At 51.7% G+C, this 140,478-nt stretch overlaps 4 protein-coding genes across 11 annotated transcripts; 3 read left to right on the top strand and 1 right to left on the bottom strand.

The window, feature by feature from the left end:
* Window positions 1–11,723: 11,723 nt before the first annotated feature.
* On the bottom strand, window positions 11,724–20,807 carry CETN2 (centrin 2). Of its 2 annotated transcripts, none has more exons than XM_055121862.1 (5): window positions 20,731–20,807; window positions 19,459–19,617; window positions 19,160–19,288; window positions 14,376–14,513; window positions 11,724–12,267 (listed from the first exon to the last, which is right to left on the bottom strand). In XM_055121862.1, exons 1-5 carry the CDS (start codon window positions 20,731–20,733, stop codon window positions 12,178–12,180), a joined length of 519 nt encoding a protein of 172 aa, XP_054977837.1. In that variant the 5' UTR covers window positions 20,734–20,807; the 3' UTR covers window positions 11,724–12,177. The 2 variants fall into 2 exon arrangements, with proteins under 2 accessions (XP_054977837.1, XP_012787738.1); XM_012932284.2 differs by having other exon boundaries at window positions 20,598–20,736.
* A 167-nt stretch (window positions 20,808–20,974) lies between these two features.
* On the top strand, window positions 20,975–39,026 carry NSDHL (NAD(P) dependent steroid dehydrogenase-like). 5 transcript variants are annotated; one of them, XM_012932250.2, is made up of 8 exons: window positions 20,975–21,105; window positions 27,739–27,850; window positions 30,049–30,207; window positions 34,137–34,283; window positions 36,315–36,443; window positions 37,429–37,571; window positions 37,779–37,881; window positions 38,583–39,026. In XM_012932250.2, exons 2-8 carry the CDS (start codon window positions 27,761–27,763, stop codon window positions 38,913–38,915), a joined length of 1,104 nt encoding a protein of 367 aa, XP_012787704.2. In that variant the 5' UTR covers window positions 20,975–21,105; window positions 27,739–27,760; the 3' UTR covers window positions 38,916–39,026. The 5 variants fall into 5 exon arrangements, with proteins under 5 accessions (XP_012787704.2, XP_054979453.1, XP_054979450.1 ...); XM_055123478.1 differs by lacking the exon at window positions 20,975–21,105 and adding an exon at window positions 21,281–21,430; XM_055123475.1 differs by lacking the exon at window positions 20,975–21,105 and adding an exon at window positions 24,177–24,263.
* A 28,805-nt stretch (window positions 39,027–67,831) lies between these two features.
* On the top strand, window positions 67,832–121,420 carry ZNF185 (zinc finger protein 185 with LIM domain). 3 transcript variants are annotated; one of them, XM_055121907.1, is made up of 26 exons: window positions 67,832–69,122; window positions 69,411–69,535; window positions 69,669–69,802; window positions 77,984–78,067; window positions 78,137–78,260; window positions 78,348–78,413; window positions 79,481–79,519; window positions 79,614–79,691; window positions 80,009–80,074; window positions 80,456–80,542; window positions 80,850–80,933; window positions 81,101–81,139; window positions 82,007–82,090; window positions 82,442–82,594; window positions 86,463–86,519; window positions 87,571–87,654; window positions 90,474–90,569; window positions 91,246–91,341; window positions 96,051–96,245; window positions 107,018–107,209; window positions 108,299–108,409; window positions 109,295–109,375; window positions 111,447–111,518; window positions 113,226–113,328; window positions 117,216–117,314; window positions 119,279–121,420. In XM_055121907.1, exons 4-25 carry the CDS (start codon window positions 78,031–78,033, stop codon window positions 117,312–117,314), a joined length of 2,043 nt encoding a protein of 680 aa, XP_054977882.1. In that variant the 5' UTR covers window positions 67,832–69,122; window positions 69,411–69,535; window positions 69,669–69,802; window positions 77,984–78,030; the 3' UTR covers window positions 119,279–121,420. The 3 variants fall into 3 exon arrangements, with proteins under 3 accessions (XP_054977882.1, XP_054977883.1, XP_054977884.1); XM_055121908.1 differs by having other exon boundaries at window positions 67,832–69,535; window positions 82,496–82,594; XM_055121909.1 differs by lacking the exon at window positions 82,442–82,594 and having other exon boundaries at window positions 67,833–69,535.
* A 12,045-nt stretch (window positions 121,421–133,465) lies between these two features.
* On the top strand, window positions 133,466–135,333 carry PNMA5 (PNMA family member 5). The gene is given in 4 exon segments (XM_012932248.2): window positions 133,466–133,471; window positions 133,723–133,776; window positions 133,973–134,102; window positions 134,105–135,333. Coding segments are annotated over 4 exon segments (1,419 nt in total).
* Window positions 135,334–140,478: the final 5,145 nt, after the last annotated feature.

Raw genomic sequence — 140,478 nt, 5'->3', positions numbered from 1 at the left:
TATGGCAAATAGAGAAATACAGCTTTGTTTGAGTCAATAAAAAGCAAAAGAACTTAGCACTTTTGTAAAATGTATTCCTTCTCTCCGATATTTGGGGGCAGTGTATCACTAACAAGAACTAATTGTTTCTTCTGTTGTGATGGATGCTGAGTATTCTAAAACGAACAAGAATGGCTCTTCTGCTTCCAGTGTTTGGAGAACTGCAGTCATGGTGCAGATATGGCTGAGTCCAAGAGCCAGACCACGCACAACCAGTCTCAAGGATGGCACAGAAATGGTATGAAGAAACCTCCATCACAGAGATACGAGTCTCTTCAGGGGGTGGACCCCAAATTCCTAAGGAACATGCACTTGCCAAGAAGCACAACAAGAAGGACCTGAAAAAAATGCAGTGCTAAGGCCACGAGTGCCCGGGCTGAGGTGTCAGGGCCCTTGCAAAACCCAAGCAGGCCAGGACCATTATTGCAGAAAAGAACAGTTGTGAGCTCAGTTGACTTATGGATATTGCTCACCCCAGGCTTGGGAAAATGCTCGCACCTGCATTGCCAAGTCTCTCACGCACTTCTGGCCGAAAACCAAGGTTGGAACCAAGGATCCAGCCGAGGCTAAAGCCAAGGCCTGAAGTAAGATGGTGGCTGCAGCTCCAGCACCAGCTCCAGCTCCCAAAGGTGCTCAGGCCCCCGCCCAGGCTCCCTCAGAGGCTCCTGTCTGCCAGTGTTAGCATGGAAGGACAGGTGTGACTTCCAAGCTATGTCCAGCATGGTTCGCCCGTATTATCTGTACAGATAAACCTTAGAGGAGGAAAAAAATGAACAAGGATGAGCATGGGAAGAGTTGTGTCAACTAACTCATCAGACTTCTCATCTTACACTTGGGCAAAACAGATGCTGATGGCTTAAGAGCTGATTCCCCTGCTTACTGGGGCCCTGGAAGCTGTCTCAGAGGGTGGCACTTCCTCCCTGCAGAGTGGGGTCCCCGGCTCCACTTGGGAGTGACCTCTGGGCTCCAGAGGGTTGTTGGGAAACCCCCTCCCCCAAATTATTTATTAAAAACTGATGACTAGTTGGGTTACTCAAATTTCTCATTCTTACACTTAAACTTTCCAATTTTAATTTCAACTCACGAACGAAGAGTACTCCTGGAAGAACCCTAAGCTTAGTGCCTCCCCCCCCACTTCACCCTTGGATAAAAGCAGACTCCAAGGGTCTCTCCTTTCAGTTCTTCTCTCCTCCCTCCTCCTCCTGTTATGCTTCTCACCATGTGGCCCCAGGAGTGCTGTATAATTTTCCAGATTCTGAGAGTTATAAATGTCTATTTTTTCCCTAATGGCTATTGTTATAAGGGCACCTCACGGTCATAATAAGAAGTACAAGGGTGAGCACAAATTCATAACAATGGATATTGATAGGCCCAAACCATCACAAAATATCTATCCTCAAGAAAAAATGGTTCTATTCATTCATAACCTCCTTTTGACAGCTGATACCATCAAGGCACCACAGCTGTGGGCCGCTTGTGGAGATCATGTAATGGAAACCCATTTGTCCACTTCCAGGGACACTTCACCATCACTCCATGGTGTCACTGTAGTGTCTGGTGTCTGTTACTTTAGATACCCAGGAGCATCCGGAAAGCATTTCTCTTAACTAATAGAAAATGGAGCTTCTTTGTTTTTTTGGTTTTGGGGTTTTTTTTGGTTTTTTTTTTTTTTTTTGCTTTTTAGGTCACACCCGGCAATGCACAGGGGTTTACTCAGGAATTACTCCTGGCGGTGTTCATGGGACCATATGGGATGCTGGGAATCAAACCCGGGTTGGCCGCGTGCAAGACAAATGCCCTCCCCGCTATGCTATTGCTCCAGGCCCCCCTTTTTTGTTTGTTTCTTTGAAAACGAAGCTTCTTAAGCCATTGCCACTCCCAACTCCTTCTGCCTGATACTTGTTTATGTCAAGTATGCCAAGTACTTGCAATAGCGATTAGGCAAGAAAAAGATATTAAGGGCATTCAGGTAGGAAAGGAAGAAATCAAGCTCTCACTATTCGCTGATGATATGGTATTATACTTAGAGAACCCTAAGAAACTCCTAGAAACAATAGACTCGTATAGTGAAGTTGCAGGCTATAAAATCAATACCCAAAAGTCCATGGCTTTCTTATATGCAAATAATGAGAGAGAAGAAAGCAACATGATAAAAGCAATCCCGTTCACAATTGTACCTCAAAAAATCAAGTACCTCGGAATCAGCTTAACTAAGGAGGTAAAGGACTTCTACAATGAAAACTATAAAACGCTACTTCAGGAAATAAAAGAAGACAAGAGGAAATGGAAAGACATCCCCTGCTCATGGATTGGAAGAATTAATATTGTCAAAATGGCAATTCTCCCCAAAGCATTGTACAAATTCAATGCAATCCCTATAGGGATACCCCTGTCACTCTTCAAAGAAATGGAGCAAGTGCTCCTGAAATTATATGGAACAATAAGCCCCCACGAATAGCTAAAGCAATTCTTGGGAAAAAGAAAATGGGAGGAATCAACCTCCCCAACTTCCAACTCTACTACAAAGCGGTAGTCATTAAAACAGCTTGGTACTGGAACAAAGGCAGAGCTGCAGACCAATGGAACAGGATTTAATACTCTGACACTCCCCCCAAATATATGACCATCTAATCTTTGATAAGGGAGCAAGAAATGTGATGTGGAGCAAGGAAAGCATGTTTAACAAATTGTGCTGGCAAAACTGGACAGCTACATGCAAAAAAGTGGGCTTAGACCTCCACCTATCACCATGTACAAAAGTCAGATCAAAATGGATTAAACACCTCAACGTTAGACCAGAATCCCTAAGGTACACTGAAAACAAGGTCGGCTAAACCGTCCACGACATTGAAGACGCTGGTATCTTCAAAGTTGACACACCACTGGCCAAGCAAGTGAAAACAGAGATAAATAAATGGGACTATCTCAAACTAAGAAGCTTCTGTACCTCAAGAGAAACAGTGACCAAAGTACAAAGACAATATACAGAATGGGAAAGGATATTTATGCAGTGCCCATCCGATAAAGGGTTGATATCAAGGATATACAATGCACTGGTTGAACTCCACAAGAAGAAAACTGCCAACCCAATCAAAAAATGGGGTGATGAAATGAACAGAAAGTTTCCCAAAGAAGAAATCTGAATGGTTGAGAGGCACATGAGAAAATGTTCAACATCACTAATTATCAGGGAGATGCAGATCAAAACAACAATGAGATATCATCTCACACCACAGAGACTGGACCACAGCCCCAAAAACAAAAACAACCGGTGTTGGCGTGGATGTGGGGAGAAAAGGACTCTCCTTCACTGCTGGTGGGAATGCCTATTGGTTCAGCCCTTTTGGAAAACAATATGGACGATTCTCAAAAAATTAGAAATTGAGCTTCTATTTGGCCCAGCAATACCACTCCTGGGAATATATCCCAGAGAGGCAAAAAGGTATAGTAGAGATGACATCTGCATTTCTGTGTTCATTGCAGCACTGTTTACAATAACCAGAATCTGGAAAAAACCAGAGCGCCCCAAACCAGATGACTGGTTAAAGAAACTCTGGTACATATACACAATGGAATACTATGTAGCTCTCAGAAAACATGAAGTCATGAAATTTGCATATAAATGGATCAACATGGAAAGTATCATGTTGAGTGAAATGAGTCAGAAAGAAAGAGACAGACATAGAAAGATTGCACTCATATGTGGAATATAATATAACTGAGAAGTACAAGTTTGCAGTGATGCAATTTCTGGCAGATATTTCTCTGGACTTAGTTACTAAAATACTAAAATACAGAAACCCAAAACCGTGAGGCCGCTAGAGCGGTCACTCGACCTCATATCTCTTCATTCTCAGCAATGGAAAACAAATTATCAAATGCTTCCTTTTCAGCAGGTCTGATTTTATGGGGAGAAACTCCAAACAATAATAGTGAGTTTTGTTAAAATATTGAATGTACTCAAAGTAAAGTGAAAGTAAAGTGAAATTTATCAGTTACACAGGCGGGGGAGCGGGTAAGCTAGGGGTGGGGGGTGGGGTGGAGCTATACTATGATTCTTGGTGGTGGAATATGTGCACTGGTGAAGGGATGGGTGTTAGCATTGTATAACTGAGACTTAAACCTGAAAACTTTTTAACTTTCCACATGGTGACTCAATTAAAAAAAACTAATATAAAATGGAGCTTCTTTGTTTTTTTGTTTGTTTGTTTGTTTGTTTGTTTTTTCTTTTTAGGTCACACCCAGCAATGCACAAGGGTTTACTCAGGAATTACTCCTGGCGGTGCTCAGGGGACCATATGGGATGCTGGGAATCGAACCCAGGTTGGCCACGTGCAAGACAAATGCCCTACCCGCTGTGCTATTGCTCCAGCACCCCGTTTTTTTTGTTTGTTTGTTTCTTTGAAAACGAAGCTTCTTAAGCCTTTGCCACTCCCAACTCCTTCTGACTGAGACTTGATTATGCAATCCCAGGTATTCAAATATTTGGTGGCAGTAGATCACAAATTGATTTTAAAATATTTTTCAAACACTTTTTAGGAGCGCACAGTTACCATGTGGTACTGTGACCCACAGCAAGGGTTAGAAGCTAGGATCTAGATCAACAGCCCTGAAGCCGTGGCGCCGAAGGCTTTCACCTTAGCCTGACTGGCTCACTGACTCGAGATTCAATGACTCCATTTGGAAACAGCTGTGAACCTTTAGGGCCTGTGTGTGTACATGACTTAATGAACAAAGATTTTCCCTTATAACATATTTCACAAAGATGATTTTACATCCATGGACAAACTTGCACTACAATTTAAGGGAAAGACCCGCAAGTGACAATGAGGCCATGTGTGTTTCTGGAAAGGCCGCAACAACGGCTTGGGCAGTGGAGATTCCCAAGTGCAAGTGTTGCTTCTTGACAATTACCAAACCACCTCTGGTTGGATTATTTGGGGGACCCTAGAACATTTTTCAGTAGCAGGCAGGGAAGCATATCATTTTGCTGGCGCTGCTGGAAGAATTGTACTGGACAGCTAAAACGACCAGGGGGCATTTCACAAGAAGATAATAGAGGAGTGCGAAAGCAGGGCATCATTTCAATAAGAACAATGGCAGATAAGTAAAGACACGCATGGGAAAGTCCTGGATGCTAGACTTGCAAGATCAAGACAAGGCCATGGGTGATTCTGTCTGAGAGCTGGGGGGGGGGGAGATCTATTTCGAGCCTTTCTCCGGTTTGCTGATGGGCTTCTCACCCAGTGTCTCAGCATCTTCTTTCTTTGTATGTCTGCGTCCATTTCCCCCTTTTCGAAGGACACTGATTTTCATTAGGACTCTCTTGATAAGCTCTTTTGAATGCATAAAAGACAAATACAGTGACCTTTGTGTTTTGGGTATTAGGATGTCCACACGTCTTTTAAGGGAACACAGTTCGAATCTCACAAGGGACAGTCATTTTTAAAAGTCGTGGAAGGCTAGAATTTTTTTTTTTTTGCTTTTTGGGTCACACCCGGCGATGCACAGGGGTTACTCCTGGCTCTGAACTCAGGAATTACCCCTGGCGGTGCTCAGGGAACCATATGGGATGCTTGGAATCGAACCCAGGTCGGCCACGTGCAAGGCAAACGCCCTACCCGCTGTGCTATCACTCCAGCCCTGGAAGACTAGAATTTTGTATCTGGTAATGGATTCTTGCTGCGGGCTCAACGAAGTTAGCACATGTGTAAACCTAATCATGAATGGAGGATTGTACCAGCACAGCAAAGGGCATGAAGAAACCAAAGTTATGTCTCTGCCCTTCTCTGGAGTGCTGTGCAGAGGAATTAGGTACTCTGCCAGGCCGTCCAAGGCAGAAACAATTGCCCCTGCATGCACTCAGCAAAGCAAACAGGTCGCTTTATTCTTCTAATTAGACGTCATCAGGTCTATATCCAAACAGACCGTCGTTCCTCGGTGTCCAGAACTGGTAACTTTTTGAGGGTTGCCAACCTGCTTGGAGTGTGTCTCTGCCCTGGCATCATGGTTTTATGGCTGTCACTCCAACTCTCGCAGCAAAAGAAGGGCTGGACTCTGCCCAAGGCCCATGACGGCCTCTTGGTCCTGGCCCGCCATCTAGTGGCTAGGAGCAGCATCTGCAAGGCTGTCGTGGTCGAACTGGGCTGGAAGAGGCTACCCACTCACTCCCCTCTATCCCCCGCCCACCGCCCACCCCCCACTCACCCCCACTGCCGCATGCCCTCTCAAACCAAAGTTTTCAGGAGAAATGGAGCTCTGTCTGACTTCAGGATCTCTCACAGATGTGAGACTGGAAGATTCACAGCCAGGCAACAGCAAAGGGCCACAGGAAGAGCGAACTAATCCACACAGTTGTGTCGGAGGAAAGGGGCAGGGGGTTGAGACGAAGGGGCGCTGGGTGGGCGTCCTTGGGCGATGGAAGGGATACCCTGGGGATGGGGATGGTGTTGGAATTACGTGCATGAGAAACCATCATTGACAGTATTGTAAGCTGCAGAACCTCAGCCAAGAAAGTAATAATATATATATTTGTGGTTTTTTGTTTTGGGCCACACACCGGTGGTTCTCAGGGGTTCCTCTTGACTCTGCACTCATGGAGCTCTCCAGCGGGATCAGGAGATGGAATTGTGGGGATGTGGGATTGTGGGGATGGAACCTGGGTTGACTATACCCAGGGTAACACACACAGGCTGGAACAGCCCAGGTTCAAGACAAAGGAGAGCAGGATGAGAGGGGGCCGGGGGGAGGGGGCTGGCTGGGCATCTGGTGGAAGCACTAACATTCGTCCTCATTGTGCCCATTTCCCAGAAGCCAGAACTGAAGCACAGGCTGTTCTGTCTTGTCTCCCAAGACCTGGCTGCTTCAGAGATAGGGTGCACCGCTGTGTGAGGAGGAGGGCACGGCTAGGAGGACATGAGGCCAAGCCCGACTGGAGCGGAGTGGGATGCGCTTTCAGAAGCAAAGAGGGGAGGGCTGCCTCAGGGAGAGCGCGCTGCGGGGGGACTTGGCAGCACTCCAGGTGCTCAGAGCAAAGAGGAGAAAGGAAAGGAAAATGGCCATTAAACTCAGCAATCAGGCAGGAAAGGAGGGGGGCAGGTGGCAGCTAAGGGGGGCTCCAGAGAGCGCTTAGCAGAAGCGGACTCGACTAATTCAAAGCTGCTGTTTTTTAGGGTTTTGAGTCATCACACTTGTGTAACATGTCACACCACACATGACATGCTAGGATGGCACCTGCTTCACACTTATGATCAGTGCACACTGGTTTCTTGACTCCAGCAGAAGGTGCCACCCCAGAGACTTCTGGAATAGAATACAGGGAGCTGGGCAGGTCACGAGGCACCAGGAGGCATGTCCCCATGGCAATGGGAGGGGAACAAAGGAGGGGCTCCCTGCTGCCTGAGTGGCTAAGTGCAAAGACTGTCCACCTAACGAAGCCCCAAGGTTGGGCTAGTCCCCGGGCCGGACAGCTTGAGGCTTACACTAGAAGTGCAGCAAACGTGCACCCAGGAAAGAAGAAACAGTTAAGTGTCATTTAGCTGTAGTGGACAATGTAGGCAAAATGGGCCTGGAGCCATAGCCCAGCGAGGAGGATTCAATCTCTGGCATCCCATAGGTCCCCCTGAGCCCAGCAAGGAGTGATCCATGAGCACAGAGCCAGGAGTAAGCCCTGAGCATAGCTGGGTGTGGCCCAAAAACAAAACAGAAAGCAGAGACGAAAACAGAGTAGGAAGCGGTCCAGCCTTTCTATCCTAAGGTCATCTTCTGATGGCTTTGCCAACAACCCCGGCCTCTGACTGACTGGCCCAATGTCACTGTCACCTTAACCAATGGCTCAGTGTTGGGAGCAGCCCATGAGACCACTGATGGTTGTGCAGGGGTCCCTAAAGTGCGGACAGTCCTTGCCGGCTTGTTTATTCTCTGTGGCAGGTGCCAACCTCTCTGGCTTGACTGTGATAAACGGCCACAGATAAGTATGGAGTGGAATGTCCCTGGCTGTTTTCTCTGGAGGGACGAGTGCAAAGCACGCAGTGATCCAAGGGTGATATGCTCCGATGTCTCTCAGGAGGCAACAATTGATGTGCATTTCTGTCCATCCGTGCCCAGTGGGCCGCCCCGTCCAGCAGCTCGTCCAGAAAGGGCAGGGCATGAACTGCCTCCCTCTTTCAGTTGTTCCGTGCCGCTTGCAAGAGTCTGAGTGTGGCCCCACAGCGCCCCTGGCGCTTGCCGAGATGCCAAGAGCCATATGACCTTCCGTTCCTAAGGCATCACGGCCAGCCGGGGCACGACTTCTCTAGCGCCCAGCAGCCGCTACAGAGCAGCCCCTGTGCTGTTTGCTTCCCAACGACACCTGCATGTCTCTAGTCAAGCCATTCGAGGAGTGAGCCCCGTTCTCTGGCCCCCCGCCACTCCATACCGCAATCCATGTTAGCCTCATAAGGCCCACCTGTCGAACTTACCTCAGCCCCTCCCCTGCGCCTCACGCCACGCCCACGCTTCCCCTCTGGGGTCCTCCCTACTTCCTGGAATCTTTCTGCTCTATCCCCACTAGGAATGAGCTCCCCATCCATCACTCAGGCGCACTCAGGAGGGCTGAGTCCCGCTCCCTCTCTCTCCCCATCTCTGAAGATCCCCCTGACCCTCAGGGGCACTGCCTCTGGCTGCCCAAACAACTCCTCCACATCTCTTTCCTCTACTTCCAGCTGTTCCACAGGAAGTGGTAAAGACAGCCAGTGACAGGGCTGCCCCCTCCCTTCCACTGCCTGGATCAGCTGGTCAGTGCCACCTGAGGCCACTCCCCACTCTACTGCAGTCCCACATCTGAAAACTGCCGTCCTGACAGAATGTCTGCAAGGGGATCCGGGGTAAGAGGGCACTTGCCACACTCCCTCCCCAAAGACCCTGCAGAGTATTTCAATGGTATTTCAATGATGATGGCACTGGGTTGGAGATTAGGCATTTCCAGGGTGACAGCTGCCAGTCTACACTCCGGTTCTGGCCAGATCCTAGAAGACAGCAATGTGCCTCCGTGACATCCCCCCAGAAATGCTGCAAACTCAACACACTGTCACTGTCATCCCGTTGCTCACCAATTTGCTCAAGCAGGCACCAGTAACGTCTCCATTGTGAGACTTGTTATTGTTTTTGGCATACTGAATACACCACGGGTAGCTTGCCAGGCTCTGCTGTGCGGGTGAGATACTCTTGGTAGCTTGCCGGTCTCTCCGAGAGGGGCGAAGGAATCGAACCTGGGTCTGCCGCGTGCAAGGCAAAGACCCTACCCACAGTGCTATCGCTCCAGCCCCAACTCGACACAGGGGCCAGTAATCAGAAGCGCTCCACAGATGCACATGAACCCCAGGTGTGGTATGTGCCAATCGCACCAAAGCAATGAGGCTGTGAAGAGACATTTTGGGGCGTCGTGCTGTTTTTGTCGGGCCTGAAGTCAGGGCCTCCGTGTCAGCACTGGTTTGAACCCAGATTCTGAGGTTGGCACAACTCTTCCTGTGGTGTCAGGACCCTGGGGCCAGATTCCCCCAACTTCCCTCTGCCCCAGAAGAATTGGAGTCCTGAGAACCCAGCTCTGAAGTGGTCCTGGCCTCTCTTGCTCCCACCCTTTCCTCTAGGACCTAGCTTCTTCAATTGTGGGTGCCATGATCCTTTGTGGGGGGGGGCAAGAAACTGAATGTGGCGGGGAGTGGCAAAAACTTCGACAACAGTAAAAGGTTGTAGCGCGCGCCAACCAAAACTGACTTCTCAATCAACCACCTGGTGGGTCTGAGGGACTCTGGCAGCGCTGGCAAAAAGGGATCGCAAAGGGAAAGCAGTTAAGAAGCTCTTCTCTGAGAGACCCCTCTACAGCAGAACCCCATGGTGGGCCCTCAGCAACATGCTCCCTGTAGGCACTCACCAGAAGACACACGGGAGACCAGGCCAGGTGGAATTCCATTGCCCTCAGCAGCTGGCAGTGCAAAGGGCCAGGTCTCCGCTGAAAGACGTGCTGCTGACCCAGCCCGTGGCTTTGCTCCCAGGGAAGTGGGAAGCCGTCTTTCCGTTGCAGCTGCGGGTGACTGAGGAGTCCATCTTGGACACTTCCCCCTGACAGGGACCTCGACAGGTCTCATCTCTATGACAGGCCCCAGGGAGGCCCAGGAGGGAGCAGCTGCACAGGCCCCTCACCCTCCTCAGCCACACAGCAAAATCCCAAGACAAGGCCAAGCAAAGCACCTGGCCAGAGAGGACGACCCAGTCAGCTGGCACTCTCGCCATTGTTCCCAGGCTGAAATGACTATTCTTTTTCAGCCTTTCACGGTGCCACAACTATTTATAGGGCTTCATTTAGGCTATGGCAACAGGGAAACTCTACTAGTTTATATACCAAGGAGCTCCTAAGCAAGAAATTCATGTAAACAGCGAAGGATTATTTTGTTTTCTGTCCATAGGCCAGTAAAGAGTTCGGATCGCCACAATGCCTTTAACACAATAGTTTAGAATAGCATTTCTCACTGAGAGCCATATGGCCCCCAGTGGGCACCCTGGGATATTCTAAAGGGCCACAGGTGAAAACCAAGTAAATTGGGGGGGTCACTACACAAGACTAGGGGGACACTGATGGCATAGATATAAAAGGGAATCCCATCCACCCCTGGTGGTTTGACCTTTTCGGAAAATAAAACGAACACTTCTCATAAGCCTAGGAATTGATGGGGCCTGAGGGTACAGAGGGTTAGACACTTGCCTTGCAAGTTGCTGAACCTGGTCTGATCCTCAGGACCACCTGTGGCCCCGGAGCACCATGCCAGGAATATGCCTTGAGCACCACCAAATATAGGCCTAAAAAAACCACTGAGCTTCCATATGCGCCAGCAATTCCGTTCCTTGGCATCTATCCCAAGGGTCCAAAAATTTTATTCCAAAAACCCATCTATACCCCTATCTCCATTGCAGCACCTGAGTCCAAGGCCTCTGGCTGGGTTCATGATAGCGCATATTCCTCTTGGACTACTCACCTGATTACAAGATGAAAGTATGCCATTTGCTGCTATGGGGATGCATCTGGAGAGGATTATGCTGAGTGAAGTTAGCCAGAAGAAGGAAGACACAGAATGACCCTTCGCAAATGTAGGACGTAAGAAAATACAGTAAGGGAATAACAAATCACCCAAAGTGATAGAAACTGAGAACTTGTCCACAGAACTGAGCTTACCCAGGAAGCGGGTAAGGTGGGGTGTCTGGTGAGAGGGTACAGTTCTGCATGCATGAAACCCCATCATTAACAGGATTTCAAATCATGGTTCCTCAAATTGAAATAAATGAAAATAACAGGGGCCACATAGTAAGATGGAGAAGGAAGCAGGGCAGGGAGAGAGCTGAGAACGGCTGATACCTACAAGTTTCCCCAGTGGGGTGCTGATGCCTCTGACCAGCCTGAGGGGGACACTGCAACTACTAGGGGGATGGGGCTAGTTTTAGATACAGTTGGGGACACTTTGTGTTCGATCACTTAAAGAAGGGCACTGGGTGATTTTTTTTTTTTCTGAACAGGAGGCAGTAGACCAAGTTAAGTTTGGGCACCTGTGGTTGGAATGATGGTGAATGGGTGGTTTTCAACCTTCTGACAGCTGAAAACCTTCGGTCTCAAAAATGAACCGAGGCTAAAGAACTCATCCTTTGAGAATAAAAGCTCAAAATAAGAAGGAATTTATTTTAAAGACATAACAAAATAGCACAAATACACATCCAAATGCAAGTGAGAGTTTTAGAAAAGAGAAAGCTCAGGTGTCAATCAAACGAGATCCATCAGAAACAGCCCTGCCTGGGGCACGTGGGCACACATGTGCTTGTCCCAGAACCCTTCTGTGGCTGGCCACAAGTGGAATGCATGGAGGAGGGGAGCACGACCAGCAGGGAAGTATAAGCTCTGAGGCCCTTTCCTCCTCTCAACTGTGCTCTGCTAATGTGCCTTAGAGAACTGAAGTGGTCAGAGCCTCTGACAGAGAACTAACTAAGCAAACGTTCCGCGGTGGCTCCAGTTAGCCAGGGAGGTCAGAGGTGAGCTTGTGTTGTGGAGCCATTTCACGCAGGGCAGGCTTGAAGCTAAAGGTGTGTGTGCTTGCAGTGGAGACGAACAGACTGGTCTCAGTAAAGGCTGGTCTTCTTCATGATGCGCAGAAACTCCTGCTCACTCACCTCTCCATCTCCATCTCGATCAGCTTCATCAATCATTTCCTGCACGACAGGAAGAGTCCAGGTCAGACGAATTCATAAGCGAAATGAAAATGTGGTTGCTCACTAAGTTTTGATCATGGTCTGTGAAATCAAGAAGGTTTGTGGGCTGGAGCAATAGCACAGCGGGTAGGGTGTTTGCCTTGCACGCGGCCAACCCAAGTTTGATTCCCAGCATCCCATATGGTCCTCTGAGCACCGCCAGGGGTAATTCCTGAAAGCAGGGCCAGGAGTGACCCGTATGCATTGCCAGATGTGACCCAAAAAGCAAAAAAAAAATAAAAGAAGTTTTGTGAATCTGCCCCATCTCGTCCCCTCCAAATGGAGACAGAGATTAGAGGCAAGGAAGCAAAAAGAGCATCTGGAAAGAGAATCTGGAAGGGAGGAACTTCCTTTGCACACGGCTAGCGACCACGGTTCTGACACCATTTCATAGGTAGTTCCCAGAGCCCTGCTGTGTGCAGCCGAAGCCATCACCTGACAAAAACCAAAGCGGACTGGCCTGAGGGGTATAGCCAGGAGGATGTGACAATTCTGCTCTTCAAGCAGCCACTCTTCTGCACTTTTAAGCTTAAATTGGATCAAGACAATCTTACAAACACTTTTCTACTAACAAGAAGCCCAGATCCCCAGCTGGACAAAACTGGTCAGTAGAGGCTGCGTGGTGCAGTGTCCCTGACCCCATGCCCATTCAGCCATTACCACCCGGAAATTACTCCCTGGGAAGTGGTGGGGACTTCTCTGCCACTTTCTGTGGTATGTGCTACTCGTTCTGAATGTTCATGTTCCCCCACTGTGCATACCCACCTGTCCCCTCATGAATATGCATGAATTACCCCCTAGAACGCCCTTAAATAAGTGTAGCCTGTCACATTATGCTAACTCCACTCGGCAAAAATCCAGACTCCACTCGGCAAAAATCCAGCAGCAGAATGCCTGCCTGGTGAGTGTGAAGGCCCCAACTTCAATCCCCAGCATTGCCACACAGATGCCAAGCACCCTCCCGGGGGCACCTGTGACAGCCAGGGTAGCAAGAGAGGGCACAACGTCCGGTAGACAGATGCTGAATCTGAGTGGAAGCACTGCAGCCAAGTGGGTGACGCCTAGCCAGCGCAACAGTCAAGGGACCCAGGTTTTTCATTAAAAAGCAGCTGCTGAAGCCAAAATCTGGAAACAACCTGAATACCCTAAAACAGATGACTGGTTAAAGAAACTTTCGTGCATCTACACAATGGAATACTATGCAGCTGTTAGGAGAGATGAAGTCATGAAATTTGCTTATAAATGGATAAACAGGGAGAGTATCATGCTAAGTGAAATGAGTCAGAAAGAGAGGGACATACATAGAGGGACTGCACTCATTTGTGGAGTATAAAATAACATCACATTAGGCTGAAACCCAAGGACGGTAGATACAAGGGCCAGGGGGATTGCCCCATAGCTGGAAGACTGCTTCATGAGCAGAGGGGAGAAGGCAGATGGAACAGAGAAGGCATCACTAAGAAAATGATGGCTAGAGGAACCAGTTGGGATGGGAGATGCATGCCAAAAGTAGATAATGGACCAAACATGATGACCTCTCAGTGTCTGTGTTGCAAGCTATAATACCCAAAAGTAGAGAGAGAGTATGGGGAATATTGTCTGCCATAGAGGCAGGGGGAGGGTGGGAAAGGGGGGATATACCCGGGATATTGGTGGTAGGGAATGTGCACTGGTGGAGGGATGGGTGTTTGATCATTGTGAAATTGTAACCCAAATATGAAAGCTTGTAACTATCTCACGGTGATTCAATAAAATTAAAAAACATTAAAACAAAACAAAACAAAACAAAACAAAACAAAGCAGCTGCTGAGACTCCAAATTCCCACCTGCTCTGCTTGCTTCACAGCGGTGTGGGAGGACGGCTGCTAGCTCAGGCTGCTGCTGTGATGGGGGGGTGGCATATGAGTGATGAACAGCCACAGCACACCCAGTAGAGATGTGCCCCGTGCTTTTGCACACTTGCCACTCAGGAGGGGGGAGGCCCAAAACCCAATATGGTGAGTACGTTTGTGCAATGTGCCTCCTCCAGGAGCAGGAAGGAGAGACGCCCAGGGCCGGCCCGGACCAACCTGCAACTCCTCGTCAGGGAGGTTCTCGCCCAACTCCTCGGCCACACGTTTGAGATTTTTGAACGAGATCTTCCCAGTTTCATCATCGTCGAAGAGCTTGAACGCTTTCAGGATTTCCTCTCTGGTATCTTTCTCAGACTGAAGGAAGAGCACAATGAGGAGGGAAACACCACGCTCCCCCACCCAGTCTCCATGAGAGTGCTCAGGACACAGGCCCGAGTGACAGACATGACTCCTTGGAGCAGTGTAGGATAACATTGGGTTTGTCCTTTCAGCCTTGCCGCAGGGAACTTAGGTTTATCTGGTTACACCCATCATAGTGCTCCCAGTCACTCCCATTACTCTGTTTATCTGTAAACTCTTCTCTGTGCTCTCCACCCCAACCAGTTTATCACTTTTCCCCCTAATCAGACTCTGTTAACTTGTAATATCAGATCCTTCTAGGACATTGCACTTATATTGTTAGTTAAATACTGCTTTTCTCCATCTTTCTCATAGTTCACTTTAAAGCAATGTCCTTTCTGTATGGACACAGGAAGACAGCTAATATTATGCTTTGTAACTTGGAAGTTGACTGACTCCAATAATATTTACTCCTGGGCATCTGCTTTCTCAACGCAGTTGCCCTTAGTTCCTAGCACCCCAAAAGCAGCGTCCTGACCAGGGACGGAATGGACCCAGGGCAAGCTGTGAGCTACCCTGGCATTGAAATGGGCCAGGCCAAAGCGCCACAATGCTCAAGGCATGGTCATGAACAATACTGTCATGATCCAAAAGTAATGACGAGATTAGGACCCTGCTGGTGTTAGGAAGAATAACCTGGCCTGAGGACTGTGGTCTGGAATATACAGTGAGACAGTGAGATGTCCTCAGGAAGAACCAAACTTTAAGTTTGATATATCTCTTACTGTGCTCATACAGAGTGACATTGCTAGAAATATTAGAAATAGATTTACCACAGCTATTTAAGTTGATTACTAGTTGAGCAAAGAAGAAAGTGACAAACCCTCGTTGTGTTCCCACCTTTGAGACATGGTGTGATGTTACATATAAGGTGTGGACCCAGGGGTGTGTGGGCCCAGAGGTGCAGAGTGAGTCTTGGGTGTAGTGTGAGCCCAGGGTACCGTGTGATTCTTGTGTTCAGCGTGAGCTCAGGGGTGAAGAGTGAATCTTGGGTGCAGTGTGAATCTTGAGTGGAGTGTGAGCCCGGGGGTGCTGTGTCAGTTTAGGGTTGAAGTGTTGGTTTTGGGTGCCGGGTGAGCCCAGGAGTGCAGACACTTGGGTGCACTGTGTGTGTCCATGGGTGCTATGTGAGCCTGGGGATGCATGGTGAAACTTGGGTGCAGTGTGAGCCCAGGGGTGTTTTGTGAGCCTCGGAGTGCAGTGTTAGTCTTGAGTGCAGATTGAGCCCAGGGGTGCTGTGTTAGCACAGGGGTGCAAGGTGAGACTTGGGTGCATGTAGGCCCAAGGGTGTGTGTTAGCCCATGGGTGCTATGTATGTCTTGGGGTGCAGAGTGAGACGAATGCAGTGTGAGCCTAGGGTGCTGTGTGAGTCTGGAGTGAAGTGTGAGTCTTGGGTGCAGGGTCAGCCCCAGGGTGCTGTGTTAGCCCAGTGGTGCAGAGTGAGACTTGTTGCAATGTGACCTCAGGGTACCGTGTGAGCCTAGGGGTTCAGAGTGAGACTTGGGTGCAGTGTAAGCTCGGGGTTGCTGTGCTAGCCCAGAGTTACAGTGTGAGTCTTGGGTGCAGGGTGAGCCCAGGGTGCTTTTTGGATCCAAAGGTGCTGTGTGAGCCTAGGGGTGCAGTGTGAGTCTTGGTTGGAGTGTGAGGCCAGGGGTGTTGTGTTAGTCTAGGGTTCAAGTGTTAGTCTTGGGTGCAGGGTGAGCCCAGGGTGGAGTGAGACTTGAGTGCAGTGTGTGCCCAAGGGTGCGTGTGAGCCAAGGGTAGTGTGTGAGCCTTGGGGACCAGTAGCATGACACTTGGGTGCAGTGTGATCCCAAGAGTGTGCGTGAGCCCAGGGGTGCAGTGTGTATCTTGGGTGCAGGGTGACCCTATGGGTGCTCTGTGAGCCTAGGGGTGCTTTGTGAGCATAGGGGTGCCGTATGCGACTTGGGTGCAGTGAGCCCAAGGGTGCAATAAGTCTTGGGTGCAGGGTGATCCCAGGGGTGCTGTGAGCCTAGGGGTGCAGTGTGAGACTTGAGTGCAATGTGAGTCCAAGCGTGTGTGTGAACCGAGAGGTGCAGTGTGAGTCTTGGGTGGCGTAAGCCCAGGGGTGCGGTGTTAGCCCTTGTGTGCAGTGTGAGCCCAGGGTGGTGTGTGAGCCTAGGGTACAAAGTAAGACTTGGGTGCAGTGTGAACGCAAGGGTGTGTGTGAGCCCTGGCGTGCTGTGTGAGCCTAGGTTTGCAGTGTGAACTTTGAGTGCAGTGTGAGCCCACAGGTGCAGGGTGAGTGGAGGGTACAGTGTGAGCCCAGGCTGCTGTGTGAGTCCAGGCATGTTCTGTAAGCGTAGAAGTGCGGTGAGTGTTGGATGCAGTGTGAGCCCAGGGTGCCTTGTAATCAAGTGTTGAAGTGTTTGTCTTGGGTGTAGGGTGAGCCGAGGGTGCTGTGTTAGCCCAGAGGTGTACAGTGAGACTTGGGTGCAGTGTGTGCCCAAGTGTGTGCGCCATGGGGTGCACAGTGAGACTTGGGAACAGTGTCAGCCCAGGAGTGATGTGTGAGCCCAGGGTCCTGTGTGAGCCTACGGATGCAGTGTGAGACTTGAGTGCAGCGTGAGCCCAAGCATGTGTATGAGACCAAGGGTGCAGTGTGAGTCATGGGTTCAGTTGGGCCCTGGGTGCTGTGGGTGCAGTCTTGGGTACAGACTTGCTGGGTTGGCCCAGGGGTGTAGAGTTAGTCTTGGGTGCATGTGAGCCCTGAGTGCTGTGTGAGCCTAGGGGTGTAGAGTGAGACGTGGGTGCAGTGTGAGCCCAAAAGTGTGTGTGCCCAAGGGTGCTCTGTGAGTCCCGGGTGCAGTGTAAGTCCAAGGGTGTGTGTGAGCCTATGGGTGCTTGAGATTTGTGGGTGCAGTGTGAGCCCAGGATTGCTGTGTTAGCCCAGAGATGCAGTGTGAGTCTTGGGTGCAGTGTGAGCCCAGGGTGCTGTGTGAGCCCAGGGGTGCAGTGTGTGTCTTGGGTGCAGTGTGAGCCCAGGGTGCTGTGTGAGCCCAGGGGTGCAGTGTGTGTCTTGGGTGCAGTGTGAGCCCAGGGTGCTGTGTGAGCCCAGGGGTGCAGTGTGTGTCTTGGGTGCAGTGTGAGCCCAGGGTGCTGTGTGAGCCCAGGGGTGCAGTGTGTGTCTTGGGTGCAATGTGAGCTCATGGGTGCTGTGTGAGCCTAGAGATGCAGTGTGAGACCTGGGTGGAGTGTGAACCCACAAGTGCTGTGTGAGCCTAGGGTTGCAGTGTTAGTCATGGGTGCAGTGTTAGCTCGTGGTTGCTGCATCAGTCTAGGGGTGCAGTGTAAGACTTAGGTGCAGTGTGAGCACAGGGTTGTTTTGTGAGCCTAGAAGTGCATTGTGAGTCTTGGGTACAGTGTGAGCCCAGGGGCCAAGTGTTAGTCTTGGGTGTGCAGTGTGAGCCTAGGGGCTCCGTGTTAGCCCAGAGGTGCAGTGTAACTCTTGAGTGTAGTGTGACCCCAGGGTGCTGTGTGGGCCCAGGAATATTGTATGAGCTCAGGAGTGTGTGTGGCCCAGGGTGTTTGTGGGACCAGTGGTACTGGTGAACCCAGGGGTGTGTGTGGGCCCAGGGTGCAGTGTGATTCTTAGGGGGCAGTGTGATCCCAGGGTTTCTGTGTGGACCCAGAGGTGCTGTGTGAGCCCAGGGATGCTGTGTGACCTCAGGCGTGCCGTGTAAGCAAGGAGTTCACTGTGAGCCCAGGGGCTGTGTCAACATAGGCATAAAGAGTAACCCTTTTTCAGTTCCTGGTGGTTAGTACTGGAGGCCTCTGACACCCCTTAGAAGCACAAGGGCTGTCCCAGCACTGCCCTGGTAAGCTGAACCTGACCCGAACATCCCGAGCAGTTACTCCTGAAGGGGCTAGGGACAGCAAACCAGTGAGAGCCAGCTGGGAGGCCAGCTGAGTGCGTGACAGAATAGGAATCTCTCCAGTGCCTCGTGCAGAGAGAAGCACAGGTGTGAGCTGCCATAAAAGGAATGCAGAGCAGGAGCAGGTGGCCTGCACCATGAGCATAAAATCACGTAATCCCAAGGGCAGCGGGGACCCCAGGGAAGAGGCAGGAGGCGAGTCAAGACCACCAGGTCCTACGGCCTCTCTGGGGAGGAAGAAGAACTGGAGCGACATCCTACCGTGTCTTCTGCCCCTTTGGGTGGTAGCAAAGGGGGACAGCTGAGGCTAGAGAATGGACGCGTTGAAGGCAGTGTGGTGACAAACACAGTGGCCAAGGGCTGAGGCCGGGATTTGCCAAATTCCCAAACAGGAGACAAGAGAAGGCAAATGGGAGTCTACCCAAACACAGGGCCTTCCCTTACTGTGGGTGCTGCCACATTCCCCACAGCCTGTGTGCCTCACCCTGACAAAGCAGGTGCAGGAGAGCACATTTATTCCCCACCTGGACCCGGGGCCTCTGTGGCCTTTCAGAGTCCTCGAGAACCTATGCACCTAAACTCTAGGCCAGAAATCCTAAACGTTATTCTCCAGCCTTCACTGACTTTTCTCGATGGCACTTTCTGTCCTGATTGCAACCCTACCCCTACTGGCAGAAAATGGGCTGATTAACTTAGCCAACTTACCATTTTCTGAGTCATGACAGTCAAAAAGTCACTGAAGTTCATTTTGCCAGTCCCTTCCTTATCAATTTCGCTTATCATCTTCTTGATCTCTTCTTTCTTGGGTTCAAAGCCAAGGGCCCTCATTGCCACCTGCAACAGAAACAGGTCGCATGGATAAGCACGGGTGCACCCAGTGGGGCTGCAGGCCGGCAGGCCCAATTGTGCACACACTGCTGAAGTGAGGCGAGCTGGGCACCCAGAGGTGGGCGTCAGCCTGTTACAGGGGGAAGAGCAGGATCGGGCCGGGTGCCGGGACTTGCCTTGAGCTCCTTAACATCTATGGTCCCGGTTCCATCGGCATCGAACAGATCGAAGGCTTCGCGGACCTCCTGGATCTGCTCCTCCGTGAGCTCTGGCTTCGGACTCACCCTCTTCCTCTGCGCGGCTGATGCCATGCTCGCCTTCTTCACACTTGAGGCCTTCAGGCATGCCACAAACACAGAAGCAGACCTCTGGAACACAGCTCACACCATACGCGACAGTCCCGCCCCCCCCCCCCCTGCCAAGCCAGTGCCAAGGCCTCTCTCAGGCACCCTGCCCTCTCGATGGTGCCAGGGGCAGCGCTGCGCTGACCACTGCTTCCTGGACACCTCTCAAGGGAAATCGTCTCCCCAAAACAGCTCAGCAGGAGGCTGACTGGGGCTGACACTTATCAGCTCGCCCAGAACCTGGGAACCTGAGTTCTGCAGTGCTCACTGGCCATGGTTCCCCCTGAAGTACTCTCACATGAAATTCAATCCCAAAAGCCCCCTGTCAGATACACCTTAAAATAGTGGACCAGCTTGGGGTGGAAATTGGTGCCAAGAGGCGATTATGGTGTGAGAGGGGCTAGGGAAGTCCAGGATGAGGGGCTAGTAAGGGCCAGGGTGGGAGGTTAAGGGGGGGGGGCGCTAGAGGGGGGATGGAGGGCTAGGGAGTGGCGGGCTAGAGAAGGTGCGGGGTGGATAGGGAAGGTGTGGGGAATCCAGGGAAGTCGGGGAGGGGCTATGGAGGGCAGGGGGTGGGGGGCCAGGGAAGGGGGGGACTAGGAAAGGTCCAGGTAGGGGGCTAGGGAAGGCCCGAGAGTGAGGGGCTAAGGAAGGTGTGGGGTGGGGGGCTAGGGAAGGTGGGGGCTAGGGAGGAGGAGCTGGGGAAGGGTGGAATGGGGGAATAGGGAGAGAAGGGATGGGCTAGGGAGGTATGGGGTGGGGAGCTAGGGAAGGCGGGGTATGGGGGCCCTAGGGAGAGCTGGGTGGGGGCTGGGGAGGTCCGGGATGGGGGGCTGGGGAGGCCCGAGGTGGGGAGCTGGGGAGGCCGAGGTGGGGGCTGGGGAGGCCGGGGGTGGGGGCTAGGGAAGGCCGCGGGGAGCGAGAGCCGGAGGAACGGAAGACGGGCACGGCGGGACGACGGGCGACTCTACCCAGGCCTTCCGGGCGCGGACGCGGGGCAGAAGCGGCGCCCAGAGCGCGGACGTGCGCAGCAGCAGCGGCGGGTCGCCCGAGGCCTGGGAATGGCTCAGCCCGCGCGCGCGCCTCCCAGCAGCTGCCACTCACCATCGCCACCGGACGGCGCCGCACGTTGTCACGGCAACGACGTCCACTCGGACTCAGAGCCGTCCCGCCTCTCAGCCCTCGACCCCGCTCCCCATTGGCCAGTCCTTCGCCCCCACGTCTCCTTATTGGCCGATCCCTGGCGTGGTCGGGGCTGACCCGGACAGGGGCGGTGCGCCGGCGGCCCAGGCCCGAGCTCATTGGGCGGCGCCACAGCGCCGGCGCACACAGCCCTGAGCCCGGCCAATCGCCTGCGTGCAGACGCCTCAGCCCATCGTGGGCTCACGCGGGCGTGGAGCTAAGACTGGTCGCGGGCCACAGGCGCTACCGCTGTTTGTGCGCGCCAACGCCGGCCAGGACAGGTTCGCCGACACAGCGGTAAGACTCGTGGCCTTGGGCCCGCCACCGCGGGGTACCGAATAGGGGGGCCGGGAGCTGGGTGGGCGTCCGCGATGGCTCAGTGTGGTGGGAGACGGCCTGAGGGACGGAGGGTTTCAGGGCGCAGGTGCACACGCGTCATCTTGGTCTTGGGGGCGACAGTGCTAGTTACGCGCGGGGACAAGACCTGCCGAGCGACCGGCGGGGCGGCTGCGACTTGACAGCCGAGTCCGAGAAGTCTCCCGCAGCCCGAGACAACGAAGCGTCCCCCGCAGTTCCCGAGCGCGCTAAGTCTTTCTCCCAGGGCCGACGGCATTGCGCGGAGGTGAGCTCCGAGAGCCTTCGAAGGCGGCAACGGTGGGCATCGGAGGAGCAGCCCGCGTGGCTGTCAGCCCCTACCTGCCTTGCCCGGGGCTGCGGGGTCTCGGGCTCAGGAATAATCCCTGTCCCTTTGCCGATCTGCCCTCAGCCATGGCACCTTCTGCTCCCTGGCTTCTGGCAGCCCACCGCCTTCCTGATCATCGCAGTTTCCGGCACGCTGGCCCTCTCTGACTTCAGCCCAGGGTGCCTGCCTAGTAGTCTGCCCCCTGCCCCCCCCCCATCCCTTATGTCTTCACCTTCTAACTTCCTGTCGACTTGCTTCCTAGGTTGCTTCCTTTGTCCCTGCTGCCACTCCCTGGGTGCCTGGGAGAGCAAGGGCCACAGACCCTTCTGGAGCCACAGGGGAGTCGCCCTCCCGATTCCTTGCACCGCCCTGTCTAGTCTTTCTCTTCACCCCATTTATCTGCCCTGCTCAGGTCCCCTGCCTGCTCCCGGCCCTCGGAGCCCTCCTCCCTGTTTGGTCAGCCCCCAAGACCGACCAGAAGGAACACACGCAGGTTCTGCCTGAGCTGGGCCCCAGCTGTGTGGCCTAGGGTAAATGGCTTGGTCTCTTGGGGCCTCAGTTTCCCATCTGTCTCGCCTCTGCTTTCCTCTAGCCTTCCCCCTTACCTGCAGCCAGATGCTCTTTTGCACCACACTCAACCCTGGGGTGATGACTTAGCCAGGGGCACTGTCTCCTCTCACCTTTGCCCCCGTCTTGCCTCACACTCACTGTGACAGCACATTGGCTCTGCCTGCCTGGCACCGGTCTTCAGTTAGCCACTCTCCCCTCCTGCCGCTGCCTACCAGCCTCCCACACCGGGATGGCTCCTGGGAGTGGGGCCACGTTGTATACCTGTCCTGCCCTCGGTGACGGAGTCAGTCTGTGAGCTCCACTCCCCTTTCCAGCTCACAGGGAGGCCTCCCTGCCCCGCCGGGGCTCATAGCCTTGTGCGCCCAGCCACAGAAGAAAATGGGCACTGTCATGCTAAGATGGGGCAGAGCAGAGGCTGAGGAGGGAAGACAGCTGCCCTTCCGGCCAGGGGAGGAGGCTCAGGGATGGGACCCCTGTGCCAGGCCTGAAAGGATAGGAGAAGAAGACCTTGGAGAAGACCAGGATGACCACCCATCAGCTGGGTCGTACATCAGCAGGCAGGTAACTGACAGTGACAGGCAGCCCCTCAGGCTTGCGAACATTCAGGTTGAACTGATGGAGTGTTTTTGGGGGTTCATTTGGCGTGCTTGGATTTTCTTGCTCACAAGGCCCCAGACATCCCAACCCACACCCCTGAATTGCTCTGTGTGGCCCATCACCCACGATCTCCCAGAAGACACTGCTCCCCTATCTGGCTTGTTCTGGTCAGATGGTCCCTTTGTGTCCGGGACTCAGTGCTCTAGAACTTTCTGCACTGGACGGACGGAGGCGGAGCGCTGCCTGCTCGCCTTGGAACAAAAGCGGGCAGCTTCCCCCCTTCGTGGGAGCTGGAGCAGAGCGCTGGCATTTTATCCGTGTAGGTTCTGTTCCAGCAGAGATAGCTGTGTACGAACTCCCTCCGAGATTAGTCAAGGCCACTGCTGTGCACTCCTTCCCAGTCCCGAGCATGTGCTCGTTGGGCCTGGGCCTCCCGTCACAGTGCAATGTGTGGGAAACTTTCAGAATTGGCCCATGCAGAGCCATTTACGCTGTGCCATGCAGCTGTCCCCGCCAGCCATCTCTCGACCTTGTTCATTCCCAGACTGCAAGACATTCATCACGAGGCAGTCCCCCTGGCACTAGCACCGGCAGCGCCGGGTTGCACTTCAAAGCGGATGACTCTGCATAGGTTGTAGGAGAATCGTGCACTTTGAGTTCCTCCATTTCTGCCTCATTTCACTGAGTACAGTGCCCACCAAGCTCACACTCCTGGAAGCATCTGTCAAAGTTTTTCCTCTCTGAGTTTAGGGTTTTTTTTCCGGTAAAAACAGTGACCATAAGACCCATTGGGGGGATGTGGTACAGCCATGCTGACTGTAGATGTCCCTGGAATGTTGGATAGCAAAACTCTAGAGGTTCGCATCTCATGCCACTGATGCTTGTCTTGTCCCTGCTCCTTCTCACCCCAGTGCATCATGCCCATGTTCCTCTCTGGGGCTTATGAGTTGGTGTCTGTTGCTCGGTGACTGGCTCCTTTCCCCTTGGATATTGTCCTCAAGGCTAGTCTTTGTTGCCACAAACGACAAGATTTCCATCTTCTTACAAAGCTGAATAGCATTCCTTTGTATCTTTCTTTTCCCACTCATCTTTTGTGGTCATTTCCATCTTGTCTGTTGGAAATCATGCCATAGCAAACATAGAGTTCCTACTGTGTCATCACGATATATTCTTTTTCAGCTCTCTTGGGATTTTTTTTGTTTGTTTTGGGGGCCACATCCAGCGGTGCTCAGGGGTTCCTCCTGGCTTTGCATTCAGGAATCACTCCTGGCAGGCTCAGGGAAACATGGGATGCTGAGGGTCAAACCCGGGTTGGCGACATGCCAGTCAAGTGCCCTCCCCTCTGGACCATGGCTCTTCAGTTCTCTTGGATCGAAAATCAGACATGATTACAGGGTCACCTGGCAGTGCCGTTTCTGACATTGTGTGGAATCTCCACACCAATTGCCAGTCCGTCCCAACAGCTTGCCTGGTTTCCATTTCTGCAGATTTCGCTAATACTTCCCTTTTCACCTTTCAGTGTCAACTGATCTGACAGGGGGAGGTGCTCTCACTGCGGACTTGACCCACATTTCCTGGGTGATTCGTAGCCTTCAACGTTTTCTCCGTATGCCGTTTGCCGGTTGTACATCTTTGTAGAAATGCCTGCTTAGATCCTTAGCTCATTTGAGGAGAGGAGTACACTCAGCAGTGCTCAGGGATCGCTCCTGGCGGGGCTTGGGGACGCCATGTGGGCTGCCGGGGATAGAGTTGGCCTGGCCACATGCACAGCAAGCACCCTGCCTGCTGTATTGCAGCTCTGGCCCCTTAGTCCGTTTTGGATCAGGCAACTGAGGGGTTGTTCTGCTAGTGAGTTGGACAAGTGCCTGCTAGACTTCTACCAGTGGCTGACTCCATAGCAGTACCCATGGGTCACTTCCCATGATACCCTGCCCAGCTGAGGTCCCAGTGGTTTTGTGCTGGGGTTCTTGAGGCTCTGCCACCATGGCCACACCCAGCAGTGCTTGGAGGCCAGCAGGGCCGATAGCGGTAGTTGGGGTGGTCTGTGCTGTAGCAGGGATCAAAGCCAGTGCCATGTGGGTCTAGAGAGAGTACAGGGGGGATGGTGTTTGCATTGCATGCCGCTGACCTGGGTTTGGTCCCTGGAACCCGATATGGTCACTTAAGCCCTCGCAGGAGTGATCCCTGAGTACACAGCCAGGATTGAACACTGAGCACCGCTGGGTATGCCCCCCCTCCTCTGCAAAAAAAGCTCCTTGCCTATGCATGCAATGTATGCCTTCCACCCATGTATGCCAAGGCACCATCTCCCCAGGCCCATGACATAGTTTTGAGATGAGCTCCTTACTATGTGTCTGGCTCGCAAGTACACTCCCTCATCCCATGGTTACCAGAATTTCCTTCCTTTTAAAGACTGAATAATATCCCGTCACATGCATAGTCCTTGTATTGTCCCTTATCAATGAGCACTTGCTTCCGCCTCTCTGCCATTATCAATAGTGTCTTCATGAACATGACTGTCTACTTGTTCATTCCCAGCTCTACTCCTTTCGATTTGGGGGGTGCACAGACGCAGATGTGGAATTGCTTGATCGCATGTTGATTCTTGCTTTCTGCCTTTTCTGAGCCCACCCCCAGAACTGTTTGCCAGCATGGCCACACCATCTTACACTGCTGACCACAGGCAGCCCCCGGTCCCGCTGGCACTTGCGGCTCTCTGTTTTGGCCATCTAGTATCATACTTTGGTCTGTTCTTGCACTTCCCTGCAGATGAGCATCTTTGCTTAGGCTCATCAGCCGTTGGTAAAGGGTGTATTTTGAAGAAGTGTCTGTCCAAATGTTAGAATACGTGGTGGGAATTGGGGGGGGGTGCCAGTGGGAGCTGAGACTCCGACTGAGCTCAGAATCCTTCCAGACATGAGTGGATGTGACATCTCAGGAGGAGGCTTGCTCCGGTTACTTTCCAGTGGCTAGTTTTGTCCTTCCCATCCCGGCCCCTTCGTTCAGGGGAACCGTGTGAAATGGGCCGTGCTGCGACCAGTACTTGTTTTCCTGCAGCTGCTGTGAGTCTGGGCTAGCTGTTGTTTCGGCTCTGGCCCAGCTCTGAACATAAGGGTGTCCGTACATCTGCCCACGGCCTATACTCTCTGGGATCCCCGAGAAATCTGATGGTGTCTGTATCTCAACCTTGCTTCTAACAGGTGCTGGCAGAGGCATCAGAGCCTCTTTTCCAGTGCTCCAGAGTCTCTGCCAGCAAGGAAGGGGCTGGGAAGGCTGCTCGGAGCTGAACTGGCAATTGTTCCAGCAGGTTCTAGCAGAAGCCGAGGGCGTAGTGCCTTTTTAAAAAAAAAAAATAATGAAACACCGTGAGATAGAATTACAGACTTACACACTTTTGTGATTATGTTTCAGTCATACATACAATGGTTGAGAACCTCTCCCTCCACCAGTGCCCATTCTCCATGACCAATGGTCCCAGTATCCCTCCTGCCACCCCATCCCCCATCCCACCTCTGTGGCAGGCACATTGCCTTTTACTCTCTGTCTCTCCTTTTGGGTGTTATGGTTTGCAATACAGATAGTAAGTGGCCATCATATTCTGTCTATAGTCTACTTTCAGCACATATCTCGCATCCTGAGCGAGGCGTAGTGCCTTTAGGTTTTTCAATGCATCCAGTCCTCTCGGGGGCTTCCTGCTGGGAAGGGCTCAAGCTGAGCTTGGAGGCTGTGCAACAGCCACAGCTAACATAGCAGAAATCTTCCTGCGAAGATGGGGCACAAGACAAGGCCGCCTGAACACCCAGCTGTTCTTTGGTCGAGTATGGGGGAGTCTTTCCTCTGTTGCCAGTCATGTGCTGTCTGACGGCCAGGAGCAGAAGCTAATGTTTCAGGGAATGGCACTGGGCCAGGATAGGGGGCTAGCTGCCAGGAGGTTCCTCCTGATTGGGCTGAGACCACCCCCTGTAGAGCCCAGGAGTGGCCTGAGGGTCCAAGGCCAGTGAGCCCCTAGTGGCACATGTGCATTGTAGGCAGCAGGCTATATCCATGGGGCAACCGTGTGCTCCCCAGGATACATTGGTGAGCAGAGCCCACCTCCCAGCATGCTCTGCTCACTAGGCTGTGACAGGAGAGGGCGATTCCCCCTCACCACCCTCACCGAGGCCACCAGCCACCCTGTTTCCTGTTAACGGATATCAGGAATCCAACACAGGAAGGTGGGAAAGTCAGAGGAGTAGCGCTGGAAGAGCCCGCCTCCCCATTCTCTGCCTTCTGAGAAGTGAAATTTGGAATGGCGTATGTGGGCCTGTTTTTCCTCCGAGAGCAAGGGCCTTAACCTCAGTTTCTAGGCCAGTCAGGCACCCACAGAATCACTTCTACAGGGAGCCCTGCCCTGTGCAGTGGTGCGGGGGTCGGCAGATACACCAAGCTTCCCTGAGCCTGTTATGCTGTTAAGTGGCTTCCGCATTGGGCCAACTCCAGAGTCCGAGCTCCATAACTCTAGTCGCTCGGCTGCGCCCGAAGCTGGCCGCAGGTGTACAAGCAGATGCCCAGAGAAACTTCCACTGGCCACTTGTCCCTGCCACTTCAGTATTTGGGGTAAATGAAGGGCTGGCACAAGTCTCTTTCAAACACCTCTTCTGCTAGGTGCCTTATACGACTCCTCTGCATCTCGCTGGCGTCAAGTCTGTCCCCACCATGCATGTGATATCCCGAGGTTTTCTGATGTCCCCGGACACTCCCCAGTCCTTCTGCACAGAGACAGGGTCACTTTGGGTCGCCGGCAAGGAGAACCCCTTTTTGTTGGCCTCCCGGCATCACAGAGGCAAAGCCTTCATCCGTTTCAATCATAAACGTGGGAGGGGTTCATGAACAAAAGTCCCATGTTCCCCGCAGCCCCAGCGATGGACGCAGGACTCTTAAGTCTTTGTCTCCTCCTGTGAGCACTGTGACACCTCCGAGGGGACTTCACCAACTCCCCACTGTACCTACCCACCACCAAGGGCTGTGGTGGCAATCCCACAAGCGCCAACCACCCAGCAGGGCTTTGGTTGACTCCATGTCATTGCCTCTCTGTGTTGAAGAAGAGACGCGGTCGCGGTGAGAATGCTGAGTGGAGAGGAAATGGAGCCAGACACCCCGACGCTCCTGAGAAAGCAGACCTCGCGCTTGCCTGTGAAGAAAGACGCCCCAGAGGTGAGTGTCAACCCACCCAAGCCCAAACGGTGTGGGCAAGCCAGCCCGCTGCTGAGGTTTCCTTGCAGGGTCAAAGTTGTGGGAGACATTTCTGAACCAGGCCAAGGAGCAGTGTCCTCAGCTCCCTTCTTGCTCATGGATTGGCAGCGGCACCCACTTTCTGTCCATGAATGCAGTTTGGGCGAGACCCGCAGAGGGTCCTGGGTGGGTCTCTCACGGGCTGCAGTCAGAGGGACCCCCACAGATCTGTGTTTGTTCAGAGAATGCCTCACAGTAACCATCCCCCGGCTGCCTGGGGCCATGGCTCACCTTGCATTGCCTGCTGGGTGGCCTGGCAGAAGCCAGCCCCAAGGGTTGCAGGCAAGGCCATTGTGGGTCTCAGGTCCAAGTGCCAGAAGGGACTTCAGGACTTCTCATGCTTCCCGAAGATTCTTCACCAAGATTTTCAGTAGTTGGGTTTGGGGAACACACCCCATGGTGCTCAGGGCTTACTCCTGTCTCTGCTCTCAGAGATAGCTCCTGGAAGTCTCAGGGGACATTTTGGGTGCCAGGGATGGAACCTAGGTCAGCCATGTGTAAGACAAGTGTCCTACACGCTATGCTATTACGCTGGCCCAATCCCATCCACTGTTAATGGACATGACTGTTTTGGGAATGTAGTCACGGGAAGGTAAAACGTGATTGCATCAGAGGAAAATGCATGCAACCCCCAGGAGCTTCAGGGGTGCCAGATCCCCCTGGACTTGGAGTGGAGCTGAGATCTGTTTTCCCTTGACCTCTAGCAGAGGGAGTTGCCTTACCTCAGATGCCTGGCTACATCAGCATGCAAAACCTCTGTAGTTTCTGATTCATGTCAGCTAGATTTCACTGATGCTATGAATTGCACCCCCCTCACCCCCTCCCAAAGACAACCCAAATCTGATTTCCGGTGCTTGTATATATGTGCCTTTGCAGAGGTTGACATTTTAGTAAGCAAAACGTAAACCATTAAACTCCCTTCTATACATTCTACGTAAGACTTCTGTGAAGGAAGGGCGACTGCCAAGGGCAAAGGGAGACAGAAGCCTCCAGTGGTCGAGACCCTGCTCCTATCTCAGGCCCGGTTGCTTGCCCTGAATGGATCTGGGCTGGTGGCGCTGCCTATTCGTGAACCCCCTTAGGACACGTGGGGTTGCTGTCTCTCCTCACTAGCTGGCTTTTAAAAAAAATTTATTAGTGAATCACTGTGAGGTACAGTTACAAACTTAGGGACTTTCATGTTTGCATTTCGTTTACATCCCTCCACCAGTGCCCATTCTCCTCCACCAATGTTCCCAGTATCCCTCCCACCACCCCCACCCCAACCCCCACCACCCCACCCTGCCTCTGCGGCAGGGCATTCCCTTTTGTTCTCTCTCCTGTTAGATGTTGTAGTTTGCAATAGAGGTATTGCTGACTTTTGAGTCCTGTTTCCTGTTTTCTGTGTGGAGTTGCCTTCTTCCTAGGGAACACCTTGCCCTGTGTGTCTCGCCTGTACCCCTGCCCTGTCCTTTGTGGCCATAGGAAATGAATGCTGATCCTGTTTCATTACAGGCCGTTATAGGTCAGTTCACAGCCCTCTTCGCAGGGGGCCATGCTGGGAAAGGCCACTTCGGTCCCATCCCCACAAACTCACAGAACAACCACTAGGCCAGGCCTTCCAAGGAAGATTGGCACCCTAGTTCAGCCCTCTGGGATTCTGCGTCTTGGCAAAGAGATGGGACGTGCCCATGTTAGAGGGTGGCATGAACTCGCAGTGGACAGATGAGATTTGGGGGAGCATGAGACCTCAGGCCCTTTGAAACATCCTTGATGAGAAATGTCAGGCATTACCGACAAAGGGGCCTTGATTCCCTGGGTTGCCTGCAAAGTCGCTCGAGTTCTGATCCTCTGACCCCAGGAAGCCCCTTAGGAAATAAGAAACCTGCAGGAGTGAGTGCAGATCCTGGAGGAACCCCTGAGCACTACAGGTGTGGCCCTACCCCCACCCCACCCCAGGCCAGGATTGGAGAGGGCTCGGGGCCAGGTTGCTCACGTTTGCCTCTTCCCTCACTGCTCCCAGGAGAGGCCCACCCCTGTCACGGAACGCTTCCCACCTGACTCCGGGAGACAGAGATGCAGGAAGGTGGATCGGCCATCCTCCCTCATCCCCGCTCACTGTCTCTGTCCGCCCTTCGCAGGCCAAGAAGTGCACCGTGATCGGGGGCTCTGGCTTCCTGGGGCAGCACTTGGTGGAGCAGCTGCTGGCCCAGGGCTACACCGTCAACGTGTTCGATGTACGCCAGAGCTTTGACAATGCCCAAGTGCAGTTCTTCCTAGGAGACCTCTGCAACCGACACGTAAGGAACGGCCCTGCGGTGCCCCATCTCCTCAGCAGCCACACAATGGTCTTTGCACTCTCCTGAGCTTGAGCGTGTCAGTACAGGGAAGCAATGGACATCCCCTCCCCCCGACTTCATGAACCATTTGACTGTGGCCTCTGCCAGGGAAAGCTGAGTGACAAAATTATCCTGGGGCTAGGGTGGCAGGGCACATGCATGCCCCCAGAGCACTGCTGGATGGTGGCCCCTCACAACTGCCCAAGGGTTACTGGAGGTTCGAGTTACATTAGATCAAACTCATGGGCTTCTGCTGCAGTCGGGCTGCTGTGGGACTCGGGCACCATTCCAGGGGTGCCGGGGATGGGGCCTCACTGGGGCCAGGTGTTTCCCCCCCCCATCAAACTATGTGCAGGGCGAGAGAGCATGAGTGGCCCAGATTCAATCCCCAGACTCTGTCAGGAGTGACCTGTGAACACGGAGCCAGGAGTAAGTCCTGATCACTGCCAGGAGTGACCCCAAAGCCCCCAGTAATTGATCAATAAATAAAGTAGACACTTGCACCATTGCCAGCATAGTCACAGATTTGGGCAGCGCCCCATTGTTTCATTGTAGAACACCTGCGCCACCCCCACAGATATCTACTTGTCCCGTTTCCTGTCCTCTGGCCCAGCCCTCCACTTCAGTCACCGCCCCCAGGCTCAGCCAGTGGAACTGCTTACATACTTCAAGGTCAAAATCCATAGGACAGGAAGGGCTGTGGGAATGATCACATGCCAAGAACCCACCTCCATGCCCAAATGGCCCTCAGACTCTGGAGGGTGAGGGGCGAGCACTCAGCACCGAGCACGCAGCCGTATGTCAGAATGTCCTGCCGGCAGGCCAATGGTCTCCCCTCATGGCTCTGTTCCCTCCTTAGCAAGCTGGGGCTTCCCTCGGGGTGGACCCAGGCTCAAAAAAGACCCTGCCCTGGGCATGTAGTGCCCACCCACAGCACCTCTCAATTCCATGCCCAGCCGAGACTTGGAGGGCAGGGAAGGTCCAACTCTGGGTCAGCCAGAAAGGTCGCTGCAATGAAGGATGAGGGATGGCAGTTCCCGGGCATGCACACTCTTGCTTCTTTTGCCAAAACATGGCCTGCTGCCAGTACCCACATTCTGGATTGGCCTAAGTCCTTGTAGAAACACCAGTGTCGGGAAGGGGCTGTGAGGTTCTCGATGACCCTGTTGCCGCTCCGAGTGCTCTCTGGCTTGGGCTCTCAGCCCTTTGTGATTTTTTTTTGCTTTTTGGGTCGCACTCGGCGATGCACAGGGGTTGCTCCTGGCTCTGCACTCAGGAATTACCCCTGGCGGTGCTCAGGGGACCATATGGGATGCTGGGAATCAAACTTGGGTTGGCCACGTGCAAGGCAAATGCCCTACCCGCTGTGCTATTGCTCTAGCCCCCTTTTGTGACTTTTTTATAGTCTAGACAGAAGGTCCATGTCTGTGTGTAAGTTTGGGTTTGGAATCGTTCTCAGCACCTAGGGGCCGTCACAATCTGAGGGCTCTCATCTTCGATCTCTTCTGGAAAATTCCTCGAAGAGCAATTCTACCTCTGAGCTCTGTTTCTGGAAGCTCGGCTGGGCATGTGGCAGAACGTTCCGTGTGTCTCTTGGTCTCCGTCCTGCATTCTTTCTGTCTGGACCATTTCTGACATTGCTCCTGTTCTGTGTCCACTCATAGCCTGTCTTGTTTTGTCTCTGCCCTCAGATTCTGTTGACGGCAGCCCTAGACATCACATCATCATCTTCTGTTAATGTTCCAGTATCTGCTCCTCCAGGGGAGGCGCCTTAGAAACACAACTCAGTGGCCTGGCTCCACTCATGGCAGTTCTTCAGTAGTCAGAGTCGAATCCCCCCACGTGTCCTGAGTGTTCTTGTGGACTTCTTTCTAAAGAAGGCATAGCAATGGGGTGAGGTTGGTCTAGGGCTGAAGGCACATGGTCCTCCAAGTGTTGCCAGGTGCAGTGCCAGAGGACTCTGGGTCCCACTGGTTACGCATTTGTTTGCTTTGTTCTGACAACTATATTTGTTTTTTGTACAAAACAAAACAAAAGTCACCCGTCCCAGTGATTCGCAACCTGCTGGGTCTGCAAACTGTGCAAGGAGGCAACTTACTTTACTTGAGGCCCGAGCACCATGAGGGTGCCCCTGCAGGGCTGAATATACCATCACTGGGCATGACTCCCCTGCCCCTTGAGCACTCCTTGGGACCCTCCCAACCCCCGCCCAAACATGTCACAATGGATGGATTTTTTTTTCTTCTTGGGTCACACCCCGCAATGCGCAGGGCTGACTTGGCTCTGCACTCAGGAATCACTCCTGGCAGTGCTCTGGGCACCCTATGGGATGCCAGGGATGGAACCTGGGTCGCCGCATGCAAGTCCAATGCCCTCCCTGCTGTTCTTGTGTCTTGTTTGTGTCCTGTGGCTGCCATCTTGGATCAAAGCTAGGGCCGCACACAGGCAGGGAAGGCACTCTGCTGCTGAGCGCATGTGTCTGCAGTGAGTAGCACATCCTACAGCCCGTGTGTGTGTCGCACTGTGGGTATCCCCAAGTTTCAATGCCAGGAGCACTCCTAAGCATGACATTTGCATGCGGCTGTGCTGAGCGGACCTTCCTCTCACACTGTCAGTTCCCAGGATGCACTGTGGCGCTCTCTGCCTGCAGCGCTGATTCCCTCTGCCACCATCAAGTCATTGATTCTTGCCCTTTTCCAAACTTGGCTACATTCCAGGCTTGTTTCTCTCCTCGGGTTGCCCTGTCCTACTGCTTGACTTCCTGTCGTATGCCGTGTCCCCCGCCTGCCGTATGCCGTGTCCCCCGCCTTACACGATTTTCACCAGTGCCCCTTGGATTAGGCTCATGGTGGGAGCATACGGACCCTGGCTACACAGTGCTGATGTGGACGGTACCCATTGCCCTGCCTCTGCTTCCTCCCAGTGCCTCTCTCTAGCTAAGAGGTCTTATTCGATTCATTCTCTGCTCATCTTGCATGCCAGAGTGATATGTCAGTGTCTGTCCTGCTCGGCTACACCACTCCATGTGGCCCCAGCCGGATCCACAGATGAGCCGATGCGTCTGCACCACACTATCCCTGGCACCTGGGCAGTTTCCAAGGGTTCTTAGTTGGGAGGAGAGGGGCCTGGTGGCTGCGTGTGGCACTGGCCCGGCTTCACAGACACTCGTGTTCGTGCATATGTAGTAGATTGTGGCTGACTGTTAACGTTAGGATCCACAGGTGAGTCTCAGCACCTGCTTTGGGATTTTCTTCTTTCTGTAGAGACCTCAGCCTTTTGGAGCATCTGCTCTTGACTGTAGTCCGAGCTCACACCCCTGTGCCCTGTGCAGAGGCAACATGTGACTGTCCTAGTCTGCAGGCGCAATCTGGGGGGTCAGCTTGTCTCTGCATTGACCAGCAGGAGACTATTCACGTCGATTCCCACATAGTTTCCACGGCCAGCCTCCTCCTTCTGACCGAGCCCTTGTTCCTGGCCCGGCTCATCTCTTTGCTGGCCCCGATCTGCCAGTAGCCACTGGTGCGGGCTGCTCCGAGGCCTTGGGGTAGAAGGGCAGCTGTGGGTGTTTGCAGCCCCACACTCGCTGCGTGCCACCAGGCCTCTCAAGCACAGACTCTTCGAGAAACTGGTCGCCGACACTCTTTTACGTGGCATGTTGTTTCAGTCACCTGCCCCTGGAGTGGGCCTCATGTGGTCTGTTTGGATTCCACACCTCAGAGTAGTTCAGAGTAGGGAGCAGTGACTGGCGGGGAGCCCAGTGTCTGTATTTGCCTGTTCCCTGAGCGTTCGTGTAGGGTGTTCCCGGCTGCCCTTGGGCCAAGACTGGGCCAGGGGACCCCTGCAGCACCATGGGTGTAAGTGTGTGTGTGTGTGTGTGTTTGCTTTTGCAGCATCTCTACCCAGCACTGAAAGGGGTCAGCACGGTTTTCCACTGTGCATCTCCCCCACCTTCCAACAACAACAAGGAGCTCTTTTATCGGGTGAATTACCTGGGCACCAAGAATGTCATTGACACTTGCAGAGAAGCTGGAGTTCAGGTAAGGCGGGCTGCTGCCCACACCGTGCCAAGGCTCCTCACCAGGCCACCTGCCCCAGCTCCCCCCAGGCGCTCTGAGACCAGGCCCCTTGCCTGGGACTGGACCACATGGGCCCGTGGTGGAAGCCCATTCACAGTGGCCGCGCTCACCCTACACCCCTCCTGAAACTCCCCAGCTGCCCGGGCCTGTTCTCCACGACTCTGGAGGCTGTCCTGGAGGTAGAAGCTCCCAGGATTTGTGCCCCAGGACTGCTCCCAGGGCTCTCCACAGTATAGCCCATGTCAGGAACCCTTCCCTTCCAAGGCCAACTGACAGCCCCTGTGTATCTATGCCCACTGTCAGCTGTGCCTCTTGGCTGGGAACTGGGCAGGGGGCTTCGACTCAGTCCCCGTGGCCTATTTGTGTCTTGGCGCCTCCCCATGGCAGTGCACCCCACTGCTTTCTCTGGGATGTGTGCGGCTAGCGCACGAGACTGGTCAATGTGTTCTCTGGCCGACAACTGGCCAGCACATGGACTTCATGTTGCTGCCCCACATTAGGGTCTGTGGTTTACCCACCTTGATGACCATGGCACGGCTTGGTCACTTGGTTTGGATTCAGGGAACATTCCAACACCCAGATCAAAAGTGAGTTGAGTGGATTTGTTTCTCAGAGGTTTCAAGGATTCTTTCATCTGTCGGGAGCTTCTGTTGGTTTAGGAAGATAAGATTGTAGCCATCTGAGAGTTTATTTGGTTTGGGATGGGGGCCATGCCTGACTCAGGGCACTGTGGCCACTCCTAGCAGTGTTTAGGGGACCACGCAGTCCCAGGGATCAGACTGGGGGCTCCCACCTGCATAGACTGCTCAGCACCCCGTTGAGTTATCTCCCTAACTCACGATGTCGTGTTTTGCCTTCAGCAGCAGTTTGTGCTTTCCCTGACCAGTGTCCTTTGGGGCCAGTGCCTGCCCAGGCCGGGTTACTGATGCTTCTGCTCCACTGGTCTCTAAGCCCCAGAAGTAGCAGAACAACAACCAGAGCGAGCATGTGTATCAGTTCCCTCCTAGACGCCGCTGGAAGTATTACAGCGATTGTGCTAAGCATTGACGCCAGCACGTGCCCTCTCTCTTTCTCACTAATGTCCTGCACCTTTCACACTTTGCTTCCGAAAGATTACTTCTGTGCTAACGATACATTGATCCTTTTTGAAGTTTGTTTTTTTTTTTTTTGATGGGGCACACCCAGCTTTGCTTAGGATTACTCCTGGACTCCTGGCAGTGCTATATCTGATGCCATGGATAAAACTGGGGTTTGATGGCTACAGGCAAAGCAGTGGCCTTCCCTGCTGTGCTATTTCGCTGGCCCCTACATTGTTCTGTTTTTTAACATCAGTTTTGTCCTTGGCAGCTTGGCTGTACTCCACAGACCGGAGTATTTTCTGTGCAGACGGTTCTTACTACTTGTGCATGACGATAGTTTCATTTGTTTGCAAATCACTATGCCTTATTTTCTTTGGGGTGGGGGGCCCGTCCAGCAAGAGTTCAGGCCTGACTCCTGGCTCCGTGCTCAGGGATCACTCTGGCCATGCTCAGAGTATGTGAGCACGGTGGGACCCGGGTCTGCCATGTGTCAGGCAGCACCTTAACCCCGAGCTCCAGCCAGGCGGGCCTTACCTGCTTTAGCACAATGCTGTGCGCGCTGAGATAGGATTTGAGCTGGTGCTCTTCGGTGTGTGCTGTGCATGTGCACCCTATCCTGGAGAAGCTGGCATCAGAAAGAGGTGGGAGTTTGGGCCGTCCTTCCCTGTGGGAAAATCCCCCCTGGGCAATCTGCCCGACTGGTTGGGATGGAAGGGTTGGGAAGGTGGGCTCCAGGGAGCTGCCAGGGTTGGGCTTGAATCGAGAAGGCCTCACCGGTGCTGGAGCTTGGAAAATGGTTTGCTTGTGCTGCACCGCACACAACCATGCAGTTCTCTATTCCATCAAAACCCCCCCAGGCCTTACTGAGCATTGCTCAGTCTTCTGCCGTCTTCCCTTCCCCTCCTTCCACCAGAAACTCGTACTGACCAGCAGTGCCAGCGTCATCTTCGAGGGTGTGGATATCAAGAACGGCACTGAGGACCTTCCTTATGCCACGAAGCCCATCGACTACTACACAGAGACAAAGATCCTGCAGGAGCAGGTAGGTCCCACTGGGCGTCCTGAGTGATGAGGGCACGTGGCCATCCACCTCCAAAGCCTGAGGGCCTAAGTTGGGAAGTAAAGTGTGTGGGTGAAACAGTTGTCACAGGCGCCAGAGCGACAGGACAATGGGTAAGGTGCTGGCCTTGCACATAGCCAATCCGTGTTCAATCCGCAGCACACTGTCTTCCCTCAAGGCCCACCAGGAGTGATCCCTTAGCATTGCCAGGTGTGGCCCCCAAAACAAAACAAAAATAACAGTAACAGTTTTTAAAATTATCGCAGATGAGCCAACTGGCAGGCTCTGGCCCGGACAGCATGTCAGAAGGCCCCAGCCAGGCCTTTGTGATCTTTGGGATGGTTGAGGACAGTTGTGGCCCTTGAGGGTCGAGCAAACCCTGGCATGCAGCTGGGGCCCGGGTTCTTCCTCTCTCTGTAGAGGGCCGGGGAGTCAGACATAGGCCTCGGGTTAGAAACTACCTTGACATGCATTCCCAGCCCCTCACAGTGTGCCCTCCCCCCCCGGCACGGGCGGGAGTGATCCGGGAGCGTAGAGCCTGGGGTAAGCTCTGAGCACCGGAGGTGCCCAAGCTTGCTCCAGACCCAGACTGCTGGCTGGCGGCCCAGAGCACATGGATCCCTTCACATGCTCTTCTCGGGCATCATCTGGGCCTGTGTGTCCTTCCTAGGGGCTCTCGGCTCCTGGCCGCCATGGGCTCCACAAAAACCATGCGGGGAAACGCTTCTGGGTACTGCTGAAGCCATGCACAGGCTTCAGCAGTCCTGAAGCCTCCTGCCAGCTCGGGGAGCCCCTTGTCTTTAGAGCCAGGGCGTCGGAAGGTGTTTGAGGGGCTTCTCCAGGCATCTCATCTGTCTCTGGGGAAGTGGGAGAGCGGCCTGGGTCTGCGAGGGTGTGGAGGGCCACGTTGCCCAACACCATGGGCCCTTTCACCCCTGCTAAACCGAGCTCCTTCTGTCCCGCGCAGGTCGTCCTGGGTGCCAACGATCCTGAAGGGAATTTTCTGACCGTGGCCATCCGCCCTCATGGTATCTTCGGCCCCAGGGACCCACAGTTGGTGCCCATCCTCGTCGAGGCTGCCAGGAAGGGCAAGATGAAGTTTGTCATTGGGTCAGTCCCCAGGCCTCTGGCCCTGCCCTCCCTCTCGCATCACTCAGCCATTCCCCGCAGCACGCATGTCCCCCGGTTGTGCCCATGCCAATGAGCTCCCGCCATTCTGCCAGGGGACCAGAGCAGGCCCTCACACCCCTCCCGCTCACCTCGCCACTGTCCGTATGCCGGGCGTTGGCAGTAGCCCCCTCTGTGCTGTACCTGCAGGAACGGCCAGAATTTGGTGGACTTCACCTTCGTGGAGAATGTGGCCCACGGGCACATCCTGGCTGCCGAGCGCCTCTCCCAAGATGTGACCCTGAGTGGCAAGGTGAGTCGCCCTGTCCTCCTGCATTGCCATGGAAATGCTTCAGGGTCTCCCCAGACCCCATTGCCCAGACTGTGGCCCAGCTGCCCGCTAAGCCATGGCTGCTTCCGGTGGGATACCTCATTCCACCCCTCATGGCCCAGGTCTCCGTCCTCCATCAGTCACCCAGCTGGGGGGCCGCTGTGCCTGACCTCCTGGCCACCACGGCCTTGTGCTCAGCTCTTGCTCTCCCTGAGCTGTCTTTGGTATGCTTTCGTTTGTTTTCTTTGGGGGCCACACCCAGCAGTGCTCAGGGCTGACTCCTGTCTCTGCACTCAGGGATCACTTCTGGTGGTGTTCAGGGGACCCTATGGGATGCTGGGGATTGAACCCAGGTTGACCCGTGCAAGGCAAATACCCTCCCCACTGGCTATTGTCCTGGTCTCTCCCCCAGCCATCTTGTTCCATACCCGGACCTCAGGATTCACCTAGTGGGGACTAACCCCCTGCCATCCCCACATAGTGCCAGGCTGGGCTGAGTCTGGTTTTTGGTCTACACTGACAGCACATTTGAGCAATGTGGCTGGACCAATTTGTTCCAACTGAGGGTGAGATGTTTGACGACTGTTAGTGGCCCAGAGTTTTCTTCCTAGCTGAGCTGAGTTCCACAGCGGCTTGCCAAGCACTGGAGCTGGTGTGGCCTAAGCTCATCTTCTCCCCAACAGGCGTATCACATCACCAACGACGAACCCATCCCTTTCTGGGCCTTCCTGTCCCGCATCCTGACGGGCCTCAACTACGATGCCCCCAAGTACCACATTCCCTACTGGGTGGCTTATTACCTGGCCCTCCTGCTGTCGCTGCTAGTGCTCCTCATCAGTCCCATCATCCAGCTGCGGCCTACCTTCACGCCCATGCGGGTGGCGCTGGCCGGTACATTCCATTACTATAGCTGCGAGCGAGCCAAGAAGGCCATGGGCTACCGGCCCCTGGTCACCCTGGACGAAGCTGTGAGAAGGACTGTGCAGAGCTTCCGGCACCTGCAGAAGGCAGGGTGAGGGCCCGCCCACAGCCCGCAGCCCTCTGTGCGTGTACAGGGCTGCAGCAGCAGCCAGACCTTCTGTGGACTTGGCTCTGGAGCCCGTAAAGCAGGCAGCTTCGTATTCTCACCCTTGCGGTCTGTGTGTCTCTCTCCGTCTCCCCTGGCCTCGTGTCCGTGGGCAGAATCCAGAGAGCTGTGGGGGAGAAACCTGCTGGTGGTGATTGGGGGTTTCTGCTCCAGCGGCTCGGGGAACGGGACCCTGCCATCAGCTAAGAAGGAAAGTAGGCGGTCGGGCAGATGGGTGACACTGCCTGGCAGGTAGAGCAGAAAGCCCCGGCACCTGCAGTCATGCTGGCCCTGAGGGCAAGCGCCTCCTGGTCATCTCCCTCCCCCATGCTCTGTCTTATCCAGGTGGCAGCAGCGGTGGCCTGCACTGATGCTTTCACCAGCACTCACAGCTCCTCCCCAGGTGGGCCGGCTCCTTTCCCGGGCCATGACAGTGGTCAGAGAGAAGCCGGGGCCTCTGAAACCACAAGGCCGGTTTCCCACAGGCCCCCTCACAGACCCACCTAGGGTGCGCGGATGGGATTCAGGGGCAGCCCTGTTGCCTCTCGCGTCAGAGCCCCTAGCCCCAGCGCTGCCAATAGTCATGGTGATCCTAGGTGTGATTGCCGAAGTCCCTTTCTAGTAACTCTTTGCTCTGACTCCCTGACTAGAAGCACAGCCTACTGATTTCCTCTTGGGCCAGGACGGGGTGGGAGGACCCATGAGAGGCCGCGCCGCACAGCTTCTGTGCTCTGAGCGTGGACTTTGCCGGGCCCACTGCTAAGCTAAAGGAACCAGCATGGGGGACGCCATGAGGCCCTTCCAAAAGCAGAGCTGAGATGCGTTCCCCAGCCTCAGGGAGCCCCGCCAGGAAGCGCCGCGCACACTGACTTCCACCCAAGACCGGCAGGACACCCTCCAGGCTGGAGAGACAGAACATGGGATTAGGCATGTGTCTTGCATATGACTGGCCCCCGTTTGAATCCTTGACACCATGTAGGGTTTCCTGAGCACCACCAGGAGTGACCCTGGAGCACAGACCCAGGAGGAAGCCCTGAGCAGCCTGGGTGCAGCCCTCACATCCAAAGCAAAGGTGCATGCCAAGGTAGCTCCCCCTGCATGGCATATCGGGGTTGGGGGGTTGTGTTTGCCAGGACTGCCTGGTCTGGATTGTGTTGGCACAGAAGTGACCCCCCCTTGTCAGGACCAGAGCAGGGGCCACGTGGAGAGTGGACGTCAGCTGGGCTGAAGATGTGGCTACAAAGGCGTGTGCCAAGCTAAGGAGGCTGATCTTGGCCCTGTAGGCCTGAGAGACCAGTGAGAGTTTAAGCAACAGTCAAAAAAACCGTCATGGAAGGAAGAGGATCCTGGGATCCACCACGGACCCAATGCCCTGAAACTCCTTTATAGCTGAGGGAAAATACTTAGCAGTTGCTCTGGGAGGGCATGGTGGAAATGGGGTAGTCGGATTGGAATGGTGAGGTGCAGTTTGAGGCTGGAGGTGTGTTTGGCCAGCAGGAAAGCATGCAGATTCCAAGTATGAGAATGGGTTTGAGCAGTGCATGTGAACCCCACAGGTTGGATGCCACATGTGCGGTAGCTGTGTCTTCTCAGGAGAAGGCATGTAGCAGTCATGGGCTCCCCTCCCCCTTTTAATTGAACTGTGATCTACAAAGTTAATAGTAGTTGAGTTTTAGACATATCCTGTTTCAACACCAATCGTACCACCAGTGTTGGCCTCCTTCCACCAGTGTTCCCAGGTTCCCTCCCCACCCCAACCACTGCCCCATCCCCACTTGTTGCCTTGACAAGCACGTTGCAAAGTTCCAGTGGTTGCAGTCTCATGCTTTCAGTGCTGCTGAGACTGTGTTTTGGATATATTGATATATCACTCATATCAGTACTACTGAAGCACTCATGCCTGTTCACCCATTACTTCTCATTCCCTTCTTCCCCCTGGACTTTTCCCCTTCTCCGTCCATTTCCTCTCTAAACACTAGGGTCAAGGGTGATCTAGGTATCTCCCCTTTACTACAGTACATTTCCTCGTCCGGTATTCTATTTTCCATTGATAAGTGAGATCATCCTGTGTTTGTCTTTCTTCACTGAACATGGTTCCAACCAGGTTGCAGCAGATCACACGATCTCATGTTCCTTAGAGCTGCATAGTATTCCCCTGTGTATATAGAGCACATCTTCATAATCCATCTGTCCATTCATTGGATGCCCATGTTGATTCTGTATTTTAGCTGTTGTACTGAGTACAGCCATGAATCGTGTGTATAAATCTGATGGGCTTTTAAAGAGGGCTGCAGGGGCTAGAAGGGTAACACAGCGGGGAGGGTCGCCTTGCACACGGCCAGCCCAGTTCTATCCCCCCGCATCCCATAGGGTCCCCAGAGCACCGAGAGGAGTGATTTCTGAGTGCAGAGCCAGGAGTAACCGTGGCTGTGACCCAAAAAGCCAAAAATAAAGAGGGGTGCTGCAGCCCACTGGGGACCCAGAACCAGAGATGGGACTGAGAGCTGGCGGGGGGGGGGTGCAGTTTCAGAGAGCGGCAGAGGGCACAGTGGTCTTCTGGACCTCAGCTGCATGCGCTGAGCATGTCCTGCTAACCCCAGTCCCCCTAAAGCCGCTTTGCAGCCTTCCTCTGGAATGCCCTCGCTGACTAACATTGCTACCAGTTCTTTTTGGATCCCGTGGATACCCTCCAAAGTGTGTAGGTTACCTGCATCCTCAGGACTTCATTCCTTTTTCAGTCCCTGCGTTTTGCTACCCCGTGGGTGCCAAGTACTGGAAAGGTGTTGAGAGAAAGCCTGTAATACCCTCACTGGCCAGCAGGCGGAGCCCCAGAACAAGCTGCTGTGACCAGGAGCACCGAGGCTGCTGGCAAAGCTGGGGTGCCCCACAGGCTCCCGAGCCCCCAGGCTGGTCCCCTTGCATTCCCTGCCTAGATTTTGGTGGTCCGCTGCAGGAGACATGTGGTAAGGAGGGGACAGAGCCTTGCTCTGGTCACAAATGGATAGAGAAGAGAGGGAGAGGAGTTTTGGGAGCCAGCAGAATCCCGTATTCCCACACTCGCTGATGGTAATGGAAGATGACCCCTGCTAGAGCCTTCTCTGTCGGTTCTGCCTCTCGTCCATCCAGCCCCAGAGGGGCCAGAGAACTTTCTAGAGTGGCGGAGGAGGAGAGGGAAGGCTGAAGACCTCACGGTCTGCCCTGTACTGCATCCTGGCTCCCAGCAATTCTTGCAAGGTTCCACTTCAGGCAGATCTGGGGGAGGAAAGCACTGGCTTTGTCCCCCGCAGGCTTCTGGGGGAATCAGTTCAGACCATTAAGAGGTACTTGCAGCACCCGAGGGGATGCAGTAGTGACTAGAATACAGCCCTTGCCTTCCCACAGAAGAAAGTTAGAGCCCAAGTGCTTCTTGTTTTTAAATTTTTTATTAGTGAATCACCATGGGGTATAGTTACAGACTTTAAAACTTTCGTGCTTGCATTTCAGTCATATAATGATCAAGTACCCATCCCTCCACCAGTGCCCATTCTCCACCACCAATGGTCCCAGTATCCCTCCCACCACCCCGCCTCTGTGGCAGGGCATTCCCTTTTGTTCTCTTTCCTTTTGGGTGTTGTAGTTTGCACTAAAGGCATTGAGTGGCCATTATGTTCAATCTACAGTCTACATTCAGCACGCATCTCCCAACCCGAGCAGGTCCTCTAAATACCCTTAACTTGGTGTTCCCTTCTCTATCTGAGCTGCCTTTTCCCCCAGCATTTGAGGCCAGCTTCCAAGCCATGGAGTAAACCTCCTGGTCCTTATATCTACTATTCTTGGGTGTTAAACTCCCATTCTGTTACTTTATATTCCACAGATGAGTTCAATCTTTCTATGTCTCTCCCACTCGTTCTGACTCATTTCACTTAACGTGATACTTTCTATATTGATCCACTTATATGCAAATTTCATGACTTCATCCTGCCTAACAGCTGCATAGTATTTCATTGTGTAAGATGTACCAAAGTTTCTTTAACCAGTCATCTGTTCTCAGGCACTCGGGTTTTTTCCAGATTTTGGCTATTGTAAACAGGGAAGGAATGAGGCAAAAGAGGTGAAAGAGCCCAAGTGCTTCTTGTCTTAAGAGTGGGGATCCACGGCAATTGGGCTCTGCTGCCCAGCGTTGGTGAATAATATTTATACGTTGTTTTTGGCTGTGTTCACACAGCAGCAGAGTTCACAGGTTAGGTTGTTGGGTTCACAAAGCCAAAAATATTTACCTTTGGGACCAGAAAGATAGTACAGTGGGTAGGGCACTTGCCTTGAGTACGGCCAACCCAGATTCTATCCCTAGCACCCCACCTGGTCCCCTGAGCCCACCAGGACTGATCCCTGAGCCCGCCAGGACTGATCCCTGAGCTCAGCCAGGAGTAAGCACCTCTGGGATGTCCAAAAGACAATATAAAATTGTAAATAAAAATACAACCAGAACTGCTACATGATCTAGCAGCCCCACGTCGGGATGTTCCCCAGAGCATTGGAGGGTATCTTGGAGAGTTGCACTCCCTTCCCTGTAGCACCATGATTCGAGGTAACTGTGTCCACTGATGGATGCTCCAGGAGGCGGGATGGATCCCAAACCTCTACATTCCTGGAAGCCCTGAAGCCACCCCACCCGCAGCCACCATCCTGTTACACTAAATCCCAGCTAACTCCCAGGAGATGCATAGCAAGCAGCGAAACTTGATGGAATCACGGGTCCCACAGCTGCCAACTCTGTCATGCCCACAAGAGGCAGGCGGGCTGTATACCCAGAAGCCATACCATGAATACTCTGCACAGTCACCAATCTGTGAATAATTTCAGGTAGCCTGTGCCCAGGCTGAGAACTCTGGTGCTTTTTTCGGAGTCGAGAATAGTAGCCCCCCTCCCCACCCCTCTACTTCTGGAAGCCTGGCAGCCCCGCCCACTTCCCACTGTTGTGGACTCTTGGGCCCAGACCATAGATCCTGAAGTGTCTGGTCCTCTCAGCCTTGCATGTGGCTGAGTAGCAGACAGCTTAATAAAATCTTAGACAAGGACCTAGTGACCCTGCAATCAGATATAACAAATGTTGACATCAATTGATTTTCTACATCCATTGATTTTAATATTACAACTTTGTTATCTAATCAATTCTAATTCTAGAATTGTAAAAAAATTAAATACCAAAAGAATCCCCCAAAGCCCTGAGGTGCTCCAGGGCTGGAGCAATATTACAGGGAGCAAAGCACTTGACTTGCATACAAGCCTGGGTTCGATCCCTAGCACCACATGGCGTCCCCTGAGCCCAGCAGGAGTGATCCTTGAGCACAGAGCAAGGAGTAAACCCAGAGCATTGTCAGGTGTGGCCCCCTCACCAGCCAAAGAAAAGGTACTCCACTCCAATAAGTATTACTTGGCCTTCAAAGGGAAGAAAATTCTGACACAGCCTCTGACCTAGGGAACTTTGACATGATGCCTAGTGAAATCAGCCAGACACAAAGAGGCATGTGGTCAGAGCCATCAGATTCACAGAGGAGGAGGACGGGTGTTGAAGGCTGACAGAGCTGGAGTGTGGGCAGGTGAAACTGTGGCAGAGCTCCACATCCCTGAGCTCAGCCCTAAAACATGGGAAGGCACAAACATAGCTTCCTCATTCTAAGGCAGCGTTTCTTTGGAAAGTGACTACTCAAGGGCTGAAGAGGAAGGGGGTTTCAGTGTAGGAGAAATGGCCAGTGGCACGGGGAGGAATGGTCTTCGGGGTTCCCGACCCAGGAAGTTGCCATCCACTACAGCTCCATGTAGGATCTGAGATTTCTGGAAACAAGGAGCCTAGCATTGAGCAGCCCCTGGAGAAGGGGATGCAGGGGCCAATAGGGCTATTTCTATGGTTCGGGGAAGGGGAAGAGGCATGCCTGACGGGGACCAGGGGATGCAGATGGGAGAGCAACCCAGAGGCGCTTCTGGGCAAACATGGCTGTAACTGCAGTGGCCTGAGGGCAGAGAAAGGAACTTTAACACCACAGAGTTAGTCTAGAGGAATTGGTGGTCAGCAATGCTTCCCGCCCACCGAGGGACCCAGAAAAGGCAAGATTTGGACACACGTAGGAGAGGTTGACTCCATTATATGGGTCACAGTGAGTCTTGGGCTCCTAGAAGGCAAGAAAGAGACATCAAAGGAGTCTTGACCTCTTGTTGCTTCCTGAAGCCACAGGAAGTTGGTGTCAGAGGGTCAGGAGGAGGAAGTCAAGGGTTGAGAAGGGTGGTAGTGACGTGAGACACAGCTGAAGGTGACGCACTGTGCACGACTCAGGCAGTCGCTGCCCTATTGTGTGGCCTGGTGCTGGGCGGGGCCTCTTTTTGAGCAGTTGGGACAAGGGTCTTCATGGTTCATAAGGCGGGGAAGCGGAGAGTGGCTTTAATTGGATTAAAGTGGGGGGCACTGCCACAGGAGGCCATGCCATGCAGTGAGTGGTACACTCATGCCCGAGGCAGATTCCTCGTCCTGCCATGAGACATGCTGTTTCTCTGCCCCATTCCAGACTCTTCTACCCTGATAGGCTTCCTAACCACACTGTCCTGAACCCCATCCCACCCTCCAGGGAGTGTGTCAGTCACATTTGAGCATCTGAGTTAGCTGAGTAGTTTGGGGAGGAGGGGACGGAAGGGAATGCCGATGATGACGGGACACCAGTACCCAGTAGCAGGCTATGGGCGGGACGATCCCTCCCCAGCCAGCCAGCACACTCAGCATTATGTGAAGGGCCAGAATACTCAACCTACCAGTCTTGATGTCCACCCCACACATTTTCCAGCAATTAGCTTTTCGCATCGTTCTGCAGGTGAGGGGACAAAGCAATTGGAGGAGTGGAAGTCCGATTGCCGGCATGGCTGCTTACTCCAGGGTTTGCCTGGAAGCGTTAGTGCTCGGGCCTCTACTACAAGCCCCCTCCAACGCTCTCTCTGAGCTATTTCTTGTGGTGTGTGTCCAGCAGGTCCGGAAGCAGCTCCTCACCACACTTCCCAAGCCCATATGGGCCTGAATCTTGCTTACCTGACCCAGTGTAGCTCAGGGGCAACCACCTGGTGGCGCCAGAATCAAACTGGGCACAGCATATGCAGGGCTTTCACTCCACCCCATTTGAGCACTCTCCCACCCCCACTTTCTCTATAAGAACGCGATGAGGGTATTAGGGTCTCCCCCGCCCATCCAGGAGGATTGCTCATGATCTTTTATTCAAACACATCTTCAAAGTCTTTTTTGCCATGGGCTGCAGGGGTGACGATGTCGGGGCCTGGGGACCATTGTTCAGCCACCACAGGTGCTGATGAGGAGCAGGGAGTTCTAGGAGGGCCTGTGAAGATGTGGTCAGCAGAGTGAAAGTTGCACCCCACGAATGCAGCCAGGTGGGGTGCATGGGAAAGCAAGATGCCCCCTAGGTATCTAAAGGCAATTGGATTGGCACCTTTGACTCCAGTCTAGCAGGGAGCGGACAGAATGAGACAGACACATGAGGAGACAAACACACATGCACAGGGACTGTCCAAGCTTTAGGGCCACCTGGGCAGCCCCCAGCGAGTGCACAGGCTGCTCGTTCAGTCAGCACAGAGCGCCCAACATGGCCGCGGCTATTTCCATTGCAGACGTTAAGAAGAGTTAGTAAGCACACCAGCCTTCAGCAGGCATGGAGAGCCCGAGCACCCCGAGCTTCCTATTCTGTGTTGGTCCATGCTGCACCCTACACGTAGAAGGCCCCGCACTGCTCTGTGGTTCCGGTGACAGCCTTCGGGCTGCCCCTGTTTACTGCCTGCAGCCGTTTTAGCCCGCGGACTCTCCCGCCCCTGGGGTGTAGTTAGAGGGACGATTCCCCACCCCTGGCTTTCTATCCGAAGCCTGGTCACTGGGGGCAGATGTAGAAGAGGAGAGTGCCACGGCCTAGAAGGTGCACGGACAGGCCTCTCCCTTCAGCTCCGTGCCCATCAATCTGAGGTGGTGCCTGGGCTGGGCTGGCCAAGAATGCGGCCCAAGGCTGCCCGCCCACCTCAGGCAAAGAAGTTCAAGACCTTCAAGGAACCACTACCTGCCCCCGGCACTCTGTGACGGTCCCTTCACTGGGTTGGCCGGACACCGGCTAGGGAGTCAGCCAGAGGTGCTGCCAGCCTCGGTGCCTGGGAGTTCTGGGAACGGCCTGAGAAAGCCGTGACTCAGGTGAGGAGGTGCCCCTGGGGGTGGGGCGTTTTACATCCCAGGAGGGAGGGACTCAGATTTGGACAATTGCCATCCAGAAAATTGACCCAGGGTTCCAAGGCCCTACAGCCTGTGCCCCCATATTCCCAGGACCCGAGTCTTCGTACCATGACTCTGACAGCTACTTCTCCAAAGTCAGCTCCAGCTAGACCACTGGGGGCACAGAGGGGCCTGTTGCCGTCATCCTTGATGCCGTCATCCTTGATGCCTGCACTTTCCCCAAGCTGGGACCCACTCTCCCAGAAGTGCTCCGCCACCTGTGCATCTCCTGCACGCACGTTCCTCCTTGCCCCCTGCCCCTGCCTCTTCACACCTTGTGTGAAGGCAGTAGCTGCGGTGGGATTATCCAGAGGTGGCCTTCTGCTGTGGCCACCCAGGGGCCTGACACCCACTGTGGAGACTCAGGTGGACTCAGGACTGTCCTGCCCAACAGCCCTCTGGGGCCAGACTAACAACCTCCCCCCTGCCCCCGGAGTTTGGAGCCCGGTATTGCCGTGCTCCATTATTGCCCAGACTGGGGGACAGTCAGGCCAAAAGAAGGCATCGGCTTTGTCCAGAGACCAAGGCGAGTCCTGAAAGAGCATGACAGCCTCCACCTCCTCCAGGAGTCTTCTAGAACTCTCTCAGCCCCACCCAGGTTCCTAAGGGGGCGGGACGGAGGGAAACAGGAAGCAGTGTTTTGCGCTGTGGGAGCTGTCCTGATTTCAAAGAGGAGGAGGCTTTGTGATCAAGGTAAGAGGAGGTCCTGGGGACAATGCAAGGCCAAAAAGGGTTCCTACCCAGAGCCTCCAGGGGGCGTGGCCTAGGTGACAGTTCAGCCCAGAACTAGCAGGAAGCACTGTCTTCTGTTCCAGACACTTTCACTGCGAGGACAGTGCCGCAGTCTGATCTCCCCTGCACCCCAAGCGTGACTAAACACAGCTCCTCGGCTTCAAAGCGCTCTGGACATACTAATTAACTCCTGGTTAATTGGATGAAATAACGTGAAGCTCTAGTGACATCATCTCCATTCGGTGCCCAGATCTGGCCACAAGCAGAGGCTGGTGAGTGCAGGCCAGGAGCTCGTCCTGTGCTAACATGTCATGCCTTTCCCAATCGCCCGTGGGACACCAGGCACAGAGGCCCTGTACTGCCTTCGGCACCCAGGACTTCCCAAGTGGCCAACTGGGAACTCTTGGCCACTCAAGCGTGCATGAAAGCAGCAGCTTCTTCTGTGTGTGTGAGTGTGTCTGTGCGTGTGCACCTATGTGTACCCCTGGCTCTGTGATGTTCTGCACCACCTAAATGAACTCACTGCCATTGGAAACGCAGGCCCAGCTCTATCTGGACTGCGCTCCTCAGAACCAACAAGGAGCCGTCCTGAGGCCCGCTGTCAGGCCCAGCGGCAGGCAGGCAAGTAGTTGCCGCCCAAGCAGAGTGGAGAGAAATACAGACCAAGGCCCCTGGCCACCAAGCAGCAGGCACGGTGCTGGCTAGTCCGGCTCTGGGTCATGGCCACAGCACGCCTGCCCCTGCAGCTTTGCTCCTGCCAGGCCGGCTGACCAGCCCCTGCTGGAATGCCCCCAGTGCCACGAGAGTCCTTGCTGTTCAACTCCCTTCTCTTCTGGACTATTGGCAAGGAACGCAAACTCTGAACCTGGTGCTCTTGGACTTTTTCAGACGTGTCGGAGAGCAGCAGACACAGAGGGGGATGTGCTTCTCACACATATGTGTATGGTGAGGGTGCTCCCAAAGCCTCCAGATCAAAAACGAGGCCACCACCAGTACCTAGAACACTCCCCGACCTCGGGGCAACCCTGTCCTGGTTTCAGCCGTGCACGGCTGCCTCTCTCCCTGTTCATTAGGTTGGAGAGCGGGGCCCGGTGGTCGGTGACTGAAGTTCATTCTCCCCGCTGGTTAGTGCTGGTGTAGAAAAATCACCACCTACTGCTTTCTACACTGAGAGGTGTTGCGGCTTAACAGACACTGATACTTTGGAGGTTCCTCATACACACTTTGTGTTGATGGTCCAGGTGCAATTGTGTGGAGCGTATACCCATGTGAGTCAGCTGGAGTGGCTCTTGCGAACAACAGCCATTTCTTATCTCACCATCTGAAAAACAGAAGAGGAAGCAGCCTTGATTCCCGAGTCTATCCTCAGTGTGCCGGTGGTTGTGTCCCCCACCGGGTATGCACATGCTGTTCCCTTGCTCTGTGTCTGCTTCCATCCCCTAGGATGGGGAGGAATACTAGACTAGGACCCATCTTCATGGCCTGAGTCTCAGTTAATTTCTCTCCAATCACAGCCACACTTTGAGCTACAGAGGGGTTGAGACTCTCACGTGTGAAATCTGGAGGAACACAATTCCACTCCTACAGAACAGTACCTGAGCTGGGATTTCCAGGTCAGAGAATGTGTACATTCTCTTTAATGGATCTAATCAAATAGCAATGAGACCAAGTTTCTCTAGAAATGAAGAGTCTTCTAGTTCCCTTGTCCTTGTATACACTTAGCATTTTTAATCTTTTTTCTTTTAGACCTTGTGGCTTTCATTTTCATTTTCCTCAGCACCTTGTCATTTGTTGAAACACTTGGCCCTGCTGCTTTCCTATTGGATTGTTTAGTTGGTTGGTCCATAGGAGGGCTTCTTTGTCCGCTGCTTTGATTATTTTGGATAAGTATTTCATGGGACTTTTCTGTCTCTTTCTATGGGAGTCTTGCAAGTGGTTTATCAATCTTGTTTATTTTTTCAAAGAATCAGCCTTAATTTCATTGATCTTTTGGATTTTTTTGGATTCTAGTTCATTAATTTCTGTTTTTAATTATTATTTCCTTTCTCCCGCCTGCTTTGGACTCCTTTTATTGGTCATTTTCCATTTTTTAAATTATAGAATCAAGTTATTTATGTGGGCCCCTTCTTCCTTCCTGATTAATGCTTGCATAGCTATGAACTTTCCTCTTCACGCTGTCTTTGTTGTATCCCACAGGTTCTGCTAGGTAATATCCTCATTCTTATTTGTTTCCACTAATCTCTTAATTTCCTCCATGATGTTTCCTCTGACCCCTTGGTTGTTTGGTAACAAGCCACTTAATTTCCAGGTGTTTGAGTTATTTCTCCATTTCTTTTTGTGATTCACTTCTACTTTCAGTACAGCATGGTATGAGATGATAGTTGATATGATTTCTCTGCTATTAACTTTGTGGAGGTAACTTTGTGTATCAGCATGTGGTCTATCTTGGGGAATGTTCCATGTGCATTGAAGAGGAATGTGTATTTGGGTTTTTGAGGATGAAAAGCCGTGTGTGTATGTTTGTGTATGTGTGTGTGTGTGTGTATGCGCATGCCTGTGTGCACTTAACCCATGTCTTCTATTTCTTCCTTCAAAGCAAGTATTTTCTTAGTGAGTTTTAGTCTAGTTGATCTGTCAAGAGATAACAAAGCAGTGTTTAAGTCGGCAACTACTATTGTGTGTTGCTATTAATTGTCTTTCTTCAAGTCTATTAGTTGTTTCATGTATTTTACTGGTCTCTCATTGGCTGCATATACATTTAGGAGTGTAAGTTCTCCCTTATGTACATATCCCTTACTTATTAAGAAATGATCTTCACAGTGTCTTCTAGCCTTTTTCAGCCTGAAGTCACCTGATACTACTATGCCCACCCCGGCCTTTTTGAGGGGTTTGTTTGCTTGAAAAATTGTCTTACAACCTTTGACTTTGAGTCTGTGTTTGCCCTGACTATTCAAAGGTGTTTCTTGCAGCCAGCAGAATGTTGGGTTCAATTTTGTAATCCATTCTGCCACTCTGTGTCTCTTAATTGGTGCATTTAGTCCATTGATATTGAGAAAGATTATTGTCAATGAATTTTGTGCCATCTTTCTGCAGGAATTTGGCATGTTTGTGTGACACATCTTGTTTTAAATTAGCCCCTTGAGTTCTTGTAAAGATGGCTTTGAGTCTGTGAAGCTCTTGAGTAGTGTTTGTGTGAAGTTGCATAATGTTTCTTCAAACCTGAATGAGAGTCCAGCTAGGTAAAATTTCCTTGGTGAGCTGTTTATTTCATTGAGATTTTTTTCACTATATCCCATCTCTGTCTTCAGGCCCAAGGGATTTTGTTTGATAAGGTGGCTGTAAATCTTAAGGATGCTCCTTTGTATATAATTTCCTTCTTTGATCTTGCTGCCTTCAATAGTCTATCTCTTATCTATGGTTTTCGTCATTCTGATTAGGATGTGTCTTGGAGTATTTTTATTTGGATTTCTATTAGCTAGTACCCTGCGGGCCTCCTGGATCTGGATGCATGCACTCTTCAGCTCTGAGAGCTTCCCAGCAACCATGGCTTTGACTGTTGCTTCTTCACCAGGTTTGCCTTCCTGCCCCTCTGAGATCCTGATGATTCTTTTGTTCTTCTTCTTGAATCCATCCCAAAGGTCTCTTGTCAGCTGTTGGTTTATTTTGAGTCTTTTTTGCTGTCTTCTGCAGTTGTCTGGAGGTTACCTCTACCTCATCTTGGAGCTCACTGTTTCTGTCCTCAGCAGCTGTTCCTCTGATGCTGAGGCCTTCCAGTGAAGTTTTCATTTTACCGACCAGGTTTTTCAGGTCTGTCATTTCTGTTTGTAGTTTCCTCATTTCTGCTTGTGCTTTATTGGTGATCTGATCCCTTGTTTCTTTGAGCTCCTTATACATCCTCAACACTTCCTCTCTAAATTCCTTACCAGAGAGTTTATTTAGCTCCTATTACTGGTTGAGTATTCCAGGCTATCTTAGCTCACTAAGTCCCGTAGGCTTCTGCATTGCTCTCCTATTGTTATGCTTGCAGTTGGAGTTGTTTCTTGTGAAATTTAGTGTGGATATAGTTAGGATATCTTTGTATGCCCATGGTGAGTTATGGAGAGGTGAAAAATGTTCAGCTAGTTCTCTTCGTGGGCTGGGATAATCCTGACTTGGAGTGGGGGACAAGATGGAGATCCTGAGTACCAAGCTGGTCCCCAACTCCAAGTGCTCCCATGGGCTCACCTTAGTGTCCTGAACTGGGGGTAGGCGGGGCCTGAGTTTTGGAATTTTGTGAAACAGAAGTACTTCATTTGCACATGGTTCAATTGATCAGATTGTTATTTTATACGTAGTACTTTCTGTGTCATGTCCAGGAAATCTTTCATTATAAACTCACAATTTTCTACTCTAGGGGCAGATAGATGGTACAGGGGGTAGGGCGCATGCCTTGCAAGTTGCTGACCTGAGTTTGATCCCCAGCAACCTATATAATCCCCAGACCCTGCCAGGAGTAATCTCTGAGAGCAGAGCCAGAACTAAGCCCTGGGCATTGTCAGGTATTATCCAAAAACCAAACCAAAACAAAAAAAATTCAAAATTTTCTTGTGAACAATTTATTATATTACTTATCCAAGTTAGATCTGCAGTCTCTCTGAATTACTTTTTTATGATGCATGGCAGAGAGCCATCACACTTTTTAAAGAAATCCAATTCTGTACCTAATTGAGTAACGTTTTATCCTCTTAAGGGTATTCTCTTTCATTTTGATCACCAAAGTGATAGCCAGTCTTCTCCCCATGGAGGTACAGCTCCCCCTCTTGCAACTAAACAGCAAGAGACACTTCAGGTATAGAAGTGTCATGAAATGGGCCTAGATTTACCACCCACTCATCAGTCTCATAACGATGATTGAAAAATGATGACACAGGTCATTTATTACCATGCCAAGGATAATAATTGTGGGAAAGCCCACTGGCTCCCTATTTCTCTACACTGTGAAGCCAGGGTTCCATGAGGGCCTCCCCATTCATTCCATCTTTAGTTTCAGCAATAGAGAGCCTTCAAGCACTCATCAGTGTTGTAGATATCATGTCATCTTAAAGTGTGTGTTTTTTAAATCATGATTGTTCTTTATATAGCTACTTTCTATTGATTGGCAAATGCTGCTGATTTTCCATGTATGGCAGTGATATGAAATTTACCTTTTCAATACTTGGATATGATTTTAAAGAGTGAGCCATAGTGATAACACCCATTAAAATTAGGTGGTATTTGGATATGGTGAACACATGTGCAGACAGTGTGCCGGTGACTCCAGGTGGGCAGCGGGGCCCTCTGATCATATGTCCTTGCTCTGCAGGAGGCATACACACATACGCACACATACTCACGCACATCCTTAATCACAGAAACTGCTGCTTTCATGCACATTTGAGTGGTCAAGAGAGTTCCCAACTGGCCACCTTTCTACTGCCCCCAAAGCAACATTCCTTATCATATAAATTCCATCGAATGGCCACTTTTACTGTATTTAAGGAAAGGAATGGAAAACTTGCAAGCTACCTATAGGGAAGACAATTGAAATAGCATGGATGATACTTTCTGATCATAATTCAAGTAACTTCACATTCATAACAGAAAAGAGAGCTGGAAAATCTTGACATATTTTGAGCTGGGAATGTCTCTGAGTGGTAGAGCACTTGCTTTGCACGTGGGAGGCCCTAGGTTCAATGCTTGGCACCACATAGTCCCCTGATTGGCCCTCAGAATTAAGCTGAAAGTAACCCCAGGTCACCCCAAGTTTGCTCCCCCGAAAAGTGCTGCATTTTTGGCAATAAAGCAACACACTTCTAATTAATTACAAGTGAAATTTTTAATGGAATGTGAAAAAATTGGATTATTTTAATAAGGACAAGACTACATAACAAAATGTGGGATTCCATTAATGTCAGACGTAGGGGGAAATTTCATCCCAGATATAAGTTATAAAGAAGAGAGAAAAGGCTAAAATGAATGAGTTAAATATCCTTCTTAGGAAGTTAGAAAAGCAAAACAAAATAAACCCTACAAATAATGACAGAAATTAATGGAAATGGAAAAAATACAATCGATACTATTGATAAAATCAAATTAAATTATTTGAGATGAATAAAATTAATAAAACTCTTGTGATATTAATTGAAAAGAGACAGGGATGCAATAAGGTCATTATTACAAGTGGCATGGAACCTAAAAGGTTAAAGATAAATTTTCAGCAAAAAGAGAAAGTTTGATATCAAATACAGACTCAAAGGAAACATGCGAATTGAAGACGTCCAAACAGTCCTATCACCATTTAAAATTTGAATCAATTCAAAACTTCCTGTACACATGGTCAAGTTTATATTCGATTTCACTAGGCTACTGGGCTAGTGACGTGACTCAGTCAAACTCTTCTAGGTGATGCAGTGAGGGTGTTTTAGAGGTATGATTAATACCCATAATCGATTGACTTTAAGGGATTTTTATCCTTGGTGGGCCTTAGTTAATCACTTTAAAGGCTTGAAAAGCAGAGCTAAGGCTTCCCTGGTGTAGAAACTCCTCCTGCCAAGAGTTCCAGCTTCCCTTCCTCACAGCCTATCCTTCAGATTCTGAGCTTCCTAGCTAGTACCCACCAGAATGCAAGCCAAGTCCTTGCCATAAATTTAGCTATACAGCTCCTGCTGAGAGGTCTCTCTGAATAAACCCTGACAGATACACCTTCCCCCACACAAAACTTTACACGCACGTGGCTTCAGGAGTGAATTCTGTGACTGTTCAAGGAGGAGATTCCAGTCTTACAAAGGCAATCATTTCCAGAGATGAGCAAAAGAAGAAAGACTCCATAACAGGAACAGAACAGGAAAGAGAAATGATACACCCAACGCTCTGCACCAGCATACATGCAAAACACAGAAATCATGCAAGCACATCCCCAGAGATCACAGTCAAAGGTCTTCATCACAGGCAAAGGCCCATCATCACAACCAAGGGCAAACTGGAAGCGATCAACAGCTGCTGGACAACAACAGCACAGCGCCAACCCAACTCTGGCTGAGATGCAGTGCCAGGCAAGGTGTGCAGCCTGCAATGACCTTTCCATCTCTGGGATCCCTGACACCTGCGTGCCCAGGACCCAAGATCCAAGCTGAGTGAGGAATACACCTTTGACATTGCCCCTGCATCATCTTCCTGAAATTCCCCACTTGACTCTGCCTGCCTCTGACATTCCCTTCAGTTTCAAAGGTGAGTTATCCACCTTCCCATCTAAGAGCACCAACGAAAGAGGAACTATGGTGTTGTGTGTGCATGCCCAAGCTTCTGCTCACCACCTGGTGGGGAAACATTCATCAGAGTTGGAAGCAGCCTCACAGCCGCCCTATGGTGAGGGATTTTGGAGCCAGAGAGCTGTGTCGAGGGAATGTGCCATGTGTTCCTGGACAAATGTTCTTACCCTAAGAGCTTCCGAGCTTTCTGTCCTCATCCCAACCTGGAGGCATCCTAGCCTAAGTGGGAGGGCAGGGTGGAAACTAAGACAGGGCCCCACTATGTTGAGGAAGACGGTAGATATCGTCGAGGCTGCCTGGCCTGGCCCCAGAAGGAGAAAACCTTCATTCATTCATTTATTCATTCATTTGGGAGACCTCACACTTGCCATGGGTACTTTCTAAACCACCATCTGAGCCATCTTCCAGCCCTGCTAGGGGGCTCTATGGGGGTGAAGTAGCTATGGGCTGAACCCCCGCTTCCCCCACCCCTCACCAAACATGTTGCCAGTGGTCCACAACACTCCCTGAACTTTCGGAAAAGATCCTGCTTAAAGGCCAAGCACTCACGTGCTTTCAAATGCGGCATCTTGCACAGATGTTTCCACGCCAGCATAAGTAGCAGTTTGCATCCTCCCTTCTCCAATTTAAGACCTCAGGACTCCAGTAACTGCATTTTGACTCAAGGGGAGTAACCTCTTTATAAAATAGAAGAAGGGAAAGGGAACTGTGTCTCCACAGAGGGTTTTCTCCAAGACACCCACTAATGGGGTACTTGGTATGACATCGGCCACAGAGCAAACTGTTCATAAGAGCAGCAGTACCTGCAGGGAGCCTCATGTACCTCATGTACCCTAGACCCAGAGGGGCAACAGGTGTGGGTATGGGTGCCATCCCAGCTCCATATGGGAAACGGGGAGCTGCCCAGCGTGGCCGAAAGCAAGCCTCCATGCACTCAAGGATGTTCATCCACTCACAGCATCTGCGATTGCTCCTGGAAATCTCTCTCTCTCTCTCTCTCTCTCTCTCTCTCTCTCTCTCTCTCTCTCTCTCTCCCCATATCTCTCTGCTTATTGGAACTTGGAGCCAATTTCAATCCAGTTTTCATTTCAGTCAGACTTAATTCACACCCCTCATGCTCTATCATGTCTGGTGCCATCTCCTCTCAAGGTATTGTGTTTGCCTAGGAAGCTGGGGAAGGGTGGGGACAGGTGTTTGCCAAAATGCTACCCTGGGGCAGGAGAGGTACAAGCTGTAAGGCACAGAATACTATCTGTGGAGCCACAGTTCCCCTTCCCTTCGGCCATCTGAGAAGAATGCCACATTTGAAAGGAAGTTATTGCTTGCACACAGCTCACCCAGGGTCCCCTGAACATTGGCAGGAGTGATCCCTGAGTGCAGATCAGCACTGCTGGATGTGTCTCCAAAAGCAAAGGAAGTGGAGGAGGGCAGAGAGAGAGATAGTAACAGCATGTAGGGCACTCTCGTTGCACATGATCAACTGGTTTTATCCCCAGCACCACTTATGGTCCCTGAGCACCGGTGGGAGTGACCAAAAACCAAAACCAAACCCAAACCATCAAACAGTCCATAGTTAGACACTGGCTCTTCCACAGGGCATATGAGAGCCTTTTCAGGGGTTTTGTTTGGTGATGATGGGGGCACTGGGTGGGGGAAGGCTCTGCCAGCACTTGACCTGGCCAAGCCCCCTATTCAGAAGAAGTGGGAGGGTAGCAGTTGGTGTCAATGGCCAATCCTGTATTATCATCCTCCTGGCTCTCTTTCAACTTCCTGCAGCTTAGGCGACTCCTGTATTGATGATCCCTGGGCCCTTTGGGGAGGTAGTAGAGTGAAGCCAGTCCATACCCTGCCCCCTATGTAGGCTCCCCGCTCCCTAGACAGTCTGCCTTCTCCAAGGCTGCAACCATGGTCGCTGCTGATGCTTCTGTGACCCCTTCATTGCAGGCTCTTTGCTCAGAGGGTACCCTTTGGGGAGGAACTTCCCTCTTCCCAGAATGCCTCTGCGGTTCCCTGGCCTGCTGGTCTGTGCTCGGGACAGCTCCTTGATGGCGTGGAGGCGACCGCTCATCAGGGTGCTCCGTGTCAGGGCCCCGTGAAGGGTAGTCCTGAGGCCCCCACCTGCTCGGAGAGTCCACGTGACTCCCCTTAAAGGTCTGAGGGCTACCTGGACAGCAGCGGGCTCCAGTCCTGCTTCTCTCCCATGGCCAACCCCAAACCCACGGAGCAGAGTCGGGTGGGGGCGCTGCCCCGTGAAAGCTGGGAGTGGGGCAGACTGAGGGGAGATGAAAGCCTGCCTGAGCCGCATAGGAACGCAGCTGCTGCCGCGAGAAACCAACATCAAAGTGGCCACAAAATGAGCAAACAGGAGACTGTCTTCATAGGGAGGAGGCAGCCCGCGGCCCCGACTCTTCAGGATGGCCTTGTGGTGTCGGACATTATTCTCTCTTCCCTCAATTAGCGCAAAACCCTTGTTGATCCTCTGTCTCCCTTCCCCGGGGAAACAGAGAAAGGCCTACAGACTTCTTTTTCTTGAAAAGTTGCGAGGGACCAGAGCAGGAGGACAGCGGGGAGAGCATTTGCCTTGCATGCAGCCAACCAGAGTTTGCTCCCCGGTATCCCTTATGGTGCTCCGAGCCCCGCCAGAAGGAATTCCTGACTACAGAACCAAGAATAACCCCCAAGCTCTGCTGAGTGTCATCCAAGAAACAAAAAAAGAGAAGTCTTGAAAAGCCTGACCTGAGTCCAACTTTTCCACATGGGTCAGGAACTGCTAAGAACCTTGACCCAGAAGAGGTCTCCTCCAAGGCCTATTTCCTCCCCACTCTCCTCTCCATCCCCCCTTCCCCCATTCCCCTGTTTGAAAACATGGACAGCACAGTGCATGTCCTCTGGGTGCTCGGTCAAGGCACCTAGACACTGACCTGAATGAGCTCTCAGCCACCAAGGCAGACAATGTGGCACCAGGACAGCAGCTACGCCAAACAGGGCCATGGAGATTTTCCCGGCCCCTCTAGAGAAGATTGAAGAGAGGGAAGGGGTTGAAGATTCTCCCTTCCAAAATCCATGCCCTCTAGGGCTGGGCAGCGGTGAGGCTCGAATCTCACGAGACATGTGGACATGGACACCAGAAGAAGATCAAGCCGTGTGATGGTGGACAAGGGAAGTGATGCACCTGTCTAGTGTCCAAACTAATATGAAATACTGCCTCCCTTTTCAGAAAAATAGTCAATGCACCCCCTCACCCCACCGGAAATCTAGCTTCTTTAAGCAGACCAAAAGTATTGCCAGTTGCACCCTAAGCAACTGCCATCCCATTGGATCATTCCAGAGTCCCTCGCAAGCAGTGTCCCAGTGTCCCCACTTTAGGGAAACACTGCTTCAGCAGGCAGGAGAGACTGCCTCAGGAACAGCAATGGCATACACACTGGCACTCCTGCTCTGGGAACGAGCGGTCTCTGCCATCCGTGGCATGAAAATGAGGTCCCATCCTCTCTGTGACTTTGCGTTTTGTGTGGTAATTTCACCTGCTTGGGGCAGGGTGGAGGGAAGGGGCAGCTGCCATGGTTTGGACTCAGCAGGCTCTGCCAACTCCATGACCTTGCAGAGACACCGGAAGCCCCTGGAGATGACTTTGCGCCTAGAGTTGGGACACAGGGGCGTTTGGGCACTGTGTATCTCTTTTCTCTCCCAGCTCCTAGTATGTGACCCCCACTTGTCCAAGCCTGTGGTGGGGGGGGCAGCGCTGGTTTGTGTCTCTGGAACCTATAGGCTGTGGGGGAGGTAGAGGGACAGCAGAGAGCAGGCACTCAGAGCCAGCTGGGAGCCAGCTTCCTCTTTCTGGGGGTCTTTGGGCAACTATAACTCTAGACACCCCTTGTGTGTTTTCGATGGAACAATCCTTTCTCAAGCATAGGTGGCCCTAGAGTGGGCTGTGTTGGCAAGGTCACCTTTGCAGTGATGTCTACTTCATTTCCAAGGCCTCACTGGCGCCCATCCCAACATGCTTCCTTTGACTCTGCTCCATGACGGGTGTTGTCCACCTCTGCCAGCTCACCAGGGTCTTGGCTGTGCCGGTGGTTCCAAGCCCTGTGAGGGTACAGAGCCCAGCGCAGGTTTCCCAGGATGGGCCATACACAGGATCTGGTTGCAAGTCCGGCCAGACCGAGCAGTATTCAGGGGAGGCCAGGCGTGGTGTGCAGCAGAGGCTGGCAAGGCTGGCTTGCCTGTGAACAACAGCTGTCTTTTTTTGGTTTTTATTAGTGGGGAGACTTTTTTAATTATGAAAGTAATGTGGTGTCGTAAAAATTCAAAGAGTACAGAGAGGAATAAAGGGAAAAGGTAAAGTCCCTTCCCACTCAGTGAGATGAGGCCTGTGACGCGTCCAGACACTTACAGGTGTCGCTTTGAACAGCGATTTGCTTGGAAGAGAAAAACATCAAGTCAAGGGGACTCACCACCCATCTCCTGCGCAATGTGAAATGGTTGTTTCTATGTCGCCTCCTCCCACCTTATGTGAACCCCATTCCCTCTTGTTGAATGACATATTGTCTATCTTTGCTGTAACTAGTGGCCCGGAAGCAGTGGCACCATCAGCCACTTGTCCTGTGGCCAATGTGGAAGTGTCCTATTGGTAGGAGCCAAGCAGCAGTTTCATATCACAGACACAGCTGCTCCGAGCTGGTTCTATCTCCCTGGCCCCACACTATACCTGCGGATAAGTGGGAAGACATCAACTCACTGGTCCTAGGAACCAAAACACTCGGAAGTGGCTACGTACTACACTCAACAGCAGGAGCTGTGAGTTATAGGCTATCGGCTACTCTTACCCACTCCTGTTCTGTGGTCAGATTAAAAATGCCTGTGTCCTGCCACCCAACCGTGCCACTCTAGCTTGTATGTCACCCGCGAGCTTGTCTGCAGTACAAACGCATACTCAGGCCCGTTGGTACAAGGGGTGAGGTCCAGCGCTGCAGAGTTTAACCACTCCAGGGAACCAGGTGCCTACCAGTGTGTGCAAACCATACTTCTAGAGCCTAACTTCGAAGACTGTGGGGCACAAGCCCACGTGGAATCATGAGACTGAATCTGGAAGGATCTTTGTGTTTTTTTTTTTTTTGGTTTTTGGGTCACACCCAGCGATGCTCAGGGGTTACTCCTGGCTCTGCACTCAGGAATTACTCCTGGCGGTGCTTGGGGGACCATATGAGATGCCGGGGATCGAACCCGGGTTGGCCGCATGCAAGGCAAACGCCCTACCCGCTGTGCTATCGCTCCGGCCCCGGATCTTTGTGTTTTTTAATGAGTCTGGCTATGATTTATGGTTAGTGAATGTTTGATTAGTATACCTATTTTATGCAGCATCACAGCCAGGGTCGAGTAAAAACTCAGTCAAAAAGGGGTTGCAGTAGAAAAAGCATAGGAAAGCCCTGCTCAAGAGAATCAGCAGCCAAGGGCCAAGCAACACCAGAAGGTGGGGGAAAGTGGCCTGAAGTTCAGAGGAAAGGCTCACATAAGAGAGGTGAACCGGGCGTCAGCAGCCTGCAGTCATGAGACACACAGAAACCAGAAATGATCATGGCTAAAAGTATTGTCGAGAAGAGCTGCAAGAACCAAGTTCATGGGTTGTCCTGGAAACCAAGAGAGGTATTTTCAGAAAAAAAAAAGACTTCTTATGGCACTTGTTGCCACCATGCCCTGCACACCGTGAGCCAAGTGAACACACTTGACTATTAAGTGTCAAGAAGGGCATCAGTGGCCTGGCCAAGAACCATTTCTGGGAAGCTCTGGCAGTGAGACATAGGAAGGATGAACAGTAGCTGCTCGAGAAAGATGGAACCAAGAAAAATCTTTTTCTGGTGGGAACAAGTGCCTGCTGATTGGACGGATCTGGCTACCACTGAACAACTGAAGAGAAGGTAAAAGCAAGAGACATGGGGCTGGAGAGATAGTACAGCAGGTAGAGTGTTTGCTTACCTTGCACGTGGTCAACCTGGGTTCAATCCACAAAACTCCATATGGTACCCTGAGCACCAACAGGAGTAATTCCTGGGCACAGAGCCTGGAGGACCCCCTGAGCATCGCTGGGCGTGACCCCATAAAAGGCACAAAATAATAAGTTAAGAAAAAAAGCGATAGATATTCACAGATGTCCCTGAGTGGCAGAGGACAGGCTTATGGCACAAGAGAAGAAGCAGAAGTTTCCATCCAAGCCAGGCCAGGCCATGCGGGTCCCAGGACAGAGGGCATAGCTCTTGCTGCTGGCTGCTCAGGAGATGCTTCTAAATATCACCTTGTCTGAAACAGAGATTGTGCTTTCCAGATATGGGATCAAATCATTCAGAGCATCTGCAAGGGTCAGTGTCACTGAAATGGACCATGCCCTCCTTATTTGTTTGCTGGCTTGTTTCTCAACTGCCATCCTGAGAAGGCTCCAACAGCTGGGCCAGGATGCTGGAAACCCCTCCTGCTCTTTTCAAAGCGAGGGGGTGTGGTGCTACTGCCCCACTGACCAACAGGTCTCCACGTGTGAGTTGGCCCTCCCCTTCCCCGCGGTCCTTCCCCAGTGGCTTGGCTTTCATCCTTTCGGCAAGTTTTAGGCATGCACTGTCAAATGTGGTGCAAAGAACTCTCAGTCGTTTGTCATCTGTCCACTGACAGTTATGGTGGGCTCTGCCATACAGAAGTTTTTAATTTCTCTGTCTTTTCTTTTATGATTTCTGGTTTTCATGACATATTTAGAAAGGCCGTCTCCACCCCAGGATTCCTTCTAGTACTTTTATGGTTTCATTTTTTTTACATTACATTTCAGAGCCATCTGGAGTTGATTTCGGTGTGGAGTGTGAGGTAGGAAATCCAGCTTGTTTTTCCACATGGCCTGGGGTTCCAACCTCATCTACTCAATGGGACTCTTTGAATCCACAAATCTGAAGTGCCACCTTGATTTGACGCTGCCACTGGAAGGAGCTTTGAATCGGCTGCCTTTCAATGGACCAACAGGAGGCAGGGGAGGAGTCATAGTGGACCCTACAAAAGCTGGAACAGAAGGGAGAAGGGCCGTTGGCAGAGACCCCTTGGTGATGGCTGTCTGCTGATACTGGGAAAAGTAAGCATTAGACAAGTGGGGGAAGTCAGTCTGCTCTCCGTGAGGGTCTGCAAATGGACAAGGCTGTTGATGGAAAAGATCACCAGAAATTTTGGACAACTCCAATGTGTAAGGCTGGGAGTCCCCGACTGAAGTGAAGCGGGCCCTGACAAGAGGGGTCTTGGATGGTGCCTCCGTTGTTTCCATGTTGGGCAGCCAGGTGGATGGAGTGAGCTGGTCTCTGGGACCCAAGCACAGGGAGAGAAGCCAAGGCCAGGCAAGAGGTGAGCAAGGGCACCCAATGGAACCATGAGGCTGGTGGCAGTAAAATGGGCTCCGGACACGTCTGGGAGGCCTGGGGAAAATCAGGACTTGCTGATGGACCCACTGTGGCAAGGGCAGAAAAAATAAAGAAAAATCAAGCAGGAGGTAACTGTGGAGGTGGTGGCAAGGAAGTCCTGGGGAAGGGGCCTGTGAAGGTCGTGGCATTGTGGAATGTGAGGTGGGCCTGTACGGGTTTCATCTGAATTCATGCTCAGACCATGGCAGAAGAGGAAGGTCTGAAGGTGAAATCCATAGAGACAGAGGCATGCGCATTTACTCGTCTCATCCATTTGACAAGATGTGTGAGTCTTCTTCAGGAAGTGAAGACTGTGATGGAAAGCTGGATGGAACAAATAATCCAAATGGAGTGTAGTGAACCAGGGGCAACTAAGCAAAGGCATGCTGGCTGAGATTCTTCTCTGCCTCCCCAGTCTGGGAAATAACCATGGGTCTTAACTTTGGCTATTGTGAGGGCATCTCTCCCTCAAGGACCCGATAGCCTGACTTCTAGTTTTTGCTGCTTCCTCCAACCCCTTCCTCTTAAAATCATACTAATATGCCAAAGTTCCATGTGGTCCAGGGGGCAGGTCCTGAACCCCACTGACATCCATGGGATGATTCTGTCAGGCATTTCCCATGTGCTAGATTCTGTTCTAAGTGCTCTCTGTGTGCTACCCATGGAGACATCAAACACCCAGGAGGAGATGCTGGGATCATCACCTCTGATGTCCAAGTGAGGAATGGAAGGTCACTTGCCCCAGACTGCACAGCTGCACATAGACACGGGCCCATAGTTTGTGCTCCTAACCTTCTGCATTTCCAGCGAAGGGCTGTGTCTACTAAAAGAAACGAACTATGGCTAAGAGGTGGAGAAAGGACGGAGCTGTGAGTTCTGGGTTCACCAACATGGATGAACATCATCCATCAGGGATGAGATTCACCAACACCATCGTTCAACTTGACAAGGACCATCTTAAGAGAGTGATGGGGATGGACTCCTGAGAAGCAAATGAGAATAGGAAAGAGATAGTGAGTCTAGTTGAGCCTTTCAGGGAGATTTGTTCAACAGAGGGCTGGAAAAGCAGAATGGTCTCAAGGGTCAAGGAAAATGATTTCTTTAAAATGTTGCAGTCTCGGGCCGGGGCCGATACCAGCGTGCACCCCGCCGAGACTCAACCAGGGTGGCCACACCCTGGTGCGGCCACTTTGCTGCTGATTGACCACGATCCGGAGGCCAGCTAGACTACTTTTGGTACCAGAAACTGCTTGCAGCCATGTCTCTATACTGTGAACTAAGCCATTGCCCTATACTGCCCCAGGAAGGGAAATGATGCAATTTCTAACATAAATCTCCCTGGACTTAATTACTAAAATACTAAAATACAGAAATCCTAAATTGTGCGGCCGTTACCGTGGCTGCACAACTTCATATCTCTTCATTCTCAGCAATGGAAAACTAATTATCAAATGCTTCCTTGTCAGTAGGGCTGTTTTTTTTGGGGGGGGGGAAACTCCAACAACAGTAGTGAGTTTTGTGTTGAAATATTGAATGTAATCAAGGTAAAGAGAAAATGGGGTGAAGTTTATCAGTTACGCAGGCGGGGGTGGGGGTGGGGGAGGTATACTGGGGTTTTTGGTAGTGGAATATGGGCACTGGTGAAGGGACGGGTGTTTGAGCATTGTATAACTGAGACATAAGCCTGAGAACTTTGTAACTTTCCACGTGGTGATTCAGTAAAATAAATAATTTTAAAAATGTTGATGCAAATTCCCAAGGGGACATGAACATTCTCCTGATGCAGAAGAGAAAGAGAGACTCACTCACAGGGAGGAACAGTTTTGTGAAGGGGAGACAGAGTGAATCTAGGAATTTATGTTGGCACAGAGTTTATATTCTTTACTGTTGTGTATCCTTTCCTAGAATTCTCCTTGTCACGGACTCACAGGTCAAGGAAACCATGGTTTCGATTTTCCCAGATGCTATGTCAGGGGGGTATGACAGAGGGTCAGTGGGGCAAGGGAGGTGAGGATGTTGGCAAGAGCTGTTGACTCTAAGCTGGACAGGAAAAAAAGTGGCTACAGGGCAATAGTACAGTGGGTAAAGCGCTGGCTTTGCATGGGGCCCAGCCCGGGTCTTTCCCTGGCACCCCCATGGTCCTTTGAGCCCCATGAGTAGTGATCCCTTTGCACAGAGCCAGACCTAAGATCTGAGCATCACTGCATGGGGTCCAAAAACAAAAAGAAAAATGAAAAGCAGTAAAAGAGAGTGGCTAGAAGAAAGGAAGGACTCACGGGTGGGGAGAAGCAGGACCCATGGATAGGCAGTGCCCACTGTCACTCTCTTTCAAAGGTCCAGAGGTGGGGAAGCCCATGAGAGGACTGCAGGCTGGCCGTGCTTCAGGACTTGAACATGTCAAGGTGGACGCCCCAGAAGGCCTGCGATGGCAGCAAGAGTCTGAGGGTCTGGGTGCTGAGCTTGCTCTCTGGCCCTGTCACCTTCTTCAGGTTTGAGAGTTCGGGGTGGAGATGAGCATGGTGGATGGCCTGAGACTCATCAGAGGGGAGGTTTCACCCAGAAACCGACTAGAACATCCGGAGAAGTTACGATGGGGCCATGGGGAGCCCCCACTGAGGGGGCCCCTTTCAGAGAAGGCAGCAGTGCAGAGCTTTGGACCTCTGGCCACACGGAGTGACTGAATTCGGAACGTGGCTCTAGTGGCTGAGAAGCAGAGTTTTCCTTCTCCTTAATGAACTGTCAATCATCTACACATCAATGGCACCTGTGGGCAGTGCGTCTCCGGATACAGGTGCTACTTAGGGTCTGAGCCTCTGAACGTCAGGCGGGGGATATTCCAAACGGAACTCTCTGAGGTTAAATACAGGGCCAGGCGCATTCTCTCCCCCGCCTCCAGGCCCATGTGCCCCTTTACCATTAGAGCCCGCCCAGTCCCTTTCTCCCATGCCCACATTGCAGTTTACACCCAGCTGATGAAGAGGCCACCCTGAACTGCCCTTCCGGCAGCTTTCCGAAAGCAGTCACAGACACCAGGCCCCATGAAAAGCGGGGAGCCCCCATCTCCCCTTCTCAGGTGGGCAGCTTCAAGTGGAGTGGCAAGGCCCTGTTGTCAGCCAGAGCGCCGGAGTGGGTGCCGCCCTGCAGATAGCTGCAGTCACTCAGAAAGTCAGCCTGTACCTCCCCTCCCAGGTGACCCAGCTCAGGGGCCCCACGGGGTCTGGGGTGCTCCGACTCCGCTTTCCTTCTGGGCCTGGGCTTGCGAAGGGAGCCTGGAAGTCAGTGATGTGTGAGGAGGGGGCCGGGGACCCGCTACTGCCGGGGGCTCCGGCAGGCCAGATGCCTCCAGCTTCCCGGGCTGCTGACAGGCCTGGGGCCTCGCATGGCCCCTTGCCGGCCAGCTGAGCGACGGAGCCGGGGGATGAGGGGGCGCTGGGCAGAGCGCCCACTGGCTGCTCCTCCTGACTTCCCTTCCTCCTCATCCCAGGAGCCTCCTTGCCGGCCAACTGTACTAAAACTCCGGAAAACCATGGCGGGGAGGTTTTCCAATTAGAACATTCTTTTTCCGATCTGTGGATGATTCTTAAAGCAGCATGCGGGGATTATCTGCCAGTGGAGCCTGGGCTCGCTGCGTGCACTCGTGCTCGGCAGGGCTGGCTCAAGACAAAAGCTGTCTGCATTCGGGCAGCAGGTCACCCGGGCCAAGACTGATGGCCAAGTGCGGGGAGGGCGGGTGGCTCAGGGCTGGCTGCGGAGCGGCAGATGCCACGTGTACAAGCAGTCTCCGTGCTTGGGGCCGGAGGGTGCGGGCAGTGTCCAGAGAGCGAGAATTTCCCTCTTGGAGCTGCAATGCTTGGCCTCTCCCACCCATGTGGGAGCTGCTCCAAGGCCCTGCCACTCCCTGGGCAGGATGGGGCCAGGAGACCCCAAGGGAGCATCGGGTGCGGGGCAGCCTGGTGCCAGGGAGGGCCCAGCCCCTTTGCACAGAGCAAGATGGGGGCGGAGGCGGGCTGCCCAGAGGCAGAGCCTGGTGTGCATGTGGGTGGGGGCTTGCCCTGTGCTGAGTTCTGTGAGAGACTCCGGCCTGGCCGCTAGCTTGGGTTCCTCAGGGCCCACTGCAGGCACAGCCACGCCCTGGGGACCCCTGCCCCCGGGGGACCCACCCTGCTTGGAGCCGGTCGAGTCACCCAGCAAGTGAGAACTGGTCGAAGGGCTTAGTAGGATGAGGCGGCAGGGCAGGGCAGTCCCTAGCAGGAGGGAGGGGAGGAGGGTGCAAACAGGAGCCTGGCCCTGCACAGGTGAACCCGAGCACCCAGTCCAGATCAACTGGAGCCTGGCTTAGGGCCCAGTTGTGCCTCTGTTTCCCACTGGCACCTGCAGCAGGTTTTCTCTGGCCCCAGACACTGCCCCACACCTCCCTGTTCCGGGAACTTCACAGTCAGAGGGTGATCCAGGTTCTGTTTGCAGTCCTGGGGCTACGAGGCCTGCCTGCCGCGTCTGAGCTCCAGAAGACTGCAGACCAGGGCCCGGCCACCACTTCTGTCCACTGCTGCTCCTCGCATCAAAGGGGTCTCGATCAGCTCCCACATCTGTGGCCCCAGTTGACCCCTTTCCCCGCCAGGAGACTGGGCCTGGCCCCATATTTCACTTGCCATCAGGCTCTGCTGGGGGTGAGGGACCCTGGAAACGGGAAAGGGATGGGATGCAGGCCCAAGAGAAGCTGTGAGTCAAGGGGCACGGGGCTGAGCTGAATCCAGGCAGGGCCAGACATGAGTTAGGCTGGGACTCTAACACGAGGGTGACCCAGGGGCAAATTCAGGAAGGAGCTGCTGCTGCAGCTGAGTGTGCTGAGGTCACTGGTGTCAGGAGGAAAAGGTAGGCCAGGCCCAGGAGACAGGAGGGTGATGACGTAAGGGAGCCCAGGGAGTCGCAGGGGCCTTGAAGCGGCTGCGAGGAGGCTCAGGGTGCTCTGGCAGGGGCGGGGGGATTCTGTGGGGGTAGTGAACAGGTGGGCAGGGCAGGGTGGGGCACTTACCATGCAAGTCAAACCCGTTCGCAGACGAGATCAGCTGCAGGGCCTGGCAGGCCGGTCCCTTGGCTGGCGCTGTCGTGGAGGATCTGGCCTGGGCAGGGGCTGAATCACCAGGAGATGGGAAGGGCTGTGGGCTGGGGACACCACGCTGGCTCAACTCTGTCGGTGGCCTTGGGGAGGACAGAAGCACCTGCCCGTCCATCCCTGTCCTAAAGTTCAGGGCTCTGGAAGGGAGTGGGAGGCTCCGGAGGCCAAAGCGGTGGTTAGTGCTGGCCACCAGACTGGAGGCCGAGGAGAGCTTATTGGCCAGAGACTTGGGGACTGCAACAGCTTTGTGCGTGCGGAGCCCGGGAAGGGAAAGCGAGCAGGGCCGCTCGTGCCTCCGGTCATTCCTCCGACCCGCCATGTAGGTCGCAGTGGCCTCAGTGACAGGGGCCACCGGGCCGCCTGGATGACATCAGCAGGGACTGGGCTGAAAGAAGGGCTCAGGCCCATTGCTCCTGGGATGGTTCACAGACACGAGCAAAGGCTGCAAGAGGGCGGTGTTCGCTCGGCACACGTGGGCCCAGGTGACCTTCCCTAGAGCAAATGTCCCCAGGAGGGAGGACTTGTGGTGGGCTGACAGGTGAGAAGAAGCCAGTGTGGCTGGACTGTGGTGCTGGCCAAAGGGGCAGGGTGGCTGGGCCTGCGGGTGGTGAGGCTCTGAGACAATGTGGCTCCCAGCCAGCCAGGGCCCTTGCAAGCACTGTGTGAAGGCCAGAGCAGAGCCGGAGCATGCCAAGCAGCTGGGAAACTGTCCTGGTGCTGGGGGTCAGAGCCTTGAAGGGCCATGAGGGGCCTTGGCCCTTGACGGAGGCCGCCACCACAGACGTCAGTGAAACTGCGTTTGACGAGAAAGGATCTGATGATTCGGCCTTTTGACGCCGTAGTCATCCCGCCAACAGGCTCTATGCCCTCTGCTGACTTGGCCTGGCTGTCCCCGTCAGAGACCCCTGGCCGCACAGTGGGGGCAAGGGCTTCTACCATTGCCAGCAGCCTGGTGCCCTGCACTCCTGCGGGCACAGTGCATGAGCACGTGAACGTCAGGCCACTTGTCCAGGTGCATGCGTGAGGTGGCCCGCGAGCGAACAGGGCGCGCCCCCTCGCCCCCACCCCCAGCCCAGCATGGCCTTCCAGGAGGAGAATTTCCCCCGGCTGGAGTGGGGTGGGGGCACGGCGCCAAGGCAGAGCAAGCTCCCGCACTTTCTTCTCCCCCTTCGCAGCCCCGGGACTTCCTGCATGATGTCAGCCGCCAGCCCCCAGCCCCCCCTCGAGGACCCTGTCTGGGATCTCCATCTGTAAAATGGATCTAGGAACGGTGGTGCGCGCCGGCCTGCACCCACCGCATCTGTGCAAGCCATCGGCCGTGAGCGAGTGGGGGCGCAGCCGGGCCCTTCACGTGGCGGCCGGCTGGGCCTGGAGGCTGTCCACGGCGGCAGCGCTGGGCGCGGGGAACCCGGCCTTGATTTCTCCAGCAGCAGCGCGGGGCGGGGCGAGAAGGGGCGGTCGGGCCGGGGCCACTGGCGGGAGAATGCGAGGAATGTGCCAGGCGCATCTACCTACCCCAGGAGAGGGCAGGGGAAGGGGCCGGCCGAGGGGAGGGGCGAGGGGCGAGGCTCCGGGCGCCCGAGAAAACCTGTTTGTTCTCCTGCAGCGAGAGCCCAGTCCGCGCCTCCTGCCGCCCCGCGCACCCCGCCGCTCCCCGCACCCGTGCCCGCCCGCGCTGCCCACCCGAGGGAGCCGCGCCCGCCCGTGCCGCGAGCCGGCCACCTGTGCCAGGTAGGGCTGTCGGGTCGCCTCAGACAGGCAGCGGGGGACCGTGGTCAGCCCGGACGACAGGGTTTCTGCATGGCCTCAGTTTCCCCATCTGTAATCTTTGCCTGCCTCCCACCTTCCTCTCCTACTTTCCCAGGCGGGCCGGTCCCCCTGTGCCCCCGGCTCTGGTTGCAAGACAGAGACGCCTTGATTGTACTGAAGCATCTGGGACCCAGGCTCTGAGAGTCGCCTGCCTTCCCAGCAGCCCCTCTCCGTGTGTCCATTATATAGGTAAGAAAACTGAGGCTGCGAGCTCCCACAGGCTAGGGAGCCCAGAGCAGGACTAGGGTGAGCTCCCCCTCCCCTCCGCAGGTAGCTGCTCAGACTGAAGGCGCCGCATCAAGTGTCAGTGTGAGTTATCAGCAGGATCTTCTGAGCTCTGGGACTGGGTTGTTGGCATGGCAGGGAGCTGGGGCTCAGGGCAGCTGGCTGGGGAGTTGCCCAGGCAGGGGCCACCCCAGGGGCTGGAACTGCAGTGTGTCACCAAGTCCTTTGCACATGGCCTTGACTTTGTGGCACATGGTGTGGCCCATCTCCACACAACTGTGAAGAAACGCCCCTGACTCCTCACACAGTGCTCTTGCTCACGGTCTCTAGGTGTGGGCTCGGGAGGGTCCCCTGGACTGACAGGCATGTGCACTTATGGCAATAGTCACCCACCAACTCCCAGACCCCCAGGGACTGTGCCTTTTCGTGTCAGAACTCTGGGTCCCGCTCTGAACAGTGGGAGCAGACTGGCTGCTTGTCCTGTTCAGCTCTTGACTGCAGCCACAGCACGATGGGAAGAAGCAGGAGCACCCGTGCCCACCTCCTGTCCTCCCCGCCTGGCTGCCAGCAGTTCCCAGCCTGGTGGGGCCCCAGTTTCGCACATGAAAGCCACCAGGTTGGCGGGGGAAAAGCGCAGGCAGAGTCTGGGGTGTCTGTGTCCACCCTCTGGACACCCTTGTCAGCGATAGGCATGACTCATGACCGCCTGGAGTGAGGCAGCTCTGAGTGCTCTAAGGCAGAAGTTCCAAGGAGGGGGCATCCCTGCTGGGCTGTCTGGGAAGGCCCCTACCTGTCTCCAGCCTGAAGTCCTGGGACAGGCAGGAAATGTCACAGGCTTGGAGGCAATAGTGGCAAGGCACTGACCATGTCATGGCCCACGTGTCCTTTAGGGATTCTCAAGTCGGCAGCCCCCATGTCAGCACCTGCTGAGACACTGCCCCCTACAGGCAGGCAAAAGGTCCAGAAGGGCGGGTCAGACATGGGCCAAGGATTGACAGTCTTGTTGGGGAGATACTCAGAAAGGAGTTAGCGCCGGATTGAAAATTGCACACTTTGCTGGTCCTCAGGCCCAGCAGGAGCCCCTTCCCCACCTCAAAGTAGTGACCCTGGGGCAGCCAAGGCCTCGAAGTGACTCCCGCAGGGCAGCCTTCAGGGCCTCTGGCACTGGTGCCAAACTCACGTGCCCAGTCCCCAAATCTGGTTCTCCTGCCTTTGCCCCATTCCAGCCAGGGAGGGACATCTGAGACTCAGCCCTACCAGCAGGGTCTCGTTGGTGGGGCCACTGGATGGTGGATTTAGAGTCCGAAGTCCTTGGTTCTGACCCCAGTCATGGCCTTATGAGAGGAACGCACGGAGGTCATTGTCATTGCTTCCGGGGATCAGGGTCAGAAAGCTGGCGGGTGGCTGGTGACGTGGAACCGATGAGCTCAGGCTGGGCGTGTGGCTGCAGAGGGAGGCACCGCTTGGCGCTTAGCCTGGCTTCGAACCTGGCTCACCTCCCCTGATGTGCCCCTGAACACATGCAGCACCCTCGGCTGCAGGCAGGGCACCTATGTCCTGTCCACGGAGCACTGGGATCACTGCGGCTACCTCCGAGGGCCTGGCCGAGCTTACGCAGGGCTGGTAGCAACCACAGGGGGAGTTCACAGTTACCCACCTTCCAGGGAACCCCAGTTTCCTGCTTTGCAATGAAGCAATTCATTCTGAGGCCATTTCTGGATACCTCTCGAGTCTACATCACCGTCTTCCTCCCCCTTCTCTTTTCACTTTTCACTTTGTATCACGGATTGGTTTATAACTCATACAAGGAGCACAAAGAAACTTCTAGAAGCCTTACTGGACTTGAAGCCTTATCTGGACTTGCCCATCCCTTGACCCTCCTCCCCCATGAACATTTCTGACCTATTTTCTTCATACTCTTTGAGAAGGTTATTGGTCCAGAAGGGAGACAGTAACCGACCGAAGGTGGGCAGGACTGGGTCATTTCCCTGAGGAACACCGAGGCCAGAGGTCTTGCTTGCGGTCTGTCTGAGGCTTGGGAGCAGATCTCACATCTGTATTTGGTGAGAGCGTATTTGGTGAGAGCGTGCACGTACCACGCCTTGGCCGCATTGGGTGCTAGGGTGGGTCTGGGGGTGGGCAGGCTGATAAGGGGAGCAGGATCCTGTAACTAAGGTGGTCCAGGACAGTTTAATGCCGCAGGACCCAGAGGGCACTTTAGACACCCAAGGAAGCTGTAAGGAGTGGAGCGGATGCCCCCATTTCCAGAGGGGGGAGTGTTGCAGCCCTCCCCTTTGGCTCACAGGACACATGGCCTTGGGCCCAGCTTTGACACTGTCTCCAGGGACAACTGGGTGGTCTTGTCTGGCCCTTGGGTCTGGTCCCCGGATGAGGGCTCAGCATGTCACTCCACTGACTTGGGGACCTTTTCCGAGAGCTTCAGAGGCAAAGGGTTGTTCTGTAGCACCTGGCACGGGAGGGGGGTCCTGCTGAACTCTCTGCTTCCAGGCACAGCCTCTGTTACATGAACACGTGTGTGGGCTCCAGGCACCAGGGCTGACTGTCCTTGCTGCATTTGTGTTTGAGGCTTTCAGTGACTTCAGACTGGCTCACAATAGGACTTCATGGAGGGTGGCCCTGAATCTGAATCTGCCTGACTATGTGAAGCTGGGAGTGGGGGTTGGATGGCCACAACAGCCGGTGTGGACCTCGCTCAGTAAATAAGCATGTGAGCGTGTCAATTGTAGGGCTTGTGGGTGATAGCATCTGAGTTGCTCCTTTGGTGGCTCATGCTATTAGATTAGATTCTGGGGTAAGATCAAGTCTTGTATAAGCTGCTTTATTTATTCAGGTTTGTCTGGAGAGCTAATATAGGGGGTAGGGCGCTTGCCTTGAACACAGCTGACCTGGGTTTGGTCCCTGACACCACATATATGAGTCTCTGAGCCTGTCAGGAGCAGTCCCTCAGTGCAGAGCCAGGAGAAAGCCCGGAGCACCGCCAGGTATTATGTCCCCAAACCTGTGTGTGTGTGTTCTGGTTTGATGCTTTGGTAACATACCACACATGCATACACAGCTTAGGATTTGATGCAGGGTCAAGGGGCATTTGGACAGTGTTGTCCAGCAGTAGATGCCTGCGCATGTGTGGGAGCATACTGGACTGGCTTGTGGATACATTTGTAACTTGCCCCGGGACCGCCTCATTCCTTCATGGTTTGGGGTGCCCTGTGCTGAGGGCCCCCATGTGCCCCCAGCCTGGGTAAATGCTTGTTGAGGAAATAAGCCTGTGGCTTTGGGAAAAGGTTTCCTACTCTCCATCTTCCTGCCCCCAATCAGGGCTTGCGCAGGGGACTCCTGAGGGTGTGTCGAGGCCACTGGGAACTGAGTGGGTGGGTGGCCGAGTTGGGTGGCCGGAGGGGCCGACTCAGAACCTGCCCTCTTGAGCCAAAGTCATGCTCACCTGTAATCAGGACTCAAGGGGTTTACTGGGCACATTAGTCTGCTGGGAGGAAGAGGGAGGGGCAAGTTCCCTGTTTGGGTCTTCTGTGGTGGGGGCTGCATACGGGGTTCCCAAAAGGAGACAGAGAGGATCGGGGTGGAGTCCTGAGCACAGGTGACTCTGGCCTGGGGTCTTGTTGGGGTCAGGATTCATGGGCCCCTGTTGGTTCTGCCTAACTGCCTGCCCGCCACCCCCCACGCCCTGCCCAGCACAGAGACCTCTCAGCCCTGCCCAGAATTTCTCCCTGGTCCTTGAGCCCAAGCAACCTCTTGGGACCGTTGCCCAAACCGTTGCTTGTAGCTAGCCCGCCAGTGTCTAGAAAAAGGCGTGGGAGAGTAGGGAGGAATCTGTCAGCACGAGTGATGGGTGGCCCCATTCTCCCGGGTGCCCCCTCAGGCCTCCAGCTCCCCACTGTCTGGTCGGGAGGGAGCCGGCTGGCCTCAGACGTCTCCCTCCCAGGGTCCTTCCAGTGCTGACGCCAAGAAGTCTAGATTCTGGGCTGTTGGGGGTGGGATGGGAGGAGGTGAAATTCCAGACTTTCATGCAGAAGTCATTTACCTGTAAAGCACATTTACAAATACTCCCCCCATGCCTTTTTTTTCCATATTACATTTTTTCCCTCTGCAACCCAAGTCTCCTCCAGCTCTTTTTCCATTCGCTGCCCCGAGTATCACGGGCACATCGCAGCCGCTGCTCGGCAGCTGTGCCAGGAGGGGCTCTAGGGGCTCCCGAGAGCTCAGTGCTGAGCGGCCAATGAGGGCAAGGGCGTCCCACATGGCCCAGCCGCTCAGCCTGCTGCCTGCGTTCCCACACACCGGCCCTGGCCCATCTGTCCGTCCCTCCCTGGATGAAAGCAACCTGTTTGCTCAGGCCAGAGAGTGGGGATCAGCATGGCCTCATTCGCCAGCGCTGCTACAGAAAATGGGACATTTGATCATCTCAGCCCCGTGGGCCAGAGAATCAGGCTGGCCGCCAAGTGCTGGCCTCGCTCTGTGTGGGTCCAAAGCTGGACAGTGGGTCATGTGCATGCGTGGAGAGAAGATGGTGAGGGCCTGGTGCAGGGCTAGCAGTGGTGCTCTGGGGCTTGTGGCCTCCACAAACCTATCCTGACGGTGCCATTCCCAGCCAGGCATAGCGAGTGTCCACTGGCTCATCTCTGCTTTCAGCCTGACGCTCCCCAACCTGAGGGCTATTACACAGGGAGATCCGGCAGGCAGAGAGGGAGAAGTCGAACTACCTGCAATTCTGGAGTCCTGGGGAGGCCACAGGGGGTCCCTGTATGATCATTTGCCTCCCTCTGTGACCAGGTACAGGGCTTGCTTCCTTGAAACCCCACCCTGGGCATCGAGCCTTGGCGTTAGCTATAGGGAATGGCACGCCCAGTGACCACTGCTAGAATGAACGTATGGACTCCTTGTGTAGTGTTCTTTCTTAACCTCTGTGTTTTTTTTATTGTTGAATCACCATGAGAAGCAGTTACAAAGCTTTCATGTTTGAGTTTCAGTCATACCATGATCGAACACCCATCCCTCCACCAGTGCACATTTTCCACCACCAGTGTCCCCAGTTTCCTTCCCCATTCCCAACCCTGCCCCTGCCTCTATGGCAGACAATTTCCCCCAAACTCTCTCACTACTTTAGTAACCTCTGTTTTTTCCTGGGGATTGCCAGGCCCTGTGCAGGGAGGAAGGACAGGCTGAGCGAACACACTGATTGCCCCTCCCCCCTTGGGCAGCCGGCCGGGCTGTCCTCCTTAGAGTCTACTTCCTCTTGCTCAGTCCTGTGTCCCGGGACTCCCTTCCTTCTGGCAGTGCAAAGGGCTGCTGGAGCTCAGCACCCCGCTTTGTTGGAAGCTGTGGGTGCTGTCCACGCAGTGGCCTGTGTTAGCACCTTTCCTGGCACTCTTCTCCAGCTGGGGTTTGACCATGGACTTCCAAATTGCCGCATATTTGCGTATTTGTGCCTCCCCGTGTATACAAGCCAACAGCCTGGTGTGTCCTGATCCCAGGGCCGGTGCCCAACTGTCAGAAGCCCTGAGGCCACTTCTTTGCCCAGGGAAGGGCCAGATTAGGCCCTCTGTCCTGCTCCCAGGTCTGAGTGGAGGGCGGCCAGTGGATGAACTGGGGTGGATGCAGCAGCCTGCGGTGTGTGGGGAGCCCCTTCTGCTGTCAGACCCAGGGAGGGGAGGCTGAGATCCATGGATGCGTGGCAGGGCTGTGGCCTTGGCCCCAGATGTTATTTCATGGCAGTGCCAGAAGATGTCAATCACAGGGGTTCCAAAGGCTGCTGGGGGATGGGGTCACCCCTGAACCCTAAATGTCACAGCCCTCAGAGTGTCACTGTACCCTTGGGATGTTGACCCTGGGGGAGTCCCGGAATGTCCCTTGGGTCCTGAGAGGTTTTCTGGAGGAGAGAGAGCTTGAGGAAACAGCCTCAGCCACCACCCTACTTCTCTGTCAGACCCGTTTTTGACTCCCTCTGCAACAGCTCGAATGTGACACCTTTCTGTGTCACAACCACACGTGCCCAGCAGAGCTGGCTGAGAGACACAGGTGTCTGTCCTTGAACATTGTAGCCAGGTACGGTTTGACCTACTGAGCCCCTTCTACACGTGCGTTTTTGTCAAATTGGTCACTTTGCTAAATGACATGCAGAAGCCAAGCGCGGGAAGGTCTGTAAACCACCTCGTGCCTCAACGTCATTGGCAGTATCTGTGCAGAGCTTGCTCTAGTGAACGGCCCTGACAGTTAGGTCCCCGCTAGCATCTGGCTGTGTGCCTAAGAAGCGGCAGACCCCTCTCGTCTCCGTCACTCATGCTATGGTCTGAGGAGGCAGCACTGTGCCCGCAGCTTTTATGGAGACCCAACCAGGGCCCCGCTGTGTTTGCTTGTGACGGAGGGTGGGGCTCTGCACAGTTGGAGTTGAGGGGCAGTTCTGGGGGTGGGAGGTGGCAGACTGGCCTAGTTCAAGACAGAGGGATTGCCCTGGTGGACGCAGGAGTCAGGCACAGGGGAGATCAGGAAGCTTGTTTTCTTTGGGGGTCTAGATCTCACCCCAGGTGCTACTTTACAGTGAATTTGGGATGTCCAGGGTGGGGAGTGTCAGAGTAGAGAGATGCCCAGCCTCCTTTGCCTGCCTCCTTTGCCAACTTCCGTGCCTGGAACTCACTGCTCCAAAGGCCCCTTGTCCCCAGGAGCTGTGCACCTTTTCGGAGCCAGAGACACACTACAAGCTGCCTCTTCCAGATACAGAAGCCCACCGAGAAACACATTTGGTGGCTTTTGTGTGGGGAGAAGGGCACAGCCAATGGTGCTCAGGGGTTACCCTTTGCTCTGTACTCAAGAATTAATCCTGGTAGTACTGGAGTGAAAGTACAGAGGGTTGGGCATTTGCCTTGCACTCGACTAATCAGGGTTTGCTCTCTGGCATCCCATATGGTCCCCTGAGCACCATCAGGAATAATTCTTGAGTGTAGAGCCAGGAGTTCTAGGTGTGATTTGGCATTTTTGCCAAAAAACAAAAATTAATTAATTAAAACATAAAAGAAGAAAGAAAAAATGAATTACTTCTGGTGGTGTTGGGAGACAATATGGGGTGCCTGGGATCGAACCCAGGTCAGCCATGTGGAGGCTAAATGCCTTAAGCACTCGGGCCCCAGACATCCCACTTCTGCCATGAAGCATCAGTCCCGGCATTTGCCTGGCCCACTGGGCTCTGAGCTCTGAGTCTTGGAACTTAGCTGGAAGGAGGGTCTGAGGGGCAGTGGGTCGAGCTTGTCCCTGCCCCTGTGAGCTGAATTCCCATTGGCCTCTCTGTCATTCTGCTCATGCCAACATCTGTCCTGACGGTCTAAGCGGTTCCTTTGCTTCATCAAGGAGACTTGGATGCATTTTTGAAGGAAAAAAAAGGACTGTTAGCAGGGGCTGAGGGCACTGTGGGTCAGGGGATCCAAACAGACCTGGCACTGTGGGGACAAGCAGGCCCTGCACTCCTCTGCTCACGAGAAATCTGACATGGCCGCCTGGGGGACAAGGCGGGTACACGGAGGCCCCATGCACGGAGATGAGGGGCTGCTCCCCCAGGGCAGTTTCCGGGAAGGCCAGCTTGGCCCTGACCTCAGCTGAAACATGTCCAGACCTTGCTCGGCCCCGAGGCAGGCAGACCCCTGAGAGGGAGGCCACAGTCTTGGCTCCTCCCAGCCCCTCACTGGGCCCTAGAGGCTGGCTGGGTGAGCTCTAGGCTGTGCTCTGTGTCCCCGCAGTGTGACTCATCCTAGTCTGGAGAGCAGCTCCATCCCCCAGTGTCCCATCCCCACCACATGGCCCAGAACCCACACTGACCTATCCCCTCCCTTGACTTCAAGCAGAGAAAAGCACAAGCAGATCCCACCCTCCCACCCTTCAGGGCCACTGAGATGGAGCCCAACCCTCAACTGCATGGGGCCACCGGCTACGGCTTCATGGGCACCCCCTGACTGTCGCCTGGGGTCAGCACGAGAGTTCTGAGGGAGGACACGTCTTAGCTCTCATTTTAGGAACAGGCAGCCTGGAGGGGGAGCGAATGCTAAGGAGAGAGAGAGAGAGCCTGGTCCCCAGCGTCGCACCCTGGCTGCTCAGTTGATGAGCACTGTGCTTGCATCCACCCAGGAGCCTACTGAGCCAAGTGTGCCCGGAGCCCAGCGGCAAAACGAGCCATGAGCATTTCCGCCCTTGGAGGAGGCAGCCCCAAAGGTGAGGCCTGGGGGCTTGGGGGTGCTGAGGGAGACCTGAGTGCTGAGCATGTCCGGCCTCGCCCTGCAGGGAAGCCTCTGCTTCCTGGAGAGGAGGAGCGCAACAACGTCCTGAAGCAGATGAAGGTGCGGACCACACTCAAGGGGGACAAGAGCTGGATCACCAAGCAGGACGAGTCCGACGGCCGCACCCTGTATGTGCTCGGGCAGGAGGGAGGGGCGTGGCCACGAGATGGGGGGTGCCATGGGGCCTGGGGATGACTGCTGACCCCTTTGGCCAGAGAGCTGCCTTCTCGCCGGAGTCGGACCACGTCTTTTTCGTCAGCGGGGGAGGTCATGAAGGCCAGGTAAGAGGCACTGCCTCCTTCAAGGACCCTCCTCCAAGTGGCCCTGGCCACAGGCCTGTGTGATTGAGTGTTGGCAGCAGTGACCCCAGGGCCTCTCAAAAGTGATGTGATATCCAGATGGCCAGGAGCAGGTCTGCACTCGCCCTGGTTGCAGATGGAGACCACATCCCCGAGACGCCCGGAGAGTTGGGGAGCTCCCAGCTGGAGGCCCCTGAATGATCAGGAGGGCAGTTTTGGGCAGCTGGTCTTTTCCATGCCCCCTCTACCCTCTGTCTCCTTCCTGCTCCCGCCATCTCCCTCTCCTGGGGGCGGGGGGAGGGTGTGGGCATGAACCCCTGTGAGGCTGGCAGGGTTGGCCAGGGCCCAGGCAGCTTCAAGGAAAATGTACCTCTTTGGGCCTGGGGACCTGTAGCTCTTACCCTGGACTTGGGTTTGGGGTGCACTTAGATAGCATGGCCTGAGGTGTTGCAGACTTGGACTCTAGAGAAGAATCTTTGTGAGGACTCCTCAGGTGATCCAGGCGATTTGGGAGGGACCCAAGGGGTCTCGTGGGCACAGAGGGACTCTGGTGATCTGTAAAGTCTTGAGGGGCCATAGGGGGTGCAGAAGGGATCCATCGGAGCCCTCGTCTAGGATCCCTGGTGATCTGCCTTGAGGAAGTCAGCATCTGTCTGGAAAACCATGCAGCCCTGGACTGCCCTGTCCCCGCATTCCCGGAGGCCCACAGCTATCCCCAAACCCCACAAGCTCGGCTTTAGAGGAAGGCCAGGGCCCCGCTCCTGCAGGGAAGAGTCAGCCCACACTACGTTTCTGGGGAACAGGGGCTTACACCAGGCTCTCCTCTTTTTGTGTTGTTCGGAGACCAAACTTAGCAGCGCTCAGGGCTTCCTCCTGGCTCTGGGCCCAGAGTTCACCCCTGGTGGGGCTCAGGGGATCATATGCAAGGGATTGAAGTCCGCAGAGCAAGCGCCTCACTCTGCCCTTATCTGTCTGACCTGGGGGTCTCCTGCTCATGGCACTGGGACCCCCAGCAGTGCCCCCTCTTTGTCGCATCTTCTTCTTGCCAGGTCCCCGAGCACCAAGGCTCCCGCCGGCTATATCATTCGGTAGGTGACTGAGCGCGGTGTCCCTCCCCATACCTCTGTCGAGGCTCCAGACTCCTGTCAGGGTGCTCAGCTGCTTTGGGGGGCTCTGTTGCAGAGGAGTGTTCACTAAGCCCATAGACAGCTCGACCCAGCCCCAGACTCACTTTCCGAAGATCAATGGAACGCCCAAGAGGTGCGTCACCGGGGCTGAGGTGGAGGGTTGTGGACTTGACTGTCTCTGAGGGGGTGGGGTATGGGCGTGCCACAGTACCACGGGAAGGATGGCCCAGATCGCTCACAGTGACCGGCTGTGCTCACTCTTCACTTCTTCCAGCCCTCAAAGCACTTTGTGGACGGGCGAGGGAAGGCAGCTGTCCTACTGAGGGGGGCTGGGAGATATAGGTGTTTGCAGGGCTGAGAAGGGCCGCCAGCCCTGCCGCTCACCACCAGCTGGCCTGAGAGGCTGGCGGGGGCCATCAGCGGGCACATGGGAGTGTCTTGCCTCTGCAGTAGCACCGGGTCCCCACGCCTGTCTTCTTCTGGCTACAAGATGACCACGGAGGATTACAAGAAGCTGTGAGTGTCTTCCCAGACCCAGGACAGGCCTCAATCCAGCCACTGGTCTCGGAGCAAAGCAGGAAGCATAGGCAGCTGGTCTGCGGGCCTGGGGCATCTGGACATGGACTCACAGGCATGGCCAGTACCAGTGGACTGTGCTTGCCATGTGCCCGGGCAGGGCCCTGTGATCCCAAGTGCACCATTGGCCACAGAGAGGCCTCTGGGCACAGACACTGTGACCCAGTGGCACTGAGCAACTGTGAATCTTGTGGGAGAAGGGGTGAGGTTTGGGGCCAGGAGAGTGGAGGAAGCGGCCAGAGCCCCGAGACAGCAGGTGGGCGGCGGGAAGCCCAGCTGTGCAGTGGGGGCCGGGCTCAGCGCAGCATCCTGTGCCCCCAGGGCACCCTACAACATCAGGCGCAGCTCCACATCGGGGGACGCTGAGGAGGAGGAGGTGCCTTTCTCCCTTGATGAGCAGAAACGCAGGTAACAGTGCCCGTGGGCAGGGCTTGGGGGTGCGCAGTGTGTGGGATTCTGGGGAATCAGATGTGAAGGGCAAGAGGGAGGCATCAGGACCTCAGATCAGTGTGTCCAGGGGTCATGAGCACATTTGTGGCTCAGACGGACCGCTCGGGGTGCCCTGGAAGGAGCCATCCATGGGCCAGTGTTGGCATCCCACAGGCCGTCTGCAGTGGCAGGAAGAGCCAGGCGCTGGCATTGGGTGCCTCCCTCTGCCAGTTTCCATGGCCTCCATTTTCCTCAGTGTCCCAAGTCTGTCCGTCACCTCACCCAGGTCGGACGCTGCCAGCAGCGTGCTGAGGAAGACCGCACCCCGGGAGCATTCCTATGTTCTGTCAGCAGCCAAGAAGAGCAGCGGGTGAGCCTGTGACGTCGGGGGGTGCAGCAAGAGTGACCTCCTGGACTTCTCTGAGGTCCCTTGTAGAAATGCTCGAGGTCTGGCTGAGCCTGCGCAGGGTGATGGGCTGGAAGGGTGGCCCAGTGGGCTGGATCTGCTCCGTCATGACCTCCCACCTTTCCTCGCAGCTCTACTCCGGAGACGCAGGCCCCGTTTATCGCCAAGAGGTCGGTGTCAGGGCTCCTGGCTACATAGCCGGCTGTGGGGAGACTGCCAAGGGTGGATGGCTGCAATCTGGGGGCCAGGAGAGCTCTTGGATGGCTGGGGCGGCCCCCGAGTAGGCCAAGAGAATCCAGCTGATAGATAAAAACTGCTATTTGCCCATGCTCCATGTTGCTGGGCCGATGTCCTGAGATGGGATTACTGCGTTTCCAGCAGCCCCTGGGGTTTTCAAGGAGAAGTCACTGTGGAAGCACCAAATGCTATTCATTGTCCACGCACTCCCAAGCCATGAGGGGACACTGGGCTGGGCTCTACTGAGTCAGGTCGTTGGAAGTCACCAGGACATGGCAGTTGAATCCCAAAGCATGAACAAGGTTCAACAGGAGATCAGTTGAAGGAGGGAAGGGTAGTTGGCTGTACTAGTTGAGACAGGACTGTTCAGGAGAGCAGAAGGGAGGACTAGGGAGAAAGTTCTGGAAAGAGGGCTTTGCAGGTTGGTGCATTGGGTAGAATGGCATGGCAGCAAGATGGAGGAAGCAGATACCTGTATGCACTTCTGAACTGTATCCACTTCCTGTCTGCCAGGGTGGGACTGGGAGGCCAAGATCAAAGCACCAACAGGAGCTTAAGGGCCAGTCTGCCCTAGACTGCTCTCCTGGCTTCTGGGGCTGGCTTGGGTCTCGGTGCCCATGACCACTCTGTTCTCGTTTGCACCTCCCCCTTCTACTCATTCACTTCCATCAGCCAAGATCCATTTTCAAAGTCGGCTATGCCTCAGGTCCCAGGGGAGTGGATTTGTGGGGCAACGGTGAGAGAATGTGTGGGTCAGGGGCACGTCTGGGTGGCTGGCACATACGCCCTCTTGTCCACAGAGTTGAGGTGGTGGATGAGGACGGGTCTTCCGAGAAGAGACGGGAGCTACCTTCACCTACAAGCTCCACTCCGGGCTCAAGCAGGTAATCTGTGGCTGATGCCTGCCTGTCACCAACTAACTCCCGGCCTGGCCTCAGGGTCACTGTCACCGTGTGCCCAGTGACAGAGAGGGTCCCAGAAACGGAGAAGGGCCATCTGGCTGGATGTCCCAGGGCTGAGAGAAGCAAAACAGCATGGCCTCCAAAGAGTGCACCTTCTCTTGTCTGCGGGTGACTATCTGTGTCACCTCAACCCTCGGGGTGACCTGCTGAGAGGAAACACCAGCCACGGGAGGCAAGGGGAACTGCCAGCAAAGAACCTGCCATTCTGGGCCATGACCACAGCTGTCCCAGAGGCTGGCCGAGTCCTGGGACTGATGCTCTTCCTCCCCCCAGCTGGCCGGGAGGCTCCGGCCCCCCCGCTCGGCTCACAGCTGCCTTCTTTGCCAGTGTGGATGGAGCCAGAGCCAGGGTGTCGCGGGCGATTTGGATTGAACGCCCGCCCAGCCTGCCGGGTCTGGCCTGCCCCTCCGGGAGCCGGGAGCCCAGGTGGGTGCTGCAAGGCGCTCGGAGCCAGGCCCAAGCTGGTCCCATGGGAGGGTGCAGCGTGGGGTGAGGGGCAGGGACAAGTGAGTGCTGGGATGACCTGGTTTTCCCTGTTTCTGGCCAGAGTGTCCTGCGCACGCATAATGGGGCTCTCTTGTCTAGCAGAGGCGCCATCAATACCTTGTTGTCCCGGGCCTGAATTGAGCTGGAGCTGCCTGAAAACCATGCCATCCTGGCACCTCAGGGAGACCCCTAGGCCAGAGGGGCCCAGCCTCTGGCCTTCCAGGTCACTTGGGGGGCCCAGGTTCCAGCTTACCCAATCTAGCATTTCCAGGTGGACGGTTGGGGCCGAGGAGACCCCTGCATGCTCTCACTGACTCATTCACAGGAGCTTTTGTAGGAGCGAAGTCGGGACCAGCTAGTATGGATGGCTCTCGTGCACTGCTGGGGTTCAGGGGCTATCTCGGGTCTAGGGCACAAATTGGGGGTTCAAACCACAGAAATGCATCATTTCCAACATCTGCGGCCTGCGAGTCTGCCTTCCTTCCAGGCCTCTGCTCTCCCCATGTCCCTCGGCCCATCTGAGTCATGATCTCCTCTTCTTCCAAAGACCCCAGTCACGGGGGCTTGAGGTCCACCTTTCTGCAGCGTGGGCCCTCTCTGCAGAAACAGCCAATCACATCAGCAGCTGCTTATTTCCAAATAAGGTCACATCCAGAGGCACTATCCAGTTCTTTTTTTCTTAGTTCTCCTTTGAAAAGAAAAATACAGTCACTGGTTTTGAATGCTTTGTAGGAGAGCAGAAGATGACAGCATTGTGCTGTATTATGGATTCAAGAGGCATGTTAATGCACACAAACATCCTTGCGGATGTTCCCAATCATCCGCAGCTGTCTAGGTTTGCTTGCATTGCCGCAGCAGAGGACCACAGCCTGGGCCTCAAAGCACAGAGATGGAGGCTCTGGAGGCCTGAAGGTCCAGGTCAGACTTGGTCTGTTGCAGTCTCAGGAGACAGAATCGGGACCAGATCATGAATGTTCCACATGCTGGAGATGTGTCACCACACTCAGCTTGATGTGGCTCGGGGTGATTCCTTCAGATTCTGAACCACCCACCACCACCCACCTCCTGCTCAGACAGTTATCCAATGAGCCTGTGCGGGGTGGGGGTCCCCCCATCAGCTCCAGGCTACCAGGCCTGTGTCCTTAAAGGGGCCCATCCCATGGGGAGCCTGCTTAAAGGCAGCTGGGACAGGCCTGTCCAGCCCTTACCATTTTGGCTCTGTTGAAGGTCAGCATCTCAGTTCTAGAGTAGGCCACCAGTGGAGCTTGGACCCGCCTTAGGGACTTTAGGGAGGGCTGCACATTTGGGACATAAAGAGGGTCACACAAGGATGCCCTTGGAACTGTTCTGGACCCCCATCTTGCCGGCAACTCCAGTCCCCAAGGCATCTCCAGGCCCAAATGTCTATGTCAGAACTACTGGTCTCCAGGGTCAAGCTCATCTCCCCCATACCCACACCTGCTCTGCAGTGGAGGGGACCTCTGTGCACCCCAGGGCCTGCTTTCTTTTGATTTTATTTGCAGACCACATCCAGTGGTGCTCAGTTGTTACTCCTGACTCAGGATCACTCCTGGTGGTGCTCCGGGAACCATAAGTGCTGGGGATGGACCCCAGGTCTCCTGTGTGCAAATCCAGGGTGACTTCTGATTTTTATCATTTTGGGGTCACACCTGGCGCTGCTCAGGGGTTACTTCTGGCTCTGTACTCAGTAATCACTCCTGGTGGTGTTTGGGGGACATATGGGATGTCAGAGACTGAACCCGGGAAAGCTGTGTGCAATCAAGCACCCTGCCCGCTGTAGTATCTCTCCTGCTCCCTGGGGTTACTTCTGAATTGGTCCCTCTCCATACTCCATCCCCACTCCTGAGGGCAGCACTGGTCAAGCTTTCCTGACTCTGCCCCCGTACAGCCTGGACCATCCCTGGCAGAGTAGCTGGGAGCAGTGGGTGAGAACTGTGTGCCCTTTAGCCTTCTCCATGCCTTGGTTTCCCATATGTAAAGAAGGGGCCGCGACACTTGGGTCCCACGACACTTGGGTCCCGTTGCCTACCCACACGAATGCTATATGGTGTATGAACTGCGCCTGGCCCGGGCCAGAGCTTTACAACGCAGGCGATAGATAGCGCCGTCTGCTGGCCCCTAGGGGAAATGCGGGTGTGGGCTGCACTGGCGAGTGCCGGACGCCCCCATTGGGCTGAGTCCTGCGCATTCAGCAGCCGCGTGAGCGTCCCTGGGCCTGAGAAGCTGCCAGCCTCACCAAGAACTTGAGGTTCCAAATGGGCTCCCAGTGATCTAGGGACTAGCCGGGGCCATGTGAGAGGCTGGAAGGACCATGCGTGAGGTTGTGAGATTCAATGTAGGGAGGTGCCAGCAATTGAGGCCTCAGTAGAGCAAAAACTGTTTTAAAAGTATTAGCACAGAAAAAAAACTCAAAGCTTTGAAAAATAAATCCAAACCAGTGAGGAGTGTGTTCCAGATTGTTTGGGGCTCCTATGTCACCTGACATCTCTTCTGTGCTCCATTGGCTTCTGCCAGTGCTCCTGGCTCTTTTGACACGTGTCACTTTTCTCATTTTGCATCAGGGTCACCCTGATGGGATGTCATCTGCAATGCCCCAAAGGGGGACTTTTATAGATCCCTCTGGTTAGAACTCCAACCATATTGTTTGGGGGAGACAAGAGCCCCCTCTTGCGCTGGGTCTTTAGGCAGACGCTTCAGGGGGCTGAAAAAGTAGGAAGTGGAACAGAAGGGGACAGCTTGGGCAGGCTGGGATAGTGCTTGGTTCCTCAAAGGTAGCGCTGAGATCTGTGTAGTTCCTGTGAGTCTCCAGGAGAGGCATGGCACTTTACATGGCAGTGTGCTTTTGTGGGCAGGTGGCTGGCTGTGGCTGCCCTCTCCAGGGGAGGGGCCAGGCCTTCACTTGGCTTGGAGAGTCCTGTGCTCATGCTCAGGAAGGGAGCCTGGCTAGGCCTGGCCCTCCAAGTCTTCTGTCCTTGTTGGAACCAAGTGGCAGGTGGCAAAGCATGGCAAGGCTCCCCTCCGTGGCAGGCCCCCCAGCCCCCCAGCCTGGCCTGTTGCTTTCCTGTGCAAAATCAAGCAAGCATCTCAGCTTCTGGCCACTGCCTCCTACCTTCTCTCTCTGGCTGGCTGAGGAAGCTCCTTGGGGGGCCCTGGGGCTGGATCTCTGCAGTCCCCCACCTCAGTAGGTGGACCCCCAGGCTCTCTACCCCTGCTGGGCCGGGGGGCTCATTGCCATTGGCGCCCCCAGTGTGAGAAGATGCCCCAAGTGGCTGGCACTTGACTGGGTGGGTTTGAAGGATACTCAGGCTTCACTGTGGACTTGGTGGGGCGTGTTCGTGGTACAAGGTCCGCCCACGAGCCAGATTGCTCCAGTGTCTCTAGCCCCCGGCCACCATTGAGCATTAGGCAGTATATATCAAATTTTGGGAGGGGGTGGCTCTGAGCTCCAGGACTACTTCCCCGCCTAGCCCTCTCTCTCCCCCTGCGGCTCTTTTCACCCCACAAACCCACATTCCCCACTGGCCTGAACAGAGCCTGCTGGGTGCCCCGGGCAGCTGCCATTGATGGGCTGAGAGCTGCGGGGTCCCTTTCCACCCCTAAGGACTTCACTGGGCCTGAACAGGGCTGGGCTTCAGGGTGGGAGACGAGGAGAGGGAGCCTAGTTTGGGGAGGCCCTGCAGCTTAAGGGAAGTGTTAAGTGGAGCAGAAGAGAGGCATCGGGCCTGGGGGAGGTGTGAGAAAGTTGGGGGCCCCTGTCTCACACTCCCACTCTGGCTTTCTCCCGCAGCAGTGCCAGAGGAGAGGAGATTGTCCGTCTGCAAATAACCACCCAGGAAGGAATGAGGTAAGAGGGTCGCCTCTGGCTTCTCACACAGCACTGGAGAGAGGGGAGTCCCAGGGCTGGGGGCACACAGGCAGCCGGCTGTGCAGTGTGGGAACTCAGGCGTGGGTCAGTCGCCCTGCCTGTGTGAGGGGGTCAGCCCTGGGCCCAGCGCTGGGGAGATACACAGGGAGGTGGGGGCAACTTGGGAGGGCCAGGCCGTTCAGCCAGGACTCCACCTAATAGTCACTGAGCCCTGAGCCTGTGGGGAGTTGCCAGTAGAGCCTCACCTCAGCATGGGGAGGGGAAGACTTCCTGGAGGAGGTGACAGTCAGAGCGAATCCCAGAAATCTCTACATCACTTAATAACAGTCCTTGGCTCCTCCGTGTGCTGTCCGTTATACTTGAGAGTTATTTCGGTCCCTTTGGCCTGGCCCCAGCTGCAGCGGGCTCCCTCCGGCAGGTCCCTCCTGACCGCCTCTTGGCCACACATGGTCCATGTGTCCTGCATTTCTTCCCTCTGCATAGTCCAGTCTGGGCACTCCTGCCATCATCGCCACTCAGAGCTCCCGCGTCTGCCCCTTGCCTTCTACTTGGCCTCCCGCCCTGCTGTCCATCTGTTACCATGTTCTTTCTCATGCTCCGAAGGCTGCGCCTGGCCGACTTCAGGTTATCATGTGCTATAGGGGCTACTGTCAAGGTGGTGGCAGTCCTGCATCTGCTGCCCTTGGTGGCTAGCACGGTTCCCGTAACCTGGGCCTGGACGCCCCAGCCTCCCTGCTCGAGGGGAGCTGAGAGGTTGAATTAGAAGGTTCGGCTCAGAGGATTTGGGCCCATAGCTGTGGACCTCAGGGCCAAGCATGTGGGCTCTCATCAGGAAAGTGGCCCTGGTCCAGGTTGTGAGGACAGGGTCCCAATCTCATCCCCGGTAGCTCTTCCAAATGACACTTGGAAAGGTCACCAGTTCTGCCCATGGGCTCCAAGGGTCCATGCAGAAGTGGAGGACATGGTGGACCCGCCCCCCCTGGAGTGTGGGTGATGCCAGCCCATCAGTGGAAGTGTCTTTCCTTCCTAGACCATCCCTGGTCCCCCTGAAGAAGCTGCCCCAGAGGGAACTGGCCAGTGAGGACTTCCAGAGTGTGAAAGCAGAGCCTGAGAGGTAAGTCCGGCAGCGGCACAGAGCCCACACACCATTCTGTGTCCATGACCCTAGTGACAGTGACTGACGTGTCTGCAGCTGGACTCGGCCCTGGGATGACGAAAGGGGACATGTGCTGGCAGGAAGCCTACAGCAGACTCCCCAAATGCTTCGTTCTAGCTGGAGTCAAGCAGGGAGACGGCTGAGGCTTCCTCTGCCTTGTCGCTCTCTTGTCTGTCTCTGGGCTCTATTCTTGCTCGCGGCTCCAGCTGGAGCAGTGAAAGACGCAGGCAGAGGGCCCGGGTTGCCAGTCCTGGCGGCCCACTCCCAGGCCATCCCAACTAGACACACAGCATCAGGGCCAGCGAGGGCTTCTCCTCGGCAGACCCCAGGCACGGCTGAGTGGCGGGATGGGGGCTGCAGAACCATGGGATGCTATGGGGCCAGCGGTATAGTCCAGTGGGAGGGCGCCTGCCTTGCATATGGCTCACCCTGGTTCGATTCGGGCATCCCATATGGTCCTCTGAGCCCACCAGGAGTAACTCCTGAGCACTGCCAGGTGTGGCCTCAAAACCCAAAACCAAAACCTAAAAGAAAAGAAAAAGAAAAAGGGGCTGGAGCAATAGAAGAGCAGGTAGAGTGCTTGCTTTGCACGCGGCTAACCTGGGTTGGATCCCTGGCATCTTAAATGGTTCCCCGAACACCGGCAGGTGTGATCCCTGAGTTCAGAGCTAGGGGGCACCCCTGAGCACTGCCAGGTGTGCCCTCAAACCCAAACTCCATGCAAACAGAGCCACGGGCTCCTCACACGCAGGCGTGCCTGGGGCTCAGCTCTGGGGAGTGAGGGGAGTGGGCCACGCTCAAGCTGTCCTGACTGCATTAACTACTGCAACCCTGCTCCTCCTGTCCCCTGTCCCCCAAGGAGGGGCTGAGGAGCGTCTTTCTCCATTCCCCTCCGACACCCTGAAGGCTGAGTAGTGGGGGACACCTGCGCCCCGGTGAGAGAAAGAGGCCACAGGCTTCCCAGACCTGGGTGGAGTCAGGGGCCACTTTCTGGGATGTTTCAGGGAGTGCCCAGGTCCCGCCTGTGCCCAAGTGGCTCCAAACCAAGCATGAGTCATCCTTGGGGCAGAAAGAGCGTGGCCAGAGAAGACTGGCAAACCTGACTCCCCAGGCTGCTGCTAACTGCCTTCCCACCGGACCTCCCTGCCACAGGTGGCCTTTACTAGTTTGCCACTGTTGCTTGGAGCCAAAGCCTGGCCTCCAAATAAAGGAGCCCGGGGACATAGGGGAAGGGGGCATCGGGCCACTGTGTCCTGGAGCCCCAAGGATAGGCTGCTCGGCCAAGGCCTCGGGGTGAAAGTCCCTGGGCCTCCGGGTGGCTGTCACGGAAAGCAGAGCTTCTGGCCTTCGAGGCTGCGCCGTCCCCGACAGTGCCTCCTGCTCACCCCCCTGGCTCAGACATTCTCATAAATGAGGGCTCTGCTTTCCGTGCTCAGCTGCCTTACCAGGAGCCCAACGGCCCAAGGAATTTGAAACCAATCTAAAAAGTAATCTTCTGGATTGTTATGGTTTTGGGTTTGTGGGGGAAAACTTTTTTTTAAAAAGGATTTAATTTTTAATTTTGTAATTTTTTAAATTGAATCACAGTCATATACACAGTTACAAAGTTGTTCATGATTGGGTTTCAGTCATATAATGTTCCAACACCCATCCCTTCACCAGAGTACATTCCCCACCACCAATGGTCCCAGTTTCCCCCCGCCCCAGCGCCTGTCTCTTTCTCTCTGTCTCTTTCTATATCTCTCTTTCTGTCTCTCTGTTTCTCTCTTCTTTTTGGGGGCAAAAAGGATTTTAAACAAAACAATTTAGAGTTGTCTTACTCATCCTTATTTTGATAATAAATTTTCGAGAAATTGCTTTGTCATTCCCAAAGAAAGAAAGGTTGGTTTCCATGGAAACAGACAACTGCTCTCCTCTTCTGCTCAGCTTTGACTTAATCATTGCAATTGTGAGTGTGGTTGCAAGGACAATGGGCTTTGAGCAGAAACACAGGAACTCTTCCTGCTGACTGCTACCGAGTGGAAAGGCAGCCGTCTGCTGTGATCTATGAGCAGCGCGTCAACCTCATCCTGGTGGGACTGGCTAAACAGCACCCCCAAATCTCTCTCAAGCCATTTATCCTCTTGGCGTACAAAAGGGTGCATTTTCTAGAAATAGCCACAAGGTCCAGTGATGATACCAGAAACCTATCACCTCCTTGGCATTCTTCTAAGCACTATATCACTGTCATCCCATTGCTCATCGATTTGCTCGAGGGGGCACCAGTAACGTCTCCATTGTGAGACTTGTTGTCACTGTTTTTGGCATATCAAATACACCACGGGTAGCTTGCCAGGCTCTGCCATGCGGGCGGGATACTCTCGGTAGCTTGGAGGGCTCTCCAAGAGGGCGGAGGAATTGAACCCAGGTCGGCCACGTACAAGGCAATGCCCTACCTGCTGTGCTCCAGCTTCTTCTAAGCATTGCTATTAACTCACTCACACTGCTCAGCAAATACAAGAAGAAGAAGAAATACTTACTATACCTATTTCACAGATAATCAAAGAGGTCAGGTAGTATGCCCAAGGACACACAAGTGGGAGGCAGCAATGTTTTGCCATGGAGCATGGAATGACCACAGGCAGCCGTGGAATATGAATGACTTCCATGCCCAAAGTATCTATTTGAGCAGTTCCTCAGCTCCTGTCCTCTGTGAAGGACGGAAGCCCCCTTCTAGGGAGGGGATAGTCCCACAGACACAAAATGCTGAACCCGGACTGGGCTTGGCCCCTTTGCAGAGTGTGCTCAGCTGCTGGCTTCACCTCTCTCTTGGATAACCAGGATGCATATGGTGCCAACTCTCAGCTCCACAGGCCTGGGCCAATGGCTACAAGGTAAGTCTGTAGTGACTTCCCAGTGACCAGACCCATTATCAGACATGGACTTTAGGGTTCAATCTCATCTGCAGCATCCCAGGATGCCCCCTTCCTACATATGCCACCCCATCAGGTGACTAGGGCTGGGAGAGGTCCTGACCTGGATCTGGGCCCACCAACTAGGCAATAAGTCAGGACACCCAGACAACACACAGGGACTGCAACCAAGGCCACCAAGAAGAAGCCAGGGAGGAACCCCAGAGAAGAGAGCGAGAGAACTCAGACCCCGGAGGCAGGTACAGCTAAGCATGGGGGTGCGTGGCTTCAGGCTCATGAAGCTGCAATGCAGCAGGCTGTGCATGCCCAGATACTTCTGTTGACTCACCAGTGGCAGCTGCCATTTTTCTGTGAGCGTGTTAATGGAGCAAGTGATCTTTTGCGACTCCCACAGAATACCAGACTCTCACAGAGCCCCAAACCAGGAGGGAATATCCTAGGGACCAGGAGCAGGGCTAGGGTATTGCTTGGCCTTGGACTTAAGGGTTAAAGCCATGGTCAGGGCTCACTCAGTATTATCACGCACAAGAGCTTCAGGCCATATTAATGGGAGATGGTAGCCAAGAAAGAAAATCCTGGGCCCCCAGTCCCCATTGATCTGAGGTCTTCATGGAACCCCGTGTGCTTCTGCCTTTAGTTCTGATGCCACTGTGACTTCTGCCATCCGTCCTTCTTCTGATGGGAAGAGTGACTGTCCAGCTGATCTGGAGGAAGTGGAGGCAAAGCAGAAGGGGTAAGGCATCAGTCGTCTGTGCTGAGCTTCTCTGTGGTGGAGAGATGTGGCTTAGGTTTACACTGGCTCTTGGCGGTGAAGGTGAGGCCAGCATGGCCCATGAGCTGCCTCAAGCCTTGTGGTGAGGGCTGAAGGTCCAGCTGGAAGCCTCATTTCTCTGTCTCTGAGGGCCACTGAACTTTCCACTGTACCTTGTTGCCGCCAGGCAAGGGAAGTGCTCCATAACCAGGAAACCACCCACTCTTTCAGTCAGTAACCTCTCAGATGCCACCTGCCCTGTGTCAGAAGCTGGAGCACCAAGACAAATCAGCGAGAGCTAGCAGGAAGCACAGCCAAACCCAGAGTGGAACATGCCAGTGCTGGAAGAGGGTCAAGCGACCACAGGGTGGCTTTGTAGGGGAGGTGGCTTTTGAGCTGAAACCTGAAAGTGATTAGGAGCTCTCCAAGCAAAGCACTCCAAAGATCCTGGCACTTCCCAGACACTGTCTGTAGCTGAGTGTGGCTGGCACGGGGCTGTGGGTAGTGGATCACTCTTGTCAAGTTAGGAAGGGGCTGACTAGTCTTTCATATGAGAATGATCACAAGAGCCCTATCCTTAGTCACTCACTTTCCTCCCATACACTGTTGTCCCTGAGATTTGTACTTAGCTAGAATGAAGATCCAGGTATCTGTGGTTCCTGGTAAGAATAGTGCTTGGAAAGAAACAGGGAGCGGAGGTAGAGTGATGGGGGTACAGAGTTCTAACCCTGGTGGAGGGGGTCACACAGGTAAGATCCCGAAGTCCTGACTCTAGAACAAATGAGGAGAGATGAGCTGCAGAGAAGGAACTGTAGAGGGAGTGTGCTTAGCTTGTTCCACGGCATCGAGTGACTTGGATCCCAAGAGGTAGGGAGATGGATCTGAGTTCTGGAAAGTCATAATATGCAGTGTGAATTTTATTTCAAGTCTTAACCAAAGATGAACATGGTCAGATTTAGGTGTTTAAAAGATGGGTACAATTTAGCACTTCTCCATAGTATAGTGACATTTTTACAGCCACTCTACTTAAACCAGAATTGGGGATGGGGTGGGTGAATGTAGGGAGATTGACAGAGCAATGTATCTTTAAGGTTCTAAGAAGCCTGTCACGTGGATTTTGGGCTTAAAATTTCACTGTCACCTTAATGGAGTGAAACAATTACAGACACCTCTCATGCACTTTTCTAAGTGCTCTACATTTCCCCCAGTAGTGGCGTGAAATGGATAAGATGGGGAAAACTGAGGCATAAAACAGTCACATGATTTGTCCAAGGCTGACATTACAAATAGCAGAACTGAATTCCAAGGCAAGATGCTCTCAGAAAAAAACTGTTAGAAAAGTTTATGAAATCTGTTCTTTGCAGTCTGATTTCAAAACCCACAGCAACAAACTGTCAGCTGCGTAAAAAAGCACTCTGTGTGCATGTTCTCATCTAGTATTCCCGAAACATAGCAAGGATACGGCATCTTTTAATGCAAACTGACATTAGAGGAAACTGAGGGACAAATCCTGTGAGCAGAGTTAGCCAGAGATCCCATATCTGACCAACTCTGTGAGCCTAGGCCCAATAACTTCCTTCTGATGTGTAAAACTTGGCAAAATCGACAAAACATTCTTTTATGTGTAAATTTTATTTGTTTTGTGGCGCAGGGGATTGAACCCAGGTCACATGCATATAAGGTATGTGCTTTGCACTGAGCCACACCCCACGTCCAATGCCAACTTTCTTGATTGCAGTGTTTAATAATTTTGGTTGCACTGAAGAACCACCCAGGAAATGTTTTGAAAACCAGCGTCCTGAGTCCCAATGCAGACACTTATATTTAATTGTTCTAAGTGGGCTTTCACCATCAGTGTATTTTGATTTTTATTTATTTTGCTTTTTGGGCCACACCTGGCGATGCATAGGGTCACTCCTGGTTTTGTACTCAGGAATCACCCCTGGCGGTTCTCAGGGGACCATATGGGATGCTGAGAATCGAACCCGGGTTGGCCGCGTGCAAGGCAAACGCCCTCCCCGCTGTGCTATCCCTCCAGCCCCGCACCATCTGTGTATTTATAAAAGTTTCAAGTTTGCTCTTATGTCCAGTTTAGTTTGAAAAGTACTGCCTAGGGTAATAGTTCGAAACAAGGGCACCTTCCCCACCTTGTAAGGGGTCCCTGGCAATGACTGGAGACAGTATTTGGGGAATGTCGTGACGATCGGGAGGAGGTGCTGCTGGCAGCTGGAAGGTGGGGATCATGGATATTGCCCAACCGCGTACACCTGGCACTTGTCGCCACTGAGAATGCTGAGAGTGGCAAGCCCTGTTCTATCTAGAGTTATCGCGATGTATGGGGGAAGCCTGGTAATAGTGGGAGAGAAAAGGGGGCGGCTGCACACCGATTACACCTGTTCTCCAGGGGGCTGTGAACTGGACGCCACGACGTCACACCCAGGCGAAGTGGAAGCGCGCACGCGCGCCCTTCTCTGGGAGACCCCCGCCCCGCCCCCGGGATCTAGCTGAGTGCGCCTGCGCGGCCCGCCATGTCCTGCAGCCCGAAGCTCGGGCCGCAAAGCATGTCGGGAAACGCGCCCGTCCACAAAGCGAAATGGCTGCCCTGGCAGCAAAGCACCTCGATAGGGCTCGCCTGCGGCCAAGCCGCCTTCGGCCTCCAGATGGCGCGCAAGGATCGCAAATGGGCCGCCCCCCCACACCAGTTCTCGGAGCCTCTGGGTCCCACTGCCCTTCCGCATCACCCAGTGGGCAGCAGTGGCGCAGCAGGGCCCCGTAACTGCCACAGGTGCCTCCTGCCACCAGGTCCTGCATCGCAGTGGATAGGGAGGAACTGGCCCGGGTCTCCAGTGAACACTAGGCTTAAGAGCTGCCCAGAGGTCACAGCTGTTGGCGCATGGGATGGGATACCGGATTCTCCAACCGTTAGGGACCCCCTGAGAGCTACTGGAGCAAGGAAGGGGGTGTGTAGGCCGGGGGCAGTGGACATGCAGCTGAACCGTGAGGATGTCCCAAACTGCCTGTTGTCTTTCTGCAGCACACAAACAGGAGGCAGTGTGCAGAGTGATTAAGAGCATTGATGGGGTTCTAATCTAACTTCTGTCCCTCGCTTTGTGGCCTTGGGCATCTTACTCATCTACCCTGTGCTATGGTTTTCTCAGCTGTAAGTTAGTGGTGATATTAGTTTCTAACATGTAGGTTTGTTTTGAGGTTAATGTGTTTGTGTAAAGCACGCAGGGCAGTTTCTGGCAGCGGATGGATATCAAAATACCCCGTACCAGATTCATTCGCGTGATTTCATCAGCCGGATTCTAGCTTATACTCTCCCCACTAAATTTTGTCATTAAAAATGAAATTTAAAGCATGTGATGTTTTCTCTTTGTTGTATTGCAAGACCGGGCTTCTCAGACATCAATTCATTATGCTTGAGGAGCAGGTAAGCATAATGCTTTTGGAGCACACCTAAGAGTGCAAAGCAACATCTGTAAAACAATGAGATGGTGCAAGAGAGGAAGGGGTTTTTCTCTTCCATGCAGAGAGTGTAACTGGTTGAGAATGGTAGAGTCTGTCTCTGTCATGCTTCTGGAGGTTAACTTTGACCACTACCAGAATTATTAGTGTGCTTGTGTCAAGGTTTGGGGGCCTGGGAGACTGACTGTTTAGCCAGTCTCCTGCGACTGTTTGCCTAAGAGTTCCTTTTTATTGATTGGTAGCTAACCTCTCCTATAATTGTGACTCTGCTCTGAGGCCTAGAATTCATCCACTTGGCCCACTTTTCACTTTGCTTCATTCACAAGATTGGTGGGAAAATCTTGATTATATTTTAGGAGACAAAGGATGGAATCCTGATTAAGTTCATACATGGTAATGCTTTTTGGATTGTGTGTAGCTCAGACTGGTAGGTCAGGCTGGCTAAAGGAGTGGCATTTCCTGAGCATACCACCTGTGTTGTCTTTTTTTGCCACCTGTGGTGTCTGTATGGGTGAGCAGACTTTCAGGAAAGAAGCATCACAATGAGCTGTGAAGCTTTACCACGCGTGGTGAGATGTGCTGATTGCCTTCTTGTGCCTCTTTGGACATTTTGTTTTTTGGGGATTTTTTTGGCCATACCAAGCAATGCTCTGGGATTAGTCCCGACTCTGAACTCCGGAATAACTCCTGGTGGGGTTTGGGGGACCATATGGGATGCCAGGGATCAAATCTGGATTGGCCATGTACAAGGCAAGCACCTTACCCGCTGTGCTATATCTCCAGCCCCAGCTTTTGTGTTTTTGGTCACTCTTCCTTAAGCTAAAGAGTCAGATTACTTTTTGGGCAGCGTCTCCAAAAATTGTGGTTACTGCTTCCCTTTTTATTGTGGATTGAAGGCAGGGAACTACATACTATGGGATTAATATTCCCAAATTAAGAGTCCCACAATTGGAAGTAGCTGATAGTATGATCTTGTCTTAGGATAGCTCCACCAGTTATTTCACCTGGCTGCTGAGGTTGGGAGGATTCAAGTCAGGTTTAGCTAGAATCAAGGTGACTGTGAGCGGAAATGCAAACAGTTCATTTTTTGGAAAGCCGGGATTCTGCTGTCAACAGTCTGGTTCTGCCCCTCTCTTGGGAACCCAAGCCCATTGGGCTATGAGCGCAGGGCAACCCAGGGTTGGTCCCAAAACTCATCCATGAAGCTGCTCGTTCTTCCTCAGCGCCGCCTTGACTGGTTCTGAGGAGAAGAAGTTGCCCATCAAAGTGGAAGAGGCATGGAAGGAGACACCCAAACCCCCAAGAGATGGCCAGGGAGATTCAGATGCACCCAGCCAGAAGCTTGTGGACCCCAGTACTGCAGAACAGCAGAGCGGAGGAGCTGAGAAGCTGGTGGAACAGGACAGCAAGGCCAGCAGGTAAGGACCATCTTGCTGCTTCTTTGTGGGGGAGGGCTGGCAGGGGCTACAACCCTAGGGGGACCCATTGTCCACTCACATGTGTGCTAGTCCTTTCCATGAGAAGAATGGGCTGGAAGCAGGGTGAAGAGCTGGGAAGTAACTCCAGTACTGCAGGTAATAAGTGATGGGGCATAGAACTTGGCAGATAGTACTGGGTTTCGACGCATGACTTGCATGCAGCAGATTTGGTTCAATCACTGGCACATTATCCCTTGAGCATCTCTAGCCATCACCATGCAGTCCCCCAAGCACTACTCGGGTGCTCAGGTGGGTACCCGGGAACTGCAGGGTAGCACTGTATCCTCAGCCTCTCACATTGACCCACAGCCCAGTTTACCGATTATTGCTGGATGTAGCCACCACGGTCACTTGAGCACTGCTTGGAACCTCCCCACACTAAAAGTGAAAAGATGGGCCATGATTAGAGCAGTGACTGTGAGATTGAGAAAAGGAGGTTTGATAACATCAGTAGGCAAGACCCCCAGACCTGGTTACCATTAAGGCCTGGGGGAGAGGTGAGTGGCAAATCCCAAAGCCACAGTTCTGGCTGAAGTAATGAAGTAGAACGTGTGTCTCCTCTAGTCAGACGGGTGGGCAGAACAGTTCCCAGCTGCCACTGTCCTGCTTACAGCTAACTGTGGGAGTGCCTGTGTGGGGACACAGCAGGCTCAAACAGGTTGGCAGGCAAGAGTGCCTGAGGCATGGCTCTGGCTTCACACTGAGGGACCCCGATAGGCTGGCTGTCTGGCCTTGGCAGAGGAGACAGCAACATCCTGCTAGTGACCACCCTTTCTTCTATAGCATTTGGGGCCTGGCTGTGGCTCAGTTAAGCCCCCTTTCCTGACCCAGCCAGCTTTCCTGTTTCCAGTCTTTGCAGCCAGCCACTGGTTCATGAGGAAAGGCAATATTTGGAGTTAGCAGGCCAGGGAATTAAGGACTACGTGCTGCAGACTGGAGTGATAGCACAGCAGGTAGGGCATTTGCCTTGCACACGGCTGACCTGGGTTTGATTCCTCTGAGAGTATCCTGCCCGCACGGCAGAGACTGGCGAATACCCATGGCGTGGTCAATGTGCCAAAAACAGTAACAACAAGTCTCACAAATGGAGACATTACTGGTGCCCGCTCGAGCAAGTCGATGAGCAGCGGGATGAGGGATGACAGTGCTACAGTGCTACTGAAAATAGTCCGAGTAGCAAGTGGCCTCTCGGTGTCAGTCTACACATGCACCGCAATGCTGTTTTGGGGGATTCTCAGAAGTAAAGGCGGGCAGAGTGAAAACTGCAAGGACATAGGCAAGGATGACAAGATTGTGAGGGAGAACCAATGGAGGATAAGAAAATCCTCTTCTAGGGGCTGGAGCAATAGCACAGTGGGTAGGGCATTTGCCTTGTACACGGCCAACCTGGATTCAATTCCCAGCATCCCATGTAGTCCCCTGAGCATCGCCAGGAGTATTTCCTGAGTACACGAGCCAGGAATAACCCCTGTGCATCTCCCAGTGTGACCCCAAAAGCAAAACAAAAACAGCAAAAAAAGAAAATCCTCTTCTCTATTTTTAGCGTTTGAGGTGACTAGGTTAGAACCTTTGAAAGCCCAAGAAAGCATCGACTTCTTGTGGAAGGGATGTTTATTAATTCCTGTGAGGACATTTGGTATGACTAAGCAAGGCACGAATAGAGGAATGTCAGTGCTGAAGGTAAAACTATAGGCATGGTGTAACCACAATCTGGTTGCTTGCCGCTCAAAGGCCAGTGTCCTAGAAACAAGAGTTGGTGTGCTAGAAACAGGTTTACTCAGGTGCTGGCAATCTGAGAATAGGTCGAACTTTTCCCCCATTGGATTCTCACATTGAGGCTTGGGGATGATCACAAGCTGGTGGACACAGGCAGAGGCAGGAAAGGGCAGGGGCTGGTGGAGAGTAGGGGTTCAGTCAGGCAGCATCCTGCACTTATGTCACATAATTATGGTAAACTGAATCTTTGTCAATGAATTTTTGTTATAATTATCTCAAACAGCTATTTTGCATAAGTGCAGTAAGAACAGATAACCGTATAAATGTTTCATTCTTGGGCTGGGGCAATAGCACAGCAGGTAGGGCATTTGCCTTGCCAGGAGTAACCCCTGTGCATCACTGGGTGTGACCCAAAAAGCAAAAAAATGTTTCATTCTTTATGCTGGGCTTTACAGACTCTCAGATTGAGCTTTTAATGGCTTCTTAAGGTTCAGAGTCTTGCCATTTCCCTTTCTCAGGAGACATCATAGGACTTGACCCATACACTTGGATTTTGGAGTTAGTTCCCCCTTTTAAAAAATTTTTTGGGCATTACCCAATGTGTTCAGGGATTAGTCTGGTTCTGTGCTCAGTTTTCACTCCTAGTGGGAATCCGGGGATCATATGTGGTGCTGGGGACTCAAAATGGGGTTGGCAGCATGCAAGACAAGTGCCTTAAGCCCTGTATTGGCTCTCCGGCTCAGTCCTCTATTCTTTCACCCTATATTTTATTTTATTTTACTTTTTTGCTTTTTGGGTCACACCGAGCAATGCTCAGGGGTTACTCCTGACTTTACACTCAGGAATTACTTCTGGTGGTGCTTGGGGGACCATATGGGATGCCGGGGATTGAACCCAGGTCGGCCGCGTGCAAGGCAAATGCCCTACCCGCTGTGCTATGGCTCCGGTCCCTCACCCCTATATTTTAATTAAAATTTTTTTGAAGAAAAAATTGTTTACTGAAAAAAATAGAGAGATGTGATGGGAGAGAAAGGGAAAGATACATCTTCAAGAGAGAAAATAGCCAGAGCGATAGTACAGTGTGTAAGGCACTTGCCTTGTATGTGGTCGATCTGGGTTTGATCCTTAGCAACCCGTGAAGTTCCCCGAGCACTACCAGGAGTAACCCCTGAACATCACTGGGCATGTCCCCTCTGCACATAAAAGCCCCTGTTTCTCTAATCTTGAGTTCCCTAAAATGTCCTCTCAAGAGGCCACCTTACTCCCCTCCTTAGTGGCAAAGTGCCATGATGTTTTGACTTTTTTTGGCTTTGAGGTTAATATTAATTCCTGAAGCACTTGCACGTGGCCAACCTAGGTTAGATACCCAATACCCCATATGGTCCCCCAAGCCCCGCCAGGACTGATCCCTGAGCACAGAGCCAAAAGCACCACCAGGTGTGGCCCTTTCTCAATAGCTGATTCATTCCCATGCAGAGAATCTCAAGCCTCTGTTTTTAGCGTTCATTAAAATGATTTCTATAATGTTTCCTTCAGTTTCGTGACATATTCTAGTATATTCTTCCTCTCCTGTGATGACTACTTCTCAGTACCAAGCACTGTAGGAAGAATGTGCAAGTGGCAGACAACACAGAATGATGAATCAGGGCTAGAGAGAGCTACAAGGCTTTTCATAAAGGAGGGCCAGGTTTGATCTCTGGCACCACTGGGATTTACCCCTGAGCACTGCAAGCAAAACAAAACAAAATGAAAAAAACATGAAAGAAACGAATGTGATCAAAGAGTGCCCTTACTGACAAGGGAGTCTGTTCAGCTTTATGACTCACAGAGTTGCAAAATAACATTCAGAATTGAATTGAACACAGCAGACTCTTCAGCAGACTTGCCTAAGAATACCAATATTAATATTCAAACAGATGTTATGAGTAAAAATTTCTTTCTTACGAAACACACGAAGTCTCAAGATATCAATTAGGCCTAATTCATATCTATTCCTCTTTCTGTAAGGGTATTGTGGGAGATTTAGAAGCCCTTTCAAGACATTCCATATTCCTTTTCTTTTAATCACAACTTAACTTTTTTTCTTAGAATTTTGTTTTGGGAGAAATTTTGTCATAAATATTAAAAGGTTTAAAATATTTATACAGATTGCTATGAAACAATATACAGTTACCATTTATTCAAACTGACAAAGATTTCAAAAGCGATATAAAAATTTCTGTGGCTGTAAATAAGACTTCACTGTATCATTGTCATCCCTTTGTTCATCGATTTACTCGAGCAGGCACCAGTAACGTCTCCATTCGTCCCAGCCCTGAGATTTTAGCAGCCTCTCCTTAGTCGTTTTTCACAACAATTGGAGGCTCTTTTCAGGGTCAGGTGAAAGAGACCTGTTATTGTTACTGTATTTGGCATATTGAATACACCACGGGGAGCTTGCCAGGTTCTTCCGTGAAATAAGACTTAGCTTGATAATACTAGATCCATTTAGTATTATGTTGATAATACTAGATCCATTTAGTATTAGCTTGATAATACTAGATCCATTTAAGTCCATGAAGTTACTTTGATAAACAACATTTTCTAGGCAGATCATTCAATTTACAATCTGCTTCTAATGCTGATCACAGTCTTAAGAGTAGTTTTGTTGTTTTTGTTGTTTTAGAAAGAGAGAAGTCAAAGGTCGATTTACACCTTTGGTTTACACATGCATGTCTGGCATTAAGGTTTAGCTTAAATTTTTGGCTCCTTAACTTTTTGCAATTCTCAGTGGTTCTGGGGGTTGCTTCAGGCTCTGTGCTTGGGGATGGCTCCCAGGAATACCTGCGGGACCATACAGTACTGGAGAGCTTCCCCCAGTACTGAGCTTTCTCCTAAGCCTTCTGCCACATACATGCACCTACTTCTGCATACTAGGCTCTGTCAGCTTTATTCTTTCAGAAACAAGTTCGTTTTCTCTTTCTTCAAAAGAAATACCATGTTATCTATCCTAGCTGATTCACAAATATATTCTGAATTCTTTCTATTCTCCTGACATTCTGCCTAGACATTCATTTTTAATTGAGGGTTTATTTATTTAAACCCCGAATTTCCAAGGAACACTAAAAGTCAAGGCAGATTTTGTAGTATTTCTGTATTTTCAAAGGATTCACCTCACTTTTTTTTCTGTCAGCCTCTGAAAGTAGCTTTAGTTTCCCCCCTGTTTTACAGTTTAAACAAGTGATTATAGATACTAAGGAATTGGGGGTGAGTTCAGGTTTCCCCCTGAAGAGTGTCAGTCTCTAATCAGGCAGCCACCGTCAGTCAGACTCTTCCTAGTCAAGGTCAGCCCTTTGAGGTCAGGGGAATTACTTAGCAGGCATTCCTGGATGCCCTGGCTGCTGGGAACTGAGAGGGCGAAGCCATCTGTGATTCACAGTCCTTCCTGGCTGGCTCTTTTCGCAGTTACAGAATCCCGGGTTTGTTGCTCACTACCCAGAGACCAGTATTGACAAGTGTTGGTGATCAAAAAGATGATGGACTTGAATCCAAACCATCTCTTTCTAAGATTGGGGCCAGAGGCTTCTCAAGGGCTGGGACAGGAAGTAGGCAAAAACACAGAAGGGAAGTGGACTGGTCTGGGAGCCGGGGTGGTAGAGACTCCTGCTGACACTCATGGTTTGATGTCTCTGAGGCATGTCTACCCGTTCTTTGTAAAATTTAAGACACCACCACTGTGTAAACCAGCCTTCAGTGCTCTGTGTGACATCATTAGACACAAGACAGCTATCCTTTGTTTTTTTTCTCTTGTCCATGATTGGATCCTAGTTTAACATTAAACATAGTTGGCAGAAACATTTCTTAGCATCAAGGGAAAGGCTTGAGGGGAGAGCAATATAGCTGAAAGTTCTTTACTTCAGGGGATGCACCTGTAGATGCTCAGGGGATGCTCTTAGCACAGTGCTCAGGGTTCACTCTCTGTGGTGTTTGGTGGATCACGTGGTACTGGTGATCAAACCCAGGTTTCTGCATGCAAAGTGCTGAACTCCAGCCCTTCAAGTCAGTTTTCCTGGCTCCAGCTATGCAAATTCTGTGAGAACAAGATGGGATATTAAGTAAATGAGTTCGTCCATCAATTTACCAGGTTGTAATTTGATTAGTACACTGGTTCTGTAATTACAAATGACCGAGGATCTTAAGGACAGTGTACTTTGGGGATAAACTTACTGAGGGCATGAAAGAGAGTACAGAGGGTTGAGATGCTTGACTTGTACCCTGCTGACTCTTGTCCGGTCCCCTGGCACCACATATGATCTGCTAAGCACCAACAGTCATCACTCATCAACACAGAGGCCCAAAATAGTCCCCGAGCATTCCTGGGTATGACCCCCAAACCTCTCAAATAAAAATGAAATAAACCAGGATGAACTTGTTGGATTTCTTGGATGACATTACTGGTAAACTAGATTCCTCAGAGACTTGAAAGAGCCAAAATTTCTTTTGCAAGGAATGATTGTTCTAACAAAAGTTCAGCCACAAAACGCCAATCCTTTCATTTGGGAACTCATCAAACTATTGAGAGGGCATATACATAGTAGTAAATACATAATTTCGTTTCGAGTAAATACATGAATCGTAAAAACATGATTTCATTCATAAATTATATCCACGAATGAAATCAAATTGCCATTGAAGAAAATGTTCTAAGCATCTAGCTGTATATTCACAAAATTCCATAGGTAAGTTTTGTGAATTTCCAGTTGAAAAACAAGTTGCCTAGAAAACCTTGAGTTTAAATTAAAGGAATACATATTTGATTATTTTCACACTAAAAAAATCAATCGAAGTTCTGACTCAGAAATGTTGCTATCAGGGAAGGAAACTCCAGAACATTGAGAAGTAGAAGCATCATATGAGAACTGAGGACACTTTCAAAACTCTAAAAAGTGTATAGGATTTCTGAAATGTTTATAGTTGACATTTTATCTACTTAAATATAATTTAGGGAAGGCACAACATTATTTTTTGACAGTATTTTCCATATATACAAACCTAATTATTTTTAGTACCTGTCTTGTTTAAAGGTGAAAGAACAAATAAGTCATTTGGGATATTGTCATTTTTAAGTATAAAAGAAATTCTAGATTTGGTTTTGTGAAGACAGTATGTCAAATGTGATCAGGAGATGTGATCGCCAGATTAAATAACACTATAAGATAGAAATATTTGGCTATTTAATGCACCCGATTGACCAAAACATTTTAAGTAAATGGAGGGAGTACCATGATTATATAGACTCTTAGAACCTGTAATAGGTGGGGGTAGGGGGGTGTGTTTGGGCTACTCTCTGTGTTATACAGGGACTATTCCCAGATCTGTGCTCAAGAGTTACTTCCTGGGGGCCTCAGAGGACCATGCGGTACTGAGGTTAGAACCCAGACCGTCTGCATGCAAGGCATGAATTCATTTTTAATTCTTTTAAGGAACATAAAAAAAAATCTTTTAAGGAACATAGAAAATAATTGTCTTAAAAATAACTGCAGACATGATTAAGTCAACATAAAGTATAAGGCATTAGTTTGATAAGACCTAATATTTTGCCTTTTATACTCATGAGGAAAGAATGGCAGTTTATATGTATTTGTCTTAAAAGCAGACCAATGATCCAAGAACGTATTACTTAACAAAGAAAGGCAAATTTTAGTTTTGTATCTTAATATTTGATATTATAGTTCCGTTTTAAAAACATACTCCTATTAAGTTTTAGTCAGTTTGACCATGACAAGATTTCTGTAAAACTCTTATAATGTTTAAAATATCCCTTTATAATTCATCTTACATATTTTTGGAACTGCTATTTTAATTTAGGACAAAACCAATTGTTTTTCATTAACAAAAGTATTTTAACATCTTACATAGTTCCCCTTTATTACTGTTCTATTAATCTCATGTATGTATATGAATTATATTTTTAGCCACCAATAAATAGTATTTTATATAGAAAACCAAGCAGAAGAAAAATTTTTAATTATTTGCAGCAACATTTTGTTGCAGACTTGTGATGTTTATATATGCCACTCATCAAAATGTACAGTTGTACAGAAATTTTCAATGTGAATAAATGAACACAATCAACATCTTTAAATATAGCCTGTCTGTACTGCAAAAATAAGAAATGAAAGAATATATAAACTTAAAATTATACAGAATAATCATTACATATTTTACCTTAATTAGAAATGATGTAGTAGTTAATGACTATTAGCTAATTTATTATAATCATAATGTTCCAAGTTACCAAAAATATCTTAGATACTATCTGAAGCTGATCAAATATAATTAGTTGAAATAACTTATTATGCTAATGACTTTGATTAAAAGTAAATGTATATTTTTCTTATCAAATAGGGAGTAGGTGTCACATTAGCCTAGTCAACTATTAAGACTGTATAAGCTTACTAAAATATACCCAGTTATAATAGTTTTTATCATATAGAATATTGGTAACTTCTAAGACATAGCTAATTTTTGTTTTTGGGCCACACTGGGGGGTGTTGAAGGCTTACTCCTGGCTCTACTCAGGGATTATTCCTAGAGGTACTGGGGAAACTGTATGGGGTGCCCGTCTGTTTGGCTTGCAAGGGAGAGCACCTCGACTGCTATACTATCTCTCTGGCCCCAAGGCATAGCTATGCTTAGTAAGCTAACAATATTAAAGTACTTTTTGCCAAATATTTTCATGAAATATTCAAGCTTGAATTATTAAAACATTTGGACTATGGGGGCCAGAGCAGTATTATAGCAGATAAGGCAGTTTCTATGTATGCAGGTGACATGGTTTTGATCTCCTTCATCCTGTAGGGTCCCCCCAGTCCCACCAAGAGTGATCTGTGAACAAAGAGCCAGGAGTAAGCCATGAGCATCCCTGATGTGGCCCCAAAACAAAAAACTCCAAAAAAATATTTGGGTTAGTTTATATAACTATATTTTAAAAGACATTTTAAGTATTAGAAATTGTCTCTTGAATTTGAGTTTTCTAATATTTAATTTATATCAGTGCTAATTTCTAAGTACATTGACAGACAGGATAGATTTTACAAATTATTTTTGTAATATCCAGACGTGAAAAAGTAGACATATATAACATAAATATACACATAAATATACACACGGAAGAGTTTTTTGTTGTTTTGTGCTCGCACCTGGTGGTGCTTGGGGCTTACTCCTGGCTTTGGGCTCAGGGCTCACCCCTGGCGGGGCTTTGGGGACCATATGCGATGTTGAGGATTGATCCAGGTTCACCTGCTGTGCTCTCTGGTGCCCCAAATAGAGGTCTTAAGACTGTAACCAAGGAATTTTCAGTATGGGTCAGTTATAAACAGAAGTCACCGCTGATTTTCGGGTATTCAGGGCTTCCTCTTAGGAATCACTCCTGGAAGTGCTGGGGTCAGGGTTGGAACCAGGGTCTGTTCTATATGCAAGGCAATTGCCTAAAGTCCTGTACTCTCTTTGACCTAAAAACTTGCCATTTCATATTAAAGGGTTCTTGTGTTTGCCATATATATATATAACATATATATATATGCACATAATCAGAGTGTGTTTCTGGTATATGAGACAGGTTAAAGTTACCCGCACAATGAGAAGGCCAGACCTTCCTGGTAATCTGTATAGAGGACACTTTAAACAATGTGTCCCAGTATGTAATGTGACTATCAAGTAAGTTTTCGGGGTGGGGGATCTGAGGAGAAACGATACAGGGTCAGAATGTCTGCACAGGTTATATATAGTATAAATATAGATAACGTATGTAGTTATTTCTAATTATTTCCATGTCAGATCCCTGAGGTGTCAGAGACCCCTCCCCTAATGGGTCAGGGTCTAAATCAATGTTCCTAAACCTTTTTCTTGCGGCAGGGGGCGCGCCCGGCAGTGCTCAGAGCTTAGTCTTGGCTCTTTGCTCCGGGATCTCGGCTTGAGGTTTCGGGGAACGACATGGGGTACCGGGATCAAACCCGGGTCTTCCTCGCTGCATTTTCGGCCTTTTTCTGTCAGAGGCTCCCTTCCAATCTTGTCCCCTCCGTGGTGTCCCACCCCGCTCCAGGCTGCCTCTGGCCCCCCTAACGTCCGGCGCGGGGAGGGGCATCCATGGCCCCGCGCTGACCAACGTCTGCTGAGAACCGCGTCTTGTTCACTGACGCGGGGGAGTTTGCAGTGACCGGAGTGCCCAGCCCTTCACTGGCGACCCCGTCAGCGAGCTCGGCGGCTGGGTGTGGGCGCGAAGCCCGAGGCCGCAGGTCCTGGCTGGGTAAAGCCGGCCAGCGGCAAAGGGCGAGGAGTCCGGGCATGCGCGCGGCCGCCTGCGCGACTCGGAGAGAAGCCCGGGAAAGCTCGCGCTACTTGGCCTTGAAGACTGCGCAGGGAGCCGAGCGGCGAAAACAACGCCCGTGCGCCTGCGCCTGCGCCTGCGCCTGCGCGCCGCACCCTCGCCCCCCCCTACCCCGGGCCGGGGCCGCAGCGCGTGTACGCATGTGCGCGCCGCCATTTCCTGCAGCCTCGCGCTGGGCCGCGGCGGCCGCCGGGAACTGCGACGAGCGAGCGAGAAAATGGCCGCGCGGGGCGGCCTGAACCGGGGTGGGGCGCCCCCTGCGCCGGCCTCGCTGCTGCCAGTAGATGGCGTGCGAGGATCAGAAATGAGCCCGGGCCGCGCCCCGGCCGGACCTGCCCTTCCCCCATCGCGGGGCCGCCTCGCGGCTCCCGCTTCCCACCCCGGTCCCGCATGGGGCGGGGGCGGGCGCGGGCGCGGGCCGGGGAGGGAAGCAGCAGGCCTGGCCCTGGGGGACAGGGCCGTGTTGTAAAGAACCGGTGACATAGCAGGGCTAGTGGGAGCAGAGCCGCAGCCCCTGCCTGCACCGAAGGCCACTGCGGCCAAGAGACGCGACGGTCCCTGTGTAGTGAGGCCCACAGGGCCTGTCCCGCGGTGTTGACTCAATAAAAACACGAGTGTTTTTCCTCAGTGCGTTGGTGCGTTCCGACACAAAGATGGTCACCACAGTAGGGGAGACCTGGCAGGAGAGGCCTGGGAGCACCAGGGATGACCGTCGCTGCACCAGCCAGCAGCCTGGCGACTCCAGCATCGTGCAGGCACAGACCCAGAGCAGCACTGAAGTATTTGAGCAGCTGGTGGAACTGGACAATAGAGCCAGTGGGTAAGGTCCCTCCTGTGCCAAGCCACAAACCAGGACAAACCCCGATGTCTCAGACACACCCATTCCCCTCTGCGGATAAGGGCTCTAAGAGAGGACACACTGGCCCCCAGCATCTCAAGGCCATTCTGCAGGTTTCAGCTCACACTCATGACATGAAAGCTCACTATGGAGGTGCTGACTGGGTGCATTTGGTGGAGTGCCTTCCCAGGGGGAAAGGGTCCTGCATTTGCGGAGGGCTGAGAGTTGGGCTGTGTGGGCAAGTGCCAGTGAATTTAGCATAGTCTGAAGGCAAGACTAGGTGCCCGGGAGTTAAGAGATGACTGCCTTGAGGTCTCTGGCAAGGAGGTGATACCCCTAAGCACGGAGCACGTGGATGCACCCACCTCTTGAGTGGGTATGGCACTGCAGTGCGTTGGAGAAAGGAACATGCCAAGCAGGGGCGATGGGCAGATGCACGCTGCATAAGTCAGCAGTGATGCTTTTGATATGGGACTGGCGACCAAGGAGTCAGCAGAGTGACAGGGTGTGAGGGTCTGGCCAGAAACGGGCTTGCTGAGCTGCGATCTGGCTGGATGGCAGGAGCCCATGTGGATAGCTGCAAGCTTTAGCCTGAGGCTGAATGCAGAGAAAGCCAGGATATGTCAGTTTGCTGTCTCTGCATGGGGCGGATCCTTCTGAAGTGAGGGGCATAGAACTGTGTCTTGGCAATGGCCAGGCCCCTCCGTCCCTCTCTTCCTTGGTCTCGCATTTTCTAGGGAGTTTTCTGAAGGAAGGGGGTCTGACCTTCCAAGGGGCCGTTCCCTCCAGTGTGGCGGTGAGCTGGCTGGCTGCTGTGATTCTTCCGGGAACCAGCAGTGGGGAGAACTAGGCAGATCCCACAACACTGGGGACTCCTTACTGACTCAAAGTGTGACCTCGACTCCTGGCCAGTGAAGTAGGTGGCCATCCACACCAATTTCAGAAGAGCCTTTTAGAATAAAAGCTCAGTGATTTGCTGGAGCTGTTGTGAGCACAGAGAAACTTTGAACCCCTGCCAGAGGCAGTCACGTTGCTCTCTGTGCTGATGCACTGGCCCTCGGCTTCTTGCAGGACAAAAGCCCCGTCAAGCTGCATGGTGACTGTGACCGTGACTGCTGGAGCAGAGCAGCCTCACGCTTACACTCCAGGGTCCCCAAGTGAGCTGAAGTCCAGTTCAGCCAGGTAAGCAGAGACAGTATGCAAGATGATGCCCTGGTCACTGTCAGAACGTCTGCTCTAGTGCCCACTGGCAGAGGGGCCGTCTAGTACAGTCCAAGTCCTCACAGTATACCCTCCTATCTGTGGGTCTGGGCGAAGTGCTACCACCCCCCATCTCCCCGGGTCAGTGAAGAGACACCAGTCAGCACTTTCTGGGCTCTGCCCTCTGTAGCACCTTGCTAATAATGCCAGAGGAAGTTCATGGGCACCAGGCCTGACCGACTCTCCTATTGACCACATACCCTTCCAACACAGGAGGGGGTGCCCCAGCAGCAGGCACCACAGTGTCGCAGCAATAGGAGGGACCTCAGCAGATTGGGAATGGCACCACGTGTCGGCCTGCAATGAGCCCTCATGAGGTAGAGCTTGGAGTCTGGTAGCGTGTGTGAGTCCTCAGCCACTGGGGCTCAATTGAAGATGTGGCAAGACTCAGAGTGGTCTCACACTGCAGCGTAACTCTGAGGCCAGGAGACTCCCCGTCTGCTCAGTGCAGCAGGCTAGTAGATAGAATGCTCTTACACTATACACGTGAATGTGACTGCCTTCCTTTGGGCATGAGGTCATGAAGCACTGAGGTTATCAATGAAGCACGATGTCATGTCACCACCGTGGACTCCAGGGAGCCTTCTTTAAAGTTCTCTGCAGCCCACCCACAGTGTCTTGAACTCCCGGGGTTCAGTGCCACATTAGGTGTGGCCCAGCTTCTTCCTTCCCCTGTCATCCTGGAGCCTGCCCAAGCTTCTCTGGTTCCTTCTAACCTGGCAGAGGGGTTGAAGCCTCCTCATTCTGTCTGGGCCGGCCTAGTTCCCTGGGACATTTCAGTAAAGCCCGGGTTTATTCTGTTCACAGCAAAGAGATTCTGTTTGTGAAGGAGTACACGAATGCCAGCGAGGTGTCTTCTAGGAAGCTGGGTGCATCACTCTATAGCAGGTAGGAGTGAGTCTCCACTCTTTCTGTGTGCCGACCTTCTCCTGTCAGGCCCTATGCCATCCCATTCCCATGCATGCCCCCACCGCCTTAGCCCAGAATTGTCCCAGAGTGCCTTCTGGGTGATCATGGGTTGAATGGATGAATGATATGCTTTTAAGGGTGTGATTTTTGCGTTTCCAGCTGTTGTATCTTCATATTCCCCTTACTAGTTAGTTCCCCTGACATCCTACTCCTGGTGCTATCCCTTTCTGCCTGTCTTTGCTTCTTGGTAGAGACCAGCTTTCTGTTGTAAATCCTAAGGAAATCACTCCCCACGGAGCTGACAGGACTCTTCCATATCATCCAGCTTATTCCATCCTATTCCGGGTCACAGGACTCCACTCTTCTGCTTCCCTGACTTTTATTTATTCCATCTTTCATTGTTTGAATACACATTATACTTCAAAAACTGACAGATGCGTTGCTTTGGAATTATTTCTTTTGTCTGATTGCCTCCTCTTTCCATGCCATCTCAGTCAGAAACTAAGCCACGCTGACACAGTGCCCCCTGGGAATGTTTCCTATCATCCTATTGATATGGGGAGTATTTTTATAACAGAGATAAGCCTCCTTCTTTCAGGTGTGGATCATCGGGATTCTGGATGGCTTATATTGGGGCTGTAGAATGATGAGCTTGGGCAGGCATTGGGCTCAAGTTCAGGCTTGAGCTTTGGCCACACGGGATATATCATGTTGGACAAGATACTCCACCTTTCCGAGCCTTGGTTTCCTAAATCGTTATTCCCTAAGTGCTTTTTTCTACAGCTTTATTGAGAGAATTCCCTCCTTACACTCCTTAAAGCATGCAGTCCAGTGGTTTTCAGTCCATTTAACTGCCATCCAATTCCAGAATGTCTTCATCACCCAAAGAAAATCCTGCACCTACTAACCCCCATTGCCACCAGCCATCACTTCTGCCACCATTAATCTGTTTGTGGCCCTGCAGCTTTGTTCAGGAAAGATTTGCAATTAGATAGATAATATGCGGAAGCTCCAGGACCCCAGGAAGTAGTCATTGGTATCTTGCCTTTATCTCTGTAAGGCATCACTGGGCTGAACTGTGCCCGTCTCCTGTCATCTTTCTATCTCTTCATTCTGGGTTTGAGTCGGTTTTGGTTCTTAGGTCACACCTATTGGTGCTCTGGGGATATTCCTGGTTCTGTACTTGCCAGTGGTGCTTGGGGGACCTTATGGTTCCTGGAAGGGAACCAGGATCAGCCACATAAAAGGCACACACCTTACCCCCTGTAATGTCTCTCTGACCCTGACCCCATAAGTTGTTTTTTTTTTTTTGCTTTTTGGGTCACACCCGGCGATGCACAGGGGTTACTCCTGGTTCTACACTCAGGAATTACTCCTGGCGGTGCTCAGGGGACCATATGGGATGCTGAGATTCGAACCCGGGTCGGCCGCGTGCAAGGCAAACACCCTACCCGCTGTGCTATCACTCCAGCCCCCATGGCCCCATAAGCTGTTAATCTTACACTTTGACACTTGATTTATTTGAAATATGAGTCTAATGTTCAGCAAAGCTCAAGGCTTACTTTATCACAAGTGCGATTTCCCATCTTTCTCTTGAAGGGAACGGAGTTTTTCTCTTAAACCTTCATTTATGTTATTTAAAGTATAGTACTCACAAATGAAGATGCAAAAAGGGACAGAGCCTCTCTGCCAAGCTCACCTGCCTCCAGTACAGTCATTGTATTGGGGTCCTTCTTTCCTCTGTCTGATTTCCATTGCTAGTGTGCTCCTTGTGAATGGTACCTTACAGCCCAGAGCTGCTGCCAGAAAAACCCAGCTCCTTTTCTCTGGCTGGTGAAACTGGGAGTCCTCTTGGTATTCGCAGCCTCAAGAGTTTATTCCCCTGTGAGGCTCTGTGCCGAGAGACTCATTCCCAGTTGGCACTGCATTGAAATACCCCCATCGGAGTCATGTCTTGGCAGTGGCCACGGGGTTTCCCAGAAAGTGTGTATGCTCATGACTGCTGTCATCTGCTTTCTTTCTGGCCTCTTCTCTGTCCTCACAACTGCAGTGGCGCCAATAGCGAGGATGCATTCAGCAAGGAGAAGAAAGCTCCGTACAGTAGCGCTACATACCCTGAGAGGTGAGTCTGCTGTGCTAGCAGGAAGCTTGCAGGTCACAATGGGAGAGACAGTGGAGTAAGGCAGCTACGCTGTCTGTTGCTTTGCTGTTTCTGACTCACTTGTAGGACACTGCACAGGGTGTTACCCTTTCCAGGATGCCTTAGTCAGTGCATCCTTGGAACCTAGCGGAGGCCAGAGGCTCAACTGAGGGAAACAGCAGGGTCTGGAAGCCGGACAGTTGTGTCTGCTGGGGAGGCCCCTTGGGATCTCAGGAGACTCAATCATTTGCGAGACAGACTTACAGATCAACCAGAAAGGATAAAGGAGACTACAAAAGATAGTGGCAAGTGGGAAGTCAAGAACAGAGGGCTGCCAACTCCAGGAACTCAGAAAAGTGGCAGGAAGAGCCCTTTGAACTGAATATTGCCCAGAGTGGCTCAGTCATCAGTTTCCAGAGCTCTCAGGAACTGCCAAGAGTTCAGCATGGTGTTCATGATGAGGTACTGGTGGGTAAAGGACTTTCAGATGGGTCTACTCAGGTCATAGTGGAGAACTGGCTACAAGAAAAGGGTGCCCTTGAAGTCACATTGTGAGTCAAATGGACCTAGAACAGAGCAGAGACTTTCCTGTGGTTGAATGTTTCTGCTTCTGCTGCCAACAGTGATGAGTCCAAGGGCATTCACCACACTGTAGCCAATACTACAGTCACACCGACTCTGATGGACCTTACTGTGGCTGAAAGATGTCCCTCAGCAATAGCCGTCAGGTAGTTCTTAAAAACGGGGGCAGTTACTCACTGGTCATGGGGATATATGGTGTTCCTACGGTGGGAATTTAAGTCACCCCAGGCTTTCATAAAGGTGATCTATATGGGGTGAGGGGTGCTGGTTCTTTGCCTAGGGTCTGTATTGCACATAGTTGTGTCACATAGCTAATGATATGTTTACTGAAGAGGGAGGCAGGCCCTCTAGCTTTTTTTTGAGGACAAAAAGCAGGGGTGAGTCTTGTGAACAAAGGTGGGGAATCTGAGAACAAGAAAGATAAACAATCCAGAAGTCACTAACTAGAACTTTGGCATGAGATCCTGACAGGCTTGGCCGCCAGACTCCTCTGTTATCGCCCCTAGAGTTCCTAGAGACGAGTGACAAGCTGGGGCCAAGAGTGTGGGCCTGGGGGACAGGGTTTAGTGATTACAGACATGAAGAGAAGGGCCATCAAGAATGGACATAGGGGGATCGGAGTGATAATACAGTGAGTATGGTGCTTGCCTTGCATTCTGCTGGCCCCAGTTCGATTCCTGCCACCCCATATCATCTCCCAAACACCACTGGTAGTATTCCCTGAGCATAGAGCCAGGATTAATCTCTGAGTACAGCCAGGTGTGGTTCAAAACCAAAAAAGGAATAATGTATATAGGGAGGGCATATCCCTGTAGGAGACATTGCTTTTTCTGTTTGAGGGGGGGAAGTGTCCTCAGATATACCAAGCTAGAGACAGGGAAGGCAAGCTGCCCGCAATAAGGTGAGTCCAGTGAAGACACACGGTCACCATCTGGACATCATGAAAGTCTCCAGTAGAGATCCAGGCCCATTCTTGTCTGGGGCCATAGGGCTCGTTGCACACCACAGGAGGTGGCAACTTGGAAATCCCATGAGAAAACTCAAGGGTCTGATTGGATGCCCTCATGTCTGCATGCCAGTCTGACTAGTGGGTCCTTGTTTTCACAGAACAACAGGAGGAATATGCACTTACTGCAGTCGGGAGATCCGAGACTGCCCAAAGATCACTCTAGAACATCTTGGCATCTGTTGCCATGACTATTGCTTTAAGGTAAGTAGTGGTGGCACTCAGAACATCATCCTGAGCTGGGGTATTTTAAGGGTATGGCTTGATCGTGGAGAAAATCTGTTCTTCGTGGGATTACACTCCATCACAGAGCATTTGCAGAAGTCTGAATGGGTCCCCAAGTCCAAGGGAATAAATGAGTCGATGTTTCCAGGTTCTTAGTACTATGGAGGACACAGAAGCAGTCTTCTGGGGAAAGATTGTGTAAGTGCAAAGGCCCTGTGTTAGGAACACAAAGTTTAGTTCATGTGGCTCAGGAAAAAAGGCCACGGAGACAATTGGGGGTTTTACATCTGGGGCTTAACTTCCATGACTTGGAGGACATGGAAGAGACTTTAAATGTTATTGAAAATGTCATGAGCACCCACCAGAAGGTTTGAAATCCAGGTGGGGTATTCTCAGGGTGCATGTGTTTCCTGAGCCACAGGAGCAAATGGAGCTCAGGCAGAGTGTGAGCAGACTGAGAAGGGTGCTGAACTTCTGCAGAGTGGTGGGCATTGGTGACCTCGCTAGTAGCAGTGTTAGTGGCATGGTGGACACTATACCATGACTGATGGGGAGCTTGAGAGAGCAGGGCATAAGAAAGGCATGAGGTGGATCGGAGTCTGGTCCTGTGATGGTTGGATGATGTTGTAGAGGGCACACACCACTGATGGCAGCTGTGCTGTTCTCTTGGAGATAGAGGACAGTAGCGTGCTGCAGCATCCAGACGGAAGGGTTAGCATGTGGGTCTTAGGAGGAATGAACTTCCCCAGCAGTGTATTCTCATTTCTCAGTTAGAAATGGGTTACTGCTTGTCACCTGCAAGTTAGAGTTGGGTGTTTACAGAAAAAGGGGAGGGTGTGAAATACCTAGTACCTAATACCTAGTATCTCTTTGCCTCAGAGAGTGGGTGGTAGCAGATGGGCAGCAGGCAGATGTGGACAGGGTGGTGATACCTTGAGGCATTCTTGGGGGCAGGAGTGAGACAAGGGAGCTGCTTTTGTCAAGTGTGGATTTTTCTAGGCGAACTGGCAAGATGAAGATTGTACAGGAGAACATGACAGTGAGGCTTGTTGTATTGTGCCTGGGATCTGTCAGAGTGAGCTGTGTGTACCCAAGGAGCAGGCCACCTAACTTAGGTATTTTTTTGGGGGGGCATACCTGCTTGTGCTCAGGGCTTACTCTTGGCTCTCTGCTCACGCATCACTCTGGGTGATGCTCAGGGATCCATATGGGATGCTGGCAATCAAACTGGGTGTCAGCCACATGCAAGGCAAGCACCTTACCCAATGCACCATCTCTCGGACCCATAGCATGTACTCTTGGAACCCAGTCCACTTATGGATGGTGACAAGGTCTCAGGTACTAGAACACACATCCATTTTCCCCAAAAGACTGTTAAGGCGTGCAAGGTGGACTTCCAACAAGGTGCCAGGAAATGCTGAGGGTGTTGTTCTGAGGACCCCACTTGGAGACTGACTGGAACAGTAACTGAGTTAGAAGAAGCACGTCTGTCTGTGGGGGTTCAGCTTCACTCAGAACTGACTGGGAGAGGTGCTGGAGCTGCAGTGGAGAGACAACTACAGGGCTATGGCCTCAGGCTGTACTTCAGGAACTTATAATGAGAAGGCTCAGGGGAAAGACGGGAGGGATGATTGTGTTTCCTGCATTCCATATAGATTTCTATTCTTCATCCTAAAGATTGAGACTGATGGTTTGACAAACAACATTTTGTTTTCCTGATCATGGGCTTACATGAGAAGTCCTAGACAATTCTATACATCTTGGTCATGCTGCTAATTACAGAGCACTTCAATTAAACACATGAGCAAAATTCCAGGATTCCCGAGATCTAAGCACCTTGACATCTTTGGTCTCTCACAGCCAAGTTGGATGTTTAGGGGGCAGGGAGCTGTCAGTGTGGGTGAGGCCTTAGGTAGGCATTATGGCAGAGATGGGTGTAGAGTTGGAGGTGAAGGGACTCATACGGGTATTTTATTTTGATGTTATGGCTTTGGGGCCATACCTGGCTCTTCACTAAGGAATTACTCCGTACAGTACTTGGGGTACCACATGGGATGCCAGGAGTGGAACCCGGGTCGCCCATATGCAAGGCAAGCTGTCCTGTCTCACCAGGGTGTATTGTATTTTCTATAAGGCCAAGCAGAGGGCAGAGGAGAGGAAACATAGGAAGCGTGGAGGGACAGGGCTTTGGCACTTGCCTGCTGGGGCTACCAGGAGAGCTGGGAAAAATAGCGGGATGGCCAGATGGTGAGACCTGACCATCCTGGGGGCTCCTGGAAGTTGGGAGACTTTCTTGTCTAGAATCACAGATCTACTCAGAGCTAAGGGCTGCAACCCGAGGTTCTGCCACTGAAGTGCCCTCACTGTGCTTCTGGTGTTGTAGGATGACATTACTTTGTCCTCCCCCCTAGCCACAAGTAGCTTTTCCCGGTTTTCCCCAGAGTTTAGGCTTACCCCAGTCTCACCCATCGAGGTGTTCTCTATTCTCTCCCATCCTTTTGTTTATCTATAATCACTTCTCTATGCTCTCTTCCCCAAAACAGTTAATCCGCGGCTTTCCCTTAATCTGACTCTGCTAATTTATAAGGTCAGACTTTCCTAGGATACTGAATTTATATTATATAAATTAATATTGCCTTTCTCCTCTTCTTGTGCCTTTTGAATAATTTACTTTAAAGCAATGTCCTTTTTGTATGGACACGAGAAGACAATATTATGCTTTTGTAACTTGGGATTTAATTGGCCTCAAATATTATTCCCTCCCGGGCATCTGCTTTCTCCACTTAAGCCTCAGTTGCCCTCAATTCCTAGCACCCTAAAAGCAGGGTCCCGACGAGGGACAGGATGGATCCAGGGCAAGCGGTGAGTTGTGTGCTACCCTGGCATCGAGATGGGCCTGGACAAAGTGCCTAATTCTTAACTATAAGTTAAGAGCTTGATCATAGACAAATGCTGTCATGATCCAAAAGTAATGATGAGACTAGGACCCTGCTAGGGATAGGAAAGACTGATCTGGCCTGAGCACTGTAGTCTGAGATTGAGATGGCCCCAGGAGAGCAATTCCATAAGCTTTAATGCATTTCTTATTGTGTCCATACAAAATGATTAATATTATGAATTCTTATATGTTTGCTGGCTGAGGAGAAGAGAAACACACTCATGGGACTCTGCCCTTGGGTGGATCCTCCTGCTGAAAGAGAATTAAGTCCTAGGAGAAGCATCCCCTAAGGGAAAGGAACCTCAACCCTATTGATGGTGACCACACCTATGTGTACACCCCAACCCCCTCATGCTGGGGAGATTTAACTAGGCTGTAAGAGTGGTTTGGGGGGCCAGATCCAGAGATCCAGAGAGAGACCGAGAGCCGGGAGAGAAGCAGGGAGAATGAAATAAACTGATCGAGCAACCAGTTTGGCCTTCTTCCCTCCGTTGCCTGCCCTTGACCGACAGCACACACAGTGGTTCCAGGGCATTGAACACGGGCGGTGAAACAGAGCCGCCCGGAGAGCCCAAGAGTGCACGCACCCCTCGGCGTGCCTTAGTTTTTTACATGGTGTGCCCAGTTTTATAGATGAGGCCGTAGGGGGCTGCCTAAGCCGCCCCAGATTATAAGCAATAGAGTTCGGGCTCCAACCCAGGCCCAGTTCTTCAGGCAGGACTCTTTACTCCTTACCACTCCTGCCTGTTGGGGTTTGTTTTGATTTGGAGGTTGTCTGTTTTATGCCGTTTTTTATTGTCTGCTTCAAGGTCCAGCATGTGTCACCAGCTCCATGTCTTCCTGCCCACCTTGGCCAGGCACGGCCTCCCCGTCACTTGTTTCCAGTGTGTCTCCCACGTGCTCACCTCTAGCTTGTTTTCTCTTTCAGTGTGGGATTTGCAATAAACCTATGGGTGAGCTTCTGGATCAGATCTTCGTTCACCGGGATACCATCCACTGTGAGAAATGCTATGAGAAGCTCTTCTAGGTGGGTGTTGGCACCTTTGTGCTGAGCTGCCAGAAAACTCAGTAGAAGGGAGAATCACCCCTGCTATTTCCTCCTGAATCTGAACCCAGGACCCTGCCTTTTCTTTTCTCTCTTTTGTATAGTTATTTTTAAATTGAATCACTGTGAGACACAATTTCAAGGGTGTTAATGATTGGCTTTCAGCCAGTGTTCCAACAATCAACCCTTCACCAGTGTACATTTACTAGCACCCATGTGCCTCCCCAGCCTGCCTCTCTGACAGACATATTTCTTTATTTCTTCTCTCTCTTTCTTTCTTTCCTCTTTCCTTTTAGGCATTGTGATTTGTAGCACAGTTAGTGAAAGGTTACATGCATATCCATTTCCCTCCTTTCAGCACTCAGTTTTTGTACAGAGTGACCATTTCCAACTATCATTGTCATATTTGTCCCTTCTCTGTCCTAATAGCACTACCTCACAACTTGTGGCAAACTTCTGACCACAGACTGGTCCTCCTGGCCCTCATTTCTACTGTCTTTGTGTATTACTCTCACACTATGTTTTTCTTCTTACATTCCACAAATAAGTGCAATCACTCTATGTCCATCCCTCTCCCTCTAACTCATTTCACTAAAGATGATACTCTCCATCTATGTATACGCACATTTCATGATGTCATTTTTCATTTTGGCTGCGTAGTGTTCCATTGTGTGGATGAACTATAGTTTTTTAAAATCCACTCATCTGTTTTGGGGCACTTGGGTTGTTTCCAGATTCTGGCTATTGTGAGCAGTGCTGCAATAAACATGGAAGTACAGATAACTTTTCTGAATTGTGCTTTTGGGCCCATAGGGTATATTCTTAGGAGCAGTATTGCTGGGTCTTATGTAAGCTCAATTTCTAGTTTTTTTGAGGAATGTTCATATTCTCCAAAAAGGCTGGACCAGTCAGCATTCTCACCAGCAGTGAATGAAAGTCCCTTTTTCCTGGTATCCACGCCAGCACTGGTTGTTCTTGTTCTTTTTGATTTGTGTCAGTCTCTGTGGTGTGATATGATACCTCTTGTTGTACATATCTGCCTTATGATGTACCTTTTGAACATTTGTATTTCTTCTTTGAGGAAGGTTCATCTCTTCTCCCCATTTTTTGATGGAGTTGGATGTTTTTACTTGTAGCATCCTACCAGTGCCTTATATATCATTGATATATACCCTTATCAGTTGGGTATTGATTGGGTAAATAATTTTTCCCATTTCATGAGTATCTTTGTATCCTGGTCATCATTTTCTTTGAGGGAAAACTGTCTTTTATTAGCCTTTGTGAGGTGTGTATGTGTGTGTGTGTGTAGGTGAGTCCTTGTGTTCTGACTTCCTGTGATAATTTGAAATTTGGGGTGGCACAAAGAAATGCCCTCTCGAAGCATTGGAGTTTGTAGTCTCCCTCCCATAGAGCATCTCAGCTAAGTCCTCTAGATGTCATAGATGCCTATCAGGCCCTGGCTCTTTGCTCCAGTTCCTCAGATGATGTCCACCATTACCCAGTAGCATCAACTCAGGATTCCACAATCTGGAGTTTAGAAAATCAATACAATCACCCATAGGCAAAGATCAAGATAAGGGGCAGAGCCCGGGAGGGTACTGTCCTACTGCGACTGGACCAACTTAGTCTATACTTAGGGAAGAAGACAGTTTGCTTGCTAAAAGTCAGAGGAATTAACCCCCATGTCTGAGCACTGTGTGGGGCCCAGCGCCCCTAGGACACTGCCTTCCAGGAACCTCTTCAGCTAGAGAAAGATCAGGGTATCCTAGGTAAAGGCAGGGAGATTAGTCAGCAGCCAGTCTCTCCACAGACTCTAGTATGTCCTCTTTCTAGAAGGAACATTGTCTCCATTCTTAGTCCAGACTCCCACCTGGGGCTCCAGGCTGTCTATTACATTGCACGTACATTTCTGCCCTCATGAATCTTTGCTTTTTTTGGCTTTTCAGACGGAGAAGATGCTGAAGACTCCCAGACAAGTTTGGCTGTCCCAGTTCCCCGTTTCTGATTCCGCATACCCCCTCCCATTCAGTTTCTTCATGCTTTTGTCCCGACCTTGAACTTGCTTAAACCCAGTAGCTATGAAAATTTACTTGTGTGTGGCTTTTCAAAGCTTAGAAAGTACTTCTTATCCATGATCTTATTTCAGGCTTGAGCAAAGCAGATTGAGCAGGAATCCCAGCATGGCTTCCCTAGGACAGATTGGCTTCCTGATGTGATAAGGTGGCCCGAGATATAAGGCAACGCCAGAATGTAGGGCTCCTTGTGTCCTGCTTTGGGGGCAGAGAAAATTCCCCCTTTTAACCCACAGCTCTGAGTGTCTTTGGTATTGGAGAGCGGAAGGATAAGCCCCTGAAGATTCTCAGGGGCCAGCATGGAGACTGTGGACAGTCCCTAGTTGGGAAATTGCAGGCACTGAATGCTAGGGATTGCCATAGGCTTCGTCTAGCTTATCTATTGGTCTTATATATTTTCGAACCTTAAATAGGCTTTTCAAGGTCATTAGTTAATTGAATGAGTTAAGTTGCAGATTTTCATGAACAGACATCTGATTTACAACATGTTTTCATGAGTAAATTTATTATTTACAGCATGTTTTCATGAGCATATTTCTGATTTGCAGCAGATTTTTATTACCTCTTTCCTGCCTTTCACTCGAGTTGATTTTTCCCCCTGCAGCATGTAGGCCTGTATTCGAAAGGTTAGGTTTACATTCAAGAGGATGTGATTCTTTGGGATGTCTTTGTCTAAATTTTGAGAGTTGTTTAGTATCTTGCCCTCAAATCCTGATCACTTTACTTGATGCAGAAATCCTCTCAAGTAAATCTTGGATGTATCAACTCCAGCAGGATTAAGAAGGGAGAAAAGCAGCTAACCTTTCTTGAGGCTTTAACTGCATATCAGGCATTAACATTGCAAAGTGATGGCATTAATCCTCCTACTAATCCTGTGCAGAGGGTACTTTTGTTTCCACTTCACAGATAAGGATATTGGGTTCAGAGAGGAGGTCTGTTCATTGTATAGAACCATTGCTCTTTCTCCCAAGCTCTCTTATAACAGCATCAGAATAGCAAGCACCTGTTCTATGCTGAGTGCCAGGCACTACCAGGTGGCATCTCTTCACTAAGCCTCCCTGAGGGACGCTGTTTCAAAGAGATGCTAGTGTTAAGTCCTGCCCCAGCCCCTGGGCATCCTGGACACTCACCACATGAAGTACTACAAAGACCAAGCACCACCTAAACCCTCTCTCCTCTCCTTCCAATGCTGCAGAGCTCAGAGGTTCTCATCTGTGAACAGGTTTGACTCAGAGACCTTCCCAAGAGGAGCTTCTCAGCCCAGGGAGAGCTCCAGTAGGTTAACTCATCTACGCATGAGGTTTTCTGAAATTGGTTGCAAGTGCCAGCACCTCTGTTACTTGCAAGATGGGACCTGTTGGACATTGGACCAGCTGCATGCCCACCCGTGCAGTTCACTGACTCTGCTTAAGCTCCCTGTAACTCCTCTCTCCTCTCTCATCACCATATCTGCCCTGATGGGGAAGGACCACTTGAGAGTTCTTATGATGAAAAATGAGGACAGAAAGTATCTGTCTTCTATCCAGTTTTTGCTCTTCCTGTCAGAGATCAGACAAGATCTTTGTTTGCATGTCATATGCCACGTGCCAATACTAAATAAGAGTTTAGCCCAAGCTTGAGACTTGACACATGGTGAGCACTCAAGTGCTGAATGAATGTGTGAAAGGGAAAGAAAGGTGTCACCTCTGGGTGGGAGATGCTTCTTGAACCACAGTGCAGGCCCAGCTGTGAGGAAGTGCAGAGTAAAGACGTTTGGGATATGTAGGCTTCCCTGGATTCTAGATAGGCTCTGCTGTTAAGGGAGTTTTAGAACCAGTAAGTAATGTAGTGAAAGGCTGCAAAGTCAATATTGATTTTAATCCAAAATAGCCTCTTTCATGTCTAGAAAGGCACAAAATTATCCAGACTAAAGGAAGAGGGTAGTTATATTACACTTTTGCTTCTTTTTAATTGTCTAGTATTTTAATCATACTTGTTTAATCGACATTAATGTACACAGTTAAAATAAATATTAAATATTGCATCTTACAGTGTTCAAGTGTACTTTATTATTATTTTAATTTTCGAAATTTTGACCAGACCTGGCAGTGCTTAGGTCAAGGATCCCTCCTGGTGGGATTTAGGGGACCACATATAGTGCCAGGGATTTAACCAATCCCTGTTATCCAAGGGCAAGGCAAGCACCATAGAGTCTGTTCTATCTCTCTGGGACCACATTTACTTATTAAACATAATTTTACATGGTGTGTTCAACTGAATGATTTTCTTTCAAAAAAGTTTTGGGGGCACACCTGGTATTGCTCAGGGGTTACTCCTGGTTCTGTATCCAGCAATTACTCCTGGTGGTGTTTTCGGAGACGGATGGCATATAGGGTCCCAGGAATCAAATCTGGATCAGTTGTGTGCAAGTGTCTTACCATTGTACTATTGCTCTAGCCTCCATCACCCTCTTTTTGATGAAAGAAAATATTACAATAAATTTATCCTTCAAGAAAAATAACTCTGATCTCATCAGATTTTATCTGATTATGTGCACAGATGCAACAAGAATAATGATCATCTAGGCTTTTATTTATTTACTGGGGGACCACACTGACTGTTCCCAGGGATCACTACTGAAGGTGCTGGAACATTTTATGCAATGCCATGGATCAAATCAAGGTCTGCTGTGTGCAAGCCAAGTGCCTTCTCCCCTGTACTATCTCTCCAGCCTAAATCGGCCTTCAATAATTGCCTTTGCTGAAAGGTTTTGTCAGCAATTTCATATCTGAACTTCATTTATTTGGAGGGGGCACACTGGCTGGTATCAGGAATTACTCCCAGCTCTGTGCTTGGGGGACCATGTGGTTTCCATGATCAAACCTGGTCCTCCTGAATGTAAATCATGCACTCCCACCCTTTGAGCTTACTCTTGAGTCCACACATCTGGGCTTTTAAAAACCTTTCTAGGATAGCAAGCTAAGCCAAGAAATCACAACCAGATTTTGCCTGCAATTCCTACATATTTGGGAAATCTCTTCTAAATGTTCCTAAATATCCTAAGACTCCTCCGTCTGCAAGGAGGTAAATTTCCTGCTCAGTTGGAAGGCTGGGATCCATGTGGACCAGGTATCTCATTGGTTTGGCCTAAAGGATATATATTTTGAAAAAATTGAGTCCCTAAGCTTGACCTCAGTTATGGAAACTTGTCAGGGGCTACATATGCCAGAACCTATTTCTGAACCCTGGGTCTATATAGCCCTTGAAGTTCCCCAAGCACTACAAGGTGACCCTGGTGTCCCCCAGTACTCAAGTGTTCAAGCAGCAACATGTTCTGGGGACTGAGTGTGGAATCATGCAGGATGCTTGGCTGAGTATCAGTGGCAGTGGCCCCTGCAGCCCTGAGCACTGCTTGGGAGACCCCCCCATTGTCAGGGATAATTGTTTCTGAGAGTCATTCTGAAATATGATATTTCAGTCAAAGCCTTGGCTATATCACCATTTCCCCCAATTATATCCTGTTATAAGGAGAATATACTTGGAAATGATATCCTGCAAATAAATGTATTACCGCACAGAATGCTAAAAAGACAATGCCGAAGTTCCAGAGGGAGTGGGCAGGGAAAAGAAGATAAATACATCATTTATGCTTATGAATATATGAACAACTAATTGTTTTATCACTTAAGAGATGTGAGAAAGGAGTTTCTTTTTTATGTTTTGAGTTTTGTTTACTCAGAAAAAAGCAACTTTGTATCCAGAAATATTACTAATAAGTTTTTGCTAGTAATTATAATAATATGTCCATAGATAATTGTATGGACTTGCTGCACATGAGGTCATATAACATAGGAATATTATCAGTTCACGGTTATAATATTTTGGCTTTGTATGGCAAGATATAAAATAAAACAGGAGAATTCATGTAAAAATTCATCATATAAAAGGATATACATATATTTTATATGAAGCCTTTTTTGTGGAATATGTATCATTTAGATTCTCTTTTTTTTGGTGTGGTTGATTTCCATGATTTTTTAAAATTTATTTATTTTTAATTAGTGAATCATCGTGAGGGTACAGTTACAGATTTATACATTTTTCTGCTCATGTTTCCCCCATACAAAGATTGAGGACCCATCCCTTCACCAGTGCCCATTCTCCACCACTGGTAAACCCAACATCCCTCCTACCCTCCCCAATCCCATCTCCCCCCACCCCACCCTGCCACTGTGGCAGGGCATTTCCTTTTGTTCTCTCTCTCTAATTAGGTGTTGTGGTTCGCAATAGAGGTGTTTAGTGGCCACTGTGTTCAGTCTCTAGTCTACATTCAGCCCGCATCATCGAGAAAGGAGTTTCTTATATCTGCAGGACAGAACCTTAAGGCAGCCTCATCATTTTCTCCTGTTCCATTGTTAATTCTGATGCTTACTATTGGTGTAGCAGTCTCATTACGCTTCACGTACCTCCTTTTGGAGTTGGGGCCACACCCGGAAATACTCAGGGTTTACTCCTGGCTCTGTGCTCAGGAATCACTCCTGGCAGACTCAGAGGGACCATATGGGTACAGAAGATCAAACTCAGGTCGGCAACATGCAAGGCGAACAACCTACCAACTGTACTATCACACGGTCCCCTGGCCTTATCAGTGTCTTAACTAGCACTCTGCAAATTTTGGCTTAGTCATGTGGTGGGATCAACAAATTATTCAAAATAATGCCATCAGAAGACTGTCCTGAAGTGACTATCTATTCATTTTCATGAGAAACTAAGGTAGCCCCTTTTTGGAGGTGAAACATTCTGGCCTTTAATGAATTTCCAGCACTTTGAGGGAAACTTCACTACAAAAACAAAAATTTGTGCATCATGGAAGTCCTCAAAACATACAGAGTGGGCTGGAGCAATAGCACAGCGGGTAGGGAGTTTGCCTTGCATGCAGCCAACCTGGGTTTTTTTCCCAGTATCCCATATGCTCCCCTGAGCACCGCCAGGGATAATTCCTGAGTGCAGAGCCAGGAGTAGCTCCTGTGCATTGCTAGGTGTGACCCAAAAGCAAAAAACAAAAAAAAATCAGAGTGAAATTGAAAAAGGACTAATTTTTGATGGTGTGGCATGAAATATTTAAAAGGATAAATAGAATGAGTTTGATCTTGAACCCTGGGTTTTATCTCTGGTACTTCATAGTTCCTGAAAACACCTAGCTGGAAGTACTTTTGTAGCTCTGTTGGGTATGGTCTCAGAACCCCCACTCCCCCCGCAAAATAACAGATTATCACTGATACCATTATACTGTGGAATCCCAAATGGTACTAATAAATTATATTATGAACCTACTTGGAGTATCTGCATTATTATTGATTTAGAGAGAATTAGATACTTTCAACTGAATTATCTTAAAATTCCTAGGAATTAATGAACTTAGCTTAACAAATTTTATCCAGCAATAATTATGTTCATATATACCATGGTCCCCTTAAAGATCTTTTTATTTTGGGGTCTCACTCATTGGTGCTCAGGTCTTACTCCTGACTCTGCACTGAGGGACCACTGAGGGACTAGAGAACCATAGAGGGTGGAGGGGTTAGACCCAGGTCAGCCAACAGCAAGGTGAGCACCATGCTGGCTGTACTATCTGTCTGACTCCTTAAAGATATTTTCTAAGTGTCATGGAGTGATAGCACAGTGATTAGGGCATTTGCCTTGCACATGGCTGACCTGGGGTCGATTCCTCAGTCCCTCTCAGAGAGCCCGGCAAGCTACCGAGAGTATCTCGCCCACATGGCAGGGTCTGGCAAGCTACCTGTGGCATATTTGATATGCTAAAAACAATAACAAGTCTCTCAATGGACACACAACTGGTGCCCGCTCGAGCAAAATCTATAAGCAACCGGATGACAGTGAGGCTGAAGTAGAGCCATGACAGGATCCACTTTAAGACCAAAGCTCAGCAGGCCTAAGTTTCAGTTTCCCCTATCAGAAAGTCCTGACTTCTCAGAAAACAATATCATCCTGAGAAGATAAACTGCCCTGTAGCAACAGCATATCAGAGTAGGGGGCATGGGCAGTGGTGCCCAGCCAAGTAGAGAGGGCCTAGGGAGGAGAGGGCCTAGGGAGTAGAGTCACGGGATGGACAGGGACCAAGAATTGGAAACATAATGCTGGTTTCTGAAGTCACTCAACCAGACAGGGACCAGAACTAGAAACATTGCCAGTTCCAAGAAAAAATGGTGTTATGTAACCAGACCCTATATAAACTGCTTAGAATGCAGAGTCAGGGTCCTTGTCAAGACTCCACTGTGTTGGATGAGACTTGGACCCCAGCTTGAGCTAGAAATAAAGGGGCCTAGCATTTTCGTCCTCAGGTCTGGTCTGGTCAATGTGCAAGTGAAACTCCCTTCCCAGGACATAACACTAATTTTTTTTGTAACTTAAAACATACTTTTACTCAAGTATGCAAGGGATGCAAACTCAGTGCACCAAGGTCCTCCTCGAACTGTATTACGGATTCACCACCAGGATCTAACCATTCTACAATGAAGTGATCATTGACGTAAAGAGAGGGATTCGGCAGGGTGATACAATTTCACTGAAACTCTTCAGTGCCACCCTCGAGAACGTCATGAAGCGACTGGAATGGGAAGGAATGGGAGTGAAGATAGACAGTTGGCAACTACACCACCTCCGCTTCACTGATGACACTGTTCTAATAACACCAAACATTAGCCAAGTGGCACAAATGCTGCCCGAGTTTGACCCTGAGTGTGGAAAGGTTGGACTGCAGCTAAATCTCACCAAGACAATGTTCATGAAAAACAAACTAGTCCCTGACATTCCATTTTCTCTCAACGGAATGAACATCTCTGAATGCAGCAGCTATGTGTACCTGGGTCGAGAACTCAACATGAGGAATGACTTGGTGCCAGAACTGCAAAGGAGGAAGAGAGCAGCGTGGAATGCCTTCAAACCCATTGAAGAAGTGGTTAAGAGGATGAAGAACCTCCGGCTCTGGGCACATCTTTTCGACTTCACCATTTTTCCTGCACTAACATACGCCTCAAAGACCTGGCCCCCATGAAAACAGGACAAGAACACTATTCACTATTCGGGTATCCCAAAGAGGAATTGAAAGAACTATGCTTGGAGTATCACGTTTCACTCAAGTGAGAGAAGGAATCCAGAGTTCCGACCTCCCTTGACGATAAAGAATCAGGGACGCTGTCTTGTTTGCTAAGGCGTCGAAAATCAGATGGGCCAGACACATATGCGACTTAGAGATGACCACTGGAATAGAGCTGTTACCGATTGGATTCCACGGGACGTCAAAAGACCACGAGGCTACCCACTTACGGGCTGGTCAGACTTCTTCATCAAAACCCTGAATGAATGTTTTGAGGCTCTTCGTGTTCTTGGAGCGAGCAGATACCATTGGGCTACACTAGCACGAGACAGGGAAGAATGGAGATGTTACTGGCACCAGCTTCAGCAAATTGAAGATCAACGATGTAGGATAACATTGGGTTTGTCCTTTCAGCCTTGCTGCAGGGAACTTAGTTTACCTTAAAGCAATGTCCTTTCTGTATGGACACACGAAGACGGTTAATATTATGCTTTGTAACTTGGGAGCTGATTGACTCCAATAATATTTACTCCTGGGCATCTGCTTTCTCGACTCAGTTGCCCTTAGTTCCTAGCACCCCCAAAGCAGGGTCCCGATGAGGGACTGAACGGACCCACGGCAAGATGTGAGCTACCCTGGCATCGAAATGGGCCAGGCCAAAGGGCCACAATACTCAACTATAAGTTGAGAGCACGGTCATAGACAAATGCTGTCATGATCCAAAAGTAATGACGACACTAGGACCCTGCTGGGGTTAGGAAGACTAACCTGGCCTGAGGACTGTGGTCTAGAATATATAGTGAGATGTCCTCAGGAAGAACCAAACTTTAAGTTTATACCTTTTACTGTGCTCATACAGAATGACATTGCTAGAAATATTAGAAGTTAATTTACTGTAACTATTTAAGTGGATTAGTAGCTGAGGAAAGAAGAAAGTGACACACCCTAGATGGGATCCCGCCCTTGATCGGTTCTCCAAGTAATCTGTAGTAATCTCCTTAGATGAGATTTTGTTAATCTCCTGGAGGAGTGGTCTTACCCCTCTTTGCTGATTTGTTAATGTTCAACCCACATATGTGTCACCACCCTTATGTGATTGCTATGTAAATTAAGACTGTAAGAGAAGTACAAGGAGAAGACACAGAAAGACACAGGAGAAGACGCACAAGCAGGGAGAAGACACAGAAGTGAGAGTGGAGACACAAAAGCGAGAGAGAAGCTATAGAAGCAGAGACAGAGAGAGGTCGGAAGAGAACAGAGGAGAGACTACAGAGTCAGAGACAGAGATAGAGAGACAGACAGAAGAAAGCACAGCGGCACACCCAGAAGCAACCACAAAGGAGGAGTCATCCCGATATCCCGATCCGGATCCAGTCCATATACAGTGGCTCGAGAGCACCGAACGCGAGCGGAGAGAGAGAGAGAGAGAGAGAGAGAGAGAGAGAGAGAGAGAGAGAGAGAGAGAGAGCGCACCTCCCCAAGAGCCCGAGAACAACACACATCACATCACCCCTTCCCGAGTGGGCGCTTTTGTATTTTTACCCAACGGGATGATAAGTGATACAAGGGATGCAGGCAGTGTTTTTGTTAAAAACAAGAGTAATGTCCTCAAGTTAACCACTGGTTGTTCATAAAAGTGTAGATGCAAGATTAGGACAGAAAATAAATAGATATGGAAAGTTGTAGAAGGTTAGCAGAAAAGGAATTTTATTCTAGTGGTCAAAGTTTGCTAAAATTTGGTGCATTTTTGATATTTTGAATAATCTGGAATTTCAATTAGTACACAGTGCAAAACTATATTTTAATTTTCTCTGTTAAAATGAAAAATGTTTCTGGGTTAATTTTCTGGGGAAAAACTGTGGGATTGAAGCGAGCACTATGTGTCCGAAGAGTGAGTGGTGTCCAAACTCTTACCACCCTGCTGCCATGGCATTAGAACCCCCTGGGTGGGACAGCTCACTCGCTGGGCTGCCAGTGACTGAGCCCAGGTCAGCAGCGTGCAAGGCAAGTGCCCTACCCATTATGCGATGGCTACAGCCCTGCTTTTAACATTTTTAAAAACCAAAGCAATATAGAAACTCCTGTTCATTTCCACCTGAAATAAAGGAAATGCATTTTGTCACTAAAGATACAGCAGAGGTGTCTGAAGGTTCCAGAAACGTGTGGAGTCAAGCATTCATAGCAATTGAATTATTGAGCTTTTGAGAGACACAAAATCTCCGTCTGCATTTTAATTGAAAGACATTTCTTTTTTCTTTTTTTTTGCGTTTTGGGGCTACTCCTGACGAGATTCAGAGCTCATTTCTGGATCTGTGCTCTGGAATCACTAGTGGAGTGGCTCTGGGGACCAAATGGGGTGCTGCGGATTGAACCTTGATCGGTTGCGTGCAGGGCCAGCGCCCTACCCACTGTACTATCTCTCCAGACCCCCAAACTGCGATTTTAGGAAGATTTTGTGGGGATTTGCAGTTTGGGCTCCCTGCATCCGTGCAGTCCTTTACTGAACAGCGCTCAAGATCCTGGAAGGTGGAGCCAAAATGACAATATACCGGGTAGGGCATTTGCCTTGCACGTGGCTGACCCACTTTGATCTCCCGCATTGCAAAAGGTCCCTCAATGTCACCGGAACTAATTCCTGAGTGCAGGATCCAGGAGTAATCCCTGATCATTGCTGGATGTAACCTCCAAACAAACCAATGCTGCAACCACAGGGCGAACATTTGAGTTCACACTCAGTGGAAGAAACCTACTTCAAACAAGGGCAGGAAGTGGTTCGCAAAATCAAGAGAATCCAGAAGAAAATCTGGTCTCGGTTTGTGTTTTGAGACCCCTAAACACGTTCATGGACTTGTGGAATGCAGGGAGCAGCCATAATTTTGCCATCTTCCCTAGAAAAAAGCCCAGTTTTTTCCTTCAAAAGGTGTGCTGTGAGGGGGGTGGGGGGTGCGGGTCAACTCTTCCCTTTAGTAAGAACCCTTGAGGATTTCACTTCGCACTCAGCCAGGTGCTGAATGCTTGGAATATAAAAAGATCAGTTACAAATGTGCTACACAGGTTGGCGTCAGTTGAAGGTCCCAGGGGAAATGAGTGGGGGGCCGGAGGCTTCAACAGCAGGTACGGCTTGAGGCTCTGGGTAAACATCCCTGTCCCTTTCCAATGATGCAGAGAAATGTAAGAACTCTTGAGGATTTCACTTTGCACTCAGCCCTGTGCCGACTGCTTGTAACATTCAAAGGTCAGTTACAAATGGTTGGTGTCGGTTGGAGGTCCTGGAGGAAATGAGTGGGGGCTGGCAGCTTCTCCAGCAGGTACGGCTTGGGACTCTGAGTACACATCCCTGCCCCCTTCTAATGGTGCGGGGAAATTTGCAACAGGGAAATTCAGCAGCTGCTGGACCTGGTGAGCTATGTGACGACCTGGATGCGTCTTTGGGGCTGCCCTGAGGGTGAACATTGTCTAGCTGTGCAAAGTAAACTGATCCTCACTTGAAATGAGAACATTCTGTCCTATCCACAACAGAAAAGTTTGGGGTAAGTGCAGGGGGAGGGGTGGGCCCAGCCTGGTGGGGGAGGGGTGCCTACGGCTAGTGCGCAGCCGCAAGTGGGCTGTACCCATCTCCCCAACCAATGAGCGATTCCCAACAGCATTTCAAGTTCAGTCTGCATCGAGAAGCTCGTGGTGGTGGTTGGAGGTCCCGGCGCGGAACGAGTGGGGGCCTGGCGGCCTCTCCAGCAGGTATGGCTGGAGCCTATGGGTACAGAAAGCAGCCCAAGGAGTAGGGGATCTACCCGCCATTGATTCTTGCATCCCAGGGGCTTGTGGTTACTGTTTTTTCGCTGAAACGGGATTCCGCTCGATCGGACCTGGTATGCCTCCATGCACTGCCGTCTGCGGGCATTAAGATTGGCCTGCCAGGACCCGTTCCGTAAGAACCTTGCCCAAAGCCATCACATTTAGGGCCAAGCATGCTTTTCCTTGAGATAAATTGGTCTCGGCCCTTGTCGACTGACCACTGCTACTGTTCCAGTGCATTAGTGCTCCCAGAATTGGGGCTGTGTAAGGTACAGAGTGTGGAAAGGGGTGGGGAACTTAGTGAGGTGGACTTACGCCGGGCTGCGGAGTGAAGTTTGGGATTGCTTAGCCCCCAGTAGGGCAGGGTTTGGGACAGGACGGAAACTTGTGAAGGAGTGGAATCTAGCAATTTGGGGACAGGGCTTGGGTTGCGGAAGGAGCAGGACATGGGGTTTAGGGATTAAGATTTCTGGGGGTTTGTGCTTGGGTAAGCGTTGAAGGTTGGGCTTGGCCAGTGGTTGGGCTTGGTGATGGTTGGGCTTGGCGGGTGGTTGGGCTTGGCGGGTGGTTGGGCTTTGGCGGAGGTTGGGCTTGGGCAATGTGGGTTTGGGCATATGTTGGAGTTGAAGCTAGGGCTTGGGTGGGCATTTGTGCTGGGTCTTGGGGCTTGGGTGGGCGTTAGTGTTGAAGATTGGGCTTGGGTGGACACAAGTTGAAGCCTGGGCTTGGGCGGACATCAGTGTTGAGAGTTGGGCTTGGGTGAAGGGTGGACTAGGGCAGAGATTGGAAGCAAGGGTTGGGTTTGGCCACTTGGATTAGGATTTGGGAATGGGTGGAACTTGGCTATACAGGCGCCATTTCTGGTTGAGGTAGAGCGTTTTTTTTTTTTTTTTTGGTTTTGGGACACACGGTTGACCTTATGACGTACTCCTGACTCAGTACTCGGGGATCACCTTTGGTTGTACTTATGGAACCATATGAGGTTCCTGGAATTGAGCAAGGGTGGGCCACATGCAAACCAAGTGCTCTATACATTGTACTATCTCTGCAGCCCCAGCACCAGGGCACTTTGGAATACCTCTGCACACTCAGAATTGGAGCTACCTGAGCAGGGGTATGTGGGGCCAGAACCTTAGCAAAAATACTTGATCTGCTGTCTTGCCTTAAACAGATCTATTGTGGGAATGGCTGCAGACCCGGGTGAGGACTTCCTGGCTGCACAGAACTAAAAGATGTAGTGTTGAGCGCTGCAATTGGAACTCTGCAGGTAAACTTCACTAGGTATTGGCTAAACTTTCTCATTCTGAGGTCACTTTATTTTGAGGTGCAGAAGCTTTTTTTTTCTTTTTTTTGTTCACACCCAGCAATGCACAGAGGTTACTCCTGGCTCTGCACTCAGGAATTACTCCCGGCGGTGCTCGGGGGACCATATGGGATGCTGGGAACCGAACCTGGGTCGGCCATGTGCAAGGCAAACGCCCTACCTGCCCTACCCGCTGTGCTGATGCTCTTGCCCCAAGGTGCAGAAGCTTTTAAGTTTAATGTAGTTCATTTATTTATTTTTGCTTCCACTTGTGTGGTCAGTGAGTAGTTTTCATCTTTGAAGATGCCTTTAGCTTCGATGTCATAGAAGGTTCTGCCTACTTTTTCCTTCATGTACCTTATGGATTCAGGTCTGATATTGAGGTATTTAATCCATGTTTACCTGATTTTGTTGCCTGTTGTTAGAAAGTATTCTAAGTTCATTTTTATTTTTGCATGTAACTGCCGGACTGGAGCCATAGCACAGCGGGTAGGGCATTTGCCTTGCATGCGGCTGACCCGGGTTCGATTCCTCTGTCCCTCTTGGAGAGCCCAGCAAGCTACCAAGAGTTTCTCACCCGCACGGCAGAGCCTGACAAGCTACCCATGGTGTATTCAATATGCCAAAAACAGTAACAACAAGTCTCAATGGAGATGTTACTGGTGCCCACTTGAGCAAATCAATGAACAGTGGGAGTACAGTGCTACAGTGCATGTAATTGCCTCGCTTTCCCAGAACCACTTTTGAAGAGGCTTTTTTTGCTCCACTTCATATTTCTTGCTTCTTTATCAAAGATTGAGTGATCTGTGTCAGGATATTCAAGTCTATTCCATTGTTCTGTGGGTTGGTCTTTATTCCAGTACCAGGCTGTTTTAATTATTACCACTTTGTAGTATGGTTTGAAGTTGGGGAAAGTGATGCCTCCCATCTTATTTTTCCCAAGGACTGCTTTAGCTATTTGTTGGGGTTTATTGTTCCATATGAATTTCAGGAATGTTTGATCATTTTTTTTGAAAAATATCATGGGTATATTTATAGGGATGGCATTGAATCTGTGTAATGCTTTGGAGAGTATTGCTGCTTAGACAGTGTTAATCCTCCCAGTTCATAAGCAGGGAATGTGTTTCTATATCCTCATGTCCTCTTTTATTTCTTCTAGTTTTCTTCATATAGGTCCTTCACCTCTGTAGTTAACCTGATTCTGAGGTACTTGATTTTCTGGGGCACAATTGTGAATAGGATTATTTTCTTAATATCACAGTCTTCTCTTTCACTATTTGTACATAGAAAAGCCATCAACGTTTATGTATTGATTTTGTAACCTGCCACTTTATTTTACAAATATATTGATTGTAGGATCTTTTTTATAGATCCTTTAGGATTTTCTTAGTATCATGTCATCTGAAAATAGTGAATGCTTGATTTCTTCCTTTCCTATCTGAATGCCCTTGATATCTTTTTCTCGCCTGACCAGTACAATATTGAGTAGGAGTGGTGAGAGTGGGCAATCTTGTCTTGTGTCTGAGCTTAGAGGGAAGTCTTTCAGATTTTCCCCGTTGAGGATAATGCTTGCTGTGGGCTTGTGGTAGATAGCTTTGACTATATTGAGGAAATTTCCTTCAACTCCCATTTTCCAGAGTTTTTGTTAAAAATAGGTGCTGGATCTTGTCAAATGATTTCTTCCTTTCTGCCTTTGTCTTACTTCCTTTATGCCTTTTTTTCTGGATTCCAATTTGGAAACCCGAGCCCTGGTTTTTGCAGCACTCCAACCTTGTTCTCTCCCCAACCTCCCATGTTACTGGAGCATTTCATTAGCTGGAGGATAGTATCATCACCTGTTGCTTCTTGGGGTCCTGACAAATCCACGATCATGACAGTAAGTCTTCTTGGCAGGGCTGTATGCCCAGCAGTTGTATCCCTGTTTCTCAGCTGTCAGACATTGCTGAGAAAGAGGGATTCCATGGCTCCTTTCCCCAGCCTTTACCCCAGTGAAGAGGCCTCGTGTGCCAGGCCTGCCCAACTTTGAGTGGGAGTGGGATGAAATCCTTGTCCTCTTCTGCCTTTGGGCTTTGCCAGTGTCTCCAAGCACAGGTCCTGTTCCTGACACTGGCCTTTTATTGCCCACAGGACTCAAAGCTTGCAGCCAACTTCTTGAACTTTGTGGAGGACACCCCTCTGGAGGTTAGCAGGGAGGGGATGAGAGTGTGGGAGCTTGCCTTTGGCAAAGCCCTGAATAATCTCCCCTGCACGAAATGATTGGGTGGGGAGTCTGAGAAGCAGAGACTGAGCATCTGGGAGTGGATGGTGGAATAAGGGAGGGATCTCGATGGGGATTGGGAGGGTGCTAATGATATCTTTCATTCCATTTACATTACAGGCATTGGAAAGCCGGGGTTCTTCTATCTGCCTTGGCGATAACTCAGAATCTGTTGCACCTGGCTCAGACTCAGCTCCCCTCTTCGGAAGTGGAGCAGTGGCGGTGGTGCTATTATAGGACTGGTGCAGGGGGGTGATATGGACTCCACAAAGAGCGTACTGATTGTGGGAATCCCCCTGGAGTGTAGTGAGCCCGAAATCACAGAGACGGTGAGGGTGGGCTTGCACCCGCTCCGTGCCTACAGGCTGCTGAGCAGGATTTTCAGAAGGGACGACGGTGCTAAGGCTGTCTTCCTTGAACTGGCCGAAACTATCAGTTATAGTATGCTGCCCAGTCAGATACCAGGAAGGGGGGGCTTTTGGGATGTGGTGGCGACACCCGAGAATTTAGATGTTGAATTTATCAGCCGGCTGAACAATTTCCTGAAAGATGAGGGCCAGAGATTTATAGATGTGGCTCAAGCCATGGGGTATAAACTTCCCCTCCATGGCATACAGCCAGAAAGCTGGGCCCAGGTCCAAACCGAGGTTCCACAGCTTCTGAGTGACAGTTCGTGGTACCGGAAACTGAGTGTATTTTCAGGTGACAATAGCACAGGCCCCGAAGCAGAGAACTTTGAGGTTTGGCTGGAGCAGGTCACTGAGGTTATGGCAACCTGGCAAGTGTCTGAGGTGGAGAAGAGGCGGCGTCTGCTGGAGAGCTTGCGGGGCTCCGCCCAGTCCATCATGCGGGTGCTAAAGGCCAACAACGAAGCCCTCACCACGGAGCAGTGTCTGGATGCCCTGAAACAGATTTTTGGAAGCAAAGAAGATCGTCGAACGGCGCAGTTTCGATTCCTTCAGACCTTCCCCATGCCGGGAGAGAAGGTCTCTTCCTTCTTGGTCCGCCTCGAGCCCCTGCTGCATAAGGCTGTGCAGTGCAGCCCCCTCTCCACCCACAGCACGGACATGATCCGTCTCAAGCACACCCTCGCTCGTGCCTCCCTGAGCTGCGCACTCCAGAGCAAGCTGGAGGTTCTGGATCAGCGAGGGTGCCCTCCCACTTTCCTGGAGCTCATTACGCTGGTTCGCGAGGAGGAGGCATGGGAGGCCATGATGACGGTGACGCAGGAGACCCAGCAGCAGCAGATCTCCAGGGACCACACGGCAGCGGCCGACTCTTCCCTCGCGCAGATGGAGTTCGCTGACACCAGCACCCAGACCCTGAAGCGCACGCGTCGCAGAGAGGAAAGAATGCCCAGGCAGCACGCTGGTCCCAAGGCTGGCCAGCAGCCCAAGTCAGTGCAGGCCTTTGAAGTTGAGATGGGAAAGGAGTCGGGAAACGAGCTGGGGGCTGGGGCTCTGAGCCACCCCACGCCCTAGGAATCAGTGGCTCAAAAGGTGCAGGCAGGCAGAAGAAAGCCATGGTGGAGGAGGAAGAGGAGAGTCAGTTTTCACAAAGCACACACCAAGCTGAGGCCCTGAGCCCTCTGCCACCTGGAAGGCGCTCCTTCCGGAAAGCTGTTGGCCCAGCCAGGGCCCAGCAGAAGGCTTGGCAAGATAACCGGCGTGCAGCTGCACCCATAGAGGTTCATGCACAGACCTCACAGAGGGAGCCGGTCACAAAGTTCAATGATGGTGCAACTGAGGCCAGTGCTCTGGGCACTGGCCGCTTCGGGCAACCTGTGCATGTTGGCCCTGTGGCTGAGAATACTTGGAGGTCGGGGCTGTGTTCCCCACAGCCACCCTTCTCTGAACAGGCCAGTGTGTGCAAGGAAGAGCCGCCTAGCAGAGAGTGTTCGACCCTGGAGGAGGGGAAAGGCAGAAAAGGTACATACCAAAGGAGGGATTCCAGCAGCGCCTTGGCCACTTGCAGGAGGGGGAACCGGAAAGTACAGCCTGTCTTCAGAATCGTCTACACATCTCTAGGAGAGCCCCACGAAGGAAGCTTCGAAGATCCACTGCGAGAGTGAAGGGTGGAGGTGGTGGGAAACTTCGCCCTGGAGCCCGATGCCAGCCAGCCAATGGACACTTGCTGCTCTTGCTTGGAAGGCGGAACCCCCAGCTTTGACTTCTGTGTGGGCGGGCATTCAGAGGACTTTTTTTTCCCAAAGCAGAAGGGGAGGAGAGGAAGGTCTGGTAGAGGAGCACTTAACATTCTTTTAGTCCTGTTAGATTCGTGTACGCTAGAGACTTGAGAGTAGGCCAGGAAACGGGGAAGTGGCCAAGAAGCAGCCAGCAATCATGGGCGTTGGTGGGGGGGCTCCTGTCAGTGAGGGCCTGGGTTTGCACGCAAGGGGCCCCACATGACGGATTTTGGGAGCCAGGTAGATGGAGGTCACTTTTGCCAGCATGTGTTTTGTGTCTGGGCAGAGGTTTGTGTTTCTGAGCAGATCCCCGAGTCCACGCCAACTCAGATGTCCCGAGCCTGGTCACAGGAGTGGAGAGGAAGATGCATGCAGGAGGATCTCAGCTGAGGACCCCAGCAAGGAAGAAATGAACCAGGCTCAGAGGGGCACCTGTGCAGGAATACCCTGAGTCTTTGCTCTGTGGTATTACCATGTTCCCGTTACTGGGCGTGACTACCCTGCTGTGTTTTTCTGCTTTTATGCGTGTTCTTTGGGTGATGGTGGTGGGATCCCTTTCAGTGAGTAGATTCAATACGAGTGTCATCCCGGATTCCGACTTGGAGGAGGGGGCGGGACACCTGAGGGCCAGAAGAACCCTATTCAGGATCCCTGAGATTAGGTGGACCCCCAGGCATTGTGTGGACTGTTAGAAGTTTGTTACTCATTTTCCTCATCGCAGAAGTGTGTGTTTCCAATAAACTCTTGGTTGTTGAGTTGAGTCCTTCCTCTGCTGGGATAGCCTGGGGGTCTCAGATTGGGGTGGAGTGGGGGGCAGGGTCAGAAAGGGCCACCACCACCCGGGTTGAGGACTGAGGTCTGACCTGCAGTGTGCTTTGGGAGACGTGGAGAGTGCCCCTTCAGCCCTGACCAATCTGCCTGGCAGCCCTTTGGGGACGTCATTGAGGGAACTCGCATCCCACAGAGGCTGGGTCTGTCTGAGGAGGGCACTCGGTGGGCAAGTGTGCTCTGAGAAGCTGCCCACTCCCTGGGGCAGGCTCAGGAGACAGCGCCCCTGAGCAGTGGGGAAGGGGCACCCTTGATCCAGAAATGCTGAGGTGAGGCGCCCCTGGCACCTGCAGGGACAAGTGATGGAGGAACCGGGCCTGCAGCCTTGTAGGGAGCAGAGCCTGCTCACAGCTGCCCAGCAAATTGCTGTAAGTGCCTGGGGGGGATGTGGTAGTAGGATAGTGCGGGACCCAGTTGTCCCCACATGGTGTGACCCTATGCCGTGTGGCCGCTTGTTGGATGTCCTGTTGGGGTGCACATTGGGCCTGGGGTGGGACCCCCCCCCAAAGTCCACTCTGCCTGGTTCAATGTTATTAGGCCCATGTTTCCTCAGACGTGGCCACTGCCCATTTTCCTCTAGCTCCTCAGGTATGGAGGCAGCCGGGACTGTTTCCCTTGTTCAGCAACGCCCCCCCCCCAACAGACTCGTCACGCAGGAGAGGGTGGTATGGTTTTGAGAGAGTGCCCAGCCCGTGCCAGCCCTTGCTATGTGCATTTTTAATTTCTGCGGCCTCATGTCTGCGGGGAGCCAGGCGAGTCTAGGCCTGGGAGGCCAAAGAGGAGGCCCCACGTGGAGTTCACAAATAATCCAAGAGTGCAAATCAAAACACAGACAAGGCCAGCTTGAATCCAGCCCCTGTAGCCCACTCCGCATGTGCCTGTGCGTGCAGCCTCTTGAGTGCACCCGGATGCCCGCCTTACTCTGCAGGCAGGACTCGGTTCCGCGCACAAGGCGAGACAGCGGCCAGCAGGGAATTCTGGCCGCCACTCTCCTGCGCACAAAGCGAAACGGCCGCCGTCAGCGGGGCCTCTGCGCCGCCCTCCTGCGGCCGTACCGGCGACGGTGTGCAGGTGGCGCTCGAAGATCACGAATAGCTCGCAGCATTCAGCCTCTGCGCTCTGGCCCCGCGGCCCTCCCCCGCCCGGCCGGGCAGCGGTGGTCTCGCCCACTCGAGCTCAGCCGCCCTGTTCAGCTTCGGAGGCGGCGGAAGGGAGCTAGTGCTTGCCGGATCCGGGCCTTTTAGACGTGATACCCGGGCGTGGGTGGCTTGCTGCACCTGAGACTGGACTTAGAGCTGCCCCCGGGCCATCTGTCTGCGCTCCTCCCTGGTTTCCAGGAGACGCGAGCGAGCGATAAGGGAGCAAGGACACCAAGTAGAGCCCTCGGTTAATACCCAGGAATTAGGGACCCCATCCTGGCTGAGGCAGAGGCCGAGCAGGGAAAGGAGATGGCTTTGACTTGGCCTCTCTCTTCAGGACGTCTCCCGACCTCTCTTCCCAGCAGCATTCTACTTCTGAGTCATTGGTGCTCTGCAGTCAGAGCCTTGGGGAGCTAATGGAGGGGGAGGGGCGCACAGACTGCGGGCGATTCTCAGTGTCTATCCACAGGCCTATCTCTCACCTTATTTCCTGCATCTCCCCTCCGCAATCTGACGATTCTTGAGCCATTTATGCTGTCACTGTCACTGTCACTGCTCATCGATTTGCTCAAGCGGGCACCAGTAACGTCTCCATTGTGAGATTTGTTGTTACTGTGTTTGGCATATGGAATACACCACAGGTAGCTTGCCAGACTCTGCTGTGTGGGCGAGATACTCTCGGTAGCTTGCTGGGCTCTCTGAGAGGGCCGGAGGAATCGAACCCGGGTTGGCCTCATGCAAGGCAGACACCCTACCCGCTGTGCTATCGCTCCAGAGCCATTTATGCAACACTTGGAAATAGACCAACGATCTTTAAAATCTTTTCATGCCCAGACAGACCCTCTTTATCAATTAACTAAACCAAACTTAACTGCTGTGGTATAAAAAATATAATAAGCGCACATACCCGGAAGGGTGATGTGATGTGATGTGTGCTGTTCACGGGCTCTTGGGCTGCGCTCTCTCTCTCGCTGCTCGCGTTTGGTGCTCTCGAGTAGCTGTGTATGGACTGGATTTGGATGTCTCCTCCTTGTGCTCACCTTCTGTGTGTGCCGCTGTGCTCTCTTCTGTCTGTCCCTCTATCTCTGTCTCTGTCTCTGTAGTCTCTCTTCTGGTCTCTTTATTTATTTTTTATTTTATTTATTTTTTTATTATTATTTTTTAAAAATTTATTTATTTTTAATTAGAGAATCACCGTGAGGGTACAGTTACAGATTTATACACTTTTGTGGTTATACTTCCCTCATACAAAGTTCGAGAACCCATCCCTTCACCAGTGCCCATTCTCCACCACCCGTAAACCCAGCGTCCCTCCCACCCTCCCCAATCCCATCTCCCCCCCACCCCACCCTGCCACTGTGGCAGGGCATTCCCTTCTGTTCTCTCTCTCTAATTAGCTGTTGTGGTTTGCAATAAAGGTGTTGAGTGGCCGCTGTGCTCAGTCTCTAGCCCTCATTCAGCCCGCAACTCCCTTCCCCCACATGGCCTTCGACTACAATGTAGTTGGTGATCGCTTCTCTGAGTTGCCCTTTCCCCGGAACGTGAGGCCAGCCTCGAAGCCATGGGGTCAACCTCCTGGTACTTATTTCTACAGTTCTTGGGTGTTAGTCTCCCACTCTGTTATTCTATATACCATAGATGAGTGCAATATTTCTATGTCTGTCTCTCTCTTTCTGACTCATTTCACTCAGCATGAAACTTTTCATGCCGATCCACTTAACTACAAAATTCTTGACCTCCTTTTTTCTAACAGCTGCATAGTATTCCATTGTATAGATATACCAAAGTTTCCTCAACCAGTCATCCGTTCTGGGGCATTCGGGTTTTTTCCAGATTCTGGCTATTGTAAACAGTGCTGCGATGAACATACATGTGCAGATGTTGTTTCGATTGTACTTTTTTGCCTCTCTGGGATATATTGCCAGCAGTGGTATTGCTGGGTCAAATGGGAATTCAATATCTAATTTTTTGAGAATCGTCCAAATTGTTTTCCAGAAGGGTTGAACCAGTCGGCATTCCCACCAGCAGTGAAGAAGGGTCCCTTTCTCCCCACATCCTTTCCAACAGCGGTTGCTTTTGTTCTTTTGGATGTGTGCTAGTCTCTGTGGTGTGAGGTGGTATCTCGTGGTTGTTTTGATCTGCATCTCTCTGATGATTAGTGATGTAGAGCACTTTTTCATGTGCCTTTTGGCCATTCGTATTTCTTCCTTGGTAAAGTTTCTGTTCATTTCTTCGCCCCATTTTTTGATGGGGTTGGATGTTTTCTTCTTGTAGAGTTCAACCAGTGCTTTATATACCATTGATATCAACCCCTTATCTGATGGGTATTGTGTAAATATCCTTTCCCATTCTGTGGATAGTCTTTGTATTCTGGTCACTGTATCTTTTGCGGTGCAGAAGCTTTTTAGTTTAATGTAGTCCCATTTGTTGATCTCTGTTTTTACTAGATTGCTTAGTTCCGTGTCACTTTTGAA

This window comes from Sorex araneus, chromosome X, assembly GCF_027595985.1.
Source record: "Sorex araneus isolate mSorAra2 chromosome X, mSorAra2.pri, whole genome shotgun sequence".
NCBI lineage: Eukaryota > Metazoa > Chordata > Mammalia > Eulipotyphla > Soricidae > Sorex > Sorex araneus.
This window is presented reverse-complemented; position numbering and strand designations above follow the sequence as displayed.

What these genes read in the sequence shown, in the direction of transcription:
- ZNF185 (XM_055121907.1), top strand. Translation starts at nt 78,031, where the DNA reads ATGAGCATTTCCGCCCTTGGAGGAGGCAGCCCCAAAG. An exon ending in CTTGATGAGCAGAAACGCAG is followed by an intron (nt 80,543 to 80,849) that starts GTAACAGTGCCC and finishes CACCTCACCCAG; the next exon opens with GTCGGACGCTGCCAGCAGCG. An exon ending in GCCCCGTTTATCGCCAAGAG is followed by an intron (nt 81,140 to 82,006) that starts GTCGGTGTCAGG and finishes TCTTGTCCACAG; the next exon opens with AGTTGAGGTGGTGGATGAGG.
- CETN2 (XM_055121862.1), bottom strand. An exon ending in TAGATGTTAAGGAGCTCAAG is followed by an intron (nt 19,289 to 19,458) that starts GCAAGTCCCGGC and finishes TTTCTGTTGCAG; the next exon opens with GTGGCAATGAGGGCCCTTGG. An exon ending in TCCCTGACGAGGAGTTGCAG is followed by an intron (nt 12,268 to 14,375) that starts GTTGGTCCGGGC and finishes CCTGTCGTGCAG; the next exon opens with GAAATGATTGATGAAGCTGA.
- NSDHL (XM_012932250.2), top strand. Translation starts at nt 27,761, where the DNA reads ATGCTGAGTGGAGAGGAAATGGAGCCAGACACCCCGACGCTCCTGAGA. An exon ending in GCAGAGAAGCTGGAGTTCAG is followed by an intron (nt 34,284 to 36,314) that starts GTAAGGCGGGCT and finishes TCCTTCCACCAG; the next exon opens with AAACTCGTACTGACCAGCAG. An exon ending in ATGTGACCCTGAGTGGCAAG is followed by an intron (nt 37,882 to 38,582) that starts GTGAGTCGCCCT and finishes TCTCCCCAACAG; the next exon opens with GCGTATCACATCACCAACGA.